The sequence below is a fragment of the Gouania willdenowi genome, chromosome 6, assembly GCF_900634775.1.
Source record: "Gouania willdenowi chromosome 6, fGouWil2.1, whole genome shotgun sequence".
Lineage (NCBI taxonomy): Eukaryota > Metazoa > Chordata > Actinopteri > Blenniiformes > Gobiesocidae > Gouania > Gouania willdenowi.
Genome location: NC_041049.1, coordinates 39,141,392 through 39,276,945, shown reverse-complemented (window position 1 = coordinate 39,276,945; position 135,554 = coordinate 39,141,392). Strand labels below are relative to the sequence as shown.

At 38.7% G+C, this 135,554-nt stretch overlaps 1 protein-coding gene across 5 annotated transcripts; it reads left to right on the top strand.

The window, feature by feature from the left end:
* Positions 1-14,292: 14,292 nt before the first annotated feature.
* mctp2a (multiple C2 domains, transmembrane 2a) lies at positions 14,293-89,698 on the top strand. Of its 5 annotated transcripts, XR_003674324.1 has the most exons (24): positions 14,293-14,447; positions 15,773-16,696; positions 18,434-18,493; positions 18,579-18,675; positions 23,231-23,373; positions 23,474-23,550; positions 24,739-24,850; positions 24,931-24,954; positions 37,815-37,991; positions 40,133-40,263; positions 40,330-40,516; positions 41,319-41,412; positions 41,481-41,583; positions 41,641-41,743; positions 41,820-41,921; positions 42,004-42,078; positions 43,111-43,230; positions 69,394-69,513; positions 71,665-71,706; positions 82,726-82,835; positions 82,926-83,035; positions 86,454-86,551; positions 87,842-88,010; positions 89,185-89,698. XR_003674324.1 is itself a non-coding variant. In XM_028450744.1 (23 exons), exons 2-23 carry the CDS (start codon positions 15,788-15,790, stop codon positions 87,914-87,916), a joined length of 3,066 nt encoding a protein of 1,021 aa, XP_028306545.1. In that variant the 5' UTR covers positions 14,293-14,447; positions 15,773-15,787; the 3' UTR covers positions 87,917-89,698. The 5 variants fall into 5 exon arrangements, 4 of the variants coding, with proteins under 4 accessions (XP_028306545.1, XP_028306546.1, XP_028306543.1 ...); XM_028450744.1 differs by having other exon boundaries at positions 37,818-37,991; positions 87,842-89,698; XM_028450745.1 differs by lacking the exon at positions 87,842-88,010.
* Positions 89,699-135,554: the final 45,856 nt, after the last annotated feature.

Sequence of the window (135,554 nt, the reverse complement as noted above, 5' to 3'; positions counted from 1 at the left end):
TTTCTATTATACTCATCCAGAAGATCATCAACTGTCTCAGCACTCAATGTTGGTGTCATTGCTATGGCTTCCATAAACTGTGCACTTGTGTTCTCATTTATGTACCTTTTCTTTAAACACACATAACTAGGGGGAACAGATGTTACAGTCTCTAGGTCAAAAAAGACACAGAAATGATCAGCTAGAGCTAAGTCTCTTACATCAACAGCAGAGATATCAACACCTTTAGAGATAACCAGATCCAAAGTGTGACCTTGAGTGTGTGTCGGACCAGTCACATGTTGTGTAAGACCAAAAGTATCCATTAAAGCATACAGTTCTTTGGCAGTATTGTCCATGTTATTGTCTACATGAATATTTAAGTCACCTGTTATTATTAAAAAGTTGTATTCAGTGCATACAACTGACAGCAGTTCAGCGAACTCATCCATGAATTCTCCACAATATTTTGGGGGTCTATAAACGACTAAAAACAGAACTCTTGAATCACCCTTCAGTAAGAATGACATATATTCAAAGGAGATAAAATCCCCAAATATTATTTCTTTGCACTGAAATATTGATTTAAAAATGGCAGCAACTCCACCACCTTTCCTGCAAGTACGACACTTATTTAAATAAATAAAGTCTTGTGGTGCACTTTCATTGAGAATAGTATTACTGATACCATCATTCAACCATGTTTCATTAAGAAATAAAAAGTGCAAGTGATGTGTCAAAATAAAATCATTAATTATTAGTGACTTGTTAACAAGAGATCTAACATTAAGAAGAGCTAATTTTAAAGACTTTACTGGAGACACTGGTGGACTTTTTGGATGACATGTTATAGGAATCAAATTTTTATCTCTATAAAGCTTTTTGCTTTTCTTTAATTTCACAATTTTACCTGTGTTACCTGTCACCACAGGAATTAAAGAAGCTGCATTAACTCCATAGGGCCCTGACTTTTTCTGGTTGTTCCTAAAAATAGAGCTATTGCAGTCCGGACCCAGCACACATCAGAGCTGTGTCGCTCTAAGATGAACACAGCTGGCCTGAGGAGAAGAGTGATCCTGAGCCTGGTATCGTCGAGGAGGGATGGGTGGTGCAGATTGACCATGGTGGGGTAAAGGGTGGGGTGTCAGTCTTGTGCCAGCCAGAACCAGCTCGTTCATCTGGGCAGTTAAATCCAAGAAGGCAGGGGTAGGAGAGAAGCTGGATGAGGTGGAAGTAGGTGAATTTTGGGGTGAAGCAGGTGGGTCCTGAGATGCGGGGGTTGGGTTGACCTCTTCATTTTGGCGATTTTTATTTCTTGCTGGAAGCTCATTGACTCCATGTTCTTTCCTTGTTGTTTTGTTCTCCGATGGTACATGTTGTCCTCTGTCTTTATCAGAACTGATAGCAGTGTGACTGGTGAAGTAAAACAAGTTGGATGTGAAGAGTTTTACTCCAGCCTTGTTTAGACACAGTCCATCTGCTCTAAAAAGATGACGAAGGTGAAAGGGTGAAAGGGCAGCACAAGCCGAAGACAGGAATTTATTCAAAGATTAAATCCTTGAGAATTTCAGATCTCCTTTGCGGACTGGAGGTATCGGGCCACTGATGAACACTTTAGGCTGTATACAGCTCACAGTTTTTAGCAGGTTTTGTGAAGACTGCCGAAATAAAATTCAAATGTATTTATCCATAAAATAATATTATTATTAATAATAATAATAATAATAATAATAATAATAATAATAATAATAATAATAATAATAAACAAAATGAAAAAATAGCAAAAACTAAAATTAAAAAACTTTAAAAAATAGCACTTTTTTTTTTTTAAAATGAATAACTGAAAACAAAAAAAAAAAAAACCCAAAAACAATTACATCTATGTATCCATTTATCTTGCCCTAATTTGCACTTTCCACCCAAGCAATAAATGACAGATTTGAGTCCCTGCAGGATCTTCACTTCTAAATTCCTTGATTTTGAGACCAATTCTTTTGTAAGATTTTTTATTTTTATTTTTTAATTTATAATTCATTGATCTATAAAAAACAAATGTATTGAATTAAAATAAATTAATGTATTCATTTATCCTGCCATGTCTGCATATGTCATCAAAAATACATGTAGTGTAATCTTTAAAAAAAAAAAAAAATCACAGTTTGGTGATTCAACTTTTTTTCAATAGGGCAGTCATGAGATAAAAGCATGGTAAAATAAAACTGTGAAACCCACAAGTTAATGTTTTGGTGATTTACACATTGATATAAAGGGAGTTGACTAGTAGTTTGTTTTTGTAACAGAAATAAAGGCGTGTGCAGGTGCTGCAGAGCCCCTATCCTCCATGTTTTTAGATATCACCCGTCTCCAGCTCATGTCACTTCGTTATCGATGACACATTCATCACATTCATGTGTTTTCAAGCGAGAAACATCCAAAACATTCCTGATAGAATCTCTCCTGGACTACAGCTCTACTATGGCGAGGCCAAGCCTCTCTGTGTAACCATAGCAACCCTAGCTTTGCTACAGACCTCAAGGGACAGTGGGACCTACCTTTCTACCTCTTGCTAATGATATCAGTGCTTTGATTGTTTAATCAATAAAAAAAAAGAAATACAATTAAAAACAATGTTAAAAAAATACAAATAAAAAATTAGTCTATATTGCGTATGCCAAGGCCAGCCCTGAGTAGATCTATCCTAACAAAACACATTATTATGTACCATATCAATTTTAAAAATAGAACTACTTTACAGTTTTAAAGCCTGTGTTCCTCCATCTGGAAATCACGTGATTGCTGTCACACGGCCCCACTGCCTGTAAACATCCCATTGTTTTCTAACGGAATGAAGCATTCAGCCTGCTTTTTAGATCATTTAGCAGCTTTTTAGATCATTTAGCAGCTTTTTAGATCATTTAGCAGCTTTTTCAGTCAAAATGAAAACTTGTGCTGCTGGCGCTCTGTTAGTAAAGTTAGTGAATAATCGAAGACAGTTGAAGATGCACAGACCCTGAGGACAGAAGGACTTCTTTTGGGTGGGAGTCCTTCTATCTCCAGGGTTTCAGCGCCAGCCGTGCACTGTTTAAGGGACAGTAAAGGTCCCTTAGTAGAGCTTTATTGTCTACTACAAAACCTCAGAGTATGAACTGTTGCCCCCTGCAGTCACAGATTTATTTCGGGTCACATGTTTTTATCCTCTTTCGGTAAACAAAAGAGGTTTACATCAATATCTTTAACTTTTCCTGTTTTTTTAGAGCAACCAAAGGCAGCACAAGTTGTCATTGTGACTGAAAAAGCTGCTAAATGATCTAAAAAGCAGAAAACAATGGGATGTTTATAGGCAGTGGGGTCGTGTGACATCATCAATCATGTCAAGATGGAGGAACACAGGCTCTAAAACTGTCCAAAACTTTGTTTTTGTTAGACATATATCTACTAATAAGCAGTGCTTAATTTGTAAATCACTAGTGCAGTACCCGTAGGAAGTATGTATATATTTAACACTGTAATATAGGCTAGCATACATCTTGCTGAGAGAGAGATAGATAGATGTTGTCAGTGTGTGTTTACTGTGTCAGCACTTCTGTAAAAACGACATTGCTCAGAAAGTGACACTTTTTCTTTGTTTCTTTGTCTAGAGAAAGTATGCAAAGTCAGTTTGATCTGCCAACTCTGCTGGCAGCAATGTAGAATTGTCCATGGCTGACAAAAATTCTTGTGCAGAAAACACCAAAGTAAAAGTAAAGACTGACCCTGTGACCTATTCACAATCATGGCAAGGCAGGGTCTCACTGGAAATTGTTTCTGTCGCAAGGTGAATGGAAAGATGTTGTCAGATGGTATGAGTGTGATTCTTGGGATTAAGAGAGTGCGTTACCAGTTCTATGATGTATCTTGAGCCATTGCAATGTCCATTTTGTTGGCCAATGTTTTGCAGCAGCATGATCACCATTCCCACTTTTAAAGTTATGCAATGAACATGTTTGCAACAGCATTGCAAACATGTTCTTCTCCTGGAAATATCTTGGTCATGTACTCATTTAATATGTGGACTTCAGAGTTAGTTGGGCAAACAATGTTGGCCAGCATGTCTTCATACACCCAATGGACAATGTATTTCAGTTTGTCACCAGGAATTGTCAGTGTGTCATCTTGTGCTTCAGCTGACTCAGTATCACGTGCACGGCGCCTTGCTTGACGTTTTTGTTCTGTTTGTACGATTGGCTTTTGGCATGTTAACATCCACAGGTAGGTGAATTTAAAATTGGACTGCAAAAGAAAAAAAAAATCTACAGGATTAAGGATTGCCAAAATCTATGTTATTTTGAGAGTTGATTAATTTGTCTTCTGTCTTGTTTTGATGTCCAATCCAATGTTGTAACTGATGACATCATCATTGTAGAGCTCACTGTAGAGCTATGACTGATGACATCATCACTGAGTCTGTCTACTCAGGAGGTGGGGCGTCCAAACAAATCCAATGTTGCACACCATTGAACTAAGCAGTAGCCATGTTAAAAGTCTCAGCTCTGTCTGTCCCTGAACTGCAGAGTTATGTGAGCCACAAACAGACAGACACACAGACAGAGATTCCTTGCATAAGCCAAGAGTAGCACAACATCTTGCCTTTGAAATTAGCCTCTGTCCAAACTTCCCTGATCTCGATGTCCATAGCAGAACTTTGAGAACTTTAAGGTGAAAGATGAAAGCGGGACCTCACGATCCTTCTGACTTTTTAGGTTTTAAGCAGCAGGTGTCAGAAAAGTTACCACAGGCATAACTGGCTTGTGGCGATCAAGCATTCATAGCGACGTCGCTTTTTGATCCTTCGATGTCAGGTCTTCCTATCATTGTGAAGCAGAATTCACCAAGCGTTGGATTGTTCACCCACTAAAAGGGAACGTGAGCTGGGTTTAGACCATCGTGAGGCAGGTTAGTTTTACCCTACTGATGATGTGTTGTCACAATAGTAATTAAACATTGCTAGATCTTGGAAGTTAAGCAGGTCTGGGCCTAGATAGTAGTTGGATGGGAGGCCACTGAGAATTCCAGGTGCCACAGTGGGGGACATTCGCTCCAGTGGTAACTGTCATTGGGTCCTGGGGCAAGACATTTCACCCACATTGTCTAGTATGAATGTAGTGTGGGAGTGAGTGTTGGTGGTGGTTGTAGGGCCCGATGGCGCACTATGGCAGCCTCGCTTCCATCAGTCTGTCCCAGGGCAGCTGTGGCTACAATAGTAGTTTACGACCACTAAGCGTGGAGTGAAGGAATAATACCTAAAATTCTGTAAAGCACTTTGAGTGTCTATGATTAGGCGCTTTATAAAATCCAATGCATTATTTTTAGGGTCCAAAAGCCAGAATGGCCAGAAGGACCCTATTGTAATAGTTTTATCATTATTATTGTTATTTTTTTATACCATCATGCATTTGATTGCAAATTTGATCCCCTGAGAATGCCCAAAGTCTCACCAAAATTTGCACGCACCTCAGGCCTGGTGAAATTTGATTAGTTTGGCGCAATGAAAAAAATCTGTAAAAAAATGCAAGCATAGCAAAAACTGAGAGACGACTGGTAGGTTTGTCCGATTCATACAAAATTTGCCACATGTGTTCTTGACCCCAAGATGAGCAAAAAGTTACATTATGACCCTGGGCAAAACCAAAAGTCAGCCATCTTGGGTGAAAGTTCAAAAATGGCAAAATGCATTTGCGCAAACTAGTCTGAGGGGCTTCATCCGTTTCGCTTCAAACTCGGCCAGAACACTAAGGACCCACTGAAGATTAAAATTGTTCAAAGGAATTTCCGTATCTCTAGCCGTTTGGTCGTGGCGCCGCTGCAAAGTTGCAATGCTAATTTTAGTTAGCATGCCACAATTTCATAATCCCTATAACTTTGACACACGAGGTTCAATCAGCCTCAAATCAAGCCTATTCATGACTGCCTTGAAATATTTCCCATCATGCCTTGCAGTTTCGACTGGCGCCATTTGCGGTCATGTTAACTCTTAGCATATATAGCATGCCATAATAAAAAAATGCATATACAGTAGTCCCTCGTTTATTGCAGGGGTTACGTTCTAAAAATTACCTGCAACAGGCAAAATCAGCAAAGTCAGCTTTATTTTTTACAATTATTATAGACTAGTACAGTGCCCTGTCGGAAGTATGCATTCATGTGGGAGCATAAGGGGTATAATTGCGGGTGCAAAATGTGGGTGCAATTTTCCTGGTTTAATTCTATGGGACATGTGCAGGATAAATGTGTTTGTTGTTTGTTTTTTTTTTTACTTACTTTTATATTTTTTTGTTTTGGTGTATTTTTCTGTAATGTATGTTTTTTGGAGTCATGTATTTTTGTATCTTTCTGTTGTATTTTTGTGCATCTTTTGTAAAATTATTGTTTTTGTTGCCATTGTAGTGTGATTCAGGAGTCATTTGGTGTATTTTTTGTGTAAATATTTAGTTTAGCCATTTTCATATTTTTGTTGTATTTTTCTGTATTATATGTTTTTTGAAGTAATCATTATGTGTATTTTTTTTTATATTTTCGTTGTCTTCTGGATTCTGGAGTCATTTTGTGTATTTTTGTATCTTTTTAGTGTAGTTTTGTGCATTGTTGTCATTTTGTGTATTGGTATTAGTATTTAGTAGGGATGTAACGATTAATCGTAGGGCAGTTAAAAATCGATTCATAGGTATCACGGTTGATATCAATACTTTGAAAATTTAATTGCAGTACTTTTTAAACAGCAGAGGGCGCTATCCAGAAGTGTTGGCGGCGGGTGGAATCTGCTAATACTTTCTTTCTGGCCGCCTTCTACTTTTAAACATGTTCATAAATGATTCCTTACCCCTTTAGCACCGAAAAAATATCTAATATTACGTGAATATCTGTAAAAGTCACGTTTTTCTATTAGCTCTGTCTGCTAGCATAGCATCTCTTCTTCACTGCAAGAATCTGCATGCCAACCGACCACTGGGTTACCAGCACCCTCTGCTGGTCCAAACAAATATCTGACGTAAATCAGTTCAATGACTGTTTTTTTTTTTTTAAGTCCAATTGTTAAGGCACAAAATACATTTTCAGTTGCACTTTTCAAAAGAAAAAATAACTATTATGCAGTTTTGCATTGTTTGCTATCGAACCAGAATTTAAATTAATAGGCTTCTTCTTCATTTGTATTATTCCTTTATTTCATTCAAGATTTATTTTTAGTTAAATTGCATTGTTTTGAATAGTTTATCAAGGGATTCTTTTGATAATGAAAAATAAAAGGAAAATGGTACAGTATTTTCTAGTTTTTTTCCCCCAAAAAATAAAGGAATATTTTTCAGTCATTTGTGTACTGTCCCATTTTGTAAAATAAATCGTGAGAGAATCGCATCGTGAGCCCAGTATCGTGAATCGAATCGTATCGGGAGTTGAGTGAATCGTTACATCCATAGTATTTAGTTTTGTGTATTTTGAGTCACTTTCATATTTATGTTGTTGTTTGGTGTATTTTTCTGTAATGTATGTTTTTTGGAGTAATTTTGTGTGTTTTTGTATATTTTTGTGCATTTCTGTTGTCATTTTGAGTACTTTTTTTCATAAATATTTTTTAGTTTTTTGTTTTATTTTACTCATTTAGTATATTTTTATTATAAATAGTGTGTGTGTGTGTGTGTGTGTGTGTGTGTGTGTGTGTGTGTGTGTGTGTGTGTGTGTGTGTGCGCACCATTTCCTCCGTGCGTTATCTCTCACACGCGCGTGCGTCTTGCACATAATCCATTGCAGGTTGTTAAGAGAGACACGCACGCGCATCAGCCGTGTGTGTGTGTGTGTTTACATTGTAGCTGCTAGCATCTTTCTTAGCACATAAAATAATATAAGAAGAAACACTCATCCTTGCGCAGAAGAAACAATAATCATAGTGGAGCCGTGTTGTGGACCCATCCGTTCACAAAAACGTTGCATTCCTCTCTCTGAAGAATCAGAATGTTTGTGATAAGGTCGGCTAATGACCGTCAGCACAGCCGCCGCCCACAGTCATGAGACAAAGAAGGAAGTAAAGTCCGTGACCAGAGATTTAAAGGAAGTTTGGAATCACGGGAATAATATTAAATAACCATGAACTATTAACTTAAATGACTTTAAGCGGTACAAAAACGTTTTTAATATTGACCTTTTTTTTTAACCCAAACAAACTGCGACACAGTGACGTCATGAACCCGGAACCAGAAGTAGTTTGCTCAATACCGCGCTCTTACCGAGGGAGGAGTAATTATAAAATTAACGTTTTGACTGTTTTACTTCACCAAATTACTCCAAAATAACAGATGCACACACTTGGGGTATTTGGAGCCCGTTGACCAAGTTTCAGGTCGAACTCACACCGCGTCGGGGAGATAGTCGCCACACACACACACACACACACACACACACACACACACACACACAGACCTCTTTATAGTATAGACTAGTACAGTGCCTGTCGGAAGTATGTATTCATGTGGGAGCATAAGGAGTATATTTGCAGGTGCAAAATGTGGGTGCAATTTTCCTGGTTTAATTCTATGGGACATGTGCATGACTTCATCACTTTTATATTTTTTTGGATGGTGTATTTTTCTGTAAAATATGTTTTTTGGAGTCATGTGTATATGTGTATCTTTCTGTTGTCTTTATGTGCATAAATGTTTGCTGTTTTTTTATTTTAATTTTTTTGTAATGTATGTTTTTTTGGAGTCATGTGTATTTTTGTATAATTATTGTTTTTGTTGCTATTGTAGTGTGAATCAGGAGTAATTTTGTGTATTTTTCTGTAAATGTATGTTTTTTTGAAGTCGAGTACAGTGCCCGTTGGAAGTATGTATTCATATCGTGGGAGCTTAAGAAGAGTTGTCAATTATGGGCATAATTACAACATACTCTGTAGCATTATAAAGGGGTGTATTTGCAGGTGCACAGTAAAATAGTGTGTGCATTTTTCCTGATTCAGTTCTATGAGACATGCGCATGATAAATGTATTGTTTTTTTTTTTAAATCATTTTTATATTTTTTTTGTTTAGTGTTTTTTTCTGTAATGTACAGTGCCTGTCAGAAGTATGCACTCATGTGGGATTATAACTATTTAGTTTAGTGTATTTTGAGTCATTTTCATGTTTTTGTTGTCGTTTGGTGTATTTTTCTTTGTTGTCTTTTGTGTAATTTTTGTATAAATATTTAGTTTTGTGTATTTTGAGTCATTTTCATATTTTTTGTGTGTGTGTGCCTTCCTAACTTTCACTAAACTTATCTATTTTCAGTAGTTAGGTGTAGTGGCAGGTGTGTCGTGAGTGAAGCTGCAGTAATCATCAGGCGGGCTTCACTATGTAGCACCGTTTACTGATCTGACTCAATACTACAGTCACTACCACCCAATGGATGGGTGTCGTGACACAGACTGTAACCGGACTAAATGGTGATCCGTTACACACACACACACACACACACACACACACACACACACACACACACACACACACACACACACACACACACACACACACACTCACAGGTAGACGGTGATCGATTGTGAAGCGCACCTGATCGGTGTGTGTGTGTGTGACTCTCTACCTTTGACACAATTCTCCTCCGTTGGTTCTCTGACACACACGCACGCGCTGCTGAGAAATGTGCAGTTTTCAACACAGCAGCCATTGCCGTCAAAAACTTCCGGGTGAGGTCTGTCCGGTCTAAATAGCGTACGGTCAAACTAACATGAAAATAAACGTTTTGAAATGTCATCTCCAAATAAAGAACAGTAAAAAAGTATTTTCCCTCAAAAGAGAAGTCCACGGGAGCTCATGCACGCACCGGAAGTGAGCTGTGCTGTGAAATAGATATAGATTATGCGCTAGCGCCCCCTCACACCCTGTCAAAAGCTGAATAGGTTTCATTTCGGGGCCGTCCAGAAGTGAAATAAAATTAAGATAAACATTTTGAAACGATCAAATTACTCCAAAATAACAGATACACACACTTGGGGTATTTTGAACCCGTTGACCAAGTTTCAGGTCAAACTCGCACCGCGTCTGGGAGATATTTGCTTTACCTGCTACTACCACCTCCTCGCTGATTCTCCTCCACGCCAAATCCTTCCTAGTCCGGTCCCAGTTATAAAGGCCGTGTCATACAGCTCCAGGTGGTCACACACAGCTACTACTCCATGGTTGAACAGACCGGTGTCCGTGTTGACGGCCTGACATCATCATCAACAAATGACGGGCGGATCAAACTGCACCGCTGCACAGGAAAGATTTCGCATCTGGGCCGAGTTTATCCATTGACTATGTATGTAATCTGGACATAGGAACATTTTGTGACACATCCGGTGTGAACGCAGCAGCCAATCAGAATGCAGAACACAATGCACATTCATACACTGTAAAAAATGCATGCAAAATTGCATTGTAAAAAAATCCACGAAACACTGAGGCCTCAAAAGGTGAACCGCGTTATAGCGAGCGACTACTGTAACTCTATTTTACAAAGTTCAAACTGTCTCATATTTGATACACATGACGACTGTCCAGCCCTAAACAAGAATCAATGTGAAAATTACCCATCATGCCTTGCATTCTCAGATGGCACCACTTTTAGTGGCGTCTGACGCTAACAACTCTAGCGGAAAGACGATATGTCGTGTTCACCTCAAAATACTGTTGGATGAACCTAGACAGATGGGAGCATGTCGCTGATTGTGACACACACACACACACACACACACACACACACACACACACACACACACACACACACACACACACAGCGCGGAACAGAGAGCTTGAAAGCAGACACGTCATCCTCCAAACTTTTCCCTTCTGACAGCGGTTCTGGGTGCAGACAGTTAAATAACATAACCTCTCCTTCCTTCCCCAGTCATAGCGCAACCAAGGGTGCACACTTGGAAGCTCTAGTTGTTAAAATGCATACATTCAAAGCGCTCTTACCTGCAGTCGTCCCATATATGGATGAGGAAACGGGGCACATTACTTCCGCCTTTTTTATAGTTTATTGATACCACTAAATGGTCACATGATGTGGGTAATTTAGATATTAATTGTTCCTGGGGGGAAATAAGTGTTATTTGGGTTTTTGATTTAATTTAAAATAGGTAATTAAAAAGCCTATAAATTAATGATGGGGATGACAATGTGTGGAATGGTTTATTTAGAAGAAACTATTCTTTGGAAAAATAGATTATGGGATTGATGATGCCCAGTAGGAGGGGCTTTAACTTTAAATACAGGCTGCTATGGCCTAGTGGGGAGAGTTGGTTCTGGGTTACAGAGCAGGTAACACCAGACGATGACTGAGTTGGTCTGATGAGTCAGAGAAGGACTCTTATTCAACCTGTTTTTTTTTTTTTTTTGTTTTGTTTTGTTTCATTGTAACTATTGAAAATAGTATTTTCTCATCATTAGTTTTTCCTGTGCTACACCTTTGGAGGCCGGCTGTAAATAAATTCAACATCACTAAAATCTTCTGACTACGCCTGTGTTTTGCCAACTCTTTGGAGTGTTTTTGAGAGGACCCCATGACACTGATGAAGAAGAAACAGGCTGTGATCAGTGGGAGGGGCCGATGATGTCATCAGAAAATGAATTAATAAACAGACCTTCTGATGGGTTTTACTGGTTAAACTGGTTCTTCCTGTTCTACTGCAATATCATTGCTATTGCTAGACTAATGGTAGGTTATTGCTACGTTAATGCTATTGCTAGGTTAATGTTAATGTTTATTTAATGCTAAGTAAATGCTATCGCTAGATTAAAGCTAATACAAGGTTAATGCTATTGTTTGCTTAATGCTATTGTTTGCTCAATGTTGATGCTAGGTAAATGCTATTGCTAGGTTAAAGCTAATACTAGGTTAATGCTAATGCCAGATTATTTCTAATGCTTGGCCATTACTAATGTTAGCCCAATGTTAATGCTAGGTTAATGTTAATGCGAAGTTAATGCTACAATGATGTTAATGCAAGGTTATTGCTAATGCTAAGCTATTGCTAGCTAATGCTATTTTTAGGCTAATGCTAATGCCAGGTTATTGTTCAAGCTAAGTTAATGCTAATGCTAGGCTAATACTAATGCTACATTAATGTTAATACTAGGCTAATGCTACATTAATGTAAATGCTAGGTTTATGTTAATGTTAAGCTATTGCTAACTAATGCTAATGTCAGGCTGATGCTTTTGCTAGGTTAATGCTATAACTAGGCTAATGCTAAAACATTTAAATGCAATATCTCAGCTGTTTTTCCACAGATTTGCACCTTGATCCCCAATATTGAGACCTTGGGTACCGACCCCGGCCGGTTGCGGCTTTAATTTATTATTATTATTATTATTATTATTATTATTATTATTATTATTATTATTATTATTATTATTATTATTATTATTATCTCTTCTTTCTGTCCTGAGTCCTCCTCGCGTCCCCTGGATATTTCTCCTCCTGCATCCTGTCTGTTGCTCCTGCATTAGCATCTTCGCTGCTTGCTACGTTGCTGCTGCTCTCCTCCACGTTTTCCACAGAAAGAACCTTGGACTTCTGAACCTCAGGCTTCGCTTCGCTTATTGGCTTAAAACAGCTCTTTAAATCCAACTTCTTTTTTAGCCATTATCTGCTGTCTTCCAAGCAGACAGAGAAACTATGTGCAAAATCACACTTTAGACATAGTGTGGCTTGACTTTGTTCTCTCCCACTTGTGCTCAGTTTTTACCTTAAATTATGTGTACAATGACTTTTCCAGTGATTTCAACTCAATAAAAGACACAGCTGTCCAAATATAATACTTCAAAATGTAATCAAAACGCCGAAAAAGCAAATGAGGTGCTGAAAAAAAAAATTAGATGCAACATCCGACACAAATTAAGCTCTGCTAATAAGTACATTTCAAAGATTTTAGGCTAGATTTGTAAAATTAAAAAAAACGTATATATATATATATAATTTGTAACATGTGAGTTTTCCTCATGCTAAAACCTTGACTTGTTATATACGTGAGGAGAATTACAGAAATCGTAAGTTTAATGTTATTACTGGTTTAGAAATAGTAACGTGTTAGATTACTTGTTACTAGTTATTAAGAGAGTAATGTGTTACTAAGTAATTAAGTTGTTGGGATAGGAGGAGATTACTGTTCAAAAGTCAAGCTGAATGAATCAGTGAGGGCTGGGAGTGGGCGGAGCCCAAGCGCACACTTGGTTAATGAATGAGTCAAAAACCAGATTGTCTTTAGTATCACGTTAACAAATTACTATTCTCATTAAACTGGTTCATTATAATCAGTGTGATTAGCAGGTGGTGATGCAGTTTCTTACTGGTTAAACAATGGTGTTTGGTGTGTTTTTCTTTACACGGCGTTGAGTGAACAAAACCAGTGAACAATAAGGACAAACGGATGCTTTAGGTCAGCCGTGTGGTGGCTGTGATCCATGTTCATCTTTACGTGTGTGAGCAGCTGTGAGCTCGTCTGGATCACGTCCCGTGTGCATGTGTCAAGTAACGGCGCTGGGTTTTAGTTTGTTTGCGTTGTGTGAGAAAGGCCACCTGCCATCGGGCCGTGCCCCCACACACGTCCTTGGTTCTGCTTTCAACTCAGTGCCAACGCCGCCTTCTTTCATGTGGGCCTGATCTCGTTAAGTCATCGGTAAATATTGAAAAAGATTGGGCCCAGACTCCGACACATCTGCTGTGGTATCGTCTCCACCGCCGAGCACAGACGAGGAACACCAGAGGGTCTGATGCTCTAGTTTATACTCTACAAACACCGATGCCCACTCGTGACGAGCTCAGGCTAAACTCTGATCCACTGCAAACAAACATGGGAGTGAGGAGGAGAAGGGGATGTTCTGTAGAGTGAGGAGCAGATCTGCCCTGACTTTTCATATGCCTTCGTCTTGTTGCACAATCCATCAACAGTATTTCAGCACTGTTTTGGACAAATAGGAAAAGCAGTTGTAGTGTAGAATTAGAACAGATTACAGCTCCAAACACTCGGTCCTCTAAGAGTCCTGAAGTCTGCACCAAAGCAAATATAACGTTATGAAATATTCAAATCAACAACAAACAGGCATCAGCAACTGTTTCATTGTTTCCAAGCTTTAATCTCTTTCTGCGATGTCTTCATTTGACCAAATTCATGCCCAGATTTCCTTGTGATTCCATTTAAACAGAATCATACTGCTGAAAGAGGAAAAGCTCTCACACTCGCTGAAACCAACCTTGTTTGACTGGTATGGCCGGTCTACCTCGTCTGACCTCTCCACCAGTGACTTCTCTAGAAAGTTATCTTCCGAGTGTTTTAGTGCTACATATGTTTTGAGTTACCTTTGTCGTCACTGCTGGAATGGTTGAGCTGCTGCCTGTGTGAAGATCTGACGCTTCTTTTGATGAAAACTTAATTTTTTATTTCCTGAGATTCACTCCAAAGGTACAGTGAGGTGTTTCTGTACTTCACTTCATATCCAGTGAATGTTGAATGTTAGACTTTGTTGAAAAGGTTGTGATTTTGAAGTCAGGCAACTATTTCTTTGTTTTCATTATGTATTATTATATATTTTTTATGTGTATATTATTACTTAAAACTGTTTATTTTTGTTCAAAATCCAATAATATTTTTACAAAAAGTATACAAATAGCTATGTTTACTTCCTTTAAACGAGATGTCAAATTTTTCGACAAGGTTTAATTTTCTTCATTTTAGTGTTTATACATTAGTTGTAAAAACACGATCCCAGTTGTTATACTGGAATCATTGGAATGTTCTCCAACTGTGATTAGTGGGTATATAATACGTGTCAAACTCAAGGCCCGGGCGCCTAATCAGGCCATTTAGACCATCCCATTTGGCCTGCAGGAGAAAATTAAAAAGACAGAAAAAAAAAAAAAAACATAAGTTATTGTGTAAATTCTCTTTTAAATACCCAAATTCAATGAAACTCCACAATATTTGGAGGATCACAATTTCCCTCTGCTTTCATCACATGACTACAGTCATTTTAAATCTAAAATTGTTCAAAGAACTTAAGTTTCCTGATTTCATTTTACATAATTTCCCAAAACATTAATTTTAAAATTGCTTGTTTTCCTACCTATAATCTTTGGCCCACTGAAGATCAAACTACTTTGTATGTGGCCACTGAAATAGAATGAGTTTAGAAGATTTAATATTTTACTGTAGCATAATTATTGTAGTAGTAACTGATTGGACACTGATACATTATCCTATAGCTCCCACGGGCAATACTCACCAGTCCATTACTGGACAAACACATGGAAAATTAGAAGCAGAGACTCTTTTAACCCTACCGTCAATCATTTTAGATTTAAGATGTCCTGTTAATCGGCTGTTTGGGAACAAAGTATGTCATTTCAAAACAAGTCGGCCTCGATGAAAATGGTTAGTCAGGGTTCCCACCCTCTGCATCAGACGCATGCTCTTTTATAGATCTAGAGATTCTAGACATATTATCAGTTGTTTGGTTCCAGTATCCTAAAATAGGGACAATGAAATTAAGCATTTATCTTAAAAACAGCTTTTTAAAGTGTTAACTAACCAAGAAACTTAAAGGAAGACAATTTACTTAGTACTCGCAATTTGGCAAATGTTGTTATGAAGTTAAAGAAACCAACTGAAACTAATTAAACTAACCAAAAACCCATTCTTCAATGAGACACACTCATTGTTTGTTGGTTATATAGAAATTCACAAAGATGTACCACATCTTGTTTTACTGTTGTCCTTTGATCTTGAAGGTATTCACGCTCAAGATGGAACCGAAGAAAAAGAACTTCTTGGGAAACCTTCGATTGAAAACCAAGCTGCCCCATCTGAAGAAGCCCCGTAAGGTTCTAGCAAAGCAAAGCCGTGGTCTTGCCCACCGTCGTAGTATATCCGTGCCAGACCTCTCTGTGCCGAATGAAACGCCTATCGTCAACAATCCTTTGGCGTCCAACGCCAACGATGCCATCTTTTTTGACGTGTCTCCCGGCGTGAGCGATTCTGATTCAATGTCCAGTGCCTCGATTGCCGAGGGATTTTTAACGGACAAACTGAGTGAAATTACAGTTAGAACTCCACCCTCAGATTACCAAAGTAGAGTCTCCAACAGGTTGAGCGCCCCGGTGGAGTCCCTGACCCAATTAGATGAAATCAACTCCCTGACAAACAGAACAAGCCCGTTTCAGGAAGGCGTTTACACACCAGCGGATAAAAAAACAAAAGCACACATGTCAAAGTTTTCTTTTGATCCCGTTCCATCTCCAAGGCATGAGAGGATGTTTTACTTGGGCGAGGACGTTCCCACTAACGCTCCGGCTTCTTCTCTGACCAGAGCGCCTTCAGATACCGTTGCTGTAATACTGGCTAGGTCACACCTACAGCCAGACCAATCAAATCCCTGCGAAAGGAGGAAGGCATTGTCTGAAAAAGGGACTCCTCCACCAACGAGGGCTTTTACAGATCGAATGTTCCTCAAATTGGACGTTCCTTTGGAGAGTACAGATGGAACGTCGCTGGATTCGACAAGCGGCACTCCAAGCGAAGAGCAATTCAGCGTTCCTTGGACAGACTCTGAAGAACTGGATCGAGAACTGTTTTCCTCTTCACAGACGAAAGTTCCGTCAAATGAAGAGGGAACAGAAGAAGGACAGATACTGGAAGGGCTGGAGGAACTAGAGGTGAGTGTATCAGTGTATTCCTAACCCTAACCTTCGAGATAAACTGCTGCCTTTTGGAAATAATCTACGACAGGATCAGAGGCATGTACTTTTAATGTGATGACCTAAAATTACTACCAACAAAAAAAACCAATACAAATAAAACGAAAAAGGAATGACTTATGGATGAATTGATTTAAATTATGGCAAATTGTAAAAAAAAAACAAAAAATAAATAAAAAAAACAAACAAAAAGCTTTTATTAAATGCTCCCAAAGACTGAAATGCTTAAGATTGACAACACAAATATGAACATGAATGTATGGAAATTGTTTCTAGGGTTAATTCCATGTCTCAAACCCTTTTGGAAACCTCATGTAAAGCACATCAGAGGCGAGATGGGAACAAACAGCTTTAGAGATGCAGGTCACGTCATTTTAAAATGATTACCACCTTCTTTTTATCAATGACAGTACCATATTCAAATGACTATTGCCAAATGTATATGGACTTCAAATATAAAACTACTTTGTGCACCATAACAATATATTCCAGAATAGATGAAGGGATTCTGATCCCTAGAAGATAATTTAATTTTAATAACCTCAAGCTCAAAACACTTTTAAGGTTCAAAGCTTGTTACTTAAAGCTGATATCCGGAGGATGAAAAAAGAGAAAGAAAATTCAGAAGGGAAGGTCTCGATGATCCCCCCTAAACAGCTCCACTTCCGCTTTCTGCCTCTACCAGGAGCCATACCTCTACTTTTCTGCACGCGCATCGTGGAACATAACAAGGTCGCATCGGGTTGTATTGATATAGGTCTATGGGTCATTGTTATTCTTTTGGCGATGGATGTTTCTGAGGTAAGAGTCAAAATCATATCTGAGCAGCATACCTGCTTGCTGTTGTGATTCACAGCCTTGTTTCCGTGCAGAATTTACGCACGCGCATTCACTTTGATTGACAGTCTTCGCGACAATAAGTCGAAGCTTATTGGCTGGGCAATCGCGGCGCAATTTTCTATTTGTGCAGGAGTCTATAGGACGATGGCGGGACTTATATATGTTAATGTATATGAATGACCACTGGCAGTAGTTCGTATTAATAGACTAGTCAGGTATTTTTTCAGCATTTTGTAAGCAACATTTAAAAATAAAAATAATCAAAGTGAGTGCATATATACTAAGTTACAATATATTTGGAATTTTTTTATGCATTTAAACTTTATTTTAATTAAAAGGAATGCAGCTGGACAGAATATTTAAGCGTTATGTCATTGTGAAGTGTTCAACAATTATATGTTCAATATTAGCTCCCTAATGCTAATAGTAGCTGGGAAGTACACAGATTTTAATTCTATATTACAACATGATCCTACACTATTCTGATATAATAAAAATGTACAATCTACAGTAAATTTAACTGTAGATTGTTTGTATGGTGGTGGTTTTATTCTGATGGAAAGTAAAGTCAAATAAGATTAAAACTTTCATTAGCTAACTTCTCTAACATCGTGTTCATCATGTTCACAATTTTACAGACTGTATTTTTAAGGTTTACATATTTAATAACCTGAGTCTGAAGACATGTAAAACAAAGCTATGAATCTACACACAGTTCTTAGAACAGAAAACACGTTGTGTTCTCCATGAGAACAAACTACTACATGTTATTATTATATATATTTTTACTTTGGCTTTTCAAATCAATAATGGAAGAAACATACACTGCTTAATATTTCTCTTTCATCTTTGTAGATGTCCAGTGAACCATGTGACTTTTTTGATGACGTTTCTCAGGATCCTTTAGAAGCCTCAGTAAGTATTAACATCATCTTCTTATAAAGTCATCTCTGAATGTGTTGTAAAAACATTTAAATGTTTAAATTCTCCTTCCCTGCAGTCTTCAGCAGGAATGACGCCCGCCGTCTGTCAGAGGTATCTGTTGAACATCAACCTGAAGCAAGGAAGGAACCTGGTGGTCAGGAACAAACGAGCTGGTAAGTCAACAAATAATATTTATTATTGTGCTCTACAACCATTTGTTTTTCAGTTTAATTTCCATTTAAAACTAAAGCAACCGTAAGTAAAGATGAATAGAATCACATGTACCTTCTTGTACTTTTAAACATTTAAAATTCATGTCTAAATCTTGAAATATGAAAATTAATAAAAATGTAAACAGAAAAACAGAAACAAATGGCTTAAATTTGAATAACCACATAGAAATAAATATCAATATTATATATATATATATTATTCTGTTATTTTGCTTCATAGGGTTAGGAGTAATTGTTTATATTTAATTTAGTTGTTTAATGATTTGCATTAAAATGTTTTTTGTTTTGTCTTAATTTTCATGTTAAACACTAAAATATAAAATGTTACTGTTTATTGTTGTACTTTGAGAAAAAAGCGTTAGTTTTACCTCACTTTGGATCTACATGCAGTATTAAGTAATGTGCAGTACAGTGTTTATTTATTTATTAATCTTTTTAATTTGGAAATACAATGATATGGTAAGATAATACACAATACACTTTTTAAGAATTTCTATTTAAGTTGATTTCGTTTGATTCTTCTATGTTTTTTTTGTGTGGAATAAGTACAACAAACAAAGGCTGTGATTAATTTAGAAATATAAATGACTCTCATAATTTTTGAGATGAAAGGTAAAGGTAGGTTTTAATTTGAGCAACTTGCTGTGCTATTAGTGTGATAATAGTAATACTTTAACTAATGAGGATCTCCTGTGAAGGAGCTCAACTGATCATCCTGTCCCTTCATGTCAGTAGAACTTTGCCTCTGTAAATAGTTCTAATCATACAGTTTATTGGATGCTTTATTGGATACAAGTCAAAAATCTCCAGCTGTGATTTTTAAAAATATTTAAAAATCATTGTATGAATAATTTTCCAAATGGTTTGCCTTTTCTTCTGATCAGCGATGCATGTGTAACAAACCATGACTGCAACAGAAAGAGCCAACAAAGAGTGACTTTATGCATTTTAAATTTTAGAAACTTTTAAAACTAAAAATATTGCTGTTGAATATCAGACTTTCTTTTTTTGTCAGTGTATTTATTTCATCAAAGCTGTAGTTTGAATAGATATATTATGTCACTAAGAGTTGTCGAGACAATAGAAGCGAGTTCATATGAAGGCGGGACAGACTGTGTTCATGTTCCCGTGTCATAATGACGTGTGCGTGTTGTTTGGTAAACTAAAGTACAATGGAAAAGTGGCAGACAGGTATGCAGTCAGACTCGTACTTCGTAGTTTCACTCATGGGTTTCCAACTAGCAACATTTCTCAGGATCACATTTTCCTAAATTGTAAAATATTCTCTAACCCTTCATACCTTTAATGAGAAGCCATGTACCCCCTACTCCTGTACACCTAATAACAGTATAATGTATTGTCAGATGTTACCTATCCTGTTGAGGAATAATATATAATGAAAAAATTAATAATCTTATTCAGAATTATCACTCGATTTATTTAATAATCAACGAAACATTTGTTGATTGAACATATATCAGTAACACAACATATCTGTCACCCTGAAACTGTAAAATGCAACTCACTACAACTTTAATTAGAAGAGTGAGGTTGAGAGGATGAAGAGAACTCTAATTTAAGTCTTTTTCAGTATTTTATTTTCATGTTTGTCAAAGCGGAAAAATCCACTTTCACACAAGTACGAGTTGGCAAAGAGCATCAAACATGTTTGGCTCGCACAAAGCAATGTAGCTTTCCTCATATTTGAGTTTTTTTTGAAGAGTTTTTCTGTCACCACTAAAGGGCAGTCTACAGAGACCAGTGTGTTAAGTGTGCCAACACATGGAGGCTCCTGAAATATTTAGAAATGTTGTAACATTTTTTCAGCCTGATTCAGGTGAGGATCTTGTTAGTTCAGTCCCCTATGCCTAGCTTTAGCATTAGCGCCCTCATGTGGACTGAAAAGGACTTACAGGAATTGACAGGTCACCATATCATTGCCCCTCATGAACACTAAATTGCATTATTATAACTTACTGATATTTATTATAATTTACAAATATTTATAAAGAAGTTTATTTTAACTGGCCAACCGAGATTATTTCAAGAAGAGATCAAATACTCCCATCATGTACCCTTTTACAATACTTGACTTAGTCACCAATCGTCCTAATACCAACTATTTACAAACGTCTGTGTTTTTTTTAGAGGTTTTCACTCATGGGACAAATTGCCTAGAGACCTGGAAGACATGTCAACTTTACACATATTTAAAAATGTTTTAAAATCTTATTTTTACCCATCTTAATATATATGTCATGTATTTTTTCAATGTATTTGTTGGTGTAATGAAAATGTGTCTTGATGTAATGTTTCTGAATATTTTTAAATGTCTTTATTTTTTTTTTTTCTGTTTTTACATGTACTAGAATCTTGATTATTATTATTTCAATGGACCCCAGGAAGATTAGCAACCACCACGATGGAAGCTAATGGGGCTCAAATGAATATAAAAATAAGCAAAGGAACCTGCCGTCTTATTGATTAAGAGCTTTAGTTCTGCTTTGATGTGTTTATATGTGTATTGTGTGATGGAGATAAGCCAGCATCATTCTGTGGTTAGGTTCTGCAGAAATAAAGGAGAAGTGAGTATGAAATGCTGTATGTACTCTATGTACTGGTTGATCAAACTGAGCTTAGACTGGTTCCAGTTCAGACCTGACATTCCCTGTCAGAATGTGATGGTGATGATGTGATCCCTACAGTTCCTCCTCTATTTAGCCAAAAGTCACCACCGTGCCAGAGGCTCACTAATGCCATTGTCATTACATTATCTGAAAGGACCCACACCACTGCTCACACCCCACCCCTTGGTTTTTGTTTTTCTTCCCCCCCACATTAGTTTCCATTCTCAGTCCTGCCAAAGCTTTCCTTCATGCGAGCTGCCACATTCTGCTCCTGTCAAGTTGCCTGGAGGGTTCCCTGTGACGGGCTGGTGTGGGTCTTGCCTGCCGGGGCGAGATGTTCATTTGGAGTGGGGAGGGCTGGGGTCTGACAGGCCTGACAGCCCGTCCCCACAGGGCCTTTGTCATGTGATGTAAGCCTCCCCGCGGGCTCTCTCAAGCACCCCTTTATTCCCCACACAAACCAAGGCATTGGGATGGCTTTTTATGGCTTTTTAGTGTTTTTTTTTTTTTTTACTGTTTTTTTGGCCAATCTGCATGCAATCATAAAGACAAAAGAGTCCCAGACCCCCAACACACACACACACACACACACACACACACACACACACACACACACACACACACACTTTCCTTACAGGCTGGGGAGATTAACACTGGTTGCTTCTCCATCCTGGTCCGTGGTGGTCACCTCACCTTGGCGGGTGTTTCAACTCTTTGACAATTGGAGTGTGTGTGTGTGTGTGTGTGTGTGTGTGTGTGTGTGTGTGTGTGTGTGTGTGTGTGTGTGTGTGTGTGTGTGTGTGTGTGTGTGTGTGTGTGTGTGTGTGTGTGTGTGTGTGTGTGTGTGTGTGTGTGTGTGTGTGTGTGATATTATTGCACATAGCCCTTTTGCACATGGTTAGTATTAAAATATGTGTTTATATACATTATTATTACACCAAGAGAGATTTTTTTTTTATTTTTAAAACCGTATACCTATGTACATGTTAGTATGTAAATAGGTATATTTAGATGATAAGGCATGGTCACAATTCTGGTTTGTCCTGAGCCACACTTTCAAATTACCCTTGAAACCTGCAAAGCTGAATTCCCTGACTGATAATTAATTTTCTGGAGGCAAATATCTAATTAATACAGGTAACGAGTGGAGGATAAAAGAGCTTTTTTAAAAAGAAGTAAAAGGTCTGTGAGAGCCAGAATTATTGCTTGCTTGTACTGTAAGTGCCAAATACTTATTTTTCACAAGAACTTACAAATAAATTATTTAAGAATTGATACAATGTGATTTACTCTCATCTTTTTAAGAGGGACAACTTGCACAATCGGTGGCTGCCTAATACTATTTTTTGCCCCACTGCATTTTTATCACACACATTGGGGGGAGGGGTGAATAAGTGTGTATTTTTATATCATCCATTGTTTTGTGAAAGCCAGAATCATCATTCAGACACAGGTATTCATGCAGGAAGTGCATGATGCAATTTATTCGTTTGTTTGTTTATTTATTTCATTCAAGACATTAAAATGACATTTCAGTAAAGTAAGTCAGATACGAGACCTTGATTCAGTGACTGCTTTAGCTTTACCTTGTGGAAAACAGAGAATTTTAACTTTTGCGTCATTTATATATGATTTCCATGATTAATCTTATTTGTTCTTTGTATTTGAATTCCTTTAATAAATGAATAAGCCGCAGTATCTGTTAATATCAAACCATTTTTCCTAACTTCTTATTTTTGTACTCTATAACTTCTAAGACATGTTTTATATTTTTTTAATAAGGTAGTATCATCTGCAGATAATATTCACGTAAAGGTGAACGCTCCACAGTTATATAATATTTTCTTCTTCTGTTATTTTATTTTTAGGCAGCAGGGATCCGTACGTAAAGTTCAAACTGGAAGGAAAGCAGTTCTACAAAAGCAAAGTGGTCTACAAGAATGTGAACCCGCGATGGAATGAGTCCTTCTCCCATCCCCTACGAGACCGCGAGCACGAGGTGGACGTGAGGGTAGGTTTGACCATGACAGATTCACTTCTTTACACGTTTGGCCTTTTTAAGTTTACAGCTCAGAATGAAAAACAATGGAATGTTTGTGGTGAATGTGCAGGTGTACGATAAAAACCGCACAACAGATGAGTTCATGGGCTCCAGCAGCATTTCTCTGAATAATCTGGATTTGTACAGGTGAGTGTTTACATTTATAAACCCTTCTAATGTCCTCAAATATTACCAACACATTTTACCCTTATGGGGTCAATCTGAGACCAGGGATATCTGCCTCCAGAAAATTATTTTCATAAAATTGTTGACCAAGTTTTTTGTGTTCATACACTTTAATTGTTGAATACATAAATAACCCCTTGAAAATGAAACATTGACCTGTTCTCTAGCTTAAAGCAGAACTAAGCAACTTTTTCACCTTAATAAATCTTTCTCATAGTCCCTGTGAGGGTAATACAAGTGTTTTTGGGGTGATCGGGGGTCTTTCATCTCTCCCTGCTGTCTCTGGCCAGAATACATCACTTGCAGCTTTCCCTGCTTCCGACCTGGTGGCAAGACGTACTGCTTTACGGCAGCACAAGACAAACTAATGCTAGTCATTACACGGTTGTCTACAAATAAAATTTTGTACACACATTTTGGAACCAGCAAAAAAGAAGCAGAGAAGACCTTTGTCTGAGGAACGGTGCAACTCCATGCAGTGACAGCTCAGCAGCAACACACAGTGATCACGTACCGTTGTCACGGCAACAGGCACACACACTCGCAATCCATCCATTTTCAGAGCCGCTTTGTCAGCACACAAACAAACACATCACACACATTTCCACACTCCCTTCTGTATTACTCCCACATCATTCATTTCTTTTACTTGTTTGTCATCCTCATACTGTCCACATCGTCACATGGGACTGTATGTGTGAAAGCACTCTTAGTGTCACAGGTGAACATGTAGCTGTGGAGTGGGGCGGGGAGTTTTTACGACAGTGGCATAACCAAAAAAGACCTTTGGGGGAGCACTAAGCACAAGTTACTTAGTTCTGTTTTAAATAGCATTTATTCAAATCTTCTCAAATGTACTGACAACATTAATGACCACAAGGGTCTGAACCCTATTGATTGTGGTCGTGGCCTTTCCTGCAGGGACACCATCAGGTCGAGAAAATATCATCATGATTATTTTATGCTTAATTTATTTTACCCATCAAATTAAGAAAAGTCATGAAATATTTTTTTTTTTTTTTTTTCTTTTTTTTTTTTCGGAGTGATAAACATTGAATAAAGTCAAATTGAGCCCAGGGATAATAGGAGGGTTAAAACAACAATCCAACGTTGAATGCAAATTGATTTGTCTTTTTTACTTGTTGGTAGAACGTATGAGATGGAGTTACTTCTCACTGATCCAAAGAGTAAAGAGGAAGTGGGAGTGATTGTTGTTGACATCTGCCTCATGTTTCGAGACGCTACAATCAAAAGGAGTCCAGTAAGAAGTGTTCATGAGACCGACTGTTTGTTTGCATGTTCACTGTTTGTCTAATTGTTGGATTTTGTTTGCTTTTACAGAAATGGCCACCGAGAAAAAACAAGGTAATGATACTTGATTGGAGGATTTGTGATTTGTTCAATCCACTGAATTGATCTTTTATGGCAGCATCCAGGGGGCCATATGCAGGCCTCAGTCTGAGATTGTGCGGCCCCCAAAATTAACACACACAATTGCTCTAAAAAATACAACATTTTAACAAAAAAGACAAAGCAGATGCATACGAGGATTACAAAGATGTGAAATATTTAAGAAAGGAATATACAAAGTGACAACAAAAATACCCAAAATAACAAAATAAATGTGCAAAATGAGAACAAAAAATAAACAATGACTTAAAACACACACAAAACTATGACAAAACAATGAAAAAAAAAAACCCCAGAACAATAACAAGTTCGGATGAACTACGGCTTGGCCCGCGGAACGTCTCCGTGCCAAATAGGACGTACCACGTTCCCGAGAATGGGCCCCATTCAAATCTTGGTATGTGTCAATCATTCAGTAACACCAACTGTCGCAATATTTGCCTCACAAATAAATAACAAAACAACTTTAATGGAAAATGTCAAAAAAAGGGGGGTGGGCCATTCGGGCCCCTAATCGAATTTTGCGAGGCATAATTGTAATCTACGTTGAATTACCTTTGAAACGATATATCACACAACTATGTTCCCATAAATTTTGAAATTATCGGAAATGTGGAGTGACCCCATTTCAACAAAAGGGCTCCGAGCGTCTCATTGTATTCATACCAAACTGCATTCCGATTTAACGAGAACTAATGGAGGAGTAGTCATCTCAAAGCACAATCAAAATATAAAATTCATACAGCAGGAGGAACAGAACAGGATGGAGAGAGAGAAAATCAGCGTGTCCCAGACTAGTTGAGCAGTGAACCACAGATCAGGGACTGCCAACTCCAGCTTCAAGACACCTGAAACAGAAAAGAGAGAGAAGGGCGAGGAGAAGGCACTGATTGCAGAAAAACATGATACAGTGGAATGAGAATGAATATGGGATGACATCAGTGTAAATGGGGTGTACGTAATGTGAGCAATGTGATGGGTATACAAATGCCCTGGCGCCCCCGTGACACGTACAGGGTAATGGGCCCCATTTATACATTGGTATGTGCCAATGATTTGGTACCACCATCGTAATATTTGACTCGCAAATAAATAAATTTTTGTTTTTTCTTTTTTTCTTTTTGGGCACCAAATCCAAAATCGGGCTCCGCTTGATGCGTACACATCCATAGATTATACCTACCAAATTTCAGCCCAATCCGGTCACGATTAACAGAGGAGTAACAACAACAACAACAACAACAACAACAACAACAACAAAGTGAGTGGCGGTTTGAGTCCAGTAGCCTGGCCTAAAAATATACCAAAACGATATACACAATGACAACAAAAAAACACAATATGTTAACGTAAAAGACAACATGCACAAAAATTCACGAAATGATGACAAAAATTGTCAAAATTACTCCAAACGTATACGAGGATTACAAAAATAACAAATAATAATCAGAAAAGTATGCAAAACAACAACAACAATACAGAAAATTATAAATAAATGACAACAAAAATACTAAAAAACACTAAAAAACCCCCACAAAACAATGACATGAACACACAGAATGTTAACAAAAATATACAAAAATGACAGGAAGATACACAAAATGATAACAAAAATGCATAAAACCCTTTGTTCTATTTTGTATTAATGCTCAGATTGGTCATTATTGGTAATGCTGACATTAATGTTGATCATGTGACCCTGTGTTGGGCAATCACATTTTTTGTGATAAAAGTATTATAGTGTTATAAAACCTCTGTCCTATGGTCAGTCATGTTCAGTGTGAGCCACTAGGGGGCAGTAGCTCACCATGCTGTTCATCAACAAAGACTTCTACTTTGATTCTGGAGCTTTTGTGTGTCAATGTATCCAGTATAGTGATTTTTTTTGTGGTTTTATTGATTACCTTTCTGCCAATGCCTAGTGTGTGTGTGTGTGTGTGTGTGTGTGTGTGTGTGTGTGTGTGTGTGTGTGTGTGTGTGTGTGTGTGTGTGTGTGTGTGTGTGTGTGTGTGTGTGTGTGTGTGTGTGTGTGTGTGTGTGTGTGTGTGTGTGTGTGTGTGTGTGTGTGAGAGTATTTGATACAATACATTCCAACAATCAAAGCTTACACCCTAGCATTAATGGAGCATGTGTGGATGGAGCGGCCCTTCGAAAAGCTTTAGTTGTAAACAAAGTTCCATCTGATCGCCAGTGGTTTCCAATGGTTTGCAGCTGTAATTAGTTAGATTCAGTGAAACAATGGACACGCACACACATATTCACACCTCTTATCTCCTGCTTCCTAAATAACTGAGCTCATTTATGAATGCAACAGTGCTTTATCAGCTTTCTGTTTTATTCCATTTAACACCTAATCTGGAAGAAATGGAAGCCCATTCCTACCAGTAAAATAAATAAATAATAGGAAAAGTAAAACAACACAAAATTCTAAGTCATATGATGAATCGATGATGATATCCATCTGTAAAGATTTGTCTCAGCCCATTCCAACTGTAGCTGTGATGCATCACATGGAAAACCATTTAGACCTCTTAGATTGTATCTCATAATTATGAGATAACAGTATCTCATAATTAGTATGTCATAATTATGAGATACTAATAATACTGACCTATTACTATGTACAAGGTTTGTTATTGGTGGTTGACCTAAGTCATAATATTGAGATGGTATTATATAATTATGAGAGTATCTCATAACTGAGATTTCTCTCATAACTATGACTTAGTATTTTGTAACTATAATGTAGTATCATAATTATGAGATAAAATTCATAATTTTGACTTAGTATCTCAATAATTAAATTTTTTATTGTTATTATTTTTTCGTAGTTTTTTTACTGGTGTGAAGGGGGTTCCAAAGTGTTCATCTTGCTGTCAGAACATCATCTGAGACGGAGCTGAGAAAAGCTGTTTCCAACAGGAGGGTAGGGGTTTGGCACGATGCCAGTGTATCCGGGTGATGGTTCTCAGGCATGGCCGACCAACCATAAGCCAGATGTTAATGTGTAATATCCCAGCTGTGGACGGACAGTCGTGGAGCTGGGATGTGGGTCCGAGCTCGTCCAACCATATGGAAGCCCTGGCAGCAATAGATTGTCTTTAGGGGCCACTCACAGTTAAGTGGATTGTTTTATTGGCCACTGAAACAGAAATGTGTCCAACATAAACACTCAGGAGGACTTGGCTCAGGCTCTCTGTGTTCCACTGCTTTTGAAGGAGGATGATATTATTGATAGGGATGAGCCTGCTGAGCTTGCCCATGTTCATTCAGCTCTCAGGGAGGGGCTTTGATCCTCCTCTGGATCGGGTGGAGATGGAGGTTGTGACCCCGCAGGGCGACTGAGGGAGGCGGGACATCAAAGATCAGGGACCTGCTCTTTAATTACAGTTGGTCCCATACGACCTCCACGTTTGTTTGTACGGCCCTGGCCTATCACAGGCAGGCCTCACGGGAACGCCAACCATACGAAGGCTTTGTCTCCTCCCTGGTCTCCCCACTTGTCTCCCCACTGGTCTCCCTTCTGGTCTCCTCCCTGTGCCACACTGTCCTTCATCCATCTATTAGTTACAGGCTCTCAGTGAATTGTTAAATTACACATTCTATTGGGATAAATGTGGATGAATTTGCCAACAAACAGCAAGGTCCGACAATTATGATTGTAATTGTGTAATTGGTAATTAAATACAGTTATAATCTTTTTTTTTTTCAATTTTCTGGGCTTGTAATCAGAAGGTTGTCGGTTCGAATCTCACCCGGACCATCGCTGTGGGATGTTGAGCAAGTCCCTTAACCCCTAACTGCTCCCAGGCACCGCAATATGGCTGCCCATTGTTCCTCAGGGATGGGTTAAATGCAGAGGACATTAATTTCACAGAGGGGTCATTGGCTAGGCTAATGCTAGGCCAGTGCTAATGCTTAGTTAATGCTAAGCTAATGCTTAGTTAATAATAATCTAATTTTAATGCTAATGTTAAGCTTATTCTACGTTAATGCTTAGCTATTGCTGGGCTAATACCAATGCTCATGCTAATGTTAATGCTAGGCTAAAGACACAATCTCACTACCGTGCGGAGTCCGCTGTGTCACACAAAACACTGCTCGGCATGTATTTTTCACATCGACTGACATTAAATGTAACAGTGACAGAGCAGGAGAGATGGAGACAATCTATGAAAGTACTGACACTTGTAAAACATGTCCCAAAAAGAGTGCAAGGACTACAAACAAGAGTTGAGGATTGTGGGAAATGTAGGATTTTATTGGAAGCTACTACAAGCCTATGTTGTAATTGTCATCCTAATGTACTACTGATACTAAGTGTGACGTCTAAATTAGTATGTAGTGTGTTCACATGAGTTAGTATAAAAGAATTGAGTACGTCAGAAATACTTGGATGTATATGGGCTTCACCTTCATCTCGTGCTTCACTTACATCTACCTGTTTCACTTCCATCTCCTGCGTCATTTCCTGTTCCCGCTTCACTTCCATCTTCCTTCTTCATTTCCATCTCCTGCTTCTCTTCATCTTCCTGCTTCACTTCTTCCTGCTTTTCCTGCTGTTTTTCTTCCTGCTTCCCTTCCATCTCCCGCTTCACTTCCATCTTCCTGCTTCCCTTCTATCATTCTGCTTCACTTCCATCTCCTGCTTCACTTCCTCTTCCTGATTCACTTCTTCCTTTTCTTCCTTACTTCCTTTTCCTGTTTCAGTTCTGCTTCACTTCCATCTTAGTCATACTCAACCGCCCATGATGCATTGGAAGCAGAATGTAAAATGGTCCTGGGGCCGGCTTCAAGCTAAAAATCAAACATCCCCTTTAAAAAAAAAAAGAATTGCTTCTTGTCTTCCATTAGCTTTTTTTAATTTTATAATTTTTTTTACTCTTTTGTAAATACGGCTCTGGTTTGAAGTGAACAAGAAGATTAGTCAGTAGCGCAATGGAGGCTCTCTGAAAATGTGTGAGTTTTATGGGCACATGTCGATGTTCTTGTGTATTTATGTCTGTTCTTGTGTAGTTTTGTTGTCCCATTGTGTTATTTCTTCATCATTTTGTGTATTTCTCTGTTATTTTTAGTGCTTTTAGGCCATGTTGTGAATGTCATACTAACGTACTACTCATACTAAGTCTGATGTCTAAATGAGAATGTAGTTCTCTTGTTTTGAAGGAAGAGTCAGTAGCACAATGGAAGGTCTCTGAAAATGTGTGAATGAAATGTGTATGCGTGAGTTTTATGGATCAAATGAGCACATGTTGATATTCTACTTGGTCACTTTCTCACTTAAAATGCTTTTAGAACTTTCAGAGGTGGAGAATCAACTGAGCTATTTAGCCTTACTGTGCTTCATAGCGTTATCACCCAAGATGGCCGCATTTACAGACGGTGGAGACGCCGCTCCTCAATTGCTGTCAGAGAAAGACATTTTGCTATCAAATAATAATAATGCATCAATTCTATATAGCGCTTTATCATAGACACTCAAAGTCGCTTTACAGAATTAAGGCATTATTCTTTCACTCCACACTTAGTGGTGGTAAACTACTATTGTAGCCACAGCTGCCTTGGGGCAGACTGACGGAAGCGTGGCTGCCATAGTGCGCCATCGGCCCCTCCGACCAACACCAACACTCACTCACACACTACATTCATACTAGGCAATGTAGGTGAAGTGCCTTGCCCAAGCACACAATGACAGATACCACTGGGGTGACTGCCACCCCACTATGGCACCCTGAATTCTCAGTGGTCTCCCATCCAACTACTAACCAGGCCCAGACCTGCTTAGCTTCGGAGATCTAACAGGATCGGGCAATGACAGGCTGGTATGGACACAAAGACATTACCAAACTATGGGAAGAGATTTGTCACCTTTCTAACGGGCTAAAAAAGTACTCCATAGTACTCCATGTGACAACAACACAACACCCTGGGAGAATCCTGGTTCAAGTCTGTCCTGTTCCACACCATGCCTGCCATCATCGATTGAGGTAGAATAACACAGAAAATGGCATCCACCCTCTGCTTACTTTCCACAATTGTTTTGAAGCCCTCTCAAACAAAAACTTAGACAAACTGAGTCCAATTAAGCAAACCGAAACAACCGCCAGGAAAACGCCTCCACCACCGCTTGGATTAAATTCCCACCGGTCAAAAACCTCCTGAAGCTCGTCGAAAACTCCTCAAAGCTGCAATCCAGAAGCATGCTTGCTCCGCGCACACAGCCACTGACAAAAAGCACTCCAATCCTCCTACTGCTGCACCGCTTCAATGCCAGTTGATGACGGAGGATCCCCGCAGACATCAGCGACCCCCGCGCCGTTAGAAGCAGAGCTGCTTCAACGCCAACCGGAGCTGATAACAGAGACGGAGGCTCCACCATAGCCAGCTGTGATCCACCCGCCGGACGCTCCCGGTCAGTATAACAAGCCCACACACACTTTTAACACTCATCCCGCTAACTGCACTCATAACGAGGAACATTAGATACTTTAATGCCATCACACACTATATTCCAGGTGCTACAGTTCACACTATCTTAAACAAACTTAATCAAATATTACCCACGCTGTCAGCAACTGTCACTAAATAGTGTTACATGTGGGGACGAACGATACTATTTGACGCAAATCGATACTGACCATGAATGAGTTTAACCTTCTCTTTAACGTTCTAAAGGCATGTGGGAAATAAGTATTCATCTTTGGCCCTCTTCCTACATTAAATAGAGGTATGTAAAACTTTAGCCACCTCCTACAGCAGCATAACTTCTTACAATCCTGCTGCAAACTCCATAAGTTCACATTTATTAATAACTTTGATCTATTTTGGAAACGTGCTGATTTATTTAAAAGAAGAAAAAAAAATCGTGGCAGCAGTTTCTCACTTTCGCTTATCAGTCACCCCAAAATCCAAACTTAACCACAATTAATTCGAAAGCCTTTCCCTTGAAATTTGTAATCCCAAAAATTATATAGAAAAACCCATCTTACTGGTTATAGTTTACCGTCCTCCTGGTCCATATTCTGAGTGTCCCTCTGAATTATATGACTTTATCACTGATCTGGTGCTGAGCACTAATGAAGTTATCATATGTGACTTTAGCATTCATGTTCATGATGAAAACAACAGCCTAAATAATTTATTTACCTCACTATTAGATTCAATCAGCTTTACACAAAATGTAAACAAACCAACTCACTATCTTGCCCTGGACCTTGTTCTAACATATGGTTTATATATGAATCACCTGACCTAAAAAGAAGACGATATGTCTTAAAAAGTTTGCTCCCTGGAAAAGAAGTGGCTCTCTAAACATATTAGAAGTTAATATAACCTGGAAGAAGAGTTTGTTAGCTTTTAGAAAAGCTCTACACAATGCAAGAACTTGATCACTGGAACTGGATTAACACATCTCTAGTAACAGGTTATGTACCACAGGCCTTTAAAACTGCTGTAATTAAACCTCTCCTTGTCCAATTATAGGCCAATATCCAATCTCCCTTTTGTTTCCAAATTTCTTGAAAAAATCATTGCAGGTCAACTATGTGATTACCTACATGGGAACAATTTATATGAGAGATTTCAGTCTGGCTTTAGAGCCCATTACAGCACAGAGACTGCCTTAGTAAAAGTAAACAATGATCTTCTCCTACCCTAAGACAGAGGCAGTCAGGGTAGGCAAGGAAGGCAGTGCCTACCCAAGGATGAATTGATATTTTGATTGTTTTAATTATAATATAATTATAAATGATTTATTTTTCAATTTCCCATAGCCTACTGTACCTATAAGTTTGAGAGTGTCAGCATTTTGTGCTTTTCATAGCCCAAATGGCTAAACATTGCTATTTTCTGGTAGGGTAGAGATGCTGCACAAGTCTCACCCCGCTGTAAGGCAGGAGGAGGCCACACCCTCTACCAAAGGCACATTGCTGCTCTGCCTCTGGCCCCATAGCCAGTGTTTATATGTGTGTGCGCATGCGCTGTCAGTTCCTCAATATGAAAACCATTTACGTAAAAAGGCAGCTGTCTACGTAACAGTGCTATGCTAAACGCTATATGTGCAGAGTGCATTAGTGAAACTTTCTTTTGAAGAAAAACGACAGCTTTTAAAAGATGGGAGACCAACACCTGAGCTACCAGACCTTTAGCAATGGAAAGGTCAGAAAATTGTTTGTATTTTCCACAGTGAATGGTACAAAAGGAACCAGCTTCTAGTCTTAGTACGGGAGGCTGCTACTCTCTCACCCTTAAAACTAAACTCAAAACCTACTTATTTGCTAAAACGTATATTGTATAATTGCAACAACCTGAAATGGACATGGTCGGGTTTGTAATGGTCACAATCACTGGCCATTACACGTAATGGTCAACACCTCGGACCATTACGTGCAACTGTTAAACTCAAAACCTACTTATTTTCTATAGCATATACCGTATAATAGCATTACCTTAAAGCGAACGGGGTCTTGTCTGTCATGATTGCTTAGTAAGTAAGTAAGTAAGTAATATTTATTTATATAGCACCTTTTACAGACAGGAGTCACAAAGTGCTTCACAATACATACAGTGCATACAATACAATACAAATTACAGTTACAGTCACAAAAATATGATGGTCATAAAACAACCCTTTATCACTGGAATTTTAAAATGCTTTCTGAAACAAATAGGTTTTCAGTTGGCTCTTAAAAGCATCAACGGAATCAAGCAAACGCAAGGAAAACGGAAGATCGTTCCAGAGCGTTGGCGCGACCGCCTGGAAGGAGCGATCTCCTCTGGTCTTGTAATGGGTACGGGGGACCATGAGCAGGTTCTGATCCTGGGACCTCAGCCTCCGGGAGGGGGTATAAGGACACAACAAGTCTCTAATGTAGGAGAGAGCCTGACCATGCAAGGCTCTGAAGGTCAGCACCAGAATTTTGAAATTGAAACGAAAAGTGACTGGGAGCCAATGAAGGGCTTTTAGAATGGGAGTAATATGGGCCCTTTTGTTTGTGCGAGTCAGTAACCTCGCCGCAGAATTTTGTACCTGCTGAAGACTGAAGCCTTTTTGTTTAGACAGGAAAATAAGCTGTTACAATAGTCTAAACGGGAAGACACAAAGGCGTGGATAATCATCTCAAGATCATCTCTGGACACAAGTGAACGTAGTTTAGAGATTTTCCTCAGTTGGTAAAAACAGTTCCTTGTCAGCAGTTTAGAGTGGTGCTCTAATGACATTGCTTTGTCAAAAATAATGCCAAGATTTCTAAGGCTTGTTTTAGCAGACAAACTCAGGTCGCCCAAATACTGGTGAATCCCTGGCATAGCGTCATCAGGGGCAAACACCAGCACCTCCGTTTTGTCTGGGTTTAGTTGTAGGGAATTTGCACCGAGCCATTGTTTAACTTGCGCAAGACATTTCAGCAGAGAGCTTAATTTCTGGATCTCAGAGGGCTTAAAAGAGCAGTAAAGCTGAATATCATCCGCAAACAAATGGTAGGAAACATCATCAAAGGTCTGGATCATTTTCCCTAATGGAAGGATATAGAGTAAAAACGAAATCGGGCCCAAAACAGAGCCCTGGGGAACCCCACACAGCAAATCAGCAGGGTCAGACAGGAACTCATTTGCATAGACACTAAAACTCCTCCCCGACAAATACGAGGAGAACCACTCCAAGACTGGTCCAGACATTCCAACCAGGTCACGCAGTCTTGTCAACATGGTTTGATGATTCACAGTGTCAAATGCTGACGAGAGATCTAACAACACAAGAACAGCACATTTTCCAGAGTCGGCGGACATCATAATATCACTGGACACTTTAAGCAGGGCGGTTTCCGTGGAGTGATTCTTACGGAAACCGGACTGAAAAGTGTCGAAAATGTTGTGTTTCTCCAAGAAGGGTACCAACTGATCAGAGACCACCTTCTCCAACACTTTGGACAAAAACGGAAGTTTAGAAATGGGCCTGAAGTTTTTTAAATCTGCTGGGTCCAGATTGGGCTTTTTGAGAAGTGGTTCTACAGTTGCGTGTTTGAAAGAACTGGGGAAAACACCAGTTGACAGGGAAAGGTTGATCAGATCGGTAACCCAGGGGCCAATGACATCAAAGACTTTTACAAAAAATCTACAGGGCAGAACATCAGACACACAGAAAGAGGGCTTCATTTTGGTTACCATAGATGAGACATCGGCCTGTGTTACAAGGCTAAAAGAGGACCACTCGTGGGAAACAAGCTCAACAGCACCAGGTGTGCAGAATGAGAGCAAAGGAAGATTATCATTGATATCCTGGAGTTTATCGATAAAATAGTTTAGGAAATCATTGCTGTCAGCTTTACAGAACACAGGTGTAAGAGGAGCAGTAGGACATACAATAGAGTTGATGGTATCAAACAATACTTGAGGTTTTTTCTTGTTCAAAGTGATCAACTGACGAAAGTAGTCAGATCTGGCATTTTTTATAATTTCGTTTAAAGAAGACATAAGTTCCCTCAGATGCAACCTATGAACCTCAAGTTTGGAAGACTTCCACAGACGCTCAGTTTTTCGACATAGTCTCTTCAAATCACGAATACCATCACTAATCCAGGGACTCGGTGCTTTGCGAGTCACCAGGTTGGATTTGACAGGTGCAACCAGATCCATAATGAACTCACAATGGCTATTGAAGCTGTGGATGAGACTGTCTACATCATTACATTGCAAGAACAGTTCCGAGTTAAACATAGCAGAAAATGTTGCTGTTGTGTTCTCTGTGATGATCCGCCTCTGTGACCTAAGCTCAGAAAGGACAGGCTCAGGACTGGAGATTAAATCAAATAAAACACAGCAATGATCACTCATATGGACATCCTCTATACAAAGGTTGGCAACATTAAGACCAAGTGAAAAAACAAGGTCTAGCGTGTGACCCTTTTGATGAGTAGGGCCAAAGACGTGTTGCTCAAAATTAAAAGTTTCAATCATTGTTAAAAGTTCCACTGCTGGGCAGGATGTGCTGTCGTCAACATGAATATTAAAATCTCCAAGGATTAAAACATTTTCCAACTTGATTATTGAAGATAAAAAGTCACTAAAATCCTTTAAAAAGGCAGCAGCAGGTCCAGGGGGACGATAAACCAGCATACAATAAAATGAGCGGGGCGAACCAACTTTAAACATTTGTGATTCAAAGGAAGGGAAGACTTGAGTATTCATCACTTTACAGGTGAAAGTGTCCCTGTAAACCATAGCAAGACCTCCTCCGCGACGAGAGGGGCGGGGCTTCCCAACAACTGAGCAGCCGTCAGGACAGAGTTCATTTAGATGAATAAACTCCTCTTCTCTCTGCCATGTCTCCGTGATGAACATAAAATCCACGTTTTTCATGGTAAACAGTTCATTCAAGGAGAAAGATTTGTTTGCAATAGAACGGGCATTCAATAGGCCAAGCCGAATCAAGGGTGATGTCACGGACTTTGCGTCAGCTGGAGCTGTACGAGCTGGACACAGCGGGATTGGTCGAAGGCACGCAACACGGTCATGTGCTCTCCATCTGTGACGGGAAGTCAGGTGGTTGTTGACCGGTGTAAACACGGAAAGATATGGAGGCGATGTATCCCAACGATCACAATTCCAACGTTGCACTGGCTCCAGGGAACCGGAGGAGATGACACCGGAGGAGAGCGCGGCGCCACCGCGGTGCACACCAAGGAGAGGAATCCTCCGTAAGCACCTGACCCGGCGATCCAGGGCGTCGGTTCCCAAACGTGGAGCCCACCTGCGTCTAACTTGGACGCCGGACCGACAGCCTCGTTTCCTCTGCCTCCTCTTTTTGCCAGGAGTTCGAGACAGCAACACGTACTCAGGTGAGTCCCGCGGGCAAACAAAGGGGGGAGGAAAAGTTTGTTTGTACCTGTCCCACTTACTGTATAGGGACTCCATAGACTGCTTTATGCGAAAAAGAGAGCCACGATCGTAACTCCGGACAGCAGAAACAAATCCATTTGATAGTTGGGCTGATATGACCACATAAATTGCAAAAACACTCAACAAGAGACGACATAGGAGTCGAGCAGAGGCTTGGCCGAGCACAGGCGCCATCTTAGATCCTTATGTGTGCCCAGTACAAGACGTTTGACTTTATCCTAACCACTAAAAATGAAGTCCACAACCATGGAGGCAGACCTGCTAATAGTATATCATGTTTTTTCTGCAGTCTGTGCCTTCTCCTCGCCCTTGTCTGTCTTTTCTGTTTCAGGTGTCTTGATGCTGGAGCCGGCAGTTCTTGATCAGTGGTTCGAGGCTCAACAAGTCTGGGACACTCGGATGGTCTATCCTTCTATCCTATTCTGTTCACCCTTCTGTCCACTAACCCCAACCAGTCGAAGCGGATGGCTGCCACATCTGAACCTGCTTCTGATGGATATTTCTTCCAAAAAAAAAGAGGGAGTTTTTTCTTCCCACTGTCACTAAATGCTTGTTCATGTGGATCTTGTTGGGTCGTTTCTTTCTTACTATGGACTTTATATTTTGTACATTGCACTTAGATGACTTTGTTGTGATTTGCGCTATATAAATAAAGTTTAATTTAATTGAATGGAAATTCAGGTTTTTGTCCTTGTAGATTCGAAATGCATTTAATTTATAATCAAGTCCCCCCAATTTACGTACCTCACAGAACCTAGGCTCTAAGGAGTGGGACGTCTCAGGCGGAGATATCAGGCTGGTTGTCCTCCTTCAGAGACGTAGAGTGTCTGTGCTAATATCACACAGAGATGAGCCGTGTTACTTATTTACCCTTCGAACACGTAAAATAAAATGTCTGTTGTTTTTATTTCACTCTGAAGCAGAACCAGGCCGCTCTACCTCAGCGCCAAGTAGAACCCCAGAGAAACCAGCTGAAGAACCAGATGTGGACTGGCGTGCTGGGCATTAACCTGGTGGAGGGGAAGGACCTGCCAACTAACGTCCAGGGGGACGTTTATGTCCGCTTCCGTCTTGGTGAACAGAAGTATAAGAGCAAGGTTGGACCCAAACGTCCTCACTCGCCCCCCTCTTCCTGCTTCACTTACACTTCCTGCTTCACTTTTCACTTCCACATCCTGCTTCACTTACACTTCTTGCTTTAGGACTATCTAATGCTTCACTTCTTCTTCCTGCTTTACTTCCTCTTCCAGTTTCACGTCCATCTTCCTGTTTCACTTTCGTCTCCCTGCTTCACTTCCTCTTCCTGCTTCACATCCATCTTCTTGCTTCACTTTGATCTTCTTGCTTTACTTCCATCATCCTGCTTCAGTTCCATCTTCCTATTTCACTTTCCTAAACCTGCTTCACTTCCATCTTCCTCCCACAGTTTGTCTGTCAGTGGTTGACCTCCACCCTGGCTCACTGGGAAGTAGCAGAAGCAGCTCATTAGACCTCCTCACTGTTTATTACATACACATGTACGCATACACACGTGTACGCATACAATGCACACGTACACACACAATGCACGTGTAAAAAGGTCAAAATTGTGATTGTTCTTTATCTTCAAAACTTATACAAATACTATAAAATATGCAATCACATATTCTAAAACAGTAAGAATAAAGTTCTTTGACTTTTGAAATAATTTTTCATGTTCAATGACTACCTCTCCTTCCTTAATAATGGGGCTTTCCCCTGCTTCGTCACGACTAGTAAAACTGTGAGACTTACAAGTAAATATTTTAGTAATTTACACAATTATAAATGTTTTCATACTTACTTTCACCTGGGGGCCGAATAGCATGCTCTAAACGGCCGGCTTTGGCCCCGGGGCCTTGAGTTTGACACATGGGGTAGACAGAGTGAGTGCCAAGTGCCAAACTTGTTTTAGTTCAGTCGTTTTCTCACCTAAAATCTGCGGCCCACTTGAGATTAATTTCAACATTATTGTGCCCTAGTTTGCACCTCCACATATAAATTATATCTAAAGTATGTAAGAAACTAACTGACATTATCAAAGCAATAAGTGACATATATTAGTCCCTGCAAGATCTTAACTTTAAATTTCCCTCATTTTTTGACCAATATTTATTTAACTTGGAGATATTTAATGTAATAATTTGATTAGCTCTTTCAACAACTTTAGATTATAAACGACTGCCATAATGTGACATACGCAAAGGAAAACAGTGAGCCCTGCAATTACTGTGGAGTTTTATTGATTATTTTTTATTTTTGTAGAGGCTGAGATGTTTACAACTAAATGAGTTGCTATGTTTTCTGTTGTCTCTTTTTTATTGTCTTTGTGCGGGCTGAATTGGTTTCTCTAAAGCAGTGGTTCTCAACCTCTTCATCCCGCAACCTCCAATTCAAAGTTTCAGAGACCAGGGACCCACTGTACCTGAAGGTGGTTGAACACAGAAATGAACATTGTAGAACAGTCATGTGGAGACAGGGTCATCTATAAGGGGGAATAAAGGGGAGAGATTTTTGGGGCCCATCCATAAAGTCAGCATAATGATGGTCCATTTTTCTATGAATCTGTGATAATATCCAAATGGTGGAAAAGGTGGTGAAATGGGATTTTAAAAACCACAGACATTGGTAAAAGTTGCAAAAACGGACAGGAGTTGGAAAAAACGATTTAAAGTGTCAATATTGGCTTTAAAGTGGCTGAAAAAAGTAAGAACAATTAGATTAAATTGGCAAATAATGTGCATGACAATTGGTAATTGTGGTTACATTGGCAAAAATAAGCATAAAATATGGTGAAAAGGCTTAAAAGTGACAACAATGGGTCCACATATGTGATCTTAGGCGGGAAAAGTAGTGGAAATGATTGATAAGTGCCAATAATGTCTTGAAAGTGGAAAACATGTGCAGAAAAGGCAAATGACATGGGAGTAACGTAGCAAAAATTAGCATTAAAAAGAGTAAAATTATGGCAAGAAAAAGTGATAAAATTAGGTGTGAATATGGCAAGTTTGGTGCAGTTGCAAGAAAAGCAGAAATGGGCTGAAATTGTTCAAAAAGTATTCTTAATTTCTTGAAGGCATCTGGCGACTTGCTCTTTGTGTCTCGCAACTCCAAGGTTGAGAACCCCTGCTGTGAAGGTCCTTGAGTTTGATACACGTGACTTAATGCATTAAACCTGACTGTGTGTGTGTGTTTGTGTGTGTGTCTTTCCTGCCCTCAGAACCTTTGCATCCAGGCCAATCCTCAGTGGAGAGAACAGTTTGACTTCAATCAGTTTGAGGAGAACCAGGAGCCTCTGCAGGTGGAGCTGTTCCTGAAGAGAGGACGGAAGAACGAGGAGTCCTGGGGATTGTGAGTGTGATCATCTGCTACACACACACAGATGGAGTGGATGTGATGGTTGTGGTCGTCCCTCAGGTTGGAGGTGGACCTGTCCAGGCTCTCTCTGAATGAGAGGCAGCTGTACGCTCATGTGTTGGACCCGGGTAAAGGGAGGCTGGTGTTTCTGGTCACGCTGAGGCCCTGCTGGGGGGTTTCTGTCTCCACCATTGAAACGGCAATGTTGACCAAACCTGAGGAGAGAGAAATAGTGATGGATAAGTTTGTACGTTTGCTTATCTCCTTTAATTATGCACAGCAGCACGTTATTATGCTAAATATTGTGTTAGGATCAGGGTTGGGATAAATTATATTGTGTAATTGATCATTCATTACAATTATGACTTTATCATATTTGTAATTGTAATTTGAAAAAATGAGACAATGTGTGAAATATGATTGTATTTGAATTGTAATTGTGTTCAGATAATTGACTTTTTAATTGTAAATGTCATGGAAATTATATAAAAAAATGTCTATTATAATTGTCCTAAACACAAACCTGTGTAACCATGTTACAGTTTTATATTTTACTCATATGTAGGTAATAATTATTCAAATGTGTTTCAGAACAACTTTTCCCACTGTCTGTCAGGATCATTTTACCATTTAAAAATATTTACATCTAGGAGTAAACTGACTGATAAAAGGCTCAGACGCAGTTCTGTCTTACTCATATGTAGTAATCATTATTAAAATGTGTTTTATATAAACTTTTCTTACAATCTGTCAATTCTTTTGAGGATCATTTTACCATCTAAAACAATTATTTCTAAGGGCTCAGATGCCCACACCAAAAATAATATGCAGCTTTACTTTTAATTGAACTTTAGTAATTGAGAGCATAATTGTAATTGACTTTCAGTAGGAAAATAATTATTGTGATTTTAATTGTAATTGGAAAAAATGCAGGTCACTGTAATCATATTTGAATTGTAAGTGAACATGGATAATTGAAGATGTAATTACAAATGTCACTGACTTCAACCCTGGTTATGATTCATTTTTTTGATCTATCTTCTCTACAGAGTTTGAAAAACTCTTATAAGTGTATGAGAGAGGTCGGAGTGTTGCAGGCTTTGGTTTTAAAGGCAAACGATCTTTCAGCAACAGATATCAACGGTAATCTAGAACACTTTGGTATTTTCTCTTCAGTGTTTTGGCCATTAACTACTCTTTGTTGCCCACAGGGAAGAGCAACCCCCTATGTGTTGTGGAGCTGGGAAACTGTAAACTTCAAACACACACAATCTGCAAGACTCTGAATCCAGAGTGGAATAAAGCCTTTACGTTGTAAGTACACGGTGAAACACATCAGGGTTTGTTTAATATTAACATTTAAACTTCCAGTCCCATTAAGGACATTCATGACGTGGTGGAGTTGACTGTGTGGAATGAAAATGGTGACAAAGCTCCAGACTTTTTAGGAAAAGTGGCAATCCCGTTACTGACTGTAAGTATTCACACGTGCACATCAATCCTGTTTGGAAACATGGCACGAAAATGGATTTATTTAATCTTCTCTAAAGGTTCAGAACGGCCAGCACATCTGCCTCTTCCTAAAGAAAGAAAATCTAGAGAGAACGTCTAAAGGAACCATCACACTGGTGCTGGAGGTTATTTACAACAACGTAAGAGCTCAGGGTTGTTAGGACATGAACTCTGACTAAAACCATTCATTTGTCATTTATCTGTTCTTCTTTCTTTGTCCAGGTCAGAGCTGGAATCAAAACCTTTCAACCGAAGGAGACAAAGTTGGCTGAGGAAAGTGCTAAGTTTAACAAAAAGGTGACTGTGCGCTTGTTACCAGGAAATAATAATATTGAGAACATTTCCTGAAGAAAATGCAAGTAAGTATGCATCGCTGAAACAAAGCCCTATTTGGCTGCTGGAAAGAAAAAGAACCTGACATTGTCCACCAATTAGGAGCCAGCATGTAACTAACTGTAATCAAGTAACTGTAACCAAGTAACTGTAACTAAGTAACTGTAACTAAGTGACTGTTACCAAGTAACTAAGTATGTAACTAACTAAATAACTGTAAATAAGTAACCAAGTAACTGTAACTATGTAACTATAACTATTTAACTAATTATCTGTAAATAAATAACCAAGTAACTAAGTTACTGTGACCGTAACTATGTAACTGTAACTATTTAATAAAACTATGTCACTGTAACTATGTAACTATAACTATTTAACTAATAATCTGTAAATAAATAACCAAGTAACTAAGTTACTGTGACCGTAACTATGTAACTGTAATTATTTAATAAAACTATGTCACTGTAACTATGTAACTGTAACTAACTGTAACTATGTAGCTAACTAAATAACCCTAAATAAGTAACCAAGTAACGTAACTAAGTAATTGATGGTGACAAACATCAAAGGTGAGCATTTAGCTCTGCTGGCTTCTGATTGGCTGGTGACCAACATCAAAGGACATTTCAGCCATTACTGTGTGATGAAGTGGATGGAAAATGAATAGGAAAATAAAAAGCAAAAAAGTGTAATAACTCAAAAAGTTGAAGCGTTTAAAAAAAACATACATAGTATAATGTGCAGAAAGTGTCCATGTGTTGATACTTTACTCGTTCAAATTGTTTGAAAACTGTGGGATGAGCTAGCGTAAGATAATGATAAAAAGCAGGGAAAACCTTATTGGAGCCAAATCTCAAATAGTGATTATGTCATTTTCAGTTTTCTGTTATTTGTGACGTTGTATAGTTGATTTAATCTCATTCCAAAGTACAAAATGTCCATGAATAAACAATGCTAACTGACTATCAACTGCTAACTGGCTTTTTCTCCCCTCAGGTTCTTTCCCGAAACATTTATCGTGTTAGAAAAATCAGCACGGCCGTTCTCTACACGTTACAGTACATTCACAGCTGCTTTCAGTGGGAGAGCAGGCAGAGGAGTCTAATAGCCTTTCTGGTAAGTCATCACCTCGTGTTACAGTAATGAAGTCTCTGTAAGCCTCGGGACAAACTACTTTTACCTCTTTCACTTCATGTAAAGCACAACCTTTGGTGTAAAGTGTTCTCTCTTTGCTTGTTCTTTTCCCATGAACAACAGGAGTATAAGTATTACAACTCCATTCTCAAAACCCTAACGATTTTAATCTATTCAAATTGTGACTTTAATCTAAAAATATTTCAAATTTAATCTCAAAATATTATGACTTTAATAAAATAATAGCTTTATTCTCATAAAATTACAACTTTGTTCTTGAAATATAATGACTTAAATCTCAAAATATTCCGAGTTTAATCAAATAAAAACACTGCTTTCAGTGGGAGAACAGGCAGAGGAGTCTAATTGCCTTTTTGGTAAATCGTCGCCTCCTGTTTCTGTAAGCCTTGGGACAAACTAGTTTTGTGTTGTTTTACCACTTCATGTGAAGCAAAACCTCTGGTGTAACGTGTTTTCTTTTTCCTCATCCTTTTCCCATGAACAACAGTGTGGTTTCCATCCCCTGCCTGTGCAGTGGCTGGGATTCATCCCTTAAATCAAAGGCTTTCCTTTAGTTCTGATGACATTAGAAGGGGGCGGGGCTACATATGAGCCCGTCACCCAGGGGAAGGTGTGAGGGATCAGTCTCAGACTTTTTGTGTGCACTGTAGTCAAAGTTTGCCTTTAATGTTTAAATGTTTCTCTTTAGCCCTTTTTTTAACAAGCCCATGTGACTCTTTAAAAAGTCCCACACTACAGGACGTGGTGTCATGATTAAACGAGAACGGTCGCCATAAAAGCCACGGTGTCAGGGTGAGAACACGGTCACAGACAGGGTGTGTGTGTGTGAAAAAGTATTTTTTCTGTCTGGCCCCATCTCAGGATGACATGCAATTCATACCTGGTGTGTTCTATCAGCCCGTATCAGTGCTAATCCCTGCTGTATCACTGCCTCAGAGCAGCAGACACACACACACACACACACACACACACACACGCACATGCACACGCACACACACACACAAACACACACACAGGAAGATGGAGAACAATGCTGCCAATTGTGAGAGGATGGAGTGGGAGGCAGTGTGCTGCTATCTGAGAAAGTAAGAAAGTTTGAGCCTAGAAAGAGAAGCTTGGATGTGATGTGAAGGATAGGCAGGGTTGACGGTGACGGGTCAGCAGGGCCACGGCGCCTATAATTAGATCCTCTGCAGGTGATGGAGTGTGATGCTGCTCTCTAATCTTTCATCTGGACTTCTACTCCACCTGCTGTTTCCCACTGAAGTACACACACACACACACACACACACACACGCACACACACACACACACACGCACACACACACACACACACACACACACGCACACACACGTTAGCAATGAATGAGGAAAAAAAGGCTGCATTTCACCATGTTTAAAATGACAATGAAACTGTGATGTATGAGGATTTCACTGCATGATAATTCATAAAATGTTCATCATCGGGCAAGGTTTGCATAAATATTACGATGGGAATAAAAATACAAATACTTTTAACTATAATAGAACTAAAATAGTGCACAAAATGAATGTGAATATTACAGAATTGCAGAAATCATTTAGTAAGTTACATTATAAAATGATTTTTTTTAAAAAAGTGAACGGACATAAACTAAGTTACTACATATATTTTTAAGCATTTAAAGCTTTTTTTTTTTTTACTAAAAGAAATGCAGTTGGACAGAATATTTAGGTGTCACGTCATTGTCCCATAAATTAAATGTATTTTAATTAGGATATTTGTACACTATTTGTCCTTCTTACCTGCATTAACGTCAGTCGTCTTTCATTGACCAAATTGTATTTGGGTCAATTAAGTACTGTATATGGATTTCACCAAATTATATTACATTAAATGTTCATCATTGGGCAAGGTTTGCCCGAATATTATGATGGAAAAAAAAAAAAATAGAAATACTTGGAACTATAGTATACCTAAAATAAATGTGAATAGATTTAGTCATGTTAAATATTTTTTTCCAGACAGTCACACCACATGATATTTGGACACCTTAACAGAAGCAATTTAGTAACATATATTTAAAAAAAATATATACATATGTAAAAAGCAGAGTGGGAATATTTCCACTTTATTCTCATAAAATTAAGACTTTGTTCTCATAAAATTCTGACTCTGTTCTCAAATTATTACAACTTTGATCTCATAATATTACGACTTTAATGTCTAAATATTACAACTTTAATCTAATAAAATTATGACTTTAACGTCTAAATATTGCAACTTTAATCTAATAAAATTACGACTTTAATGTCTGAATATTACAACTTTATTCTAATAAAATTATGACTTTAACGTCTAGATATTGCAACTTTAATCTAATAAAATTACGACTTTAATGTCTGAATATTACAACTTTATTCTAATAAAATTTTGATTCTATTCTGGAAATATTAAGACTTTAATCTCATAGTGCTCAGATTTCTTTTCTTCACTACAGAACTCGTGCTGTCTCTTAGAGAAGAAACAGACTAAAGTGTCACATATTTATCAGCTGTCTGTTAATAAATCTACATGTGTGGCATTTTCATCTGCAAATTTGACCCTGAATTGTCTTTCTGGTCAAATTTTATTTGAATTAAAAATATTGAGATTTATATCATATGTCGACATTTGAGTTTTGGTCCATATTGCCCAGCCCACATTGTGATACCTCTCGTTATATTAACACGCTATATCATCTCTCCTGTAGTAGTGATTGATTAGTGATGTGTAGCTTGTTTCTCGATGCGTTTCATTTGTTTTCTTCCTTAAAATCAAAGTGTTTATCTCCCTAGTGTGTAGGGACAGGTTAATATGTGTGTTTGGTTCCGTCTGTAATGGGATGTGCTTCAGATGGCTGTGTATGGTGAAGGTGATGGATTGGAGTTGGCTGAGGAGAGAAACGTTTCGATGTTGGTCATTACGCACTCAGCAGCACACCAAGGGTTCAGGAAGTGAAAAGTTATTTTCTCGCAATGATTTATTATTTCCTCAACAAGTGACGAGTGCAGGTGAAACATAAAAAATTTGTGCAAGGATTTCAAAGAAAGAAAAATCCAGCTCTGACTGACAGACTGTTCATCTTGTAGCCCCGCCTACTCCACCTTACATGAGTCATGGTTTCCCATAGAGTTAGCATTATGCACTCCCACTCCTGTCTTTATATTATAGACTGTAAAATGAATGAACGGGACAAGCTCCCAGGTGGGGTGAAGCTTTATTTTTAGAGCTACCCCTGCTGACTGGCTGCAGTTTTCCTATACTGCGTAGCTGTCTTTGTACGTCGTGGAGGAAAGCCAAGACTTTCTTCATTTTTAAATAGAGTACGTTTAGATATTTGGTTTTGATATTGTGGTTTTGTTCCAACCTCTGTGATTCAACTTCAATCAATTTAACTTTATTTATATAGCGCGAATTACAACAAAGTCATCTCAAAGCGCTATCAAAATATAAGAGCCACATGAACAAGCGTTTAGCGACAGTGGGAAGAAACAACTCCTTTTTAACAGGAAGAAATATCCAGCAGAACCAGGTTCAGAGGTGGTAGCCATTTGCTTCGACTGGTTGGGGTTACCCGACAGAAGGAGGAACAGAGCAGGATAGAGAGATAGACCATCAGAGTGTCCCAGACAAGTTGAGCCGTGAACCACAGATCAGGAACTTCAGCTTCAAGACACCTGAAACAGAAAAGAAAGAGAAGGGTGAGGAGAAGACACTGACTGCAGAAAAACATGATACGGGAATACCGTGGAATGAGAATGAATATGGGGTAAACATCAGTGTAAATGGTGCTTAAGCAGTCTGAGCAGTGATTTGAGTATACAACAAGGTTCAGAAGTGGGGGGTTGGCTACAACCTGGCATAACTTTGTCTGACTGGACTTTACCCATTGCAACCCATTACAACTACGTGTAGATGGTGGATTGTGTTTGAATATTGTGTTGGTGTTCTACTGTATAATCTTAGTTTTTAGTTTCTATTTTTAGGTTTAGGGCTTTGTTCCTAGTGGTTACGATAACGCTATTATACGGTATACGCTTTAGCAAATAAGTAGGTTTTGAGTGTAGCCTTAAAGGTGGAGAGAATAGCAGCCTCCCGTACTAAGACTGGGAGCTGGTTCCAAAGGCGAGGAGCCTGGTAGCTGAATCTCTGCCTCTTATTCTACTTCTAGACACTTTAAGAACTTCCAGAAGACCAGAAAAACTGAGAACGTAGTGATCTGCCTGGACGTTACGGCACTAACAAATCTTTAAGATATACAGAAGCTTGATCATGTAGAGCTTTGTATGCTAACAGGAGGATTTTAAACTCTGTTTTAGATTTTACAGGAAGCCAATGAAGAGAAGCCAATACTGCTACTGTTAGTACCTGGTAGTATTCTCGCTGCAGCATTCTGAATTAATTGGAGACTTTTTAGTGAGTTACTAGGACATCCTGTGTGTAGAGAGTTGCAATTGTCTAGTCTAGATGTAACAAATGCATGGATTAGTTTTTCAGCATCACTCTGGGCCAAGATATTCCAGAGTTAAAGGATAAATCAGGATCAAAGTTAATGCCTACATTTTTTTACTGTGGTGCTGCGTGACAGATTAATGCCTTTCAGAGACACTGTTTGCTCTGATAATTTATCTCTAAGGTGTTTTGGAACAAATTAAATCACTTCGGTTTAATCCTGGTTAAGAAGGAAAAAGTTACAGCTCATCCAAGATGTGATGTCTTTAAGACAAGCCTGGTGTTTTAATAACTGATGAGTTTCATCTGATTTCATTGACAAATAGAGCTGTGTATCATCCACATAGCAATGGAAATGTATATTATGTTCTCTAATAATGTTACCGAGTGGAAGCATGTATACTGTAAAGGGTATTGGTCCTGAAAATGAACCTTGGGGAACTCCATGATTAACTCTGATGTGCGCTGAGGACAGATTATTAACATGAACAAAGTGGGTTCTGTCTGATAAATAGGATTTAAACCAACATAGCACCGTTTCTTTAATCCCAAAAACACTTTCCAGTCTCTGCAGCAGTAAATGATGATCCACTTCATCAAAGGCTGCACTGAGATCTAAGAGTACCAGAACTGAGACCAACTCTTTGTCTGAGGCTAAGAGGAGATCATTGGTTACTTTTACTAAGGCAGTATCTGTGCTGTGATGGGCTTTAAAGCCAGACTGAAAGCTCTTGTATAAATTTTCTTATGTAGATGGTCACATAGTTGACCTACAGTGATTCTTTTCAAGACTTTTGGAAATAAAAGGGAGATTGGATATTGGCACTAAGTCACTTGGATCAAGGGTATGTTTTTTTTAAGGAGAGGTTTGATTACTGCGGTTTTAAAGGCCTGTGGCACATAACCTGTTACTAGAGATGTGTTAATCCAGTTCACCATATTAGTACTAATTAGTGGAAGAACATCTTTAACTAGTGGAGTTGGGATTGGTTCCAAAAGACAGGTTGTTGGTTTAGAAGCACTAACTATTGAAGTCATTTCAGATAGACCAATTGGAGTGAAACTATGTAAATAAAAGCTACATGTTGGGGTTATTTCAGGAGTTGCTTTGTTTAAGAAATTATTGAGCATTCCTGCAGGGGGGGACATTAGCTTTGTTTTTAATTATTAGAATTTTATCAGTAAAAAAGTTGATGAAGTCACCAATGCTCAGGTTAACAGGACAGAGGGTTCAACAGAGCTGTGGCTTTTGGTGAGCCTATTTTATCTGTCGTAAGACATTGGTAGCTATTCTCTGTTGAGATATCATGTGGATCAGAGATGAGCAGTGATGGAACTAAATCTTAAATCTCGCTACAGCTTTTTCAGACAGTGATCTACTATAGTGTACTCTTCTCTGATTGTTTAAGCAAACTAATATTCGGAATTCAAAGGATAACAAAACTGATCTGAAAAAAAGGATTTTGAGGATTTATTGTCAGATGGTCAATATCCAATCCATATATTAGAACAAGGTCCAGGGCATGATTAAATAATGAGTTGGTTTGGTTACATTTTGTGTAAAGCCGGTTGAATCTAATAGTGAGGTGAATAATTTATTTAGGCTGTTGTTTTCATCATCAACATGAATGTTAAAATCACTATGATAGCTTTATCAGTGCTCAGCACCAGATCAGTGAGAAAGTCAGAGAATTCAGAGAGAAACTCTGAATATGGATCAGGAGGATGGTAAACTAAAACCAGTAAGATGGGTTTTTCTATTTCATTTTTGGGATTACAAATTTCAAGAGAAAGGTTTTCGAATGAATTGTGGTTAAATTTGGTTTTTGGGGTGACTGAAAAGCTTGAGTGAAAAAACTCCTTTCATTGTTTTGTGTTCTGTTTGTAGTTTTAATTTTGATTAGATTTGTATGGTTAACTCCTTTACTGTGAGTTTTAGTTTGAACTGCATGTTGCTCTATACTGCTCATCACAGTGTTTATAGGGTATAAGTGCTCTGTGCTTTGAGTAAGGGGCTTATCTATGGAGGTGTCTGTCGCTGCTTGTTTATTCTCAGTTTGTCATGCACGTGTAGAGCTGTGAATCACAGTCTGTAAATTTTATTTTAACATTTGTGCTGTATTTAATTAGGATGGACACCATCTTTTTTTAATAGATCAGCACGTGTCCAAAAAAGGTTGAAGTTATCAAACATGAAATTATGGAGTTTGCAGCAGGATTGTAAGAAGTTGTGCTGCTGTAGGAGACGGCTAAATCGTTCTATACCTCTATTTAATGTAGGAAGAGGACCAGAGATTAATACTGATTTCTCACATGTCTTTAGAACGTTTAAGAGAAGGTTAAACTCGTTCATGGTCCGCATCGATTCACCTTGACTGGTATCGTTCGTCCCTACATGTAACACTGTTTTGGTAACAGTTGCTGGCAACGTGGGTAGCATTTGATTAAGTTTGTTTAAAATAGTGTGAACCGTAGCACCTGGAATACAGTGTGTGATAGCATAAATAATCTAATGTTCCTAGTTATTGAATCACCAATATTGAGTGTAATTGAAGGATAGCGATTGCTCTTAATGTGTGTAGGCTTGTTAAACTGACCGGGAGCGTCTGGCGGCGGGCAAATCACAACTGGCTGCAGTGGAGCCTCCGTCCTTGGGGTTGACTGGCGTTGGAGCAGCTGTGCGGGAATGTCTGATGGGGATCGCTGAAGGTTGCGGGGAATTCTCCGTTAACGGCGTTGAAGTGGCTGTGTGTTTAATGGCGAAGGGATCGCTGATGTCTGCGGGGGAATCCTCCGTCATCAGCTGACATTGAAGTGGTTCAGCAGCAGGCGGATTAGAATGGTGTTTGTCAATGGCGTGGAGCTAGAGTGTGTCAGGATTGTTGCTTTGAGGCGTTTTCCTGGCGGTTGTTTCAGTTAGCTTAATTGGGCTGGGTTTGTCTCCATTTTTGTATGAGAGGGCTTCAAAGTGATTATAAAGAGTAAGCGGAGGGGGGTTGCCATTTTCCTTGTTTTCCCCTCTTCCACGGACGACAACCTTGGCCCACAATGGTAGACGTGGTGTGGAACAGGACAGTCTTGAACCCAGATTCTCAGCGCTATTGACTGTTGTACGACCGTGTCCATATACTTGGTGAGTAGTTCATCTTTCTTTTTAAGCTCGTTAAAAAGGTGACAAATCTCTACCTGTAGTTTGGTAATTTTTTTGTTGGCGTTTAGTAGTAAAACATCTTTCTCTGACAGCAACTGAGGAGCAGCGTCTCCACCATCTCTATATGCGGCGATCTTCTGAACAAGCTGTTGGTAGAATTTCCAGCAGGAAAAATACTTATGGTCTTGGCGTTGCTGGGCTCCATAAGTCATCAGGGCAGTACGCTAAATGGGCGGGGAGGGTTTCCAGGGCTCCTCCTGCCGGACCCTACTGCGCAGACCCTGGTTCCATATGACGTCAAATTTGCAAGATGGAAGCTCTTCTATGCGCCATATTTTGGCTTCAAGAACGTAGAGTCGGAACAGCTCCAGTGCGCGCAAACTGCTTTAATATCTTTTAGCATGGTGCACATTTTTGGGCATCGTCAGGTTTCATAGTGAGGCATCAGGTATCAAGAAAACCTGTCATTGGTCAGACCAAATGGTGTCAGATAAAATGGCATCAGGCTTCGTAATAAAAGTCATTAGACTCGATGGCCTCAGACCATAAAACATGACATGGCATTTTATTTTGAAGGAACAGGAAATACACTAGACATCATCAATATATGCTGTTTTGTATACCAGAGAAAAGTTGAAAGCTGTTATTTTCTATATTTGAAGGTTAGGATATCAACGTTTCATTTAACTATGTATTTATTAATCGAACAATACATTGATACATCTTACCTTTTTAAAAATAAAACCAAAGAACAGCTTTTCAACTTACTTTTTCATCTTTGAATTATTCTTAAAATACACCAGATTTTAAACTCCCAGATCCTATCCAACTCAAAACAACCCAAATGGTTTATGAAGCAGGCAAAGGTTCACTTCAAAAAGAGTTACAGAAAAGATTTTTAGAGAAAGAATGGCATTATAATTTAAGAGGAAAACTGCATTTCAAGATGGAATATGCCAGAACAACAGTGAGAAGCTCAGGGAACAACAGTAGGAAACTCTGCAGTAGCTTTAATATACATTACGATACATTATTTATGATTGGAGCAGACCAGTCCGAGCCTTTTACTCCACACACATTCTGTAATGCATTACCGCTGCTGTGGTTTTTACTGGGACTCACTGTGGGATGCCAGCATAGTGCTTTACCAGTAATACCTCACCATTATATCAGAGCCCTGACCCTCACCCTCGTGTACATTCATTAGTTTATTATGAAGGGCTGGTTGGTATGTAATCTGTGTAGTATTCAGATGGTATGTAATCTGTGTAGTATTCAGATGGTGTGTAATCTGTGTAGTATTCAGATGGTGTGTAATCTGTGTAGTATTCAGATGGTGTGTAATCTGTGTAGTATTCAGATGGTGTGTAATCTGTGTAGTATTCAGATGGTATGTAATCTGTGTAGTATTCAGATGGTGTGTAATCTGTGTAGTATTCAGATGGTGTGTAATCTGTGTAGTATTCAGATGGTGTGTAATCTGTGTAGTATTCAGATGGTGTGTAATCTGTGTAGTATTCAGATGGTGTGTAATCTGTGTAGTATTCAGATGGTGTGTAATCTGTGTAGTATTCAGATGGTGTGTAATCTGTGTAGTATTCAGATGGTGTGTAATCTGTGTAGTATTCAGATGGTGTGTAATCTGTGTAGTATTCAGATGGTGTATAATCTGTGTAGTATTCAGATGGTGTGTAATCTGTGTAGTATTCAGATGGTGTGTAATCTGTGTAGTATTCAGGTGGTGTGTAATCTGTGTAGTATTCAGATGGTGTATAATCTGTGTAGTATTCATATTTTAGTTCACACTGACGATAGTTTTCATCTGTGAGTGACAAATACTAGTTCTCATTATTCCTTTGTTTTTTGTGCTGCATTCAGGTGTTCTGTTATTTTCCTCGAGCAAACCCATCAGCTAAATTAACATCACGTGAAGTTATTGAGTGTTTCCTAAATTTTAAAACACTTGCTCTAATTAGAAATTAAGTTTCAGGATTCGTTGATGGAAATGCATACGATAACTGAGAAAAGTTTTCTTTCCTTTTCCTTTTCTTGTTTATGCTATAATAATAATAATTATAATGAGCCGAGGCTGTTTCAGAGGTTTGACAACAATGTGGTCTCTGCTCAGCATGAGAAAAAAAGAAAATATGACACCCTAAAATCTTCCTAAACTAAGCAGCTTTAGATTCACTGAGAGTGAGTGAGATGATGAATGTGGTTCACATCATCAGCAGTGACTGCAGAGGAGGTCACATAAAGTTCTTTATTGTAAGTCACACTCTCACCTGTAGATGGCGCTACATCACTGTGAGAAACACAAGTGATCAGATCTGTTTCTCTTTCTGTTTGTGGGAACATCTTAGAGTGAATTCCTCCTTCTTTATGTGGATTGTCTTGAGCATGGGAAAGGAACTAAAAAAGGTGTAATTGGCATTTTGTTCTCTTGTCAAATTAATCTGTTTCAGAAGTTAAAAGTTGACAATTTGTTCGATAAAAATGAGCAAAAAGAATCATTTACAGCTTAACGAGAACCCTTTAAGTGACTGGTTTCAAACTCTTTAGTTCAGGGACCAAATACGGACCAGTTTAATCTCAAGTGGGCTGCAGATTTCACACGGTAAAACCAGCAATTTCTACATAATGTACCTTAGCACTTCCACGTGTAATTGATATAGAAAGTATGTAGGGAACATACAATATTCTAGCCATATGTTACAGATTTTTTTTTTTAATATTCTTAATTTTGTGTCAGTTTTTAATTTAATCTGGGTCAATTTTGTGGAATAATTTGAAGGAAATAGCTTCTTCCAACAATTTTAGATGAAAAATAACTGCCATCATGTGTATCATAAGCATTTCATTTTGAAATTCATTGAACTTGTGTCATTGGAGGGGCTGCGATATCTGCAAATGAATTATTTGGTAATTTACACAATAATTCATATTTTCTCTGTCATTTTAACTTTCTCCTGAAGGCCGAATTGACTCTAAAGCAGTGGTTCTTAAACTTTTTTTGGCTCAAGTATCCCTGTTCTCTTATTTCTGAATCCAAGTATCCCCTTTGTTTGACTGCAACGTTTGCTTAGAATACTATTTAAGAACAACTATAGAGCATAATGATGGAATGAATGAGTGATAACACACATAAAGAATCTTGCTTTGTAAATAATTGGAATGAAATGATGTTTAGTGTCCCAAGTCTCCCAAGACTGATCCTTGTATTTTCAGTTCATGTTCTAATCTAGATAATTTTGTGTGTTCTTGGTGTCATTTTGTTTATTTTGTTGTTGTTAATTTTTATTATTTAGTATATTTTTCTCTTATTTTGTGTGTTTTTATTTTCGTTGTTGTGGGTTGTTGTTATTTAAATTATTCTACCTCAGTGTGTGTGTTTTTGGTGTTGTTTGGTTATTTCTTATGTCTTTTTGTGTGTTTGGCTGTTATTTTGTGTATTTCATAGTGATCTTGTGTGTAATTATTTGTCTCTCTTATTGTGTGTGTGTTTTTTTTTGTCATTTTGTTGTTTGTCTCTTCTTTTATTATTCAGTATATTTTTCTCTTGTTTTGTGTGTTTTTGTTGTTGTTTTATGAGTTGATAGTATTTTTATGATGATTACCATTTTTAACTAAAAAATGAACATTATAAATATTATTTTAATGCCTTCATTTGTTAATTTCCCACTTTCTCTTTCTCAAGTACCCTCTGTAGTGTCATTGCGTACCCTTAGGGGTACATGTACCCCAATTTCAGAAACACTGCTCTAAAGGGCTGAATTTGGCCCCCGGGCCTTCAGTTTGACACATGTGCTTTAAGTATTTAAGTAACATTAATATTCTAATGTAAGGGCTTCCTGTAAACCTTCTGTAACTATTGGAAGTTTTTTTTACTTTTTGTGACTGACAGGTAAGGTAGTGAGTGCTTTATCAATGACAGCCTGTGAAATGCTGATTTCCTCACATCACACACTGTAAAGATGGCATTTGATGGATGTTTGATGGATGTTTGATGCTCTGCAGCTGAAAACATACTTGGCAGCTGCGGCGCATGTTTTTTTTTTTTTTTGGGACCACATAGAATCCTGGTCTGGGACCAGGCCAGGGTCAGCTCTGGCTCCAGAGGTGCTGGTGCACCACCTGCATATGAACCAGGACCAAGATTGTTCTCATTAACGCTGCCTGTGTAATGAGCGTTGTCCTCTTTGTGCTTTTGTCCTGTGCTGCATTGCAGTGTGTGGCTGAGCTTTTTTAGTAAACGTGTGCCTGGGATTCGTCTCCTCGGTTCTTGCTCCGCATCTGTTTTCTCTCTGCTGACAAAAAAAAGGAAAAGTTGGAGGCCTCAGAGGAGTTAAAGGAGTGTCCCGGGGGTTACGCTTTCCATCTCCAGGCTGTTGGAGTTCTCACAGACTGCAGTGGGAATGTGGCGAGAAACAAACGATAGCGCTGATGCTAACGCCAATGTTCTAGCTAGCTGCTTTAGACAGCTCTTAGAAATAAACTGAAGGGAATCAACCAAGCTTTTGCTTCATCGTTCATTTATTTGTCCTAAATTAAAAAATATTTAGAATAGAATAGAATACACCTTTAATGATCTTGAGAGAGGAAATTTGCTTTTGCAGCATCGCAATAAAAAGAACAGAAAGAAACTAAAATAAATACAACGTATGATAATAGTGAAATATGTAAGAACTGTACGGCAGATATAAATTAGAAAACAGCAAAGTGCAAATGATGACGGAATTTATATGATTTATTACATTAATTGTGTGTCAGAATCTGTATTTAAATGTAAAAACTAGGGCTGGGACTTAACAGGTTAATTGAAATTAATTAATTACAGAAAAATAACACAGACAAACAAAACCACCGATAAAAAATAACAGTTAATTGTTGTTGTTTTGTTTTACTCCAAACAACGTGAAACCTTTCTCATGTCACAAGTTCCCGGTTTACCCATAATACTGATGCACAGAACACAACACCAGAAACCGCAGAACCAGAGAAGAAGCCGCTTCTGTGTTTTGTGGGCGTTAATTTTAGTGTAAATAAAAACAACGGATGGAAAACTAAAGCTCAGTTGTGTGCAAATTGTTCGAGAAAGAGTTTGTGGATCAGCTGAGCTCTTCTAGCCTCAACTAGCACCTCAATGCTAAAGCTGTAGTAACTAGCACCTCAATGCTAAACCTGTAGTAACTTGCACCTCAATGCTAAACCTGTAGTAACTAGTACCTCAATGCTAAACCTGTAGTAACTAGCACCTCACTGCTAAACCTGTAGTAACTAGCACCTCACTGCTAAACCTGTAGTAACTAGCACCTCAATGCTAAACATGTAGCAGCTAGCACCTCATTGCTAAACCTGTAGTAACTAGCACCTCAATGCTAAACATGTAGCAGCGAGCACCTCATTGCTAAACCTGTAGCAACTAGCACCTCACTGCTAAACCTGCAGTAACTAGCACCTCACTGCTAAACCTGTAGTAACTAGCACCTCACTGCTAAACCTGTAGTAACTAGCACCTCAATGCTAAACCTGTAGTAACTAACACCTCAATGCTAAACCTGTAGCAACTAGCACCTCAATGCTAAACCTGTAGTAACTAGCACCTCAATGCTAAACCTGTAGTAACTAGCACCTCAATGCTAAACCTGTAGTAACTAGTACCTCAATGCTAAACCTGTAGCAACTAGCACCTCACTGCTAAACCTGTAGTAACTAGTACCTCAATGCTAAACCTGTAGTAACTAGCACCTCAATGCTAAACCTGTAGTAACTAGTACCTCAATGCTAAACCTGTAGCAACTAGCACCTCAATGCTAAACCTGTAGTAACTAGCACCTCAATGCTAAACCTGTAGTAACTAGCACCTCAATGCTAAACCTGTAGTAACTTGTACCTCAATGCTAAACCTGTAGTAACTAGCACCTCAATGTTAAACCTGTAGCAACTAGCACCTCAATGTTAAACATGTAGCAGCTAGCACTTCATTGCTAAACATGTAGCAGCAAGCACCTCATTGCTAAACATGTAGCAGCTAGCACTTCATTGCTAAACATGTAGCAGCTAGCACCTAAAATGATTGTAGTGGAAAGTCGACCATTCTCTGTTATAGAGAATGTGGGCGGGGCTAGACGCGCTACTGCAGATAGCATAATATGACGCATCTTAACAACTGCTATGTAGAAAGACTATTTCAAACTAAAATACTCAGATTCATCAGTTGCTTTGTTTATTTCATGCCACAGATATTCTAACTATTTTGTACTGTTGAGTTTCCACTTCCCTGGAATATTCTGTACTAAGTGCAGTTTTTTATTTTAATGCAAAAACACATTTGTTTTAGAAAGTTTACCCAATAAAATCCAGAAAAGCATGAATATAACTTAGTTAAATTTAAGTTTGTGCTTTATAAACAATGCAATCATAATATTCTTTATTCATATTACACATTATGTTAGCACTCAATGATGGAAATAATAAACATTTTTTTGTTGTTGACGCTCACTTATTGTTTTCATTGATTCAGTCATATACCAAAATCCATTTAAATTTGAAAAACATTGCTTCTCATGTCAAATATTGGTTATTCATGATTTACAAAGTCTTTAATTAATTGTATTATTTATTTTTAATCTAGTCCCACAACTAGTAAGAATAATTAAATCAAAGTTAGTAAAATAATTAAAATCAAAGAAGCCAGTGTTTGTACTTTGTTTTTACATTATACAGTATGTATAAATTAATACTTGGTTGTCTCTTCATGTTGAAGTTGTCCATGTTTGACCTCGTTGTGCACACTGATCATAATGAGAGACTTTAACACCCCGCCTGTAGAAGACGGCACTCTGTGCTGCTGAGGTGGCGACCTGTGTGTGTGTGTGTGTGTGTGTGTGTGTGTGTGTGTGTGTGTGTGTGTGTGTGTGTGTGTGTGTGTGTGTGTGTGTGTGTGTGTGTGTGTGTGTGTGTGTGTGTGTGTGCGCGCGTGTGTGCGTGCGTGATTGCTGCCCTCGACACATTAACGTGTGTGAGTTAAGTTGACAGGGAGGGAGTCTGTGCGTCTCCACGTCCTCAGGAGGGGGGTGAGGGCTCACATGGCATATCTGTCACCCAGGAGGTCGCTCAGTGTTAACGCTCCCGACAAGGATTAAACACTAGTGGCCAGTGCCAGAGTGTAGGGGTCAGCGTAGCTAGCGCTGACAGCCACCACAGGGGCCTCCGCACTCCTATCCCAGCATGTGTCACACAAGCAGTGATGCTAATGCTAATGTTTAGCCTCACAGAAGCAGCGTTGCACTTCACAGGTGTGAATCACTCACTAATCATTTGCTTTTCACTGCAAACGTTAAACTAAATCCCAACTGTTGTTAAAAATCCCAAATATTAAAAACAAATGAGCTAATGTAGACATTAAGAATGTGCGATATGTTATCGTTTACGTGTCAAACTTATCTTAGTTCATGGGCCGAATACTGAGCAGTTTATCTTGACTGGGACACAGATTGCAGGGAAGAAAATTAGGAATTTGAACATTATTGTGCTCGAGTTTGCACTTCCATGTAAAAATAAATGATAAAATATGTACAGCACTGATAATATCAAAAGAAAAAGTGACAGATATCAGTCACTGCAGGATCTTCATTTTTTCATTTATTTGATTTTGTGACCCAATTTGAATGTAATTTGGGGAAATTTTTAAGAAAATTGCAAGATTTTGGAAACATTTGGAGTTATTTTAACAATTTGAGATTAAAAATGGCTGCCATCATGTGATATAAGGGGAGAAATGGCAGCACTGATAATATTGTGAAGTTTCATTGAATTTGTGTTTTAAATTGAAGTTATCTTCAACTGAATTAGTAATTAGTGGTTATGTACACAATGACTCATAGTTTCTCTGAATTTTTAGCATTCTGCTGTGAGCCGAATTGGACGCTCTAAATATATATATCGTCAAAAACATTACCACCTCTAAGAATTTGTCATCCCACGATAGAAATGATAGAAATTCCCATTGATGGCGTAGGTAAGTGCGCACAGTGTCGCAATTAGCGTGGGCCTGAAGCCCTCACTTTACCCAGGAATGCCCCTAAAAACCTTGTCCCATGCACCAAGATTGGCCCCGTTTTTTGTCAGCAACATATTATTCTATTATGTGCTTTTCATTTATTTGGGTTGGCAGAAGCTACTGTGCATCTCAGTCTATGAAAAAGATTAGGCTGAATTTGTGTTTATTTATTATAATTTGTATCGTTATTGTAAAAAAATACCAGAAATTATCAGGATAATTTTTTTAGACTATATCGCCCATCCTTAGACATTCTGTTGGCTGTGATAACTGCTGAAGAGGCACGCGGGGTTAGTTGTGTCTTTCCTCTCTCTCTCCTGTCCTCCTTCTCCCATTTCATCCTTCTCTCTCTCCTCAGTCGATAAGACTTGAGCTGAACGTATGTGAAATATTTATTCAGCGCTAGCTGGGAGCACCGTAGCTGCCCACACACTCCATATCTGCCCTGTAGAGAAATATGATGTGAGCGTCCTCGGCCTGAGAGTCTGTCCCCACACTGGCCTCATGAGCTGCACACTGCAACTGCAGTGTCTCATTGCTCTGATCACTCTGTATTCACTGCCACTGAGAAACAAACCCAACAAAAGACAATAATGTGTTTTTCTGCTTTTTATAAATGATCTGTGTATGATCAGATAATTGAGTTCAAGGTTAGGGTTAATTACATTTTTAAATTACAATTACATCTTCAATTATCCATGTTCAGTTATGATTACAATTTCAATTGATCCCAACCCTGAATTGTGTTTGTCTGCTTCTTAGAAACGACTGTTAATGATCGGGTTGATCAAAGTCACGTATATGAAAATGACTTTATTCACTCTTAAATATCCCTTCAAGTACTTACTCTTAATTTACATACACACTGTTTTTACTGTTTTTTTATACACACGCGCCAGAGTAGGGATTGCATTGTTTTTTAGTGTCAGTGTATTTATTAATCCACTTTCAAATAAGCTCTTGTTTTAAAGCAGTCATCTGAAAAGTGCCTGGAACAAACATAGCAGATTTTTTTGGGACGAGGGCGGCCTCCAAAGATAAACTCCAACCATTGTTGATGAATTGTTGCATCCAAAAGAGGGCTGTTTTCTTTGCATCCAAAAATACATTTTCTCGCTGAAGGCATTTTTGAAAAACTAAAGGCAGGCAGCTACTACGGTGAGCAGAGTAAACCTTTCGACACACAATTATCTCTCTACTGTTTGCTGTGACTGCAGCAGTTTTGACAGAGCTAGAAGCGGAGGAGGGGTAAGAGTTTTATTTACATTTTTATTTAAATGTTTTATTTTAATGCGTACTTTAATGAGTACCAACAACATAAGCCAATGGTTTCTTACAAAAGTATTTAAAATAAGTAAATTAAAAGCTAAATCTTTGGAGGCGGGTGCTGTGGGCTGAACTAAGAAAGAGAACGGGGGGGGGGCGGATGTTTTTGAGGAGACACACTAACATGATACAAAGCTTGAAAAAGTGATTTTTACATGATACTCCCCTTTAAAAATGACTAAGGTGGGTCTAATATCCTACAAAAAAAAAAAAAAAAAATCGATATACATATATATGGAAAAAAAATGGAAAAAAAAGTGAATGTAACCATGTTGGAAATAAACTGAATAAATACATTAAAAAAAAATAAATTAAAAAAATAAATAAATAAATAAAAAATATATATATATATATGTGTGTATATGTAGCCTAAACTACAATGCTAAAGTCGACTAGCTACACACACACACACACACACCTCTCTCTCAGTAAGCTGCAGATGTGTGCTAGTCTATAATACAGTGCTAGATATTAAACGTCACACTTTTCTATAGCAAGAAATACTTCCTACGGGCACTCCACTAGTATAACTAATTAATCACACATTTTTCTGTAATTAAATGCGATTATTCACATTTGTCTACTCAAGACTGAAGCTTGTAATAATTTATTTAAGGAATTAATGTAGTATTAATACACAAAGTATATTTAAATTCAAAGACTGTTTCAATAACTTTCTTTCAGCTTTTAATAATGTCTATGGCTGCTTGTGCTGCACATTCCACCAAAGGTCATAGGTCAGTCAACATCGGAACTAAACAAAACTACGTTACACAACTAAATAAACACATTCATTTTGACATCACTAGTTTTTTTTAAAGGTAGTTTATACCCTACAAGCAACATTACATTCTGGATTATTCCACTCACTTCTGGCTCAAAAAATTCAAGTCACACTGCACATTTTTAATTTGATCAGATAAATACTTTTTGAGATATGTTGATGACATTTTCCATCCCCAAACCCACACTAACCTTTTTATAATATTGAGGAGCTGGCATGTTCACTATATAGGATGTATAGCAGATCTGTATATTGAGAGTTGGTCGAGCTGTATTACTATACCAAATTTCAATTTCCTGTGTGGTGTAGTAGATATTGGAAGCTGAAAATGGAAGAAAAATAAGCGAAAATCGACACATACCCCCTCACTAAATTGTCCATATCTCAAAAAGTATTCATCCAATCAAACTAACAATATACAGTGTGCTTATTGAATACTATCAGAACAATTGCTAACAAATGTTGAGACCAAAGTACGTGGAAAATTTGTGAAATTACATGGAAAGCTCCATTTACTTTTTTTTTTTTTTTAAGAGAAATAAAAATTTCCAACCCATATTCTTTGCTTTTTCACTTATAGGAAATCAATTTTATTTTGGTTTTAGTCACGTCATACATTCAGGATATTTTGCACCTTCCTAATGTCCTTCCTTGCCTGTCATTCAGAGTCCAGCTTTATGAAAAGGACCTGTTAACATGTTGTTCCCCTGCTGTACCGTTAAAAGCTCCGTTAAAGGGGACATATCATGCTAATCCACTTTTTTAGCCCTTAAATGCATTTAGATTGTTTAGAAGCACAGAAAAGTTCAAATTAATCTCTTCAGGTACTCCGTTGATATCTTTATATTCTGTTTTGGTCATATTTTTCTGTTTCAATTTTTCGATTCTCTATTACGTTTTTTGAACAATAACGTCAGCGGAACTGCCAAATTAGGACATCGACTCCAGGCCCAACACTTCGAGCAATCCGCCATTTTTATTTCTCGCTTTTATTTTGTAGTCCAAGCTCCAGGATGCAGAAGTTACGAGAGGATAAGTCAAAATGTTCGGTTGTTGGATGTAGTAACCCACACGCTTCATTACACCGTCTCCCAGCATCAGAACCTTTTCAAAGTGCCTGGTTGAGTTTTATTTTTCACGGAATTGTACCCACATCTGTGGGTAAGGTCATTTTTGTGTGCGCGAAGCACTTCAAGGATGACTGCTTCAGCAACCTCCACCAGTATAAAGAAGGATTTGCCGAAAGACTTTGTCTGATTGAGGGTTCAATTCCTTCTCTCTTTGGAGACGACGAACAGAACACTTCAGTAAGCTGTAAATAATGCTAAAAAGTGTGATGATAAGACGTCCCTGTCATTGTTTTGTTAGCATTAGCAGTTGCACCATCTTCATATGTTAGCGCTGTGTGCTCGTTTTAGATCCTTGATGATATGGCCTACGTGATTTAATTTAAGTCTAAAGTTTTCATTAGTCATTTTATTTTGCCGTTTTTGTCTTTGAAAAGACTATTAAAATGCATTTCGTGACATTAGCTTGGCGCTAGCGTTAGCTCGGTGCTTGTGTTAGCTCACTTTTAGGGTTCTGCAGGTTCATCATCTTCATTTTCATCTCGCTCCGCCGGGTCCGACTCTGGCTCAAACATGTAAGGCTGGATGGACAAGTATTCCGTTGTTGACATTGTGTAAATAACGTGTGAATAAACTTTTTCTGGGCCGCTACATAGCCATATCTCTTCAATCAAACTACAAAAATGGCCGAGCAGGGTGGAATTGAACCTGGAGAGGGGGCGGGGTATGGAGTGTCTCATTTGCATTTAAAGAGACCGCACCAAAACGAGTTGCTCTTAGAAGCACATCAGAAAAGGAGTAGAAAAGGGGTCTGGGGAGCTATAATGAGGAATTCAGACAAAGCAGTGCAGTTCCGCTTTATATAGACCACAACTGTATGATTTATATCTAAAAAGGAAGGATTTAAAACCATGATATGTCTCCTTTAAACTCACGCATGAGCAGTGAGTTGTACGTGGTGGGTCGTGTTTTGAGAGGGAACTGGGTTCCCGATGTTCTTCTGTGTGGAGCTGAATAAAGAACTATAAAGATAATAAACGTCATGTTTATTCAACCAAAGTTAACCATGGTAGCAGAGGATGGTTTGAGGAGGGCTGCAAACTACAAAATACCACTGAGGTTTGATGAGTCCAGGCCATACGAGTGCTGGAAAAATGATGTTAACAGACCAACCCTTGTTAATCAATTTACACAATGCTAGAAACGTTGATGGAAGCTATCTTTGTCCCTTTGTTCCTTTAACGATCCCCAGAGAGCGTGGGTGGTGGGAGCAACCATGCTTGCTCAGCTTTAACTTATTTTATTCACACTTTTAATCGCTGAGTGCTTTATTATTAGCTGCTGGATTGTGCATGAGAAGGCGCTGAATGCATTTAGTAGAATCATATTAATGGCCCCATAAAACAAAGGTGTCAGGCTGTTCTTAACCCTGCTCACAGCGTCGCCCTGCACACGGTTGGCCCTTCTTCTTACAGGTGGCTAAGGAGATTGCATCTCCATCATCTACTCCAGCAGCGTGTGCTAATAGTTTTATTAATTCATTCTTCTTCTCCCCCACCCCTCGTGCATAACCACACAGACATTTTTCAGCTAAATGGTGTTTGTCAAGGGAGCTTTCCTTCCAGACACAAACACTTTTTCAATTACAAGTCGTTCCTTAGTTCTGCTGCATGTTCAGCTATATCACATGTCAAACTCAAGGACCGGGGGCCAAAACCAGCCCTTTAAAACCATCCAATTTGACCCGCAGGAGAAATTAAAAATGACAGAGAAAACATTTATCATTGTGTGAATTACCAAAAAACTCACTTGTAGGTCTCACAGTTTTACCATGCTTATATCACATGACTGCCCTTTTAAACTTGCCTCACAAACAATTGCACAAAATTCCCCTAAAGATTACACAAAACTTGTCCACAATTACACAATATAAAATGTTATTATTTAAATTTTTGCAAGAGTAAACTGTGTATTGCCGTCAAAAAAAATAAATAAAAAATTGCACTACATGTACTGTTAACTTTTGATGACATATGCAAATTATTTTTTTATTTCATTTTTAAATTCAATTATTAATTGGATGAATACATTTAAAAAAACATTGTTTTCAAAATCATGAAATTTAGAGGTGAGGATCCTGCAGGGACTCCAATCTGTCATTTATTGCTTGGATATAGATATTATTTACACGTGGAAGTGCAAACTAGGGCACAATAATGTGAAAATCACTTTTTTTTTGCTGCCTAAAATCTGCAGCCCTTTAGATATCAAATACTCTGTTTGGGCCCTGAGTGAAAATTAGTTTGACACTCCTATCATCATGTAAGATAAGATAAGATATCCTTTATTAATCTAACAATGGAGAAATTCATTTTTATTAAAGCCTCAGTTTGAAAATAACTCTATCATACTACATTGTTGCATTGTCAAGCTGAAAATAATTCTGTGTGTGATCTAAAACCAAGCACGACTTATAGGAAAATTAAAAAAAAGTGAGTTAATTCACATTTACCTTTTCAAAGATGACACTTTGTCCAACACATGTAATCACTCTAATAAAACACAAAGTGTTTGGTGGTTAGGAGAGTGTGTGTGTGCGTGTGTTTCCCAGTGCTGCCTCGCCTCATTACTGCAGCATGTCTGACAGCACAGTCTCGCTCAGGAGCTCCTTCCAGATGTTTTTATTGGTGTTAAAAAGCCATGTAAATCGTGAACATGTGGGCTGACACAGCGTGAGGGAGGAATTGAGAGGATGTATGTGACAGATTGGGTTTATTCCTTCATTGAAGGCATTCTCCTTGTACTTCTCTGGGCTTTTATCTCGTCCGCTGAGCCATAACACGGCCAGCGAAAAAAATTAGCATTAGTGGCCGATTAAGAATACCTGTGACAGATTCCCTGGGAGGAAATGAATTGGCTCCCTCTGTTGACTCGCTCGGGAAGGCAGAGACCAAGCAATTAGACTTTAGTGGTTATTGTAGCAGCTTTTGCAGCGAGGCCAAGGAGGTTCAACATTCCTGCTGCGCTGGTGTCACATCGGAGGCTCCGTTCCCTCCCTTTTCTCCCTCGTTTTTTATGAGAATCCTGGGAATATGACAAGCTACCTGTCTAGCAGCCAGTAGAATTCCTCTGGGGGTGAGGGGAGCGTCGCTTTACACTTGCCTCATGGGAGCTGAGGTGACAACACATGACGTAAGTTATTCATACCACAGAGAGGAGATATATGGCTGCACATCATGCATATTCATTGTTTACCTTTTCTATCCCTCAGCAGTTGGACTTCCTCACCGTGCGTGTAATTCACATGAGCTATGATGGTTCACGTTGTTCCTTTTCATGCGTGTAGGATTTCCCGCCGTGTTTCGGCGCCGCCACACGTCCCAGGTTACAGACGGAGCTAATAAGCAGTCCAGCGGTGAAGCCCGGGGCTCTGCTGTCTGCATTACTCATGGAACACGTTTCCCCGGTGGCTGTTGAACCTCAGCTTAGGTGGACTGGCCCCAGAGCAACATAGAGCAACATGTAGCCACTCCACACGCTCACCATGACAGCAGCAGTCTGCTGTTTAAAGGCCCGCTACTGGAGCCTGAAGGCCTCACAGCTTCACAACCTGTCTCAGGCTTAACTTCAACATATTGTTTCATAGTTAACACAGCCTCCAGCTCTGAGAGCTGAAAATTCACAAAGGAGCTTTAAAAATGATCTTTATATAAAGTGAATTACATAACGGTGCAACTATGAGGAAGAATACATCCAATGAAAAACTATATAGACCCTGTTGTACACTTGCTTAATACTAATGTAGTACTACTTATACTAACGTACTACTCATACTAAGCGTGACGTCTAAATGAGTGTGTAGTGCGTTCACATTAGATAGTATGAAAAGATTGAGTAGGTGAGAAATACCCATATGTACACAACTATATGGGGACATTTTTTAGGTGTGCACAGTGTACACACTAGTCATACTCAACCGTCCCATGATGCATTTTGAGTTGAATGTAAAATGGTCCTGGGACCGACTTCAAGCTAAAAATCAATCATCCCCTTTCAAAGTAAAAGCATCTCCTCTTGTCTTCTATTACTTTTGTTTTTTTAACTCTTTTGTAAATAGGGCTCTTGTTTTGAAGTTAACAGGAAGTTTAGTCAGTAGCATAATGGAGGGTCTCTGAAAATGTGCGAATGAAATATGTCTACGTGAGTTTTATGGATCAAATGAGCACATGTTGATATTCTACTTGGTCACTTTCTCACTTAAAATGCTTTACTTTCAAAGGTGGAGAATCAACAAAGATATTTAGCCTCAGTGTGATTCAGGTTTTTATCCTTGAAGGTTCCAAATGCATCTTGGGAAATTTGGAAGTATAATTCAGTGGGAACGCTCATCATCCTAATGATACTTATAGTTTATAGTAGACAGTTTATACTCATTGATTTTGTACTGGATAGTATGTTGGTGGGACATTTACAACACAGAACGAGATATTATACTTAAAAAATATTAGAGCCACATAAGACGTGATACAACAAAGGAATGCAGAATGTTATAAGGAGGTTTGGAGCGTCCATCTTCCTGAAGAGAAGTCTCATAGGATGAGAAATATAGCTTTTATTTTGCTAAAAACTTTAATGTAAACACAGCTTGTGTTGACTAAAATACTTAACATTTCCATTTAAACTTGCTTAAAGGAGCATAGGGCAGGATCTAGAGATCAGACTCTATAGCAGGGGTGTCCAATTCTGGTCCTCGAGGGCCACTATCCAGCATGTTTTAGATGTTTCCCTCTTCCAACACACCTGATTCAAATGATCAACTCCTCATCCAGCTCTGCAGAAGCCTGATAACGATCCTAATCATTTACACCACAGTGGTCAGTGTAACTGCAGCCATCAGCCCAGCCACCGTGGGAACGCGCATCACATGTTTGTTTATCACGGAGCACAGCTGTGATGGGACCTGACGGCACCGGACAGGTCGGGTTCAGACAGATATTAGAACTGGTTGTTGGGTTCGGTCAGATAGTGTTGTTTGCGTGCAGTCTGAAGTGAGTGCGGTTGCAGCCACAGCTGATCCGCGGTGGATGTAGACTAGAGCAGAGGACAATTATAAAAGAATACACTGATGAAACATTCCTTTTACTGCACAATATCACAGATTATCTTTATCTTTGATACGTGGATTATATAATAGATCCAATGGTTCTCTTGCGTGTCTCTTGTTTGTGTTTCACTTTTGCTTGTTACACATGCACTGATCTGATGCTGACATTAACAGTTTGTTAATAAAATTGGTGTTTACCAACGTACGTGTCATTTCTTTGAGAGAAAAAAATGAGGTTTTCACTGTCGTGTCGGACTCGAACGAGAAAACGCGGCCCGATCCACACTCTAACTGTGACACGGTTATTTATTTACTCGCCATTCATGTGACTGTTTACTGCAAGACCTGTGTACATGCCTCTGTGTGCATCTGTGGAACCAAACAGTAGTTTAGTCGCCTGTGCTTGTCTTCTTTTACTTTCCAAGCCGTCTTCTACTCATTCGTTTTTATTTTTGGGTTATTGGGAAGCCTCTCCAAGCTGTCGAGAATGTGCACCAGCGTTATTTGACATCACCATCAGTGAAACTGTACTGCTGTTTGTACTCATAACAGCAGTACAAAATGTATCACACAATCTTTTCAAGGCAGTAGGTAGAAATGTGTGTGGGCTCATTCTCTTTGGTGGTGAGTGCTTCATCACCCATTAGCATAAAAAAAAACTTAAAATGAATGGCCCAATTACACGAATGGCCCAATTACATGATTTAAGGATCTGTATATTATACTATATGAAGCCTTATTTATGTGCAAGCAGATACACATGTAAGGTAAAACTAAGCCAGAGGAGGAATTGATATTCTTTAGTCTTTGTCACTTTCTCACTTAAGATGCTTTCAGAACTTTCAAAGGTGGAGAATCAATGGAGATATTTAGCCTCAGCGTGTTTCAGGTTTTTGTCCTTTCGGGTTCCAAATGCATCTTAGTATACTTCAGTGGGAACGCTCATCATCCTAATCATATTTATAGTATATCATAGACACTGTATTCTCATTGAGTTCGTAGTGGATAATGCGTTAGTGGGACATTTACAACACAGCTTTAGGCCCTGTTTACACATCATTTTGCTTCTTCTTTCGTTTTTGTTTACATAAAGTGGAAAGTTTTCCTGTTTTTTTAGAGCAACAAAAAGCAGCACAAGGTGACTGAAAAAGCTGCTAAATGATCTAAAAATCAGGCTGAATTATTCACTCCAATAGAAAACAATTAGACGTTTACAGGCAGTGGGGCTGTGACATCATCAATCACGTGATTTCAAGATGGAGGAACACAGGCTGTAAAACTATAAAGTAGTCCCATTTTTAAAAGGCCATCAAATTATTATTGTGCAAGATAATGTGTTTTGTTAGACATTGATAGATCCCTTTAAAAAGTTCAGTTTTCAAGCACCAAAAATTGCTGTTGTTGTGTAAACTGACAGTACAACTCTACAAAACGTATGCGTTTTCACGTGGTCTTAAGCTAATATATAAATCAGAGATTAGAATCAGGCTGTATATGTGATGTGCATTAACACGTTAACACTGCGATAGATTTCAGGATTCATCTCAATGCAAGAAATGTTTGATTTCATCCCTGTCACCTGCTGGTTTTAAGCTTCTCACACATCTCTGATCATTTCAGTTGTAGACTGACTCATTAGGCCGTCACTAAACAGGTTTAAATGCAGCCGTCCAATTAGTGTTCTGCTGTGAAATGCTACGTGCTTAGCACAGAGTTATCAGGGATTCCTTATTCAGTGTGATCCATCTTATTTCTACCAGGGGTCTTGGCTTTTTCTCAGTCTCATCGTCACAGAGAGGGTAAATGTTCCAAATGCGCCTCCACTCGCCTATGAGCGTCGTCTGAGTGCGCCGCTTCCCCTGAATCTACCACACTAAGAGGATTGGACGTGTGCAGATCACTGCTATCTGTGTCAGGCAAACTGCCAGCACATATCTGCTGTGTGTGTGTATGTGTGTGTACGTGCTGCAAATAGGATTTCATTATATTAAAACAACTCCAGCGTCCTTTACTTTGAAACCACAAAGAGCAAAGTCTGTTTGCACTTGCAGTAAATCTTTAGAATGCTCTAACATTGTTGATGTGGTTAAATCCATTATGTATCCTGTGTTAAGTGAAGGCGCCGTGAGGTCATCTGTCCTGATATGTCCCCTCAGATCTTCCTGGTGACGGTGTGGCACTTTGAGCTCTTCATGCTGCCCCTCTTCCTCCTCCTACTCATCGGATGGAACTACTTCCAGCTCACCATGGGAAAATTCACCGCCAACCAGGACCTGGTGAGTCGGCTTATTCATACAGATGTGCTAAACACGTCCAGAACAGAGCCATTTTATTGGCTCCCTACGTTACAGACTGTCCTGGCAGCTATCCACATGCTTAAAGCTGATTAAGACACTTAATATGTCGTCTCCAGAGACCAATTAATACATAAAGCAGTAAAAAGACATTAGTGTAGATGTTTGTGTAGCTTATTTTCTGCAACCTGTCTACAATTCATCACTAGCTATGTTTACATTACAGTTTTTTACAAAATAAAGCGATATCTCGAAAGTTTCCACAAATGTATAATTGCTCTTTGAAGGTGTTTCCATTGAAGGTTGTTTTGGAGCCTGGTAACTCTGGTAAAATCCCATCCTGTGAGAAGATGGACTCTCCAAACACTCTGCACTCTCTAATGTGGCACTAATAATTTTTAAGTATAATGCTAAGAAATTTCTTGGTCTCCTCTTCTTACCACATGTACCGCGCCAGGTTTTCTCAGAGATAAGTGCGGCCTAAACTCTTTGAAATGTACTTATTAGAAAATATGTCTAACAAAACACATTATTATGCATCATATCCATTTAATGCCCTTTTAAAAATGGGACTATTTTACAGTTTTAGAGACTGTGTTCCTCCATCTTGAAATCACATGATTGATGATGTCACACGGCCCCACTGTCTGTAAACATCCCATTGTTTTCTATGGGAGTGAAGCATTCAGCCTGATTTTTAGATCATGTGACCCCAGGGGGCGACAGTTTCAACTCTGCAGTTTAGTAGAAGACAATGAAGCAGAGAAGAAGAGCTCTCCTAAGGGATAGAGGATAGAATGACTTATTTTGCTAACTTCATCTTTACCACCTTTTCTGTCTGTTTCTGATTACTTTCAACCTATTTTATTTCTAATTAGAACAAGGATTTCCATTTTTAGGATGACTATATTCTATGGCCCAAATAATAGTAAACTTCCTGGAAACAGTGGATATTATTCAGTTAAATAAATAAATGTGATTATCACAGATTCATAGAACAATGGACCATCATATTGCTGACTTTATGGATGTGCTCCAAAAATCTCTCCCCTTTAGGCCCCCTTATAAATGGCCCTGTTTCTACATAACTGTTGTTCAGTGTTCCTGTCTTCAGATACAGTGGGGGTCCCTGGTCTCTGGAACCTTTATTTTGGGGGTCGTGGGCTGAAAAAGGTTGAGAACCACTGTCCTAAGGGACCTTTAGTCTCCCTTAAACAGTGCGCTGACATGCTCTGTTGGCTGAAGTTAGTGAGTAATTATGGACTCCCACCCAAAAGGACTTCTATCCTCAGCGTTTGTATGTCTTCAACAGTCCATGATTACTTTCACTTTTTATAAAGACAATTAATGAATATGGTGCATAATAATGTGTTTTTTTAAACATAGATCTTCTAAGTACATTTCACTATGAAAACGTGTGATATTAAAATGTTTATTTCTAAATTCAGGTGTTTCCATACACAGTTTTTTTGAGATATTTCGATTTCGAACGCAGTTACTGTCTTTTCTGTTTACTATATGTAAGTTATCCGTGCCATACACACACTCCTCTGAAGGTTAATATTCTTCACACTCTGAAATGCCCCCAAATTCTCCATGTTGTGAAACCGTGGACCCATTTAGCCAGGAGCCATTCACCCAAAGCCCCCGTCCCAGCCTAGTGTTTATGGGTGCAGAGTTAGACTAGACTTCATCCTGGGGCAATGTTAAAGTCCATCTCCACTCAGTGTGGACACCCCCCACTCTGTGACCCTCTGGCTAGCAATGACACAGCTCTGTACGCAGGCAATGTCACAGGCAGTGAGGTCAGGGATGACTTGATATAAAGTGATGGAGGCAACAACATCCAAATTAAATGTTTTCTCCTCTTCTTTGCGTGGTTCTGTGTGCTCGTGTTGTTGAGAGGAAGGAGATTGGTTTTGGTGTGACGCTGCTCTTGTGAGGAAGGCCTTTTCTCACCTCTCCTTTTGTGTGAGGTCACGCCTGTGATGCGGTCTCTATGGAAACAAGCCTCTCCCAATAGGGGTGAATGTGCTCAAAGGAAATTTCATTACTGGCTGTTTGTTGAAAATGCTCCAATGCCCACACGTCCCATTGGCTGAGAATCACCTTCTACCCTTTATTCTCTCTCAGGTGAACATGACCATGGGTGAAGACGAGGAGGAAGACGACAAGGTATTTTATTTTGTATTTTTCTAACGTTTTTAAAGGATAATGTGTTTTAATAGAATCTTGTCTTCTAACAACGGCTGCTTTATCATTTTAGAATCTTTCTTCTTTATTTTTTTGGATCTTTCTCAGGTCAAAGGTTAAATCACACACACTAGTATCTCCATGTTATAAATGAGACAAAAATTAACCTGCCGCTAACTGCCTCCCAACATCAACACACAGACTTTTGGAAGTATATACATGTCATGTTCTATGAGAGCGTGGAGGCTCTTTGTTGTGATCGCAGACTTTTTTTTTTGTCAAACCCATAGATTAAATTTGAACTGCATTTGTTCAGTGTGTTAAAGGTTTCCTCACATTGTTCTTCAATCAATAAAATCACATTTTACTTTGAAAAACAAAGGAACCAATGAATAAGCAGAAAAACTTGAATTTGCCCACTGCTTTTTCACTCAATGACATTTATCTATGGTGTTACTTACAGTATCTTAATTTCACAAGAGTACACAAAGCAGAAACAGGCGTATAAACAGCTAATAGCCCGTAATAAACTGTATTGTGGCTTTTAAATGTGCTCTCCATGCTCTCATGTTTGATCCGAGCGTCCGCTCATATTCCTACTCATGGTGTTTTTTCAGAGGCTGATTCGACATGGACCAAGGCTCGACTACACAATTGCTGAGTGTTTCATCAATGCACCAACCAATAAGAAATATTGTGTAAAGGGTTGAAAACATTGGCCCACATGTATCAATTGTTGGTACGTTCAGATCTGAGAGTACGACGTTCGTTCGACCAAATTCACGTTTCAGTATTTATCAATTGTGACGTGATCGTACACTACGATCAATTTCACGTCTGAATGGATTAGTGAAGCAGCAGCAAAATGTGACTGAGACTGGAAATAAAGTATTAAACAAACCTCAGCTGTTATTGGATTATAAGCAGACACGCATTCAGGACATTATTACTGATACCACATTTTTGGTTATCCTGACGGCACCTACCTTCTCTCCCCACCCCGACGTGTCCTTTTCTTGACTTAAATGTAGAGAACTGTCCTGATCAATTAGCAGTTGTTTAAGATTTTATACTGTGGATGAGTAACACTTCATTAAACCACCATTAGGCATTGGCTAAGTTAGTTATTGAGAATTTAATTCAACTCTCAGCCTGAGTCTGTTTCAATAAGGAAACCCTGTTCACTGCCACCATTTTTCTCGTCCACAGGGCGTTTTTATGAACTCCTTTAATTCCAGTTTTCACACTACCGAAAAGCACATCTTTGTTTTTCTTTATCTTAGCTGTGAGGATGCTAATCTTCATCTTTACAGTATTTCTTTGCCACTATTTGGTTGACCACACTGGGCGTGGCCTCCAAACCATGATTTGAGGTTTTACCAAGTTAATGATGATCAAATTCAGCTGCAATATTTATCAACACCTGATCATTGGTACACTGGGATTGGAATAATTGTGCATTTTTAACACATTGTTTTTCACCCTTTACACATAATTTCTTATTGGTTGGTCTATTGATGAAACGATTGTGTCGTCGAACATTGATCGATCATGTATCAGCCTCTGAAAAAACCCACCGAGCGCTCAGAAAAATACGAGCACAAAGAGCAGTTTTAAATGCTAAATGGACTTGATTTATATAGCGCTTTATCACCACACTGAAGCAGTCTCAAAGCACTTTACATATCAGCTCATTCACCCAATCACTCTCACATTCACACACCAGTGGGACAGGACTGCCATGCAAGGCGCTAGTCGACCACTGGGAGCAACTTAGGGTTCAGTGTCTTGCTCAAGGACACTTCAACACATAGTAAGGTACTGGGATCGAACCCCCAACCTCTCGATCAGAAGACGACCCTCTACCACCTGAGCCACTGTCACTGTTTATTACATGCTATGTGTTGTTTTTATGGCTGTTTCTCTGTGTGCTCTCGTGTAACTAGTATATAACGCCTTATTTATCATTGACTGACAAATTATTAAGAATATTATGTATTATTACACATCCATTCTGCACCCTGAAAAACAGCAGGAAATCTTTAAGAAGTCTAAAAAATATATACTTCCTATATCACATAATATTCAATTACAGCCATCCCACAGTTTTGTGCAGAGAAGGAAAAAGTGAACAGGGTGCACAATATTGCTTGATGGCGATGAAGTGTGGAACCAGCACGACGCCTCCGAGCGATGACCCCTGTGCTGCGTGTCTACGCCCAGGATTCATATCCATAATGCGCTCAATATATTCTGTTGTGATGACCAGAGGCTAGAAAAGAGCCAGCTTCTTTTAAAAACACAGGCACATCCAGCAAATGCTCTGTGAAAGGATGAGCTAATTCACAGCGGACTCGCATGATATGTGCACAAACTACACACCAGCATGACATGAACACTGAAGAATAGTCACGTGGAGACAGGGTCATCTATAAGGAGGAATAAAGGGGAGAGGTTTTTGCATCAGCAATATGATGGTCCATTGTTCTATAAATCTGTGATAACCAGATTTATTTATTTATCTGAATAATGTCTACTGTTATCCAGGAAGGTTACTATTATTTGGGCCATAGTATATAGTCATCTTAAAGATGTAAATCCTTGTTTTAATCAGAAATAAATTAAAATGGATTCAAAGTTACCAAAAATGGTGGAAAAGATGTATAACCTAACCTTTATAAGGTGGTGAAATGGTCTTTTAAAAACCACAGAAATTGGTTAAAAGTTGCTAATTGTGGATAATAAAATTTAAAAATGGAGGGAAAAAATTATTTAAACTGGCAAATAATGGGTATGACAAATTGTGGTTGTGGTTAAATTGGCAAAATAAACATTAAATGTGGTGGAAAGAGGTTAAAAGTGACAATAAGGGGTCAACATATGAAATATTTGGTGGGAAAAGTGGTGGAAAGGGTTTATAAGTGCTGAAAATGTTTTGAAAATGGAAAACGTGCAGAAATGGCTTTGAGATTTGTTGGAGAAGTGGTAGAATTGGGAGTAATGTAGCAAAAATATTATTCACAAAGTAGGAACAATTCATTTAACCTGGCCAATAATGGGCATGACAAACTGTTGTTGGTTAAATTGGCAAAAATAAGCAAGAAATATGGTGAAAAGAAGTTATAAGTGACAATAATGGGAAAAGTGGTGGAAAGGGTTTATAACTGCTGAAAATGTAAAAATAAGAAAATTGGGCTAAAAAATAGTCATAGAAGGTATCTGGCTACCCCCCCCAGTGTCTGGTGACCCCAAATGAGGTCCTTACCCCAAGGTTGAGAACCCCTGCCTTAGATAAGCTAATACTATAAACATTGCATTTGTATTTTGGAATAAAGAGTGTTTTATGTGCAGGAATAGCTAAGTCTTTAGCACGTGTTAGTAAAACGCTCTCAGCCTTTACGGCTCTCTTTCACACACTGGGGAAATGAAATATATCCTTTTATTTACTAATTAAGCACTCACCCATGTTTGTTTCAAGCTGTCAGCTTTAATTTAAAGTGGCTTATTTGAAGTTCTGCTTATAGTCTCGCTGTCACTTGAATGTGGTATCACGCGGTGAGATCAAGCAGCGGAGCTTTGCAACACCCCATCAAAGTCTTCTTTAAAAATATTTGGGGTTAAACAGTGATCTGTGTTAAACTTGATAACTTCAAATACTATGCTTTCCCCACCCCCAGCCTCTCCTCTAACATGTGAATAAAGCTTTTTTCCCTCAGAGAAGATTATGATTACCACTCAAATATGTTTCTATACCCCGATGTTTCCCCTTCGAGGAAGGAAATATGTAAACCTCAGACATAGTGGGAAAAATGTGAAGGTATGACGTTAAAAAGAGAGGAAAGGCGAGGCGGAGTTACAGCAAGATAACATAGAACAGACTCTGTGAACAAATGTGTCCTCAGGGAAGGAGACGGCGTACAAATTATGTGTGGGCAAAGTGACTTCCCTTTGGCCTCGGGTTTCAATCGAGCAGATAGACAATATGTAACGATGGCACAAAGAAACAAAGAGCATATCTATGACGGCTGGTAGTGCCTGTCAACGGTTGACTCGCTCACACACACGGCCCTGCCCACAGGACCTGTACGATGCAGTATTGCCAGATTTATGGTATTTTGGGGGGAAATTATCACACAGCCGTCACAATCAAAATAAAAGTTATATTTTTGCTGCAATATCCAGTGGGTCAATGACGTAAAAGGATTTCACTGCATGATATTTCATAAAATGAGCATCATCAGACAAGGTTTGCATGAATATTATGATGGAAATAAAAATAGTAATTGCTTCTCAACTTTGGGGTCACGACCCCATTTTTTTTTGAGTTGTGAGACAACTTTTAAAATGACGTTTGCTACATTACTCCCATTTCGGCCACCCCCACCGAGGGGTGGGGGTGGCCGAAATGGGTGCTGAACCCTCGGTTTTTGCCCACCGTTATTTGCAACTTTTAACCAATTTCTGTTATTTCCTTCGTAATTCAAGAGAAACAAATTGTCTGGCACACATGGGCTGACGATTGCAACCAAATGTTTGCAAAACTGTAATTATCGCGTTTTTTTTTAGGGTGAATTCCCACCCAAGGATCCTAGATCGGTTAAAAAATATGTCATACAGAGGGCATAATTATTGTAATAATATGATACTTATCATAGACCTGGCAACCCTCGTTCCAGCAGTTGGTTTGCCTGCATTAGATCTGCTTACAGCAGACTTAAAATCAAGCCCACTTTGTATCTTAAAAACATGCAGATGGAGATTTGAATTTTGGCACCATTTGTTCCAATTAAAATTACACAAAATAAACTTCTTTTATTTCTCCCCAGCCTTTGATTCACCACATGCCTGTGAGTGTTTACCTTTGTGCACCACATCAAATTGATTCTTCATTACAGCATCTTAAAATGCAAGCTTTAACGATTTGATGTGAAACGACAATAAGATACTCACTCAGGATTTCCAATCAGGAGACATTTAGGAAGTTATTTAGCCCGTTTCTCATTTTAACCAGCTTCTTCCATTTCATCACAGCCTTCATTTACCATAGTCACTCTCCTTCTTGTACTTGACTACAGAGACATGAACAAAAACTATCGTCACACGGTTAATGTGGGAAAGGCTTCAGTTGTGGTCACTGAGGGATTTTAGAAACATTTTAAACAGATACAATATTTTAATGAAACGAGCTTCTGTTTTTCCGTTTACAAATAAAAGCCAATTGAGTTCCTATTTTCCTCCTCTGGCTTAGTTTTACTTTCCATGTATATCTGCTTGCACATAAATAAGGCTTCATATCTTATAATATACAGTACAAGATGCTTAAATCATGTAATTGGGCCACTTAACCAAGCTTAAATGGAAAGTTGGAATGAGCCCATCACAAATGAGTTTTTTTTTTTTTTTTGGTGATGTGTTTAAGAGCTTTAGACGTGAATGTGGAGTATTTTAGTCAACAGCTATTACAGTATTTAGCAAAAGAAAAACAATATTTCTCATTCCGTGAGACCTCCAAACCTCCTTAGAACACTCTGCATTCCTTTGTTGTTTCACGTCTAATGTGGCTCTAATAATTGTTAGCTAAATATCTTGGTCTGTGTTGTAAATGTCTCACTAACGTACGGTCCACTACAATCTCAATGAGTATAAACTGTCTACTATATACTATAAGTATGATGACGATGATCAGCGTTCCCACTGAATTAACTTCCAAATTTCCCAAGATGCATTTGGAACTTACAAGGACAAAAACCCAAAGCACACTGAGGCTAAATATCTCCGTTGATTCTCCACCTTTGAAAGTTCTGAAAACATTTTAAGTGATCCATAAAACTCACCTAAACACATTTCATTCACACATTTTCAGAGACCCTCCATTGTGCTACTGACTAAACGTCCTGTTAATTTCAAAACAAGAGCCCTGTTTACAAAAGAGTTAAAAAAAAAAAGGAATGGAAGACAAGAAGAGTTTTCATACAATCTAAAGGCTGGGATACACTGTGATTTTGATAATTGTTGTACTCAGCTCCAGCTCAAACTGTGCGACTCAATTACAGATCCCAAATGTACGCAGCTCACGATTCTCACAGTATACGGATTGACACTCTGACACAATCTGACTGCTCACACTGTACGTTCATACACGACACGTCTTGTTTCCGGAAATGCAACATACAAATTGGAAGAAGACAAAGAACTCTGAGGCATTGCCATTAAAACAGAAGAAGAACAAGATGAACCCTGAAGTGGAGAGACACTCGCAAATCTCAGCAAAAAGAGCTTTAAAAAAGAAAAGACGGTGATACTATTGACCAGGAACTGCCTGAACAGACTTGGGCAGTACTGTCCAATTTTATAGTGTGAGAGTTTAGGGTAAGCCGGTCCGTGGCACTGCTTCAACAGTGCGATACCCTCACGAGGAGAGACTGGATTTCCTTACGACCATATGATTGCTGATCGGGAGCTGATCGTGAGGTGTTAATCGCTCCTTGTGACCTCATGTATACTATACGATGCACGATTTAGCAGAGACTTGGCCAAAACCCAAAAATAGACGCACGAGTCAAAAATCAGCTCAAGATGGGCCAAAAATCGCAGTGTATGTTTGCCTTAATGTGAACGCACTACATACTCATTTAGACGTCACTTAGTATGAGTAGTACTTTAGGACTACATCATCAACACGGCCACTGTCTCCTCTATTGTCCACGCATACCGCACCATGTTTTTTCAGAGAGAAAGGGTCATTTGACCAAGTACGTCACGTCCTGTGACGTGTAATTGTGTAAAAAGTGTTACCATTGAGTTTTAATCATACATTTCAATATGGAAAAATCTGGAAAAACCTCCTCATGAAAGACTAAAAACATTGAGTGTTTTTCTAACATCATGTGTTTCCATTACAAGTTTTTGTTGTGCTGTTTAGTTTGAGTGCATGACTAGGGTAATGGAAACACACCTACTGGGAAATGGTTTACAGATAAACAATAAATAAACAGCCCAAACAGTAACTGTGTTTTTCTCAAAATATTTCTGTCACACTTTATTTTTATTTTTTGGGAAGAAAAAAGACCTAATTTTACCCTCCACTGCAATTATAAGTTAAGAAAAATACCGTTTTATTGCGCAACGTGTTTGTAAACAAAGAGAATGCAGATTTTTTTAGTCTTTGTTTTATTCATACTCAGTCGAACTGCGTGTTATCTATGCTGCATATCAGATGTATGTCAGTGTTTTAGTCTCATTAAATTGTGCTTTGATCATGACTTGGACCAGCGTTAATTTGGTTGACAAAACAAATATAGTTGACGAAAATTATGACAAAATAATTCAAAGTGACAATAACAAGACTTTAGCTGTGTTTCAAAATAAAAGTGATATTTCTAAATTTTCCACAAAGTCTAATGTCTCTTTGAAGGTGTTTCCATTGAAGGTTGTTTTAGAACCTGGTAACTCTGGTGAAATCTCATCCCATGAGACACTCCAAACCTCCTTATAACATTCCATTGCGATATTTGAGCTTTTGTTTTCTAAATTCAGGTGTTTCCATTACCAGTTTTTTTCAACTGTTAAGATTTTGCATTACTAGGGAAATGGAAATGCGTCTACAGTGAAATGCTTTCTAAATAAACTGTGAACAAACATTGTCTGATGTGCCAGCGGAGCTGAGTGAGATGATGAAGATGATGGAAAGATGTTGATCTTCTCTTTTCAGGATGAAACCATGAGATAAACATATTTGTGATGTTTTATCCTTTTTTGGACAGTGAGGGAGTGAATCGTTCTCTTCCTGCGTCTGTCGTGGCGGTGTTGGGGGGGGTCTCAGGCGGAGTGTTCCCAGGGGCGGCCTCGGGAAGCCCTGATAAAGGCGTTGAGTCTGGGCTCCATCAAAGCTGCGGCATCAGTTCGACTTGTTACACAAACATATAGACGTCCTCTAGCCTCCTGTTAGGGTCCATTAGAGCCCCCCTCCCACAACACACTCTCTCTGTCATCATTCCTGTCATTATTCCTCCTTTTGATGTGAGGAGTCTCAGCCTCTTTAGCTTGTGTTGCTGCTGTTATCTCCACTCACTCCTCAGCCCTGGAAAGCTTCACTCTCGTCATTATTTTCAAGCCTGTTGAGATCCCATTGATTTCTCTCATAAACAAACTCATTTATTTACCAATTACTTGTCCCTGTTCATCATCGTTTCTGCACGTTGAAATAAACACGAGTCAGTCGTTCTACGGCAGGATAACAAGCCCTCCACGTTTTTAAAAAACACGTTCCAAGGCGTCTCCTGACCGCTCTGCACTTTGTGTCTGGGTTGTACAGTCGGCCTGATTGCACACAGCCATTTTTCTCTACTTTTCCTCCATCACAGTCTTGATTGTGCTACACTTGTGCAGCAGCTCTATTGTGAGCCACGGACAAAAGCCAAAATCTTCTGTCCACAGAACAGTCTCTGAGTATGAAGGTGTTCACTGTTTGCTCATCATGGGCCTTTCAATAGATCCTACCAAAGGTGAAAGTAATGGATTACAGGTACTGTAATTGAGTTGCTTTTACGGGTACTTGTACTTCTTTGAGTATATTTCTAAATCAGTTTTGTTACCTATATCTCTATAAAAGCAAAGAATATCTGTCTGTCTGTGTGTTCCTCAAATATCTTAAGGGTGCGCAACATTGGATTTGTCCTGAGTCGACGCACTCAGTGATGATGTCATCAGTCTTAGCTCTACAGTGATGATGTCATTGGTTAGAACATTGGAACATTGGTCTACCTAGAGCAATATAACAATGGAACATTGCTTGCGGAACGCGTGCATGGCTGCTGCTAGGTTCAATGGTGTGTGACGTCGGATTTGTTTGGACTGCAATGATACCGTTAATAAATTATCTCTATAAAAGCAAGGAATTTCATAAATGCTTTACAAATTGTGTACATCTAAACTGACTGTTGTAGTTTAATGACACTAAACGATTCTGGACCAATTCTATTCCGGTCTGAGGAGAACCAGATCCGCGAGGACAACAAACTGGAATCGGAATAGATGGAGTTCAACTCCCTACAGTGTCCTTGCTAAAAGCCAAAATATATGAAAACACAATAATTATCACTCTACACATTTCACAACGAGCCTAAATGTCCCTGACATCCCACCTTCAAACACAACCTCATTTGGCCATCCATGAAAAAGTTACTTAACCTCCCACTTTTCTATAGCAATACATACTTCCTAGGGGCACTGAACTAGTGTACTTAAATAAATCATTACATTTCTACACCCAACTGTAAATTATATATTTTTTGTTTTAAAATGATAAACAGACATTGTAAAACTTTTATGAGGAATACATTAAAGCAATTGGTAGATTCTCCATTTCATAGATTTCGTCATTTCATAAGCATCAAAGCATCTACCAATTGCTTTGATGTGTCCTTACGAGTTCTTTCATGAGGAATACATCAAAGCAATTGGTAGATGTCTCTAAGGAACACTGACAGTTGGCAGTTGAAACATGTCAGGAGATCAAAGTAAATGTCCTGAAAAGAGTTTGTCTGAATAAATGAAACCTTAACATAATAATGCCTCCCTGCAATGCCACAAATTACACATTGGCCTCTGTCAAACTGCCCTCTAGTGACAGAGAAACAATCTTTTTTAAAAAAAGTGCAAATATGATGAGAGCTACATTGCTTTGCACAAGCCAAACGTCCTATCAAGACTTTGATGCCCTTTGCTACCACGCACTTGTGTGAAAGTATATTTTAAGTATTGACAAACATGAAAATAAAATACAGAACAAGTCTTTGCTTGGAGAAAGATTAAAGACTCAAACTCTGTCAAATTAATCTAAATATTGTAGAGTTCTCTGCATCATCTCAACCCCATCCTTCATTAAAGTTGCAGTGATTCACAGTTTCAGGGTGGTGAATATGTTGTATTACTGATATATGTTCAATCAACAAACGTTTAGTAGATCCCCCCCCCCCAAAAAAAAAAAAAAGAACAGATTGATTTTCACTGAAAATGCCAGTAGGCTAATTAGTTAAATAAAGCAAACAAGTAATTATTCTGAATAAGATGTTTTCTTGTGTTCTTTCAGATTGTTATTTTTTTTTCATTGTACAGTATATTATTCCTCAACAGGATAAGTACAATTTAGAGACAACATTCACTGTAGGGTTACATTGTATATATACTGTATATTTTTAACATTATTATGTTAAGTGTGCAGGAGTGGGGGGTACATGGCTTCAGGTTAAATGCCTGAAGGGGTACGGGACTGTAGAAAAGTTTGGGAACCACTGCAATAGATAACACCACAGGCAAACTGCTAAGGGTGTAAGATAAAATAAATTTGGCGATATATCGCAATATTTTAATGCACGATTATGGTATATGATCCAACAAATGTCCAAATAATTTTTTTTAATTTTGTTTTTTTAATGAAAAAACTATTTAATGTCGCTAACATATGCAGACATAAACTCCCGGTCACTTGGTGTGAACCACATCAGACCTTGTTTAACTACTCCTCAATGCATTTTAGCTGGAGCTTGATTGCACTATTCTCATAAAACATACTGTTCTGTTTATAGATGGATGTAGTTTATATATATAAACTATATATATATAAAACTACATCCATCTATAAACAGAACAGTATGTTTTATGAGAATAAAGTGCAATCAAAATATATTATATATATACACACACAACATAATTACAGTAAGTTACCACTTACTAGTTCTCACAAGTTTAAAATTAAACGTATTTCATACCATTTTGTCCTTGTAAAGGTAAAATATGTGATTGTTGATATTGCGATGTATCAAGATGTATATTGTATTGTTTAGTATGGGGTTTTATTGTATCGTGCCATGCAAATTGTGGATCGTATCATATTGATTAATGGCAATGCACTGCCCAACAAACTGCTTTTTGTCTCGCTTGCCCAACAGTTGACACACAGTCCCTCATCAGCATCTGTATGTGTGTGTTGTTGTTTTTCAGGACGCTGGTAAAAAGGGGTTAATGGATAAGATCCACATGGTGCAGGAGGTGGTGCTGGTGGTGCAGAACGTTCTGGAGGAGATCGCAAACATCGGAGAGCGGATCAAGAAGTGATTTAAATATCCTGTGGCATATTTAGCACCTTAATGTAATGTAATGAGTGAGCTAATGCTCATGTTAATGTGGGTGTTGTTTCACAGCATATTCACCTGGTCTGTTCCCTTCATGTCTTACCTGACTTGCTTGGTTCTGTTTGTGGGGGCGTTCCTCTTATATCTCATCCCACTGAGATACTTGGTGCTGATATGGGGTGAGTCTAGTGCTGCTTCAACACATTCTACTCATAAAATTACTTCATTATGAGGTTTTTCCAATCTAATCCAGCTTTATGAATAAAGCACTTTAAACAGACACGAGGGAACAAAGTGCAATACATTGCCAAAATAAAACACTAAAAACATCAATGAAGATATAATACATAAGCAAGTAAAACACAATATTCCTGGACAGAGGTTCTCAACCTTGGGGTCAGGACCTATTTGGGGTCACAAAACACTGAGAGGGGGTCGCAATTTCACAATTTGAGCCCATTTTTGCAAATGTCTTTTTTTAAAAAAAAAAAAAGCTCTCCCCTTTATTCCCCCTTATAGATGACCCTGTCTCCACACGACTGTTCTACAGTGTTCATGTCTGTGTTCAACCACCTTCAGGTACAGTGGAGGTCCCCGGTCTCTGGAACCTTTATTTTTGGGGCTGCTGCCTAAAAAGGTTGAGAACCACTGTCCTGGACATCGGATCCGCTCCAAACGGCCTCTGATACATTTGCATGAGCTAGTTGCTTGGGGACGCTGTTATTGGAATAGAGACTTCTCTGGGCCGACAAACAGAAATGAGAGAGAGCGCACAGAAATTCCTCCGTTTATTCTTTTCACAGCATTCATCAAATGGAGCAGCAACAAATTGTCGTACTGGATCATTCCATGTCATTGCAACAAATGAATTAGAAAAAAAAGTTTCAACTCATTGCACGCTACTCACTTGAAAACGTACCAACATAGCAACCGAACTACACAGCTGCTGAATGATTGGCTGTTTGCCTGATACTAGAGACGTCCGGAGATATGATTGGCTGTTTCCGCATGCTGGGTCCGCCCGTCTGTAGCTGATTGGCTGTTTGTGTGTTTCTGTCAGAAGAACAAACTCCACGAAGACAGCTCTGCTTCAACAGACACTCACTTCAAAACAAACAACAAGCAAAAGTTTTGTCTCGCCTGGATGCCTGCACGGCTTATAGTCACAAAAAAAAAAAAAAACAAACTCCAAAAGTCCCATTTGGAACTATTTTGGCTTTAAACGAGGCAGAGACAGTAAAACAATAGGAGATCCACTGTGCAGGCGCTGTCACCAAGCTATAGGAGCCAAAGGAGGGAACACTCTTTTTGTTTTTTTCCGACTGAGAGCAATTTTTTTTATTTGTTATTTACAGAGATATTTACAATCTACAAACAATATTTACAAATTATATACATACAAAGGAGGGATCACATCCAATCTCATAAAACACCTGTGACATCATCCAGAAAATACATACAAATATAGTTTCCTCAGGGAATCAATTCCTGTTTATTGTATTTTATCATCTATGGTTTATTATGTTGGAGAAGAAGCGTTAATGTTAAATAGATGTTTTTTTTTTTTTTTTTTAAAGACAGTGGATTTGTTATCCTAAGTTGATTATTTATATCAGTTAGTTCAACCATATAAATTCTATCTTCATTTATTTTGTTTTTATTTTTTATTGCTTATATGCTTTTGTTCATGTACTCTTATCATGTACCAAACAAAACTATAAGTAATTGATAAGTATTTCGAACTTGTAAAAATACTTTGCAGTTCATGAAAATAATATTAATAAAAAAAAAAAAAAGAAGGCTTCAGTATCGCGATATTACCCAGAACCGTGATACTTTGTCTGGTATAGTATCGTGATTACTCATTTTGGTATTGTGTATACCTCTCACTAAATTGTCCATATCTCAAAAAGTATTAATGTGATCAAACTAAAAATGTACTGTGTGACTATTGAATAATCACAGAACAATTGTTTATTATTATTTCATGTTTTTTTTAAGACCGAAGTGTGTGGAACATTTGTTGAAATTACATGGAATGACTTAACTTCTGTTGGTTTAGATGTTTTGTTTCGTCCTGTTCTCCTGCCTGCCCAGAATGCGCTGTGTCATCACCAATACTTCCTGTGTTTAGTCTGATCCCATAGCGTTTCTGTTAACCTGAATCATTCAAGACTTTGATTCAAAACGCTCCAAGTTTGATAAAAACATGAATGTTGATTCATGAGTGGTTCACGCCGTCCAAATGCAACGAGCTTCCCAGCAGACAAATCCTTGAAAGTGTTATAAAGTGTTGAAAATGTGTGTTTTAAAAAGCAATTTAAACAGCTCAGATATGTAGACATGGAAGAAAGCATTCAATGATTAAAAAAAAAACAAAAAGACTTTTTAAATGAACAGTGAGAAAATCTAAGGACATCAGCATCTTAGATTCATTGGAGACGAAAATATTAAATATGAGATTAATTGCTGAAGTAACCTTAAAGACTTTTTAATTTTAAAGAAACAACATTATGGTGTGAGCTTTGATATGATCCGGTTGGCCCTGCCCAGTGTGGGCTGATGGAAACAAAGCATCTCTATATAATACATGATGTCCTTGGGCGGTCTGTGGCTCCTGGTCTAGCCTCTCATTATGTGCTGTAGTCATAGACTACACAGAGAGCGTCATCTCAGTGGTCAGGGAGAGTCTCCCTCCTCCTCCTCCTCCTCCTCTTCCTCACTCTGCCTTGGACACAATCAATAGCAGAAGCAGCCCATCAAATAGAAACACACTCCCCAGTTGACCTCCATCTCTGTGGTTGCAAGGCAAGCTTTTCAAGCCTCTCGCACATATTTACGTCCTCAGGTTCTTTGTGTGCGTGCTGAGCTGTGAATATATCGCTCCCATCATATGACTAACTCAACTACCAACGAACACTCACGGAGACGATGATTGTGTAAGAAACGATGACACGTCTAAATAAAGTATCAGGAAACTGTTTGAATGCATTAACACAATGTAACTGTCACTGAAACACAAAGATCAAGATTTGTTGTTACTGGTTAATATAACGCCTTTTTTTATTTTACTTTGCAACATACAAGACAAAGACAGAAACAACCGTGCAATACGCCAACAGGCCGCCTGAAACGCCATTTATAAACATATACATTACAATAAACAGTGAGTGAGTGTGTGAGGCAAGAGGAGAGGGATGGAGAGAGAGAACAAATAATTAATAATGAATAAAGTAAATAAATGAAGACAGAATAAAAACACACATGCATAAATAAATAAGAATTAATACATACTAATAAAAATAACATATATACATACATAATAAAAAATATAAAGGGAGATTTTAAAATCAATGAATAATAAATAAATACATACACAATATTAATAATAAAATAAATGAAAACAAAATGAAAGTATACATGCATAAATAAATAAAAAATATTAAGTAATAATAAATACACACATAATAATGATGATACAAATAAATATATGAAAAAAAAATAATGGGAAAAATTAGTTACAAAAATTACAATAAAGGGAAAAATAAATGAAATAAAGGAACACCTTTATTTATTTACTTGCTCTTGTTTTAACAGGTATTAATAAATTTACCAAGAAGCTGCGTAATCCGTACGCTATTGATAATAATGAAGTGCTGGACTTCCTGAAGAGGGTCCCGTCTGACATTCAGAAGGTAAGGGTCCACACACACACACACACACACACACACACACACACACACACACACACACACACACACACACACACACACACACCAACACACACACACACACCCACACCCCACACACTCACGAACACACACAAACACACACGAACACACACACACAGAGGCAGACGTTTGTGTTTATTTGTCTGTTTGACTATTTCCAAATGTCGCTGGAATCTCTCTTCTGGCTTTGTTTGATTATTAATGGACTCCGGCCCTTTAATGCAGCGCTGGCCCAATTATTGGTTGTGGAGTCACTAAGAGCCTGAATGTTGACACGCTCAGATCCGTCCTCAGCCGTACTGCCGTTATCAGCCATTTCTTGAGGTTGATTAAAGCCTGGTGACATTAAAAGTGGCGACTGGCGGCAGAGACAAACTGTGACGTGGCCTCCGTCACTTCAGGGTGGGAGAGTCAATTAAAGCGTTGGTAAGCCCCAGTGGTCGTGCCGCGTGCTGTATGTGACTAGATATTAGCCTCGGCTCATGTGTCGTTTGCATTTACATCACAGAGTGAAGCAGAGCTGTCAGAGCTCTGTAAGTAGAGCTCCACCACGCCTGCCTTTAACAAACCAGTTACTCACCAGCAGAGGTGTAAAAAGTACTGATATATTTACTCAAGTTGAAGTATTGTTACTTGATTGAAATTGTACTCAAGTACAAGTAAGTCATACATAAAATACCCAAGTACAAGTAAAAAGGAGCTCAATTAAACTCAAAGTAAAAATTACGAGTTGCTTTCATTCCCCCACGTTTATAGTTGGTAATAAACATTGCCACGGTTCCCATGCTTACAGTAAACATCTCATGTCGAAACTGAAAAAGGAAGAGGAATACTTCTGAAAAAGGCATCCGTAAAAAATAAAAAGGTTTGTCAGAATGTACAATTCTTTTTAAATGAAATAATTCATCTAATTCAAAATAAAACAATTCTCAGGCTCTAAGTATAGATACTTTTATTAACTCTAAAACTGAGAAAATAACCTCCATTCAATGTTGTTTTGGAGTATTTGGTGCAATACATTTAATCTGATTGGTCAGCTATGATGTGATGCATTTCATTGTATTTCATTTTTTGTAGTTTTACAATGTTGGTCATTTTAAAACAAGAAATAAAAATTTACTCAGTACTCGGTTGGGTGTAGAAATGTAACTGATTACTTTAATTCTTTTAAAACGTACTTAAGTACAAGTAAAATTACTGTACCCATAAAAGCAACTCAATTACAGTAACGCGATTATTTTCACCTCCGCTCAGCAGCAGAACTGGTTCTCCCAGTCTGGGTCTGGCAGGACGTTTTCACCCCAGCCCGTTCCTCTGCTGCACCCTTGAAGTGGTCGTGGCGACCAATGGCAGACTCCTCTGTGATGTCGTGGGGGGAGCCTGTGTTGTGTGAGATTTGGCTGACTGAGCTGGCAAAAACAAGGTGGCAAAAACATTTTTTATTCTCAATCCTTTGTATGTCCTCGTTTCCCCGTTGGGAGACGACGTTTGAGCTTTGAAAACAACTCGCTTTCAAATCCCACGGAAACAATACTTTTTAGTCCGTGTTAAAAAGAGGAAGTAGATCTCAAAAATAGATCCAATCATAAAAAAAGAAACAAAACATGGGTAAGATTTATCACGAGTGCGTTTCATTGTGTACGCTGCAAACATCGAATACACACGAGACCCAAAACAATAAAACCACACATTTTGTTTTTGTTGACTTAGAACTTCAATCCTCACAAAGGTGTGGACACCAAACGGCACAAAGGCTCAAAACTGACTCCTGTCTTTCTCGCAAATGTTTCCTGGCAATTAGTGGTGGCGCACGTCTACAAAGTCCTTCTCAAACGGAGACTTCTGACAAACACTGGGTCTGTCTCCCAATAAGAAGCATCTGTCAGTTCTGACGACAGTTTCATGTTCTGATGTGTGGAGGCAGTCGCTTTGTTCCTGCATTCCATCTCCCATTCTAATAATGGGAAGAGGCTAATTAGCATAGCGTCCCTCACTTTTATTTCAACAGATTCATCGTATTGTTTCAGCTTGGCGAGCCCAACTTCAAACACCGTCTTTGAGCGTCCAACGATTCCTTCTGCTTTCTGCTGTGATCATGATTAGTGATGCATTTCCTAAAAGAACATTTAATTATTGTGTGTGTCCAATTAACGATGAATATACAACATTTGTTTGCGTAATAAAAGCTTTTACTGTTGGATCGTTGGTGAGCTTTTATTCTCGTCACAATAAGAGTAGTCATAAGAAAGTTGGAGAGCAGAGGATGTTTGTTTCACTTCAACAGAAAATGCAAATAAAGTTTCTTCTAAGTGCCAAACTTACAGTGACACACTTGATATGTGAGTCTAATGTTGTGATTGTGGTGCAGAGTAATTGTGGGAGGGGGCGAGGGAGGGGGGGTGTAAACTAGTCCAGAACTCCTGACTTCTTCTTCTTCTCTGCTGTGATTAATCCCCTCTGCTCCTGTGTTTAAAAAATGATTCATTACAGGCGAGCCCGCCTGGCTCTCCCCCTGCACCCCCCAGGGGAGCCATTATCGTGCACTGGGCTCAGCTCGGATTACCTGCCTCGGACCAAACTGCTGTTTGTTTTTACAGGTGCAGTACAGTGCGCTGCGAGCGCCCACCAGTCAGAGCCAGCCACGCAAGAAGAGATGAGTGAGTGCCAGCTCAGCCCGTGACCCCGTGCACCCCCTCATAGCACCTTAACGCTGCCCCCTGCTGCTGGGGGGTGGCCGGGCACCCCCCCCCCCCCGTCACGGGCTGTGAACCTCAGCGGCACATGGAGCTGTCAATCACCAAAGAAAGGAGAGCATTACAGGTCTCAGCCTTCAACTCTGAGAAATGTACAGAAAATGAAAGAAAAGTCCATTTTTAGACAGAAAAAATACTTCATTTTATCTTTCACTGTAATTGTAAATTAAAAATACTGTTCATGTTGCACAATTAGTTTGTTATCAAAGCTAAACCTGATTTTTTTTTTTTTTTGTAAGAATGTTCTTTGTGTTCTAACAAAACTTTAATCTTTGTCATATTTATACTAACTCAAACTGCTTATTATCTATGCTGTATGTCAATGTTTTATTCTCATTAAATTGTGCCACTATCATAATTGGGACATGTATTAATTTTGTAGAGAGAAAACAATTTAGTCGACAAAAACGATGACACTTTTTTTTAAAGTGAAAAGAAGGAAACAGTAGCTGTGTTTCCATTGTGTGATGTGCATTACTATGAATCTGATGATACAATACGATTCAGGATTTACGTCACTATATGATATATTCCGATACTAAACAGTACGATATACTGTACATCACGATAGATCGCAAAATTAATAAATACAAATTTCACCTTTACAAATACAAAATGGTATAAATACTATTTATTTATTTTAAACAAGTAGATGATAATTAACTGTAATTATCAAACTGTCAAAGTACATTATTTTCAAAAAGGTTTAAACTTTTGCTTCTGCAATAGATTCTGATTTTGTGAATTTCTTAAATTATTTTGAAAAGTAATCACATACATGTATCAAAGTGCCCAGTATGTTTTATTAAAATAAAGTGCAATCAACTTCCAAACTGAAATGCATTGAGGAGTGAGATAGTTTAACAATATCTGATGTGGTTCACTGACACCTAGTGACCAGGAGATTACATGCTATGCTAATGTTAGCAACATTACATGTTTTTTTAATTAAAAAAAAAAAAAAAACTATTAAAAATCAATTTAAATTTTTTTTGGATCGATACTATTATATATATACTATTATATATCGCCAAATCATTTTTTTTTTTTTTTTTTTTACACCCTTAATGCACTCAAGCTCGTGTCACAGCTTTTTAGAGAGAGGGAGATACCGACTCCTGAGGGCGACACAAACTAAAATGACTTTTTTTTTTTTCAGAATCTTGTGTGTGGAGAAACAGTCAGGTTTTTGTTTATCAAACATATGATGATACTGGACAATAAAATGGGTTCTATGCTTAGGTAGCATTAAATTAAGTCATCTTGCAATGGCAGGACCCAGAGTTTAGACATGGTGAAAAGTGTCTAAAAGTGTCAATTGAACCTGACATGCCTGGTAGGTTGATCAATACTAATTTGATCTTTAAAAAAAAAATTATAAAACGCTTTATATTTTAGTCAACTGTATCGGTAACTGTAACTGATTTAGTCGACTAAAATCTTAATGCATCCACTAAAACTAAAGATAACAGCTTGTGTATTTTGATGCTGTTGTTTCCCCCCAGTGTAGATAGAATACAGCACTTCTTCTACTTGAATCCACAGTAAACACATCTGATTACACCACACGGCCATTGAAACGGAGCTTACGCGCGACGCCTTGGTTACCAAGCTGACATCAAAGCTTCGGCACCGGTGTGCATCCTAATGCTCGCCTTTTGTTGCTTTACCACAATAACAGAGACAGAAAGAAAGAGCTCGACTCGCTCCGTCCTCTCCACTTAGTGCTTTAGATTTACACTGAAATTACCTGCTGTCTATAATGGCTACACACACACACACTACATCCATGCACTGGTTTTTCCTAAAACATGTTCTGCAGCAGGTATTTTTTAACTTATTTTAATGCAAATATAAATGATATCAAAGTCCATCACTTACTGTTTGTAATGGACGACAAACGGCCTGTTTTTTTTGGCGCTGAAAGTGAAATGAAACAAAAAATGGCTTGATTTTATTGTGAATTTACATTAAACGACACATCAACGCAAATTGTTGTCAACATCATCAATTACGTTAATAATCATGTTTGCATTATTTCATATGCTACACACATTGTGGTTGGCACGAATCTCAAGATGGTCTTTTCCGCCCCCTGGCAAGGATCTCAAACTCTGCCGATGAAGATTTTGTGCTTGTGTACAAGTGCTACTTCTTTCTTTCTTTCTTTCTTTCTTTCTTTCTTTCTTTCTTTCTTTCTTTCTTTCTTTCTTTCTTTCTTTTTTAATTGAAGTTGAGCAGAGGGGGTGGAGCTTAGCAAAGGGAGTTCATTCCAACTGATTTGGGGGGAACCGAGCATCACGGGAGGGTCTGCCCACCCCTCCTCCTGCTCAGGAGGAGTCGCACGCTGGTGAAAGAGCAGCATCCATCTGTGCTTTGTGAGGAGTTTGATTGGCTCACAGGGACCTGCTGGAGCCCCGGGCTATCTCTTTTGACAGTCTGATAGAGACATCACTGCGCTCTCCCAGGAGCTGCCACCAGGGGTCCGTTTCAAAGTGAGGAGGGGTGTAGAGGTGACCCTGAGCTTCTGACGTGATGAACACACACACACTCCAGCGTCAGGGTGTGTGTGTGTTGGGGATTACACCTGATGAAATGTTCCCATGAGGTGAAACCAATTAGACAAAGATTCCCAGGATTCTTTAAGTCAGAATCGTCCCAATGACAAGTGGACATGAACGATGCAACGCTTTGTTTTTGTTTGTTTTTTATAGTCGTAAAAAAAAGTTCTGTGTTTGTCTCGTGGGAAAAAAAATCACAAAGCTGTCAGAGCTTTGATGCTGTGACTTCGAGGGTCGTTTTCTCTCTATCATTCATATTCAGAGGATCACATTCGAGTCTGACAGGGTTCGACAATTGTTGCACCAGTACACACACATACACACACACATACAGAAACACACACCTCTTCAAAGTGCTGTTATCATATTTAAGGAATTATTTATCAATGTTTTTCCTTGTGGGAATAGTGATTAATCCCAGCAGGAAGTCACTGTGCAATGTGTTCCCAGAATGCATTGGGGGGGACACCCCTGTGTGTTTACAAGGCTGCTAATGACCATTTCAGCCACATAGTAGTTAACATGGTGTATTATTCCGGGGTACTAGCAGTCGTAGTAGTTGTAGTAGGTGTGTGGTGGTGGTGGTGTGGCATTGGCAGTGATGTCTTCATCAGTCTGTCACAGAGGAGGAAGTGCCTGCAGCTGTGGTGGAGTCCCCCCCCCCCCCCCCCCCCTCCCCCCAGAGCCTGTCACACTCCTTGTTTCCATGGCAGTCCTTCAGGCAGCACCACAGGCAGCCTGTGTGCAAGGACCCATACAACCTGTTTTTTTCTCCAGCAGACGCTGCTCTGATGTTCAGCCCCAGAGCGGACGTCAAAAACCACTGAAAACATGAACACGCTGCTGCAGTCTTTCTGTTTCTGTCACAGTCTGTGAGCTGCTTTACAACAAGATGCAAAGTTAAATAATGAAAAAAAAAAAAACCAAAGCATTCTCATTTAAATAAGACAGTGTTATGTGCAGCGACTGAAGTAATTGCTACACATGCAGTACTGTGAAGGTTCTCTGACCTCCTCACAAACGGAGAACATGTGTTTAAGTCCTCACAGAGTTTTCTTTGCTCTGCTTTTACCACCTGAGGAGAAGACAATGAACATCAGTGGACTTGGGCTGTGTTCCCAAATACTTCCAAGTTTCCCAAGATGCATTTGGAACCTACAAGAACAAAAAGCTGAAGCACACTGAGGCTAAATATCTCCATTGATTCTCCACCTTTGAAAGTTGGGGAATGGGAAACAGTTATGGGATTCAAGCTCAGGCTTGATCACCCTGTAGCTGGCCACCTTTGATGAGGGTGTCTAGAGTTTATAAGACAGAAACACCCCCTAATTCAAAGGAGCACTACTGATGATATATGAGACACAGCTCCCACACCACTCTCAAATGCAACCTCATGTGACCACCATCATTTGGCACAAAGGACGGTTAACATTACGTCCAGTGTTTATTGATTTTTCTAGATAAATATCTTTGTTGATTCTCCACCTTTGAAAGTTCTGAAAGCATTTTAAGTGACAAAGTGACCAAGTAAAATATCAACATGGGCTCATTTGATCCATAAAACTCACATAGACATATTTCATTCACACATTTTCAGAGACCCTCCATTGTGCTACTGACTAAACTTCCTGTAAACTTCAAAACAAGAGCCCGATTTACAAAAGTTTAAAAAAGAAAGAAAGAAAGAAAAAAAACTAATGGAAGAAGAGAAGTGATACTTTTGTTTTGAAAAGGTGATGTTTGATTTTCAGCTTGAAGCCAAAATACACACAAGGGCAGGAAAATGTAAAATATATTTTTACAAATTCAGTTATAAATTTTGGTTTTACCCACTAGTGTTTGCCTATGCAGTGTGAATTATATAAACTACAGTTCCCACTGACTGACATTTATTCACAAGTGAATTTCTGCACAGGAATAAATCATTTATGTCTGAGTGGGTGCTTTTCAGATCCCCCAAGCAGTGCAGAAAAATAGCCAATTGTGTGCAGTTGTGATGGCAGACAAATAAATAAATGGCCAATCAGAGTCGCAGGATCTTATAATCCTTGGGCATTGAAAATTCCGCCCCAAGGTATGGCCCATTTCTACAAAAACTACAACAACCTAGGAATAGTAAAATAATAATAAATTAATAATCGAGTCATATTTATGAGATATCTCATCATTGACTTAAGAGTTTTTTATATATTATTTTACTTTTCATGTTTTTTTTGTTTTTTTTAACTCGTAGAAATGGGCTTCCAAACAGAGCAGCTGTAAAAGCTCTGCTTGTGTGTCAATCAGAGGGATGATGATGATGATGATGATGATGATGATGATGGTTTAACAAACGAGGAGCAGCTTTGTGCACTTTGGAACTTCAAACTAGCCAAACATTAATTATCTTTGAATAGACTATACTGTATATAGCCCTTAATGTTTATCTCTCATCTTATTAAAACAATGAATTTATCTGTAATGTTTAAATTAATTTGAAATGCACAAATACAGAAACTTCATTTAATACCGTCTTGGGCTTATGTGTTATATATTAACCAATTTTCAGTAGTGACTTTCCAAACTGTCATGTGTTGTGTCTGTATTACTCTCCTTAACGTCCTCATCACCACACCGATCATAATCAGAGAGGTGCTTCTCAACTTTAAAGATGATACAATCTTTCCTTAGGAGTATTGTAGCATAAAACAGCCTCAATGCTCTGGCTATGCTCTCAATAGAAAAAAAAGAAACTAACACGAGACATCCCTGATTTCAACACCAGAGTGATTGAGAAATGATCCACTCAGAAAGACAGACGAGCAAATAACAACTGTCCATCCCTCCACTCACCTTAGAAACACTGACATCACTCACGCACACAGCTGATCATAGATTGCTGATGATTATTGTATTTGATAACCTTCCTTTCTAAAGTATACCATTTTAAATTATACAACTAAAAATGGTATGCTTGCAATTGAAAATTGTTCATTTACTTATCTGTGGAACTGGTCATTTTGAGAAGGAGATTAAACCGATTATACTGGACTAGGGAGAGAAATGTGTTGTTACATGATCAGCCCCCCAAGAATATTTGTCACCAGCCACCACTGATGAGTAGTATGTTTGTATGAGTAGTATGTTAGTATGACATTTACCACACAGCCATAATAAGATCTCTCAAAGCGTCTAACCTTGATACAAATTTGCTCTTTTCCAGATATCGTCAGCTCTCTGGATCAATGATCCTAATTCGAGTGCCAGGATCATTCAAACGTTAAAGACCTCGATTAATAAACATACAGTAGGTCACAATTTATGGACACAAATGTTTTTTTTTTTTTGGAAAATCATGATGAAATGTGTAATTTAGATCTTTTCTGGATAAAACTTGGTGGGATAATAGAGAAACAAACCCGAGTCTCATTTTATATAGATCTCATTTTATAAAACTGAGTTTTATTTTATAAAGATCGGTTAATCACATACCAAGATATGAATTTTTGAAATTTGGCCAATGATAAGAGATATACATTTGTAGATTTTTGAAACTGATCCTAAAAACATTTAATATTAATACATTTTATTTGTAGAACACTTTACATTTGTAAATCTGAAAGTGCTACAGTTAAAAATAAAAAAAAAATTGTCAAAATCTAAAAAACATCCAAAAGAGAAATTAATAGAAGGCTTTTTAAAAAATAAAAAAGGTGAGTCTTCGTTTAAAACAGCTGTATAGTCTGTGGGGCCTTCAGGTGGTCAAGGAGGGTGTTCCACAGCCTAGGAGCAGCAGCAGAGAAGGCCCTATCTCCCATGGTGCGTAGCTTAGTGGGTAGGTGGTCTGAGGGTGTGTCTGAATGTTGAATGGAGAGTACCTGAAGTGGTCTGGGGGGCGAGGAGCTCCTGGAGGTAAGGGGGGCAGATCCATGGATGCACTGATGGGTGAGGAGGAGAACCTTATACTCAGTTCTGAGTTTGACGGGGAGCCAGTGAAGGATTTGAGGATGGGGGTGATGTGTTTGTGTTTGCACATCAGGATCCTGGCAGTGCTGTTTTTAATATGCTGGAGGTTCTGGATGTTCTTGCATCTGACCTTTGTGAATGACAGTCTTTGGTACTTTATAAAATCTCTTTTCCTTTTCTCAATTAGAACGATTGGAGCAGCCGTAAATTACACACAAAACAAGGGCATTTTGATTATTTCAGACGGCAGATTCTCCTGGCCTCCATCTGAACTTAGTGCTCTTGTGATGCAGCAATCTGACGGACATCAAGTGAATCAACAGAGGTACAGTAGGTCAGCAGGGGGGGCATGACCCGCAAATGCCCCCCCATGACGTCGACACTGGTGAAGGGCAATGTTTTTGAGGTAGAATGCGATTGCGGAGGTGGTCGATGTGGGTGTCATAGTTGAGCTACTGGTCCATTTTAATACCCAGGTTGGTGACGGCAGTGGCGAGGCACATGTTTTGGCCAGAGAAAGTGATATTGGTGATGATGGAGGAGCAGAGCTGATGTGGTGTGCTGATGAAGATGGCTTCGGTTTTGGAGCTGTGAAGCTTTGAGCTTCATCCACGCCTCTACCTCCTCCAGGCAGGTGGTCAGTGTGGATGTTGGCAGAGGGGAAGAAGAAGTGGGGGTGGTTTTTATCAGAGCCATATAGAGAGAAAGTTGCGACAACTTCGTTCACTCCAATGGTTCGGTTTTTTTTACAGCAATGGCTCATGGAGCCTCACAATTGTTCCCGGAAGTGATCAGTTTACTATTGTAGCCACTGGAGCTAGAGTGGATTAGACGGTTTGTGATGCACTTTTGAACGGTAAGACATTATTATTATTATTATTATTATTATTATTATTATTATTATTATTATTATTATTATTATTATTATTATTATTAGTGTATCTAAACCCATTAACGTGTGCATTAAGGCATGTTAGTGGATTATCCCACACTAAACTAGTCCATTTTTATTTTCATTTTTTTGTATTTTCATGTTTTATTGCTATTATTATTATCATTTTTTTTCATTGTGAGATACACTGCTATTGTTTTCATGTTCAAAAGAAAAAGAAAAGAAAATTCTAAATGTTTCTTAGAAAATGAAGGGATCATTAGCAGATGCTCAGTTTTATCTACCCACATAGGCTACATATCTTCTTTTTTTAATCAAACAATATAGACTTTTCAATTGTGTTATTTGTGGAAAAAATGCAAATGAAGTGTTTGAATATGATCGTCTCACAGATTTTTTTTATTGTTATAATCCTGATTATTATTATTATTATTACTATTATTATTTTTAGATTACTCCTGCTGACTTTGGCTAACTATTTTGTTCTCCTTTCTGGTTAGGTTAGGAAGCCATAATTCTTTTATCAGAATGAGTGGAGCATCCCCATACGACACAAACTGCATGACAAGTTATTAATGGTTCTGACTTTGTTAGACATTTATTTAATGAATTTATCTTGGTACATAAGTGCATAATAAAAAAATATATGTATGAACATAATAAAAATGTTTTCAATGTGTCCTGTCTGGATGTTATGGAAGTTATTCCGCCACTAACCCATGGATAACCCATGCCTGCTGATGATGATGAGACTGCCCAGGGGGAGCATGTAAATGGAGAAAAGGATGGGGCCCAATACCGAGCACTGTGGGACACCACAAGTGACATGGTGGGTGTGTGATTTTGCTTTGTCCAGGGCAACGTGCCTGGTTCTGCCGGTGAGGTGAACCAGTTGTATTTGCTGTTAGTCCAGTGGTGTATTGCAGGCGGTGGAGGAGGATGTTGTGGTCGACTGTATCAAAAGCAGCTCTAAGATTGAAGAGGATGAGAAGTGACGGGGTACCGGTGGAGGTTGTTGGTGACACTGACCAAAGCAGTTTCTGTAATGTGGCCAGGGTGAAAACCAAACCAAAATTTCTCAATTATTATGAATGAGGTGATCCTGAAGTTGTGCTGCAACGGTTTTCTCCACAGCTTTTGAAAGACACGGGAGATTGGAGAAGGGCCAGTAGTTGAAGAGAACTTCTGGATTTAGGGTGGTTTTTTTCAATAGTGGCTTGATGACAGCAGTTTTTAATGCAGGTGGGATATGGATGGCCAGGAGGGAGTGGTTTATGATTTTAGTGATGAATGGAGAGACGGCAGAGATGTTGGTCTTCAGTAGGGCTAAGGGGAAGTGGTCCAGTGTACAGGTGGGCGACTTTAATTTTGTAATGATGATGTCCACCTCTTCATGGACAGTCTCAGGGTGTGGGTCGACAGTTGGATGGGGATATACAGCAGTGGTGGACAGGTGTGAATGGATGTTAACTTTTTGTTTAAAAAAGGTGATGTGCATGTTGCACCTCTCCTTGGTGGCCTGAGAGTGGCAGGGTGAAGGGGGTTTGAGAAGGTGGTTTATTGTTGAAAAAAGTTCTTTGGAGTTTCCAGGGCTGTACATCCCTCAAAGCTTCTGCATTTGCCCTCTTGTGGTCCCAGTATGCCTGTTTGTGAAAAGTCAGTCCAGAGGTTTTGATCTGCCACTCAAGGACCTGCCCAGCTGACTTCATTTTTCACAGCTCACCGTTGTATCATGGTGCTGTGAGCAAAAAAGAGACTGACCTGGTTGTTAAGAGGGCGTGGAGGTCCAGGAAACTGCTCAGGGACTGATCGTAAAAAACCACAGCGTCAATAACAGAGAGGCAGTTAGCAGAGCTAGAAGAGAGAAGTTGGACTGTGTTTTTTAGGTTTCTGAAATAGATTTGCCATTTTGGTTTGGTGTTGGGGAGAGGAAGGGCACCTCTATTGACACAACCTTGTTTAATGAAATTTTCCATGGCTTAAGGTCTGTGTTTGGTTACCATTTGGCCTAAATCATTTTCATACTTTTGATATAATCCTGCTAACAAATGAAGAAACAATATTTTTGAAAATTGCAAATGAATGGGATAAAGTTAAGTGTCTTTCATGGTTAAATGGTAGTTCAAATCTGTGAATTACTGTTGACGTAATCCTGCTTATTGAAAAAGAAACAAATAAACACAAAAGCTGGTGAAAATATGAGCCAATTGGCATAAAGAGTGATGATGTTTGGTCTGGACGTCTCTTTCTCTTTTCCATTGTTTCATAATAGGTGTGAGAACAGTTTGAAACTGTTATGTGGCTCCAGTCAGGTCCCGGAGGTCTACACTGCCGACCGGAGCTGAAAACCCGCCCGGTTCTTTTAATGCTAGAGAAGGACTTACACTTATAATGAAACTGAAGTCGGGGAATATAGTTGAAGCTGTTTATTACAAACACGTTTTACACATGAGTATGAGACTATACAGCGCTGGCTCCTGAGTTCCTTCAACTGAGCATTCCTGAAGCCGAAAGAGAGAGTTCGCTGTGGCCCCCGCCCCCTAACCTGTGTCAGTAACCCATGTGACATGCATCTGTGTATGAGACGCGGCGTTTCAAAACCATATGCTATACTAAGTGTAAGCATGTGTTTGTTAGTGTGCAAATAAGATCCCTCAAAACCAGATCTGTCAAGTATCCTGTTATGGCCGGGAAACTCCCGTATTTTACCCCTCTTTCCCGCCATCTTCCCGTTTTAGTATTTTCCCGTAAATATCCCGTATTTCAATGTAATGATAATTAAAAGATGCCTTACTAAACTGAACATTGTCACTAGCCTCACGAGAACTTCCACCTGAAATGGCCTGGGTGTCAGTTCTCGCGAGATTACTGCCAACAGCGGCAACAAACTCGGAAACATCTCAGAAGAGAGATGGATGAATGAAGACGTTCTGGCAAAAAAAACAAAGAACTGGTGTAAATACGTTGTGAAATGGGAAAGAGAGTTTACCTTCATAAAGAGCAGCAGGATGTTACACAGTTACAGATTTTAGCGTCTCCCACAGCGGAAGGAACGACTTTAGTCACCATAAGAAATCAGCCAATCACAAGCTCCATAAATACACACTGCTTTAAAAAAAAGTGTTGAAGGATGTAAAGTCTGCAAAAAATGTGTCTAATAAGTCATTAGTGAATACCAGAGAACCACATGAGTGAGCATAAGAAATTATAAGAAAATATGTAATGAAAATTAAATGTTAATGTCTAACTTAAAGACAAGCAACGTGAAATTAACAGTAAATATGTACTTGTATATAAACTGTAAGTATATTAAATAAACACATGTGTTTCATATACACATTTATGTTTTTATTTAGGCTGTTTTATAATTTAGGAATTAGGGCTGGGTGATATAACAAGAAGATATATCAAGTTTTCTTTTGGCAATATAGAAAACTATAATATTTCATATATATACATATATATATATATACATATATATATATAGCTTATTATGTATCAAATAATAGTTTTAGGAGTCACTGCTTTTACTTCTCAGAACAACATGTAAAGCTCAGTTAAATGGATTAATGAGAGCACATATTGTGCAGCTGTTTGTTAATAAATGTCCATGTGTAGCATTTTGCATCAGAAAATTTAACCCAGAATTATCTTTCTGGTCAGACTTTATTTGATAAACATATCTAGATTTATATCGTATATCACCATTTTGAGAAAATATATTGAGATATGAGTTTTGATCCATATTACCCAGCCCTAGTAGGAATGTTCACAGCATTTCAATGTTAATAAAGATCGACCTACCAGATTCTAATCACATAATTGTATTTAGTAAGTGGTTGACAAGTGGGTATTTTAGATTTCTTGTACGATCTTATAATATAAGGGATGCTGGAGCTTGGTTGGGCGGGTGGGACGGCTCGTAGTGGGCGCCAGAAAATTTCCCTTATTTTCAAATCCAATACTTGACAGGTATGGTCAAAACCCTTGTTTACTTAAAGCCTGATGACACAGTTGACCAGATTTTTTTTCTAATGGAAAAAGTCACGTAAATTACATTTATTTTTTCTCCCTTTTGGATGAAATGTATTATTGCAACGCCTGAACCAAATTTAAAGTGGCCATCAGTAAAGAAAAAAAAAAAAGAAACATTATAAGTTAACATAAAATTGTTTTGAATATTTTTTCTTTTTGGCATGTTGAAGCAGAAAGCAGGACAGGAAGCAAACGGGTAATATTGTCAATGCCATCGAACAATCAGCATCGAGTTGCAAACATGTGGAAGACTTTTGAGCTTTTTAATTGGTTTACATAGTGGGTTATCACCGACAAAACATTCTGGGCAGTAACCCGGATGCACGGCCATCTTGGAGGCACACGGAGGTAAACACTGCGATGAATAAATGTCCAAAACCACAGAAAAGCTCCTCAAAACATGTTATAGATGCAAAGGCATACAGGGAAGGATTTAGAAAAGTTGGCTCCCTCGTCTTGGATCAATGATGACTCAGAGAGTCTTCCTTTTATTACATATCCTGACCTGGTTTTAATCCTAACCCAATCTGGGTCATCCTTTAGACAAAGTTCAGACCTTTTACCTGGAATACATAGAGAAATACAGCACATTTTAGCTCTACATTTTAAGAACTGTGTTGCTACTGTAGCAGGCTATTAAATGTGATTATATTAAGTCAATAATGCCACATGCAGTAGCTTGATATGAATTATATTATTATCATCACACTAGAAAATTAGTTAAGAGCCTGCGATTGCCTCCGCATCAGCGAACAAAAAAGCTGGCAAGTTGAGCAACGCTGTTGAAAAAATAACAGGAAGTTTCTCGGCACCAGGAGGCGCTACTTCCGATTGTCCTGAAAAAGGTCTATCGCAGTCGTTTCCCACACGCTCCAGTTTACTATTAGTCGTTTTGTTGTGCAGTACACAGCGGTGTTAGGACATCATTCTTAATAGCACGAGGAACAGAAGAAGATGGCCTTTAAGAGCTGAAATTAAATCTCTGGCCTTTAAAAGCTTCTCTCCAGGGCTGAGGCCACGTTAATAAATTCTACTGATTCTGCTTTAATATTATTCAGGGTGCATTAAAACCAAGACAACAGCTGGGATCTCGGGAGTATTCCTCAGACCGATGAGATGCAGAGCTTGTCTTAGCACAACCTTGGGTGTGAGTGTTACAGGTGCAGGCCTGACAGGTGATGTTTGCAGGTCAGAGGTCACAGGATGGCGTCGTGCACAATTCCGACAGTCTCAGACAAACTTTTGAGCTTTTAATCTCACCGTAGCAGGAAAAAAAACACCCAGCAGGTGTGAAAAATGTATCATAAATAAAGAGTTAATCTGTGTAACATGTGCCGCTCTATAGTTAGCAGGAGCACGCGCGTAAGGGACCTGCACAAAGAATAAGTGAACTGCATATTTCATTCTAATTAACTGATATAACGCAATGTGACTCTGAGCCTCCAGAGGAAAGGAGCGCCACATTTGTGTTTGATGAGTCTGCTAAAGCCAGCGCTAGTACCGCTAGCTAACCTCCAGGGAATCAGGTATCATTAGAGATATGAGCAGATCTGCTTTTTGTTTCACTGAGAGCAAGGGAAGCGTTTCCAGAGCAGGAGTGTTCGATATGAATAGCCTTTCATCAAGGACACAATTAGGACACCTCTGTGTGACACATTCTATAGGCTGGGAATGAATATGGATGGAAGCAGAGAACAAAGTCAAATCTTAAAGATATCCCGCAGTTTGAAGAATGCACAGGATGACAATCAGGCAGATGATGTGTTTTATTACTAACAGCTATCAACTGATTTATAATTCACAGCCCAGGGCCAGCTGAATGTTTATCCAAATGAGCATTCAGAGTCATTGCATGTAATTTAAAAAGAATTCAGGGCATTCCACGCACTTCTTATTTATTTATTTTTCTTCTATTTTCAGCTTTCAATATCTCAGTCAGGAACTAGGAAACTGAAAATTGGTATATTAATACAGCTCCACCTACTGTCTCAGAATATACATAAATATCTGCTATACATCCTGTCTGGTGGACATATCAGCTCCTCAAAATTGTAAAAAAAAAAGTTAGTGTGCGTTTGGGTCTGGAACATGTTTGGGCCTTCAGTAAACAACTTAACATATGCTTCAGCTCAATGTAATGTGATCAGCTTAGAGCTATGTACACAGACTGTTCACATCACATCAAAATTAGCCACATATATGCATTTGTTCTTGGGCGACACTCAAATCCCCCCCAAAATACCTTTTTTGCTATTTTCATTAGCCCATAACTGCATGTGGGAATGTAAGAAAAAATCTGATCGTTGTTTGAATTTATAGTATAAAGGATACTCTTTAGTTGGATATAAGACGTCTTTTTCTTTATGCAACTTTTTATTTTGGACCCCAGCTTTGGGTTATTTCACCACTTACGAATATTGAAAATCCTTTACATAGGCATTGTAGCTTGGCTCTGTGTGTTATAATACATACATGTATTGTTCATTAGTTTTTCACTAGTGACATAAAAAATGTAAAAACCATAGCATCAGAAAAACATGTATTTTTGAAAACATAATAATTATTATAAATACATTTTTCATATTCTACATGTTCTCTTTTAACAAAAAACAAAATGTGTTGGTCATTTGTGAAAATGACATGAAATGACCCACAAACAAACATTTCAGATTCTTCCAAAGACTCCACTTGTGTTCAAGTGTTTCACTTCCTTTTAAAGAGAATTTCCCTCCATGATTAAATCAGTCGGAGGTTGGTACGGAACACATTTGATTAGCGGTTGCAGTTGAAGATATGTAATTTCTTCAGTGGGGGTTTTGCAGTGGTGTGAAGAAGAGTCACACGTGCGTCACCCCAGAACCACGTCACATCATGACACAGGCCGCCATTAACCGCCGCGGCTAATTATCAGCTCCCACTAGCTCCTGCAGGCGCTCAGGCGATGCAACGCTCTCCATTCTGATTAAAAATATCAACGCATGGAGAAGAAAAAGGATGAATTACAGCGAGGCAGGAAGATAACAGGCTGGTGCTGCAGTAATTAGGCTGGATCTTTCATCAGAACCACTTATCCTGTGATGAAGGCTTAAAGAGTCCAGAGGCACAAACGCCACAACTGTGTTTGTTTTTTTACGTTTTCGTTTATGATTCTGGAATGTCACCCACAGGGGCCCAATTAGCGTCGACTAAAGCCGCTCTGCTCTGTGCTCCTCTTTGACAGGAAATGAAAGTTTAACGTGGCTCTGCACTTCCTGTGACCTGTGGGCTTCTACCTGTAACAACAGACTGTCCGCTCCACCACATCCTGCAGATGGTTCTCAAGGGGAGGTTAGCATGAGCATTAGCACGCATGAACCAGCAGCATATGTTAATGACAGTGCAGACCTGGAGGCTGTTCAACTAAAAATGATTTCCCGCTAAAGAGTAGCAGCTAATTCAGTCCCTTTATGTATGTTCTTCAGGGTGACTACATTTTCATTTCCAAAAAAGAGACACTTAGGCCAACTTTCATACTCAAAGTACTCAATGTTTCCTTGAAAATACCTTGTAACGGCCGAATACAACAAGGTCAATAAGGTTTAAAATGCATTTATCTCTTTATAACAAAAACTTTAAATAATGACTGAAGTTGATCACCTTTATTATGCATTATAGCAATCTATTCTTACACAATCTCATATAGACCATCTTGAAATCTCTCAATCATCGAAGCAATATGAGAAACATTGCTTCCTAGGAACTCCTTACAGAACAGTAACTTAGCTTTCAGAAACTGGTGGAATTTCTCCAACAGAGCAAATATTAGCAGAAATAAATGAACGTGTTCCCCTAGATGTATTCAGGGTCCCTGGGAAACCCGGACATTTTGATGAGTTTGTAAAATCCAGCTGGACGTTCAGACAAGACGTGAAAAGAGGACATGTCAGTAAATCCGGACGTATGGTCACCTTATGTTCTTCACTTTCTCTGTTGCCATCAGGCGTTAGCATGGTTGCTATGCTAGGTTCTGCTGCTTACCGGATTCGAAGCTATCGTTCAAGCAATTTCTTTCATTAAGTGTGACATGCTCTGTTAGGATATTATTTATGTTCTCTATCAGTTTAAATCACCTTTAATGGATCTAAAGGCATGTGAGAGAGGAAGCAGTGAAGGAGATCATCCAGCTTTAATATGTTTGCTATGAATCAGCTCTTTTTTCTTTCTTTTTAAAAAGCGTAAATGCTGCCTTTTTATTTTTCTTCATGCTAACAATAACAGGCGTGCTTAAAGCCACTGTAAAGGCCCTCCTTCACACCTTTCTCTTTTCTCCGTTAGAACAACACGTGTAATCCTTGAATTATTACACGCTGCAGACGCCACACACGCAGACACAGTTTATTAGTTTCAATAGGCAAATGAAAAAGAATGTCTACGCTTCTTTAAGTAAGCAGCGAGAGACCAATTAGCAAGTATCTCTATTCAATTTCTCTCTGTGTGTGTAGTGGGTGAGTGTGAAGGAGAGCGAGGTCTGAGAGGAGGAGAGGAAACAAAGCCATCATCCCCCTCCTCTGCAGCTCCAATTACCGCCATCAGTATGCAGCAGGGCCGCTCCTCTCCTCTGCTGCACTCGCCGCGGGCCATTGAATACGTTACCTCCACTGTGGGGCTCAGGGGCACCGCGCTCCCTAACCCCCTGGATAATTTGGGATTCCTGCTCCTCCTGCCTTTGGAGAGACTGAAAACAAATAAAACACAGAGATATATCCAGAGATGTGCTGATTTATTGATCTGTTCATTCCTCCACTTATTCTTTTGTAAATCATTACTGAGACGATGGACGTCACGCTTAGCTCAGGACAAAAGTTGGATTGAAGTTACCAAAACCTTTCGTTTTAATTAATAAATAAACTTTCATATTCCTACCACTTTCTGTAAATTTGTTCTAAACAATAAATAAACTCTAAAAAATATCTCCTTTCTCCTCACAAACGTTCACAGCGTAGGTGAAAAGCGGCGCCGCTATGTTCTCGCACTTCAAAATGTAGCACAATGCACTTGAGGCGAGTGTGTGTGTAAAGCTGCTCCGACTCCACTTCCTTTGGCTCACATTTCTTCGTTTTTGTCTGGAGTTTAAGGTTTATGATCGCTCACAGCTACATACGCTGGAAACCCAATGAAAGGAAGCCAGGTTTGATGCACACAAAGAAGAGGAATGTATGAAATCAGTTAATACATAAAAAAAACACACACACACACACACACACACACACACACACACATGCAAACATGTTCTGGAAAACTGCAGGAAATAAAATGATCACAAATGCACTCACACACATTTAGTGTGGAAATTGTGTTTAAAAGGAAGGCGTGGGTTGGTGTGAATGTGTGGGATATGATGCTAACATGCTAAAGCTAGCATGGTTTTATCAGCCTATAGGTGTGTTTCTGCTGGGTCACTCCAACAAAAACCTTTGTGCTGTCTGTGATAATAAATAAACCAAGGTTTAATAGAAAAGGTTTAAGAAACTGTAGAAAAACACTACAATAGCGTAAATAAAGATGAAAATAAAAGTGAAAAGGTTGAGCTAATGCAAACAGAAGCTAACGAAGCTAATGGCGCACTAACAATTGTCGTACATCGTACTTCACATCCAGCCAGTGGATATGTTTTACAGTTTTTGTGTTTTAAAGGGGTGAGTTAGTGTCAACATTTGGGATATGATGCTAACATGCTAAAGCTAGCATGGTTTTATCAGCCTATAGGTGTGTTTCTGCTTTTATTGAACACACACTGTTGCTCTTTCAGCTTTTTCAGGGTGACCATACGTCTGGCTTAACCCGGACATGTCGTCTTTTCATGCATTTCATCAAAATGTCGGGGTTTCCCGGGGACCTTGAACGTATCTAGGGGAACACGTTAATTTAAATGCCCCTAACTCTGCTATTATTTGTTCTATCAAAAAAATTATTTGGTTCAATACAGTAATTTTACAGAATCATAAAAGATGCCACTTGGTTATGACAAAATCATCACACACGAGGAAAAGAGAAAAAGGAGAAAAGTTCAAGAAAGAGAGAGAGATTAAAAAAAAACCAAATAGCTGTGGATTTAATTGAAAAAGTAATTTTTGAAGCATATAAGTAATGATGATTTACTGTCCTGTAAGCCTTGAGTTTTATGCTATAGTTTTACTTTCTAGGAAGCAATGTTTCTCATATTGTTGCTCTTTACAGCCAGTATCATGTCATTAAGGTAATCTTACTCAAACTGGACAGAATCAATAAAGATGACACTTTGTTTTGATGAAATCATCACACACGAGGAAAAGAGGAGAGAGACTAAAGTCCAAGATGGATAGAATGAGATCAAATAACGGTGGATTTAATTAAAAAAATATCAGCAGAAAGACTTTACTGGATCAGTGGAAACCCAGTGAAAAGGGCACCAGGTTAAATGCAAACAAAGAAAAGGAGAGTATTATAAAATAATGTATTACATAAAATAAAACAAAACTGGCAAACTGGAGGAAATATGAATCAAGAGCTTCAACAATATCCTAAATACTTGTGAAGTAAAATGAATAGAAATGTGATGATAAACTGTGACATTGTCAATCTAACCAGGGATGACAAACTCATTTTGGTTTAGGGGCCAAATACAAAGTAGTTTGAACTTAAGTGGGCCAGCATGCTCGGGAAAACGAGCAATCTCAACATTAATGTGCCCAAGTTTGTACTTTACACAACGTATAAATGATACATAAAGTGTGTAAGGCACCAACAATATCAGGCCATAAGTAAATGGTAAATGGTAAATGGACTTGATTTTATATAGCGCTTTATCACCACACTGAAGCAGTCTCAAAGCACTTTACATATCAGCTCATTCACCCAATCACTCTCACATTCACACACCAGTGGGACAGGACTGCCATGCAAGGCACTAGTCAACAGATATCAGTCCCAGCAGGATTTTCTCTTTAAAATTTCTTTGATTTTGTGACCAATTTTTATTTATTTTGGCGGAAGTGTGAGAAATAATTTCAGGAAAATTTAGTTCTTTGCACAATTTCAGATTTAAAATGACTGTGATCATGTGATGAAAGTGTGGGAAAATTGCAATCTCCAAATATTGTGGAGTTTCATTGAATTTCTGTATTTAGAAAGGCTGAGATATCTATTTTCTTGTCTTTTTAACATTCTCCTGCGAGCCGATAGTCTGAAGGGCCAGATTTAGTACCCGGGCCTTGCATTTGACACATTAGGTCTAAACTTTTTAAAGTTGATGATCTCCCACACAGCAGATCTCTGAAGGCATGTGCACCTCTCACTAAACTGTGCTGGAATCAAAGATGATTTAGAGTAGCTGGAGGACTTGACCACGAGCTAAAAAACACCAACGTGAGAGCTGCTCGTTTTGCTTCTTGTCGTGACATCGACGCCTGTTTAATTTGCTCCAGTTTCTCTAAAGAACAGTTTGTGTAAATTATTACTACACGACGTAATGTAGCGCTGAATCGATTGTCAGAGCCGTCTGTCTGAGGCGGGCGGTGGAGGGCGAGGGCGGCAGTGAGCAAGATGGAGCCAAAGGGGGAATTAAAGGAAACACTCTTGGTATTCAGAAGAGGAGAAAGTAATGTATTACTGTATTTGAATTGCTTTTATTGGTACTTTTTGTGAGTATATTTCTAAATCAGTCATTTTCCTTTTACTTAAAGGGATCCTCCACTGTTTTTACAAATGTGGCATTTCCTTATTAGAAGATCTATGCCTAACAAAATGCATTAATTTGCACCATATTTGTTTTATTAACTTTTAAAAATGGAACTACTTAACTCTTGAAATTATGTCATTGATGACGCAAATCACCCTTTCAGCCCATTGAGTTCCATAGGACTTGGGCTGCTTTGGGTTGCTCTAAAAATCAGTATAAGTTAAAAAAGTCAGTGTAAAACCTCTTTTGTTTACCGAAAGAGGCTAAACAAAATTTGTGCTCTGAAAAAATCTGTGACTGCAAATCTGCAAACCATTTCTGACAGGAACGCCGGTTCTTTGCAGCAGACAGATTCAACATGTCAGCATGAATGAGCAGCAGTCGTTCCTGGTTGCCTGTATTTACTTGCATGCATAACCTAACCACTAGAGCAGACATGGGTTCGTCTGTGAACAGTCGCATTTACAGACCTTGGAGTCGCTGTTAGCTTACCAATAAACAGAAAGAGATTTGTCACTTTTATAATAAGTATTGACTAGACCACTGAGAGTGAGGTCTAAGGCCAAGGCAGGCTGACTTGATAATACTGTATCATGTTTTTCTGCAGTCAGTGCCTTCTCCTCACCCTTCTCTGTCTTCTCTATTTCAGGTGTTGTGAAGCTGATGATGGCAGTTCCTGATCTGTGGTTCACGGCTCAACTAGTCTGGGACACTCTGATGTTCTATCTCTCTATCCTGTTCTGTTGGTCCTTCTGTCCACTAACCCCAACCAGTCGACGCAGATGGCTGCCACCTCTGAACCTGGTTCTGCTGGAGATTTCTTCCTGTTAAAAGGGAGTTGTTCCTTCCCACTGTCGCTTGTTCATGTGGATTCTTTCTTATTATGAATTTTATATTTTGATAAGTGCATTGAGATGACTTTGTTATAAATTGCGCTTTACAAATAAAGTTGAATTTATTTGAATTTAATTAAATAATCTAAAAAGCTGCTGAATGATCTAAAAATAAGGCTGAATGCTACAATAGAATGTTTACAGGCAGTGGGGCCGTGTGACATCATCAATCACGTGATTTCAAGATGGAAGAACACAGACTCTAAAACTGTAAAGTAGTCCCAATTTTAAAAAGGCAATTAAATATGATGCATAATAATAATAAAGGACATTTCAAAGAAAATGTAGGGTGTTAAAGTAATGAGTAACTTTTCTTTGAGTATTATTTAATGGAGCTACTTTTTACTTGTACTTCAATAATGTATGTACAACTTACTTGTACTTGTACTTGTATGGGTACAATTTTAATAGATCCCATTTATTCCTGATTTGTTTGGTTTGTTTGTTTTCTGGATTTTTACACTTGGAAACCATTTTTTAAATTTAATTTTCTTTATTGAAATCATAATACATGGGGAGGTTATTCATAAAAAGTAATATAATAGCAACATCGTAAATACAGACATAACTACTAATTCACGTGATCGGAATGCAGTAGGAACTAATTGTCAGTAAATGAAGCCTAATAAAACTCTGAAAAACAAAAACCAGGAATACATATTTGCTCACTGCTAAAGATATTAGCTCTAACAACTGGTACAATGATAAACTTGGTGATATTATAGCCTGTGCATGTGGTATGTGGGAAGCATTTTCTCTGTCTGAGGTATGTATCAGAAATGTTTCCGGATGTTTCCGGGTTTTTGTATCACCTCATTTTGATGTGTATTCAGGATGGTGGACGTTACGACGCTTTGATGCAAACTTTTGTAGTTAACAATATTAATTATGTTACAGATATTTTTTTGCATTATTGTAGATGTTACACACATTGAGGTTTACGTGAATCTCCAGACGGTCAATATATTTCATTCTTTTTTTTTCTTTTGCCCCCCTGGCAACAATCTCAAACTCTGCCTATGGTGTTCCTGAAGTCAAGCATGAGGTAATACCAGGTGAGGTAATACCAGGTGAGGTAATCCACTCCCAGTGATTAAGAGGCCCTGTTGCTTTTCTTTCTCTCGTTTCAAGGCTTGTTGAGCGCGCTGCAGCCCTCTGCTCTATTACGGGCCGTGCGCTGACGATCCCGCGCTCCGAGGAAACCACATAAAAGGTGAATTAGACGAGCTCATAATGTATCATCTGCCTAAATGCCTGGTGACAATGTAAGATTAATGAGTGGAGGAGGCACCTGCTCCTCAAAGGCCGCCTCTAATGGTTCTCATGTGGACTCCCCGCTAACACACTAACCTGCTGTTCCTATGGAAAGGAGATCCTCAAACACTTCTTCTACACCCGCTGCATTACGCTACTAATTCAGCCCAGATGTGAGGTCTCCACACTGCCATCCTGTTTCTTTTCCCCCTCTGCTCTGCTTCGTCTCATTCCCACCTGCGAGCTGACCTGTGGGACCCCAGACCTACACTCATTTGGTTTGGCTTCTTTCACTAAAATCCTCTGCTTTGAATCTTTTCTTTTCCTTTTATTGCTGCCTCAGCTTGAAAGGTTTGTTCTGAAATGCTGCGCAGAAGAAAAACTGATACAATCCTGCATGTTTTTGCTTTTTGAGGAGCTATTTCTTTATTGGAGGTTACCAATTAATTGCGATCCAATTAGAGTTTGTAATCAATAGTACTTTTAACCTTACACAATTTCAATTAAAGACAAACTTTTCCAACAATGTCAACTGAGTCTTTTTCTGATCAAAAATGCAGCTTTAAAGGATGCCAGTAGTAGTGAACTCTTAAAGGACCATTAATATCATGAGATCTTTAGTCAGGTAACCTTCCATGTAACTTTCTGTTCTGCTAAGCTAAGCTAAGCTAAGTGACTGGTCATCCATAAAGTCACTCCAAAACAAATCATTGTGTTGTCTGTGATAATAAATTAAATAAAACAATGTTAAAAAAAAAAAAAAACTCTACAATGGCACACACACAATATCCAGCCAAAAATGTCTGCTCCTGTTTCATTTCAAGGGATAAAATAGATTTTTATAAATTCATTTTTTAATGAATGAGTGTTTGCAGCTTTTGTTTAATGGTAATGCATAAAATACAATCAATGACCTAAACTTTAATAAAATATTATGTAAGAAAATGACTTGTGAAGAAAAATGACCCTCAAAAACAGAATTTAAGCAGCAGCGGTTTTGTGTTTTAAAGGTAGGGGTGAGTTACTGTGGATGTGTGGGATATGATGCTAACATACTAAAGCTAACATCAGCCTATAGGTGTTATTTCGTTGTTATGAATCAAATATTGAACACACTTTCTGGAGCTCTTTCGGCTTTTTTAGGGTGACCATATGTGACTATATGTCTCATCAAAATTTCTGGGTTTCCCAGGGACCTTGAATGCATCTCGGGGAACATGTTAATTTAAAAGACCCTAACTTATATTTGCCCTATAAGAGAAATCCAACCAGTTTCTGAAAGCTAAGGAGTTGCTCTTTACAGCCAGTTTGTTGATGTCTTTATGGTTATTTTACTCACACATGACGGAATCATTAAAGATGACACTTTGTTTTGACACAATTATCAGACACCGCAGAGAGGAGAGAGAGACTAAAGTCCAAGATGGATAGAATGAGACCAAATACTGGTGGATGGATTTAATAAGAAATGTCAGCAGGAAGATCCTCCTGGAATAATAAAACCTCCATGGAGGTCCAGAGAGGGATTTGAAATGAAATGATCCACTGGGAGAAACTTACTGTAGCCTATTGGAAGTGAAGGTAAGATAAGTTCAATTTCTGGATGAATACTGTATATGTTTTGCATTTCTGGAACATTACTTTTCTTTACTTTGTGTACATTAACATAAGTGTAAATTGATGCTTGTATGAGAAGGTTTTTAGAAGTATTTAGAAGAGTAAGAGTAAATTAATGTTTAAACCTTAAACAACTAATGTATCTACTATACTGTATTTTGCCATTACAAGGTAGATTAAAAAAAAAAACCTTGAGTACTTTGAGTATGAAGAGGTTGGCCCAAGTTTCCATTTTTTTGGAAATCAAAATATGGTCACCCTAGCTTTTTTATATTTCTGTTGACAAAATGTGTGGTAGAAACTTTTCTCATTAGATTTTGACCAATTTAAAAATGGTAAAGGTATGGGAGTGGTGTCATCAGTAGATGGTGAACATAGCTAGCTAGCAGTTAGCAGTGACCGCCTGAGAGGCTTCTGCTTTAATTGGATTGCTGGTGGAGCTGATGGACACGTCTGTCTCTCAGGACTCAGAGCGTCTGTCTCCACTGGATGGGCCTCAGTAAATAATCTTTCTCTTCTAAACGCTTCCCGTTAATTGTGTTTTTTTCCCCCTCCTTCACATTGAGGTGCTGCTGGTGAAGGCGATGGCGTGAGTGTGTGTGTGTGTGTGGGGATAATTAAGACAATGCCTTAGCGCTTCACTGTGGAGCCTCCTGGGCTGAGGCTGGAGCCTCTTCCTCCAACAATCAGCTGCCAATCACGTGCACCGAGCTTTCAATATCAGCAGCTCCATTCCCCCCAGTCCGTTTATTCCAAACATGATTTTAAAATGCTGCAGGATTAAGTAGGTAGCAAACAGTCCCAGTGTGTCAGAGGGAATGATTGCTCCCCAGTCTGCATGTCTACAGCTGCATTCACACTCAAACCTTTATCTGGGAACTGATTAGACGGCACATGATGGTAAAGAAACTGTCAGAAATAAAAAAGTGCAGTGAAATGGTTAGTTATGTTGAAAAGCTGCCAAAGCAACAACACCTAACATTGGCCATGTTTACATGAGAGCTTTAATTCCCCTTTAATTCAGAATAAAAATTAAATCCTCTTTAAACTGACCTTGTAACACTTAATTCCAAATTAAACTTAAATCGGAATTAAGTGGGTGGTTTATTCTGATTTTAATTCGGAATTAAATAATTCCTCAAACTTGTAAATGTTCATTCAGCTTTAAATGAATTCTGGTCATTCTGCACAGCGTCCTAGTAGATGTTGTTCTTTACCTTTTTCTTGACAGTTTCGGCGATGTCTCTCGCCTTCCTCATTGCCAAAACTGTCAAGAAAAAGGTAAAGAACAACATCTACTTCTACTTAAAGTCTCAAAAAAAGAACCAAAAAACGTCCACAGTAGTAAGAAGACATGATGAATGTTTTTGAGCTGCACAGCGTCCTGTCGATGACGCACTGATGATGACATAATCCAAGATGGCCACCCAAAGCAAGTGTTGGACTGGAGCTAAGACTACTTATCTAATCAGAACCTTAGAAGACATAGATAATGAAAATAGTTCTTATAATGTGGTCTGTTGGAGCCAAAAAGAAAATGTTTGTTTTGTGTTTTTCCCGATAGACATGAATACGTCATGTTCTCCCCCTGTCCAATCAGAGGCCTTCCCAAACCCCAGGCCTAAATTGAAAATTGAATAAAGGCAAACACACGTGTTTTCTATGTAAACCTCAATTCAGAATTAATATTACCATGTAAACATGAAGCACTTAATACCAAATTATTGAAGTCTGGATTATTTGATTCAGAAAAATGAATTCCAAATTTAAAAAAATCATGGTAACGTGGCCAGTAATGCTTTAGGTTTTTATTTCTTTGACTTTTTCTGCAAGAGACAAACAAACCCAATTGTTTTTAAGGGTCAACAGTGTTGTTGCTAAACTTCTTTCCTCTCCTGCTGAGCATCTGCACTGAATGCTGTGCAAACACATAAAAAGAGTTTGAGGAACACAGAAAGAGACCACTTTTATTTATTCTTATATCTGGCCCAGAGGGCATTGTCAACAGTATATGGTATAATAACATAATCAAGGCCAAAATGTAATGATACTGAAGAAATGAGGGTGTATCTCTGTAAACCAGCTGCTTATCTAGCAGACAGGCTGGGGGAGAGATGCCAGCAGCTATTCACCACGCGGCGGGAAAACAGGTCAATGAAGTCACGGCCACTAAAAACCTCCATGCTATGGAGCGCCACTGACAGGCTCTCACACAAGGCCGCAGCCTTGTCTGCTGCAATGCCAAACTTTAGGCTGGAGAAAACAAATCCTCGCCTTAAAAAACACACACAAAAAAAGCAAAGGAACACAAAAAAGTTTCAAAATGTGAACAAATGCCCCAAGGACGGACACGGGATTGAAAAAAGGTGGTCGAGGGCTTTTGTGTGTAAATTCTGTATACAAAGTGGGAATAATGCATAAACACAGAGTGAATATATGAAAAAGAGAAGTTGGTAAATGGAAGAGTGAGCATGAACTCCCCAGCTAGCGTAGCCACTGGTCACACGCGCAGACAGGAAATGGACAGCCACTTTGGGGAAATTCGATTCAGTCGTCGTCCACTGTGGGAAAAAAATCAAATCATCCAGACATTTGAGGTGATTTAATGGTGTTAACACAAGCACAGTGGAATTCTACAACTTCCCACTGCACTGAACTGGATTATTGAGTTCAGTGCAGGATCCGTCACTTCTCCATGAGTCCATTTGACGAGCAGAAATGGATGGACATTAGCAGCAGCTCTGAAAGCTGAAGCCTTTCCGAAAGATAAACTTGTGATGGATCTTTTACTATTTGACCAGTTTCTTATAATTCACTGGGTCTGACTTCACTTTCCTACAGCCCCTGAAGCTGCTTTTGGAAAACTGAGAGACATAGAGAATGGAACTGTAGCGTTAACATAAACAAAACCCAAAGAAAATCAACATGTAATTCACAATATTCAAAACATGTAAGCTAACAGTCCAACAGAAACCAACTAACTCTAAATATATAGAACTATTTAGTAATCAGTCATTAATAGTTAATTAAAAGTTTGATTGGATAATGGAATTCATTTTGTCAAACTTTATTAGAAACTATTTTTTTTAAAAATGAGGTTGCATGAATGCACAAGTTACAGTATATATCGATATCTATTGTTGTAATACTCCAGACTGGTCTTGGTCGTGTTTTGGTCTCAGACTGGCCAGACTTGGGATTTTCCATCCAGACCAGCTTCAATAATATGATCATAAGGCAAGACAAATGTATTTGTAAAGCACATTTCATACACAAGGCCATTCAATGTACATGATTAAAACGTACAACAGAAAACGTTCAACAGTTTAAAAATAAATAAAAACATTAAAATCAGCAGCAACAACATTAAATCAATAATAACATGATTAAAAAGCTTCCTCTCAGTCATATGCAAAGAAAAGTTTTTAACTTGGATTTAAAAATTCTCCATGTGATGCTGACTTCAGCTGTTTGCAGTTTGTTCCACTTCTTTGCAGCATAACAACTAAAAGCAGTGTCACTGTGTTGTCATTTGACTTCAAACATTTAGTGTTAGCATGTAGCGTTAGCTCACTGATTATTTTCCAGTGTCTCATGAGTTCAACACCTGTAAACACAGGGGCATCAGACCATCTTATTTCTAGTCAGAAATGCAGCCTCATTTACCTCATTAATAAAAACATTTGATTTAAGATAAATCAGGACTTATCAGTGGATTTTAAGCACACACAAAGGTTTTTTTTTTTGCAAAAATTTAGTTCAAGAAATGTGTCAAGATTTGATATTTCGGCATATCAAATTAAAGAGTTATTGTTCTTTAACAGTTCAACCTTGTCATTGTTTTAAAAATTTCAAATTAAAATGCATCTTTCTATCTATCTATCTATCTATCTATCTATCTATCTATCTATCTATCTATCTATCTATCTATCTATCTATCTATCTATCTATCTATCTATCTATTTATTATCTATCTATCTATCTATCTATCTATCTATCTATCTATCTATCTATCTATCTATCTATCTATCTATCTATTATCTATCTATCTATCTATCTATCTATCTATCTATCTATCTATCATCAATTATTATCTATCTATCTATCTATCTATCTATCTATCTATCTATCTATCTATCTATCTATCTATCTATCTATCTATCATCAATTTATTATCTATCTATCTATCTATCTATCTATCTATCTATCTATCTATCTATCTATCTATCTATCTATCTATCTATCATCAATTTATTATCTATCTATCTATCTATCTATCTATCTATCTATCTATCTATCTATCTATCTATCTACAGGTAAAAAGAGCATTCCCAGAGACGTGTCCATGACGTGCCAGGTGTCTCCTATCAGCTATTAACAAAACGTTTTTGTTAATGGCTGTTTTTACATCAATTAAACAGACTGGCGCTTTAATATTATTCATTATCATTGCAGCTCACAGTTTTTACAAATAATAGCCTATTTATTGCTGCTTACGGTTTTCAAAACCATTCTGACCTTGACTTTTATTTCCCATAATAGCATTGGGAGATTCTATTTCTAGAGATAATTATTATTTCTGTGTTGTCTGCTGCTAGCTGTTTAGCTGTTTAGTTGTCATGTGTTTAGCATGGTCAAGTGTTCACAGACATGAGCACAGATAGGACGTCCATTCCAAAGGACTTCCTCATTATCCACACGGAGCGTGGGAGTGCTGGGATCTGGAAAAAAGCTTTGCTACAACAACATCCTCCCTGTGCTCCGTGCACATGTCCTCTCACTCCATGCATTACAAGCATGATGAGCTGACCACATCCTTGGAACACTTCACAAGATAAATAATTGAACTCTCAATAGCCCTTGATGGACAAAAATTGCTCCTCCAGCTGCCACTTCGTCTTTTTTGCTTTGTTCTCAAGAGCAACAACAACAAATGGGCCTTTGCACAATCCCACACTAAGAAAACACATTTCACAATGATAACACATAAGAGCTGGGGTTGCATTACTGCCCGGCTCAGATGATTTGTACCATTAGAGGTAGCCCATGTGTTGTGCTAATAGTAATAAAGAAGCCTTCAAAAGGGATATGTGATCTTAAAAGAGTGTTTCATGCTGTCAGACGACTGATGTTGCAATCAGCACTTATCTGTTACCACCTAACTTGTCTTTTCAGCAATCAACAGAGGAGACAATGGTTTGAGAGGCAGGGATGAGTGCCGTGAACAATAGGTGGCAGTGTGCGACCACGCATCTCAGCTGAAGCCTCCTTAAAGCTTCCAGTGTTGGCAGAGGAAGGCTCCAGGCAGTTCTGTGGATTTAATTAGACAGAAACAGATACTCACATGTTCATTTCTCAGCTGCCTCCCATCCATTTCTTTACAGTCTGCCGGGGAAAAAAAAAAAAAAAACGCTTTATGGTCCAATTGTAGCTTTAACTGTGAGCGCGGAGAGAAGCGCACATTCATAGTGAGGAGCCAAGTGTTAAGACCTTGTTTCACACCTCCTAGAGGCAACCATTACAGCAGGTAGAGCTGTCAGAATAACAGGCCAACTGCTAAAACACACAAAAGACAGGACAAACACTTTTCTTTCTCTATCTGCACAAAGAAAGTAATAGTTTTCGGGGTTTTTTTTAAGTATGGAGCTATCCTCTTAGCTGAAGGCCACACCCATCATCCTCAAATGAAGATGAAAACAATTCACAATTTAAAACCAAATACCAATTAGCAACATTGCGTATATTTGTGATTTGCTTAAACTGAAAACCATGTCAAAATAAAATACACACAAAATAAAATATATTTTTGTGACTATTTCTGAGAAAAAAACCATGAATCGAGTGGCAATATAATTTACGATTTTACTGTTTTATTTCAAATAAGTTGCAAATGCAATAATACACGAAACAATATTACAATAAACAAAATATTTAATGCAGATGGCTTCCCTCCAGAAAATAATAAGAAAAAAAACCCATACATACTTTTTGTGTTCAAAAGGGAGTTTGTGGAAGTATAAACTTATCAAGTCCCACCTCTTTTCCTCCAGTACTGAAATAATGTAATTTTCAGCATCCTGTTTTCTAACTCTTTGCTGATGTTAATTAATCAATGTTGTCTCTTATTTAAATGATTTTGGTGATAATACACACACACAAAAACAAATTATACACTTTCAAAATTGTATTACAACATAAAAAATATTTTCTTTATATTTTCTTTGAAATTGCTTGATTTGTTCACTTTCATTTGCACTGGCAATATTCAGAAGAGGAGCAGCAATGTTCCTATTGCTGGCTGAGGCAGTAGCATGGCCCATATTAAAGGCAAAATGTCACCACATGCAAATTACAAGTAGCCGCACGCAGCACTGTTAAAGAGATTATCTGGAGGATGAAAAGAAAGAGAGACTTTCTCCCCCTGCCTCTGCCAATCTACCAGAAGCCATGCCCCTACTTTTGTGCATAGCGGCACATAACAGCAATGTTTAACACACCAACACATGTGTAGTATTGTTTTTCACTAATAAAACACTTATGGTAGTTTGATTAAAACATGTTTATTACCTGTTCATGAGAAATGTCACCATATCAGGGTCCATTCGGAATCCTTTCAAAAGCCACAAGTCCCTCCACCTTTGAGAAGCAGCTCCGAGATTAATTCTGTTGCGGTAAAAAAAAAAATGCGCATTCACTTTGATTGACAGTCACCGCTACAGGAAGTCGTAGCCTATTGGCTGGGCGATCACGGTGCAATTTTCTATTTGTATAGGGGTCTATAGGACGAAGGCGGGACTTATATACATGGATGTATATGAATGACCAATAGACCATAGTAAAAGACTAGTTAGACATTTTTTTTCGTATTTTATAAGAATGATACATAAACATAGATTTCTCAGAAACTCCGGATATGCGCTTTAATAAATCCAGCCAATGGCCATTGAGCTGCACACAGAGGGCTTGTGGTTAGATATTAGGGAAAGACAGTGAAGCAGTAGTCACAGACGGGCCTTCATTGTGTTCTGACAGAGGACGATCACACAGGACGGAGATACAACGCTTTCCTTTCCACATTAATTAAAGAAAGGATCAATTAACTGTGATGAAAACCGTGGTAGAATACCGACGAGCTGATAGGCCAATCACGCCTTGAAATGCAGAGTAGTTGGCATGTTTTATCTCTCCAAACTTAATTGCAATTTTCCATAGGGAGTGACATGATCAAATTGAAGGGTGAAACAAGCTCCACATGAATAAAGTATTCATTTAAAGCATTTGTTACAGCAGTCAGATTCTATTGATACTCAAGACTTTTGACGCTTTTGTTCTTCTTCCTGATTTTGTCTATATTCTCACCCTGCTTACGTAACAAATAACAATGCAACAATAAAATCATGTCAAAGGATTAAGGTTATATCGTAATTTTTTTTTGTGTATCTGTGGTCTGTAAATCAAACTGAATGTCAGAAGAATAACAAACAATGTTTTTCACTGGTACAGAAAGTTGATGGAGTGAAGATGTTTTCCGTAGAAGTCGACATGTACGCTGATGATACCTTTGTGTATTTTCATGCACTATTTTTCCTTTATCTGCATTGCTATACAGTGGATTGGTTTTCAGCAGATGGAAGGCGTTAAAAGACAGTGGGACATTTTATTCTATGCTACTGACCTTCCAGATGGGGGAGATTAATTTAAATATGCTGATAAACAGAACTTTTAACTGACATCTGTGTCTATGCCTCTAAACCAGGGGTATCAAACTAATTTTAGTTCAGGGGCCAAATAAAGAGCAGTTCATCTTAAGTGGGTTCAGATTTTATGTGGAAAAATTAGTAATTTCATCATTATTGTGTTCTAGTTTGCACTTCCACATTTAAATAAAGGATAACATGTTAAAGCACTGATAATGTCAAAGAATTAAGTGACAGATCTAACTTCCTGCAGGATCTTAACTTTCGATTTATTTGATTTTGTTGCCAATTTTAATATAATTTGGAGAAAATTTTTTAAATTGTTTTTAGAAAATTGCAGGATTTTGGAAAAATTGAGAGTTCTTTGACCAATTTGTGATTAAAAATGACTTACATTATGTGACATAAGCATGGGAAAAATGTGAGCCCTGCTAATATTGTGGAGTTTCATTGAATTTGTGCATTTTTTAGAGGTATTTACAACTGAATTAGTTTGTAATTTTCACAATGATACATGGTTTCTCTGACTTCTTTGCTTTCTGCTGTGAGCCGAATTGGATGCTTTAAAAGGCCGGATTTGGTCCCCGGGCCTTAAGTTTGACACACGTGCTCTAAACCATCTCCCTTTCTGTGATACGAGACACAATGTAACACAAAAACACACTGCTGTCCTGTAGAAAGTCATAAAATAACACGACAAAGTCAGCGTGCATGCATTTGGTAATTTTGAGTGCTACTACAAGCTTGTTTTTAATAATTTATCCAGTTATTATAACTATATTAGCTAAGATTAAACACGCACTCGCACACACACATACACACACACACACCGCTCATTACCTTGGGATCACAGCCCACCAAAAGCTCATTTCCTGTGGAGGAAGACTGCCTAACCCCGATTGACCCTCAGATATTCCCATTACCATGGGCCAATGTTTAAGGGAAGCTTATTGAGCTAGCTCAGCTGGAACACCCAGCGCTGATTTATGAGCAGGAGACAACACTATGTTCACTGATTATGTGTTTATTTCCCCCACAAATCGAATCAGAAACAAAATGTTTTCAAAGATGTTAAATGGAGTTCTTGACTCGGAAAGGAAAACAAGTGTTAAAAATAAAAGAGACAAAATATGTGGAAAGTCTCCTCAGGGTCATTTTTAAAAATCCATCAAATCAATGTTTCTATTAGTAATAATCTTTTCAAACTATTGAACGATTCAAAGTCAAGTTATCAGAATCAGAATCAGAAACACTTTATTTATCCCAGGGAGAAAGAAAAATGAACATGATTAAGTAAAAGACTGTTAATTAATTAGGAATTCAATACAAGTGCACACATTACAGTAAAAAAATTAAATAAGATGAAATAATAATAATACAAATATACAAGTGTACACATATAATACAGATACAGTATTTACAACAATCAAGTTGTGAGGTTACAGTGATGAATTATACAGTTTGATCTCCACAGGCAGGAATGAATTCCTGTGGCGTTCTGTGGAGCATCATGGTGGGATCAGCCTGGTGCTGAAGGTGCTCCTGTGACTGACCAGCACATCATGGAGTGGGTGGGACTCATTGACGAAGATGGCCTTCATCTTGCACATGGTCCTCCTCTCTGTCACCACAGTCAGAGAGTCCAGTTTAACCCCACAACGTCACTGGCCTTGCGGATGAGTCTGTTGGCGTCTGGAACTGTTTGCGATGATTGTTTTAGCACAGGAAAATAGTACGACTGACAAGCAGGTGTAAACACACACGAAGAGATCCACTGCAGTAAATGTTGACACAAAACACAGTGGAGATGGAAAAAAAATCCTCCAGTTAACCTTACTAGTATAAGAAAATAATTCAAATAAAACAATAGCCAATAATAACATCCACAAAATGAGAAAATGAAGTGTGAGTAGTGTGAAGTGTGTGTGAGGGAGAGAGAGAACAGCTGGATGCCTGAAGCCCGTGTGGAGTCGGGGTCCGCTGCGGTGCAGAACCAGAGGATGATGTGCGCAGACCTATATGAATGTTGCTTCAAATGCACAGCTCCAGTGAGCTTCTTTGTCTTTCTCTCCATGTTTTGACTGTCAATAAACTCTCGTGTCATTTTGATGTTAGGCCAGAATCAGCTGATCAGATGCCTAATTTACGTGGTGATGGACCAATGTTCACATATGAGAGTGTGGTCACACAGCGCTGCTCAGACCTGCTGGTCAGTAGATCATCTTCAAATGGTGCAGACTGATTGACAAACTGTGTTGCTGTATTACCTCAGATCAATGGCAGATCAATAGGATGGTTTCTGTCCAAACCTGACTACCTTTCATGTACTGATCCGAGCAAAGTTACAGGACTTAACGGAGCGGCTACATTTAATTAGGGGGAAAAATATCATTGGGTTTTTTAAAAAACAAACAATTTTTTTTTTTTTTTTTGTTTTCTATTAAACGTTTGTGCAGCAGACAGAGAAGTCCGTCTGCCTCTGCCTTAACTTCCTCAAATGTCATTGTGTGCTTCTGTGGGCCTCACCTCTCCACAATAAACAAACAAGATACTCATTTAAATAGGGCGGTCTCTACCACTTCTGCACGTGCACTAATCATTGCTGCAATTTTAGTGAATTCCTTGCAGCAGGTGAGAAAACTGCGTCACCAAAGGACGCACCTGGTTTAACACCCTTTATTTCAGATCGTAGTGATTCTCAGTCATTGTCAGATCTGTTTGATCCACTCTAGACTTGGTTTGTGTGTTCACACCGACTAAACGAGGAGGACTATCAGAGCAAAAAGATCCTAGAGAGGTTTAGACTCTCGTCACGTCATGGTTGATAGTGGATGAATATAAACCTGATCACTTTTGACATAATGCCCAGATGGAGGGATTGCTTTCGATCGGTGCTCCTCTGGCACGTTATATTACTAAAAAGAGGTCTGACCTCTTATCCATCTAATGGCAATAGCTCTGGCAAGTCCCAATCACATGCATTTCATGACGTGGAATGACAATGTATTTGAGGCTTTTGTGCGACGCTGCTTTGTCTGATTATCCAGTGGGATGTGTCAGAATATAAAACCTCACTCATCCATCCACTGGGTAATGTATGAGTGATGTCTGGGAAATGTTAGTCATTTTGTAATTGAGTAACAGACAATTCTGCCAGTTTCAGTCAAGAGTGAAGACAGAAAGCAGGACAGGGACTGCATTTACAGGTGCCCTTCATAATAAAACTACATCTGCTTTGTCTTTCTCATGTAGCGACCGCATTGGGAGAGTTTAGTGTGTGTGTGTGTGTGTGTGTGTGTGTGTGTGTGTGTATCTCATTATCTGCAGTATATAAGTTACAGAAATGAGACAATGTGAAGCGACTGTGTGAAACCAGAGTAAGCCGGTAAACATAATGTGTTTGTTGCTGGACATCAATGGTGGCGTGGAGCTGTTTTACACTCATTTATCTGAAAATGGAAACATAATGCAATAACATTTTGCCAAGCGACTGTTTTGATTGGGATGGGACAGTCTGCTGCGCTGAAAAAAACACGATCAGTGGCCTTAATTTGAGGTAACTAACAGGGTTTGGGTTTCAGGGGTTTTTGGGGGAAATCAAATTAGTCTGCCAGACATCCAATTTGTGTTTTGGTTAAGTCAAATGTAACTGGCTGCATAATGTGCTATGAGGGTAGGGGATGGGGAAAGAAGAAGAAGACAGGAAAGTGGTTCTTTGTGTTATATAACAGCTCTCCATGTGACATGGAAACTTTTATTTTCTTAGGGAAAACATTTACCATAAAACCGGCAGATTAGAATAATTGTTTATCAATACATGGTGTACTAATTGCAATATAATTTGCAATTTAAATAGACATGCGGGTCTGGGGAAGGTGTCTCATCCTTGGGTAGAGTGCTGGATGGTGGGGCCTGTGTACCAAGATGGGTTAGGTGGGTCAACTCGCGCCGCACTGAGGACAGCCCACTCTGGTCGACTGTCACGCCAGGGGAGAGGGAGCCCAGTTTCCACCATAGAGCAGAGAGGACTCAGCGAGGTAAGCTAGTCCATGGTCCTGGTAACCGGCGAGATGGGAGCGGGGTGGCGCTATAGAGCTTGCGGCCCGGGGGCCACTGTTTTTTTGCTCTGTATAGAATGTCTACTTTTACAGAGTTTCACAGTTTGTTTGCACTTTGCCTAGAGGTGTATAGTAACAAAGTAAATGTACTTCTTTACAATACTTAGATTGTAGATTATGATGTTTTATACTTTACTTGAGCTTTTTTTTTTTTTAACACTTTTACTTTTACTCTACTACATTTAAAAGTTAAAATTATATACTTTTACACCATTACTTTTATTTTTGCCACCTTGTTATTTGTTACAAATTAAAATATGAATATAATTAATTTGGAATGGGAACGTCCAAAAGGATGTAAAAAACTACAACAGCCGGACAAACTCATTAGAACGTCTGGGTTTCCCAGGGACCCTGAACGTATCTCGTGAACATGCTAATTTAAAAGACAGTAACTCAGCTAATATCTGCTCTATTGGAGAAATCCCACCAGTTTCCTAAAGCTAAGGAGTTGCTCTTTACAGCCACAACATCTCAGGTAGATGCTTGATTCACTAACTACATGTTTGCTCAGGTGTTTTTTGTTTGTTTTATCAAACCCATCTTTTTCATTTACCTAAGAGTGAAATCAAGAGAACAAAGGGAGAACATTTATGGCAATTTATTTTTAATCTATGCATACTTTTTTGTGCATATTTTTTTTCACAAGATACTTTTGATACTTAAGTACATTTAATGTGAGTTGTTTTAGGACTTTTACTCAAGTGACTTTTACTTTTACCGAAGTCATTTTCAATTATTGTAATTCTACTTTCATTCAGTAATTTTTCAGGTACTTTATCCACCTCTGGAAATGCTTTTATTTTCTGACAGGACTATACAATATTTGTTTTTCATATAGAAGTACCTTAAAGGAGCATAGAGCAGGATCTAGAAATCAGATTCCATACATGACACCACGGCCATTAGTGTAACTAGAGTCATCGGCTAAGTCAGTTCGTGAACTTTATAGCAGCGCAGCGGATTGTCATTGTGCCTCCATCCATGTTTTTTCAGTCAATCAGCTGTCTGTCTTTTTCTTTAAGTTCAGGTGTCTGAGTGACAGGTGATCTGATGTGGATGCTGTGGTGTGCATGTGTGGATCCCGATCTTTGTGTGGATCAGTGATTAGGAGCCATTATCAGTCCTCGACTGACAGGTGGAGGGACTGGTTTTTTTTGAGTGTTGCAGCCAGTTCTTGATTGGATAATTAAGTCCTCATCAGTTAGTCAGCCTTTTGCTTTAACTTGTGCTGGCTGGAGGAGTGTGTGTCTGCATCTGAGAAAGTCACAGGAGCAACGTCAGAGAGACTGCTGCCGGCTTTGCCTGTGCGTGACACTGATACTGTAACTCTGTTATTTATTTACTCGCTGTTAATGTGACTGTTTACTGCAAGATCGTTCTGTGCACATGCCTCTGCGTGCATCTATGGAACCAAGCAGTAGTTTAGTCCACTGTGCTTGCTTCAGGCCGACTTCTTTTCATGCTTTTTTATTTCCGGTATTGGGGCAGGACGGCTTGGAGAGGCCCTATCCTCCTTTAAGTTTACAGTAATGCCACACTACTATTGTCTTTTCTCTTTTTTTTTTTTTTTTTTTTTTTTTTTATTGAAAACAATACTTTAAAAGCTTTGATTTATATGTAATTATACTTGTGTGTTTTAAGGTAAATTATCCATACTCTGCATGTTTGTTTGTTACCAAGGCAAGAAGTGTTATTACACCATTTATCAAATCGCAATCGCAATATTGTTTACCATGTTCGCAATTGCAAAATTTCTCCAAATTGTTCAGTACAAGTGTTGAGTTGGCGTTGGATGTGTGTGCGGTGAGCACAGAGTTAAATCATATCAGACGGACTATTGACAGCATTCTGTCGATAGCAGAGCCCTGGGAGCCTGGGCTATTTGCACATTGACTGATTGACTGTTTCTTAATAGACACATAATTGGTGACAAAGACCTTCCAATGAAGTGTCATTATCCAGAGTGTTTGTGATAATTCACAGCCTGTCCCATTTTCTGTTGGACACAGTCCCAACGCAGAGGCTGTGATGAGCGCCACGCACCAGTGTCATCACGCAGACAAACAGGAAACCATCATAAAATATCTGAAGCAGGGAGGAAATACCTCTGGAGTAATCAGAGTGATGATGGGATGACAAACAAAGCAGTAAGTCGCTGCAGGGCCTGTGTGGAGGATGCAATATGTGCACGTGGGAAACTTTGACCTCATGTAACATTCATCACAGGCATCAATATTGCACGCTGCTCTCAGACGCTGCTGATTTATCCTAATTTTCCACTCGTGACACTTTTGTTTACTTGATTTATCCTCACTCCTGTCTGACATAACAAACCCAGCCTTTACAGATGGCTGCTGTGATTGCATTGAGGTTCAAGGAGTTAAAGCAGGAAGATTAAAAAAAAAAAGAAAAAAAGATGCCTTTGATCCTGTAGTATTTCACCACAGTGTTGCTTTTTGAACTGGAGCATTTTAAACATCTATTAATGCAGAATTACTCCAATTACAAGCCTTCTTCTCTGCCTGTGGTAGACAGTGCACACTAGTGCACACCTCTGGGAACCAATCACAAGCTTCACAGCCACTGGCAGCAGATGTAAGCAATTTACTTCTGATTTCTTCATATTCAGTGTGAGACGAGCTCCTGGTGACCCGCAACCCCGGAGCCTGCAGGATTGTAACCCTATCAAATTAAAGCTCTCTGCTCACTTATTCCCCAGCGCTGTGGTGGTGCTAAGCAGCATCTCGCTGCATAGCAACGCTGGCGGAACGTGCTCGCTCATACGCCCTGCCTCATCAGCTGCTATTAGGGAAAATATACAGTGCTCTAATTGGATGAGATTCAGCTAAGGAAGTGCAGTTAAAGGTCATTCTCCACCGTGTGTGTCCTGCTCTTCACAATAATTTCTGTGTCCTCCGTCTCTGTGAGCTGTTAAACAATAGGGCCAAAGTTACAATGCCTCACTCTGAGGCTGACGAGGAAGCTCCAGGCCGCCATCAGCACCGTGTCCTCACTATCATGTAAACAACATAGTGAGGGATTGACTGATGTGCTCCATGTCAAACACACACATCCTTTGCAGGCGACCTTCACTGTGCCCTGTGGCTGTGCTCCAACCTTATCATTTGTCAATTCCACATATTTGTGTAGCCCAGTCTAAAATGGCACTTTAGACTAAGCTGACCAAAATGTTCATTAATTAATTTGGATATAAAAATGTATTAAAAAATATGCAATGTGGTTGAAATTTTGTAAAATCTACCTGAATAAGGACAGTTAAATAGTTAAAAACGGTTAAACAAATGTTATAGTGGTTGTTGATAAAAGCTAATTTGCATAAGCAATGGTTTTCTTTCTTTTTTTTTTTTTTTTTTAAATATATACTATAAGATAATTTTGTTATGTTCAATGCACCTAATTTAGGTTAAGGCTTTTTGTTTTATTTTTATTTTACTGAACATGTACCTATAACCAATAGGAGATAGATGGGCGGAGCCATACCTGGAAAGTACGAGAAAAACTAGTCCTCTGGTCACTCAGCTTTAAGCACTGAAGTAGAGCAGATGTGAGTGAAACAGTCTGGTAAAAAAACACTATTTAATCCAGTGGATGCAGAATCTACCAGCTTGAGTTGGATTTTGTTGATACCTGTGAAGTGAGCACTGATTTGTTTTTACATGCTCAGACAGAAAGTGTGTGCAGAATGTGGATACTGATCACGGTGTTTCATTGCTAAAGCGGCTAATGCTAGTTGGTGGTTGGTATGAAGAGTACGAATGTGTTCAGTTTGTTAAAGACTAAGAGTTTTTTTTTGTATGCAGTGGACCAGAGACACCCTCTTTGGACCCTACTGTGAAGTATAAAGTAGTTTGTACATCGTTGGATCTGCCTGTTGCTCTGGTGAAGCCCTGCTGTTTTGGTGAAGGCCTGCTGCTCAGGTGAAGGCCTGTTAGCTGAACTCAACACCACCATCATCGAGGTTTGGGTCTCGTGCGGCTGCAGCCTATCTCAGACCATACCATCACTTCTAATTAGGGATGTAACAATTCACTCAACTCCCGATACGATTCGATTCACGATACTGGGTTCACGATACGATTCTCTCATGATTTATTTTACAAAATGGGACTGTAGACAAGTAATGATTGAAAAATATTCCTACGGTACTATTTTCCTTTTATTTTTCATTGTCAAAAGAATCCCTTGATAAACAATTCAGAACAATGCAATATAACTAAAAATAAATCTTGAATGAAATAAATAAAGGAATAATACAAATGAAGAAGAAGCCTATCGATTTAAATTCTGGTTCTATAGTAAACAATGCAAAACTGCATAATTGTTATTTTTATTTTTAAAAGTGCAACTGAAAATGTATTTTGCGCCTTAACAATTGGACTTTAAAAAAAACCCATTGCATTGTATTTATGTCAGATATTTGTTTGGACCAGCAGAGGGCGCTGGTAACCCAGTGGTTGTTTGACATGCAGCTAATCTGTGCAGTGAAGAAGAGATGCTATGCTAGCAGACAGAGCTAATAGAAAAACGTGACTTTTACAGATATTCACTTAATATTACAGATATTCTTTCGGTGCTAAAGGGGAAAGTAATCATTTATGAACATGTTATAGAGTATAAGGCAGCCAGAAAGAAAGTAGTAACAGATTCCACCCACCGCCTCAGCATTTGGACAAGAGAAGCATAAATATATAGCGCCCTTTGCTGTTTAAAAAAAAGTACTGTGATTGATTTGTCACATGACTGTTCCAGGGTTTGAGTTTGTATTATTTAGTTTCACATCTACCTGGACTGTAGCTCTTTTTTTTTTCAAACTGCTGCCAACTTGTTTGTAGTTTTATTTCAGCATGTTTCACTTTTACAGTTACAGTTGGAGACCTTTGTGATTGAATACCCTACTTACAGTACAGCAACCAAATTATACTGTATCAACTAAGTGAATTAATAAAAATGGCCTGTGTAAAGGCTTTTTCAAACTATAAAATTCTCCTGTTAAATCTGTGACCTGTTGACCTGCACAACTCAAAGAATCGAAATCGAGAATTGTTAAGAACAGGAATCGAAATAGAGAATTGGAATGGGAATCAGAATCGGTAAAATCCAAACGATGCCCAACCCTACTGATTTTGATGATGATGATGATGACGGCTTGGAGAGGCCCTCCAATACCAGAAATAAAAAAGAATGAGAATAAGATGGCTGGTAGACTGAAAGAAGACAAGCACAGTGGACTAAACTACTAATTGGTTACACAGAGGCATGTGCACAGGTCTTACAATAAGCAGTCGCATGGACGGCAAGTAAATAAATAACCGTGTCACACTTAGACTGTGGAATGGGCCGCATTTTCCCGTCCAAGTCCGACTCGACAGTGTTTAGCACCAATTTTATTAACATACTGTTAATGTCAACATCAGATCAGTGCACAGCTATAAAGCGAAAGTGAAAACAGAGGCGGAGTGCACACAAGACCCATTGGATCTATTTACATAATCCATGTATCAAAGAAAAATAATCCATGCTATTGTGCAGTAAAAGGAATGTTTCATCAGTGTGTTCCTTTATAATTGTCCTCTGCTCTATTCTCCATCCACCGCGGATCACTGTGTGGCTGCAGCTGCAAGAAAGGAAGAATGTTGCAGCGCAAACAACACTATGTGACCAAACCTGACCTCCAGTTCTAAATATCTGTCTGAACCCGACCCGCCCGGTGCCGTCGGTTGGGTGTCCATCCTTTATCCACATTAACAGCTGTGCTCCGTGATAAACAAACATGTGATGCGCGTGGCTGGGCTGCTGGCTGCAGTTACACTGACCACTGTGGTGTCACTATAGAGTCTGATTTCTAGATCCTGCCCTATGCTCCTTTAAAATGCTTCAGAACTTTCAAAATTGGAGAATCAACTGTGATATTTAGCTCAGTGTGCTTCAGGTTTTTGTCCTTGAAGGTGGTTGAACACAGACATGAACATTGAAGAACAGCCATGTGGAGATGGGGGGATAAAGGGGAGCGCATTTTGGGACCCATCCATAAAGTCAGAAAACTGATGGTCCATTCTGAATAATATCCACTGTTATACAGAAATGTTATTATTATTTGGGGCCATAGAATATAGTCATCTTAAAGATGTATATTATTGTCTTAATCAGAAATAAAATGGGTTTAAAGTGACAAAAAATGATGGAAAATGTGGTGAAATGGGCTTTTAAAAACCACAGAAAATGGTTAAAAGTTTCAAATTAGAGTGAACAAAAACTGGTAAAAAAAAAAAAAAAAATGGGCATGACAAATGGTGAATGTGGTTAAATTGGTAAAAATAATTAAGAAATATGTGAAAAGAAATTTAAAGTGACAGTAATGATCAACATACTGTATGTGACATTATGTGAAAAAAAAGTGTGTGCCAAAAATATCTTGAAAGTGGAAAAATGTGCAGAAAAGGCATTGAAATGTGATGGAGAAGTGGCAGAAATGGAAGTAATGTAGCAAAAATGCATTAAAAGAAGGAAAAATATGGCGAGAAAAGAGTTGAAAATAGGTTAAATAATGGCAAGTTTGGTGTAGCTGCAGAAAAAGTGTAAAAATAAGCAAAAATGGGCTCAAGGCATCTGGCAACCCCAAATGGGGTCCTGACCCCAAGGTTGAGAACCACTGTTGTATAGTATTTTAGTGTGACATTTCCAACCCAACCATAGACATAGGTGCAAATATCTCATGAAAGTACCGCTTTTCCCCTGTAGGTAGTGAGTGAACGTTTGCTCTATGAAACAAACACTCATCATCTTTGCTTCAGTGAATGTCTCTGAGCTTTTTCGGCTCCTCTCCACAGACTTCAGAGTAAACGCTGCCGTTTGCTGTGCTGGACTCACTGTTGCAGGGGATATCAGAGGCTCCCCTGTCTGCCAATTTTACAGCTGGAAGGGCAAAGGCCTTTTGAGCTCCACTGGAAAACTGAGAGACATTGAGGGGTGAATGAGAGGGGGCGGGGCTCATAGTCCCACAGCTTCTCCCACCCCTTTTGTCCTGTGCCTCAAAGGCCTCGGTAGCTGAAACGCATCACTTGACGCACAGTGTTTGCAGTTGAGGAGCCTGATTAAAGCGGCTAAAGCATACACATACATACACAGCCTAAGCCTCTATCAATGACTCTCACTACCCAACCCCCCCACCCTCAGATACAGTATTTGTCCTTAGAGCTCTGGAGCCCAGAGTGAACGCTGCCGACCATTGATCTGTGTCTGATAGAGCGGCTCTCATGGTGTGCATGGTGCTTTATGGGTTTCATTCCACTCAGGCGAGTCCATTTCAGTGAGCTGTGGTTGAGCTAATGTGGGACATGCTGCGCCAGTCACGGCCTTTGGGATTTGGACTAAGTGCTGTGCGTTGTGATGCTGGGCTCGGGGAAATTCTCAAGCACAAGCAGAGCCACAAAGAATGTGAAACTTCTAGAACAATTCCAGGGAGCCGAAGACACATGAGGCAAATAAGAAAAAACAAACTTAAAAATGTGATTAAGTCAATTTGACTCCTTTCAATGGTTATCATTCAAAAAATAATAGTTGACTGTTGTTTTTTCACATTTCATTCATTTTCCAAAGATTCAAAGTTTATCATTAAAAAAATACCAGTAATAGTTTTTCATATTTCTAGACTTTTCCTAATTTGATGGTAAATGGACTTGATTTATATAGCGCTTTTATGCCTACACTGAAGTAGTCCCAAAGTGCTTTACAATATCAGCTCATTCACCCAATCACACACCAATGGAACTGAGCTGCCATGCAAGGCGCTGGTCAACCACTGGGAGCAACTTAGAATTCAGTGTCTTGCCCAAGGACACTTTGACACATAGACTGGTATAGACAACCTCTCAAGCAGAAGACGACCCCTCTGCCACCTGAGCTACAGTCACCCGTGATGGTACAATTGATTACCCTCCGTTTTTCCTTGGGGTAAATTTGACCTCATCAAATGTTTATCATTCAAAAAATAATAGTTGACTGTTGTTTTTGCTTCATATTTCATGACTTTTCGTAATTTGCTGGGAACTACTCATTAAGCATAAAGTGCTGAACACATATTACACACATTGGTGTTCCTCTGGACCCCAAGCTGCTATAGCTGTGTAAAACTCTCAGTGTGATCTTACATCTCCATACCTGCTGGTGCAATGTTGATGCTTTTGAGTTGATACATTTTTTATTACGTACTCTATTCAAATGATTCCTCATTGTGCTCTGTGTATTGCAAAAAAAAAAAAAAAACTTCCCAACAATCATACAAAGAAAGAAATAAATCTCTTTAACTCTGCCACTGCTGGTGAGTGAAACTTTATGGTGAATAATCACAAATATGTTACAAAAAAGGAGATAAAAATAAGTAAATAAATATTGTTATGAGAGGAAAGGTGGGGTTACCAACATCAATCAATATGGTTCATTGTGTGAGAGTCATGAATGTGCACCCCACATTAGAAAAGATTTGGATGAAAGATACACTTCATTCTAAAACTGAAGTTTGACCTGATGGTGGCGCTGCAGGTAAAGGTCATATCGTCACCATAACCAATAGGGTTCATACTCTTGTGATCATTAATAGTTTTCGTACAAATCTTCTCAAATTTACTGACAACATTAAAGATAAAATAATTTTAATTTCAAAGTTTGTCCTGATGGTGGCGCTATAGAACGGGTCAAGGTTTTATTATTAAGTGATTATATATGTATTCCACAAATAAAATGTCTGACACAAAAACTTGGTCAACAATTTTATGAAAACCATCAGGCAAATATTCCTGAGGTCAGATGGACCCCAAAGGTCAAATGTGTTAGTAATATTTGAGGATAATAGGAAGGTTAAAACCAAAGAGTCTTTTTTGTGTCCAGCGTTAGCCATGTGTCTGCTAGTAAAGCTGATTGCTGAGCAAACAGTCCTTTCACAGACATGTGACAGATAGTCTTTGGGTTGGATTGACTGTCACCTTTCACATCTCAGCAGGTCCAGAGGTGACCTCCCAGTTGCCTGGGAGCTCCCTACGTTATTGGTCCTAACACAATCAAATGCACGTTCAGCATTCCGGGGTCAAAGCTGTGGCAGTCGCTGAGGTGCCCTCACGCACAGGGAGGGCCATGTCCTGTGACCTTTAGCACCTGAACCGTGACCCTCATTTACAAGCAGGTCACCTCTGGAACAACTGCATTTACACACTCAGCTAACATCAGAACAGCTCAGAAAAGGAGACACATCTTAATCGAGTTGTGTTGATGAAGGCTGGAAACGTAAGTGTATGTCTGTAGTGTTAAAGGAGGCGCAACACTCAATATGTGCAATCATTACCGCCATTATCTTTGTGAAATGCAGATCACATAGACAAGGAATGCAATGATTTGAAAAACCACATCGTAAATTCAGCTTCACAGGATCTTCCTTTAAAATCTATTTACACACCACCATTTTCTATGTTTCATTCATGTATGGCATTTTATTTAGCATTAGTCTTCACAACCTTCACAATCCCAATTTTGGTGCACCAGGAACAGAGAAACAGTATTTCATAAACATGGAACAATATATCATGTGACAAGATATCACAATATTTAAATGTTACAAGAGTGAGACTGTAACGATTCACCCATTAGAATGATGAATCAATTTATATTCCTATATTAATCCAACTCCATCAATCTGTGCTCGGCAAGCACAGTCAAGTGGAGACAGGACCATCTAAAATGGGGAATAAAGGGGGGAGATTTTTGGGGTCCATCCATAAAGTCAGCAAAATGATGGTTCATTGTTCTATGAATCTGTGATAACCACATTTATTTATTCATCTGAATAATATCCACTGTTATCCAGGAAATTTGGGATTGTTTTTGCCAAAGTATATAGTCATCTTAAAGTTTTAATCACAAATAAAACAAGTTCAAAGGGACCAAAAAATGATGGAAAAGGTAGTTAAATGGGATTTTAAAAACTACAGAAAATGGTTAAAAATTGCAAATTGGAGGCCATAAACGGACATAAAAAGTGGTCAAAAGGGTTTAAAGTGGCAAAAATGGGGGAATGAAGGTTGGGGTAATGTAATTTAAAAAGTAGGAACAATTAGTTTAAACTGGCAAATAATGGGCATGAGAACTCGTGAATGCGTTTAAATTGGCAAAAAAAAAAAAGAATGAAATATGGTGAAAAGAGGTTAAAAGTGACAATAATGTGTCAACATTAGTGACATTAGGTGGAAAAGTAGTAAAAAGGGTTTATAAGTGCTGAAAATGTCTTGAAAGTGGAAAAAATGCACAGAAAAGACATTAAAATTGGATGGAGAAGTGGCAGAAATAAGTATAATGTAGCAAAAATGCATTAATAAAAAGCAAAAATTCTGACATTGAAATGATAAAAAGATATGCCGATTGAAATTTTTTAGGTGGAAGTTGTTTCTACTTTTTCAGATTTTTTGAAAATCCTTTCTTGTAAATGTAGGAAAACGTTTGAAATGTGGAGGCAAACAGACATTCATTGTTTCATGTGGGCTGCTGTCGGTGCACATCTGTGCTGAAACACTACACTTACTGGTAGGAATGCTTCAATAAAAGTAAAAAGGATGGTCTTTTCCAGTGACACTCTCGCTGCTCAAAATAGGAATGACATAATGCTCTGTTTTATGGTTAATAACTTCCCATGGAGAGAGTAGTGATGTAGTGAGATAGCAGAATCATTAGTGAAGCATCTTTGCATGTTGAACACATTCACAGAAAAGTCTTTTTCATGGCCGTCTGCTTTCTAAGACGGGAATTTGAGTTTGTGATTGGAAAAGAGAAGAGATTTGATTTGAGTCGTATTTCTCTTAATACCCAGCGCACACTGACAGGTTCACCTGTCATCTGCTCTTCTCTCATAACACATTTATAGAGCCAGACAAAGAAACGAGGAGGATATGGAGGGATAGAGAAAATAAACAAATGGAGGGAGAGGAAAAGGAAAAGCAAAGGGAGGTCAGAGCGATCGTGTGATGGTCGCTGACTCGGGAGTTCAGGCCGCGGTCAAGGAAAGCAGTTGAAGATGAAGCAGACACAGGCGAGGCTCTGTGTGCAGGTGCCCCCTCACTGCCCCCTCACCGCCCTGCAAGCTTTCATCCCCCCTCCCGACTCCAACCCCGCCTGCTGTCCACCAATCAGGGCAGGAGGGGGGCGGCGGCACAGTGGGGACACATCAAAGCGTTCTCTTGGTGAGAGGCTCAGGGCTGATGCTGGCACAACAGAAGAAAGCAGGGCCGGCCCGATGGAAAGAAGAAGAGGTCCAAATGGAAGAGAAAAAAGGGAGTCCAACCAGAACAAAACATTTCATTCTCTTCACAAACCAGCATCCAAAAAAAAAAACCCAGACACATTTTTCTCACTGCCTTGAGCCAATGGCCCCCTCGAGTACACCAACGAGGGGGATAATTTAATTAAGAAAATCCAATCTTCCAGTTTGAGGGAACAAAGTTAG

Excerpts from the sequence above, each read along its gene's own strand:
- mctp2a (XM_028450741.1), top strand. The coding sequence starts at position 15,788 with ATGGAACCGAAGAAAAAGAACTTCTTGGGAAACCTTCGATTGAAAACC. Across the intron at positions 41,413-41,480 it reads TTCAGCAACAGATATCAACG|GGAAGAGCAACCCCCTATGT; the intron begins GTAATCTAGAAC and ends TGTTGCCCACAG. Across the intron at positions 41,922-42,003 it reads TGGAGGTTATTTACAACAAC|GTCAGAGCTGGAATCAAAAC; the intron begins GTAAGAGCTCAG and ends TTCTTTGTCCAG.